This window comes from Oryx dammah, unplaced genomic scaffold (genome assembly GCF_014754425.2).
Source record: "Oryx dammah isolate SB20612 unplaced genomic scaffold, SCBI_Odam_1.1 HiC_scaffold_10, whole genome shotgun sequence".
Classification (NCBI taxonomy): domain Eukaryota; kingdom Metazoa; phylum Chordata; class Mammalia; order Artiodactyla; family Bovidae; genus Oryx; species Oryx dammah.
Genome location: NW_024070194.1, coordinates 1896383 through 2036379, shown reverse-complemented (window position 1 = coordinate 2036379; position 139997 = coordinate 1896383). Strand labels below are relative to the sequence as shown.

Sequence of the window (139997 nt, the reverse complement as noted above, 5' to 3'; positions counted from 1 at the left end):
TGAGGGCGGGGCCTGGGCGCCGGTCCCGAGACGGAGGCGGGGCCTGGACGCCTCTCTCCACGAGATAGAGGCGGAGCCTGAGCGCTGAGGTCCCTGAAATAGAGGCGGGGCCTGGGCGCAGTGGGCGGGGCCTGGGCGTCAGTCCCTGAGTTAAAGGCGGGGCCTGGTCACGACGGGCGGGGCCTGGGCGTCTGTCCCCGAGATAGAGGCGGGGCCTATGCGCGATGGGCGGGGCCTCCCCACCTCTCACCTTGTGTGACCCGCTCCCATCCTTCAGGGCAAAGGGAGTCAAGCTGAGTTCTTTCTGCAAGGGGAACTAAAAACCAAAACTGAAACTGCTTTACAAGTAAATCATTCACTTTAAGAGAACTGAAAATTTCTTCACTGGGATTTTTTTTTTCCCTGTCAATAAATGTTGAATTTCACAGGTGCCAGAGAAGCAGGGAGAAGGCAGGGGTCTTGCGGGACAATGCCAACTTGTTCATCAAAGAGAAGGGTTTGGGGTCTCACGTCCTGGCAAAGACTGTGGCTGCGCCAGGCTGGCGGGGGCGGGGGCTTCGAGGAGATGGTGGCCAAGTTCCTGTCCATTCATAAATTATTATTGACATTTTGAGAATAAAAGAGGTGCTATTTAATGATCACAACAGTCAGTACGAGTAATTCTGGAGTGTGCCAGGCAAGGCAGACTCTTTAGCTCAGCATTGTCCACAAACAACTTTCCACGATGATAAAAATGTTCTAGATCTGTGCTGTCCAATAGGGTAACACCAGCCCTACATGGCTACTGATCATCTGAAGTGTGGCAAATGCAACCTGGGAGATTACTTTGTCCTTTAATTTTTGTTAATTTAAATTTACTTATTTATTTTTTACCCCCACTTCAGGGCATGCAGGACCTTAGTTCCCCACCAGGGATCCTATCAGGGGCCCCCTGTCGTGGAAGGGTGCAGTCTTAACCGCTGGTCTGCCAGGGAAAGTTATTTAAATTCAAACATGGTTGCATGTGTCCAGTGGTGGTGCTAGAGGTAAAGAACCCAGGAGACATGAGAAACACAGGTTCGATCCCTAGGTCGGGAAGATCTCCTGGAGGAGGGCGTGGCAACCCACTCCAATATTCTTGCTTGGAGAATCTCTTGGACAGAGGAGCCTGGCAGGCTACAGTCCATAGGGTCGCAAAGAGTTGTACACGACTAAAGTGACTTAGCACACACTCACAGTGACTAATTGTTTTCCTGGTAGCTCAGCCGGTAAAGAATCCGATTGCCAATGCAGGAGGCCCAGGTTCCATCCCTGGGTCATTAAGATCCCCTGGATCAAGGAAATGGCAATCCACTCCGGTGTTCTTGCCTGGGAAATCCCATGGACAGAGGAGCCTGGCGGGCTACAGTCCATGGGGTCATAAGAGTCAGACACGACTGAAGTGACTTACCACAATAAGAATTGGTTGAACAAATACAAGCTCAATAATCAAGTCACTGTGCCCCATGTCTGCAGTGGCATAAACTCAGAACACTTCTCAGAGACTTCCAGGAACTTGGAGAAACACAGCTTCGCCTGGGAGAGCCGAGATTCCAGTGACATTTCCTGTCCGGAGTCCAAGGCTAACCCCAGGTCTTAAGAGTCCGCCTTGGCATATGGCACTGCCATCAGCGCTTGGAAAGGTTAGCTGCTGCCTGTTCCAACACTTTCCTGGTAGTGTCCTAAAAGCTGGCAGAGTGAGTGTGTCCACGTGATTAGAAAAGACCTTTTACCTTTGAGGTTTCACCAACAGCGTTTAAAATCTCTCCAGTTGTCTCCTGGTGTTATAGATTTGGAAAGTGGCATTGTTGTTTCTAATTATAAATTCCTAGGTGATGTCATTCAGTCCCCAAACACCCACTGGGACAAGGCTCGATACAGAAAGACAGTATGCTAACAAGTTATCTGGAGGTGTCAGAAAGAAATGAGGAAAAACAGTACAGTTTGGGGAAATGTTTTCCAGGCTGCTTTCTGGTTTTAGCAACTGCACGGAAAGAGATAAGATACACATGGCCTTTATAAGGAGGCAGCAGGATCTCCAGGGGACATGAGGCAGGAGAAAAGAATCAGGCTGAAAGCATCCGATCATCACATATTCACTGAGAAACAGATTACAGTATAGCAAAAGAAGCTCGTCCAGGAAGGGCTCCTATGGGGACCTCTGGGGCCAAGATTCAGTGCGCTCTGGGACAACTTGACTTCAACTCGATGGTATTTAAATAATCTGCCAGGGAGAAAGCAGATATAGTGCACACGGTCACATTGAGCTTTGAAACTCTCAGTTTGACAATGAGTAATGATCAGCCATGCCCAGAGGCCAGGCTGACACTCTCTCAGAAACAAGCGGGGAATTGAAGCAATTATTCAGTTATCCATGGACATAGCTACTGGCCAGGGCTGCATCCCCGATTTAGCCCAGAAACAGTAACACTATTATAAGCTGTTTGCAATGTGTGGGTCTATCTTGAATTTATTAAGGAAAGGAGATTACAGAAAAATCCAGAATGTCGTTGGGAGTGCAGTAAGACTGAGTCACACAGTGAAGTGGGAGGTTGAGGGCCTCTTACCACTGAAAGGAACATCTTGCTTTCGGCCAAAATGGAAATAAAGATTTGGGTTTAGATATTTCAGATGGTCATTTCTTCATGTCACCCTTTATTATATGCGTGGTTGCTAAATTTCACATTGGATTGCATTTGTGGCCAAAAAGACAGAAAATGTTGAAACAGGACATTGTTCAGTTGTTTAATCACTAACTCACGTCCAGCTCTTTGCGACCCCATGGACTGCAGCAAGCCAGGCTTCCCTGTCCTTCATTGTCTCCCAGAGTTTGCTCAAACTCCTGTTCTTTGAGTTAGTGATGCCATCCACCTCTCTCATCCTCAGCCACCCCCTTTTCCTCCTGCCCTCAATCTTTTCCAGTTTCAGGGGCTTTTCCAATCAGTCAGTTCTTTGCATTAGGTGGCCAAAGTATTGGAGTTTCAGTTTCAGCATCAGTCCTTCCAATGAATATTCAGGGTTGATTTCCTTTAAGATTGACTGGTTTGATCTCCTTGCTGTCCAAGGGACTCTCAAGAGTCTTCTCCAGCACCATAGTTCAAAGGCATCAATTGTTTGGCTCTCAGCTTTCTTTATGGTCCAACTCTCACATCTGTACATGACTACTGGAAAAACCATAGCTTTGACTATCTATACCGACCTTTGTCGGCAAAGCGGTGTCTCTGCTTTTTAATTCGCTGTCTGGTTTTGTCATAGCTTTCCTTCTCAGGAGCAAGCATCTTTTACTTTTGTGGCTGCAGTCACCATCTGCAGTGATTTTGGAGCCCAAGAAAATAAAATCTGTCACTGTTTCCACTTTTCCCCCATATATTTGCCATAAAGTGATGGGATCTGGGGCTTCCCAGGTGGTGCTACTGGTAAAGAACCCTCCTGCCAATGCAGGAGACAAAGAGGTGTGATTTCAATCCCTGGGTTGGAAAGATTCCTCAGGAGGAGCGCATGGCACCCTACTGCAGTATTCCTGCCTGGAGAATTCCAGGGACAGAGGAGCCTGGTGGGCTACACCGTCCATGGGGTCGCAAAGGGTCAGACATGCCTGAAGTGACTTAACACTAATGCACGAATGATGGGACCAGATGATCTTAAGTTTTTTAATGTTGAGTTTCAAGCCAACTTTTTTTCTCTCCTCTTTCACCCTCATCAAGAAGCTCTCTAGTTTTTCTTTGCTTTCTGCCATTTAGAATGGTATCATCTGCATGTCTGAGGTTGATATTTCTCCCAGAAATCTTGATTCCAGCTTGTGGTGCATCCAGCCAGGTATTTCTCATGATGTACTCTGCATATAAGCCTGGCGTGCTGCAGTCCATGGGGTCACAAAGAGTCAGACCCAACTTGGCGCCTGAACAACAACAAGGCAGGGTGACAGTATACGGCCTCGATGCACTTCTTTCCCAATTTTGAACCAGTTCCTTGTTCCATGTCCGGTTCTATCTGTTGCTTCTTGACCTGCATACAGGTTTCTCAGGATATAGGTAAGGTGGTGTGGTATTGCCATCTCTACGAATTTTCCAGTTTGTCGTGATCCACATAGTCAAGGCTTTAGCATAGTCGATAAATCAAAAGTAGATGTTTTTCTGGAATTCTCTTGCATTTTCTGTGATCCAATGAATGTTGGCAGTTTGATTTCTGATTCCACTGTCTTTTCTAGATTTTTGAAATACTATGAATAAAGTAATATTATTTCAGCTGTTCCTTAATTAGCCCCTTCTGGTGACATTGGTGGGCTAGAAAGAGGGAGAAAAGTTTTATTCCTCCCTTTATTTCCTCCATTCAAAGTAGCTTTGCATGTCACTCAGTTGTGTCTGACATTTTGAGACCCCATGGACTGTAGCCCACCAGGCTCCTCTCTCCATGGAATTCTCCAGGCAGGTATATTGGAGTGGGTTGCCATTCCCTTCTCCAGGGGCTCTTCCCAACCCAGGGATCGAAGCCGGGTCTCCCACATTGTAGGCAGATTCTTTACCGTCTAAGCCACCAGGGAAGCCCCAGAATATAGTCTACCTACCTATTGAAGAAAACCCAAATAGCAACAGCTTAAATAAGATTTATTTTTTCCATTTAGTAAGAAATTCAGAGGCATGGGTGTAGTATGGATTTTAAGACCAAAATTTTGGGTCTTATTCTCCTAGTCACATAGCTTTTCAGAAAAGGAGAATGGAGAAAGACATCATCTGAGACTTGACCACTCCTCCCTCTCCCATCCCCCAGCTTGGAGGAACTTTTTGGGAAGTATACCCAATGACTTCTGGCATTTCATTGCAAATGAAAGTGGAAGTGGCTCAGCTGTGGCAGACTCTTTGTGACGCCATGGAGGAATTCTCCAGGCCAGAATACTGCAGTGGGTAGCCTTCCCTTTCCCCAGGGGATCTTCCCCACCCAGGGATCAAACCCAGGTCTCCTGCATTGCAGGCAGACTCTACCAGCTGAGCTACAGGGGAAGCCCAAGTGGTGGCCTATCCCTTCTCCAGTAGATCTTCCCGGCCTAGGAATCAAACGCAGGTCCCCTGCATCGCAGGCAGATACTTTACCAGCTGAGCTTTCACTGGCCAGCACCAGTGAAGCCTTAAAAAGTCTACTTGATAAGGAAGCTGGGAAATGTAGTTTTTAAAGCAGAAGTTTTTAAAGTCTCCCTTCCCATTAAGGTTGATATTCTGTTAATAAGAATATTATTGACAGAATAATATGGATAGGCATTGAGTAGGCTTCACCACTTCAAAGCATCTTAAAACAAATTTAAAAAACCTTTTAATCTAGTTTTGCAAAAGTAATATTGATTGTCTTTATGAATGACATTTATAAGTCCCACATAGAAAGACAAGTCTCATGCCTACTATTAAATACTTATATCAAGGAAGAAAACCAGTTAGTTAAGACGAGTGTGCGTGTGTGTCTCCTTGAGGGTGGCTGCATTCTTGCTGTGTGACGGGCTTCAGGACATGCCTCCTGGGGTTCTATGTGAAGTTGGTGTGACTTTGTCAGCCCCTCTGTCTTCTTCCATTAGGACCTGAGCTGAATGGGATCCTCCTGAGAACTGGCTTCTGTAGGAGTTTCTTAAGCCTGAAACACACTGTCTAGAGCAAGTTCAACTTCATTAGTGATTTGAGGAGAGATTTATTGAGCCAGAGGGAAGACGTCTGTGAATAGAGTGTGTCTACGTTGGTTAAGTAATTAAAACAGTCACGGTGTTTGAGTGGTTTTTAGGTTCTGGTCTGAAACAATTTCTCTGTGAGTCAGAAGGAAAAAAAAAGAAGTTGAAGGGAGAGGCTGGGAACTGGGGCTGGGGGACGAGGGGCCACATAGTGCAGGGTCTTACGAGCACGTTAACAGGTTGAGCTTCAGCCTGTGGCTCAGGGCTTGCAGACTCTTCAGGGCCAGGCAGTAACGTGGGTCCACGAGGCTGGTCAGGTCAACAGAAGAGGGGCAGAGGCAAAGCCCCCAACTCCCCATGGGGACAGTCACTGCTGGGCTCCAGCCAGTTAATTCCATGTGAAACTGCAGACCCAGTTCTGCCAGTGAGGCGGATCGTTCAGGAAAAGCCCAATATCTGAATGTTTATATGAAATCAGATTTGATTATGTGAAGTCAAATTTTATAAATCTGGGCAAAGTGCTGATCCAATGTGGCTGCGGCTGGCACCTTTGTGAGCAATATGGTACTAGTGAGACTCTGAGACTCTGAGAAGGGGGTGCGGGGCACTGAGGATGGTCTGAAATGGCAAAGAGGGGAGCACGAGGGCAGGGGTCTTCACCGATGGCAGGAACGCCATTGGGATGCTCTCGTCCCAGCAACTAATAATACAGTGAGGCACCACCACACGCTGGTCTACAGGGCCATCTTTAGAAAGTCTGTAGATAATCAACGCTAGACAGGGTGTGGGAAAGGGGGCCCTCCTACGCTGTTGGTAGGAGTGTGAACTGGAACAGCCACTGCGGGGAACAGCATGGAGTGAGTTTCCTCAGAAAACTGAAAATAGAGCTGCTGTCTGATCCAACAACCTCACTCTTGGGCAAACATCCAGAAAAGATGAAAACTCTCATTCAAAATGATACATGTACCCCAATGTTCATAGCAGCACTGTTTACAATAGCCAAAGTATGGAAACAAGCCAAGTGCCACAGATATATGTATAGACACACACATACACTCACTGGAATATTACTCAGCCATAAACAATGAAGTATTGCCATTTGCTGCAACATTAGGTGGACCTAAAGAATATCAGACTAAGTGAAGGCAGTCAGGCAGAGAAAGACAAATGCTATACGATATCACGTATATGTGGGCTTAAAACATGATACAAACGACTCTGCATTCGAAGCCAACTCACAGACATAGAAAACAAGCTCATAGTTACCAGAGAGGGGAGGCAGGGATGGAGGGGCAGATTAGGAGTATGGGACTGACAGACACAAACCACTGGACGTAAGATAGGTAAGTGACTATTTACTTAACCAGTTACTTTTATTTAACCATTTAACTAAGGAAGTAAAAATAGATAAGGATGTACTGTATAGCTCAGGGAACTATATTCAGTATCTGGCAATAACTATAATAGGGAATCATCTAAAATATATATATAACTGAATCACTTAGCTGTATACCTGAAACTAACACAATACAGTAAGTCAACTATATTTCAGCTTTGGAAACAGCAGTAGAAGGGGTGGTATTGCTGCACGACGGTGCTGAAAAACTCTGTGTCGAAGGACTGAGGTAGACTGCTGCTGCCACCTTGGAAGGGGCATTAGTCAACGTGCATGAACATAAACAGGAAGAGGGACCCACCCAGTGGTCTGGATCGACTGGTTTTAACCAGTCCATCCTAAAGGAAATTAACCCTGAATATTCATTGGAAGGACTGATGCTGAAGCTGAAGCTCCAGTACTTTGGCCACCTGATGTGAAGAGTCAACTTATGGGAAAAGACCCTGATGCTGGGAAAGATTGAAGGAAAAAGGAGAAGAGGGTGACAGAGGATGGGATGGTTAGACAGCATCACTGACTCAGTGGACATGAGTTCGAGCAAACTCTGGGAGTTCTTGGAGGACAGAGGAGCCTGGTGTGCTGCGATTCATGGGGTCACAAAGAGCTGGGCACCTCTTAGCAACTGAACAACCAGACAGCATAGTGCCCTGGAGGCCCAGTTCTCAGTATCCCTTAGGGGAGGAAAGTCCCACTCTAGTGCCCAGATGGATAGAATCAAGAGTATTCTCTGTTGCCTCCTTGTTTGTGATGATGAGGAACCAGAAACCAGCTAACATTGTGAATCAGTAGAGTTACAGGTAAATAAACTCCGGCCCATGGTGTATCTGAGCTGTGAAGACACAAGAAACACTCAGAAAGATAAGACACACTAAAACACTTCCACACAAAGCCACACCCGGCCTCTTCTCTCTTCTCTCACGCATCCTCTCAGTCTCTGTGGGCGCAGGTTTAGGACCCAAAGGTGCCCCTATCCTTCCCTCAGCATTCGCAACACCGGATACCTTTGTTGAAGGAGAAAGTTTTCCAAGATGAGGGATAAGTGGTCACCAGGGAATCTATGTTTAAGTTGTTAATTAACTGGGAAAATGCCTTTCTGGATCTCTTGTGTAGTGCGAAATTAAATGAAAGTGGAGGGTGCTGCATCTGGCATTTTGCGAGGACTGTTGTAGCAGGGAGTGGCAAAGAGATGACAGCCTCTTGAGGGGTAAATGGGAGTTTAAGAGGCAGAAATCAAAGCGAAGGGAAAGCTGCGTTACAGTTACCAAAAGGCCTGGTGGGGGCGGTGGGTAGGGGAGACGAGAGAAAGTTCTTTGTTGGTTGGCTTTTAACGGGGGTGACTGAAAATCTCATTAAAATAGTATTTTGATTCCCTTTCACAAACCCCATGTGAAACCCCCTTTCACATGGGGTTTGCTTCTGATTCAAGATCACTCCTATGACCAGCATCCCAACTCTTCTGATGTAGAGAAGTCTAGAAAGATTTTGATAGGAAATTAAAATTGATTTGTGGGATAGGACCAGAATATCTGTATAAAGGCAACACACTCCTGGGGAGAAAATGTTGCTTAAAATAGGATACAAAGGAAGGTCTGCCAAGGGAGAGATGGTTAAGTATGTTAGTATAAGAATCAGTGGGGTAGGCTTTTATGTGGTTATTAAAAATCACATTTTCCAAGTTTTTAAATTGGAAAACATGCAGAAATGCTGATAATCCAATGTTTGATTTTAAAAATGCTTGCCACAAAACTTTATGTGCAATTGAGTCCAACTGCAGTTTACAAAAATAAGTCTATCTGCGTGAAGGAAAAAAAGAAGGAAGCATTCATTTGGTAACAGTGTTTTTCCCTGGGTAATGGGGAAATTGGTGATTTTATTTTTCATGCATTTCTGTTGACACGACAATTTTCTATCAAAAACAGGATTGCTTTTTTAATTCCCCCAAAGAACTGGTTTTAAAAACCGTCGTTGGAAAATCATCTCTGAGGGACGACAGCCAAGGGAGGATTCCTGTTTGGCGAAGAAGCAGACAGGCGGGTCCCAAGCAGCCTTTGGGGACTTTCCCCCGCTGTGGCCCAAATGTCAAGTGTCGGGCATTCACACGGTTAAAAACGACCTAAAATGAGCAACTTCCCCAATGCTGGATGACAAGTGTCAAGCCCTCCGCCCCACCCATCCCAGGGGGCTGTTGTGAGTTCTTATCTTTATAGGAGAAAATGCGGAACTTGAGTGGGCTGGAGCCACAGGCTGGCAGCAGAGATTGGGTCCTTGTCTCCTTGGACGGACCCTGGAATCCTTCTGGAACACACAGGATATGTATGAACATGATGCAGCAGAACACAGTTCTCTCCCTCCTGCCGAATCCCACTTCTTCCCACCAACATGGCAGGAAGCAAAATGACCTCATGGTTAAGCCTGTAAACTTTGGAATCAAACAAACCTGTGTGCAATCTTTGCGTTTTTTTTTTTTTTTAACCTAACAGCTCTGTGGCTTCCAGCAAATTCTGTAACTTCTTTGTACTTTTGTTTATTCATGTGCAAAATGGTGATAAAGATCACCACCACACTGGGTTCCTTTGAAGATGAAATAGGATAAAATACAGAGAGTGGATATGTGCAACCCTATGGACTGTAGATTTTTATTCTCGGATTACCTGTTTGCTTCTCACCGTACCTTAGGGCCGTCATTCATGGGATGAAATAAGAAAGGATGGTTTGGGGAGAAATATACTCTTGGTAACCTGCAGACTTTCTTGTGAAAGTGAAACCTCCCTGCTCCAGGCTGGCGTCTCTTGTTGGTAACCAGGTTGGCCCCAGCCAATGGACCAATTCACTGAGCGCTATTACTTGCTGGGATGACTTCCCTGATGGCTCAGACCGTAAAGAATCCTCCGGCATGTGGGAGGCCTGGGTTTGATTCCCAGGCTGGGAAGAACTCCTGGAGGAGGGAATGGCAACCCACTCCAGTATTCTTGTCTGGAAAACTCGACGGACAGAGTAGTCTGGAGGGCTATAGTCCACAGGGTCACAAACAGTTGGACACGACTAAGTGACTAACACCTGCTAGGCAGGGTGCTTAAGCCCTCTTATAGGTATATGACCAGTGTCCACATAGATTATATTATCCTGTTACGTTTTATTCAAATAAGTCCTGCTAACAGCCACTTCTCACCACCTCTTCAGCAATGATGCTAGTCTCAGCCACCATCTTCTCCCAAGAAGTCACAGCAGGGGCCTGCTCCTTGGCCTCCCCTCATGCATTCTTTCCATTTCCAGTGAACTTTGGAGTCAACCAGAACAGGAGAACAACCAGTCTGGAGAGAGAGTAATGGTACATAGGGGGGCCCAGGGACTCTGGAATCAGGGACTGGATCCTGCCTCGCTCAGGTAGTTGCTAACATACCTTCAGTCACAAGGTAGCCACTGACAAAGGTGCTTTCCGTGCCTCTGGTTGTGGGCTCCGAGGACGCCAGAGTCGCCGTCACCCAGCACCCATCACCCGTCACTGCTGAGACAAGCAGACGTTGAGGGCAGCTGGCTGTCTCTGATCGGTAGGGAAATGCCTTCACTTAAGCAGACTGCTGTCACTGCTCCTTCCTCTCTGCTCCACCAGCACAATGAGAGAGAAATTTACCCACCCAACACACCCTAAGATTTGAGAGGGCTTCTGCTTCAGGAAACGTAGTACATAGCCGAGAATCTTTCTCTGCAGCCTTTTAAAGCCAGCCTTTGGATTAACCAGACGTCTGATGAGCATTTTTTAAAAAAACATATGTCTACTAAAAGTGAAAGTACTGTTGTTTTTGTTTATAAATACATCAAAACACTCATATCTTTTATTGATCTGTGCTGAGGGAGTTGTGGGTTTTCATACAATGTTTTCTGAAAGAGTGAAAAGCGAATACCTCAAAGCGAAAATAGGATCACACATGGTTTTATCATCTTGTGCAGTTCATTTTATTACAACCTGATCTTATGGAAGGAATCCCATTTTGGTTTAATCTTTTGGGGCTCCTTGCTCAGCTAACTTGAAGGTTTAGGTTGGGATGTTTAATTCCATAGTCTATGATTATTTTAGGAAATTTACAAAAAAGCCAAAACACAATCTTAGAGAGATTCACTGAGGTGGAGTTCAAAGCAGAGCGCTCTGTAGCAGTTCTACACACGACGGCACTGCAAAGGGAGATGGCTTAGCCGAGCTGGCACACCGACACGAGAGATCCCAGGGCCATAGAGATGGCAGCCGCGCGTCCTGTGAGAAAGCAGAAGCGGGATGCACACGCGATAACTGTGACACCACGTCACACCATGTCGCTTAAGTGTACAAAGCATGGGCTTCCCCACGGGCGCTAGTGTTCGAGAAGCCGCCTGCCAGTGCAGGAGACATAAAGGAGGTGAGTTCAGTCCCTGGGTCGGGAAGACCCCCTGGAGAAGGGAATGACGACCCACTCCAGTCTTCTTGCCTGGATAAATCCCATGGACAGAGGAGCCTCGTGGGCTACAGTCCACAGGGTTACAAAGACTGGACACAACTGAAGTGACTTGGCCACATGAACAAAGCATGATACAAAATAGTTTGCACTGAACTGGATAGTCAGGCAGTCAATATGCATTTTATTAGTCACCTGCTGTTTGCAAGGTACTTTCATAACTATGAAATAATCTATATGAAAAAAATCTGAAGGGAGTATGTAAAAATAAGGCTGAGTCAGGAAGATGGGATTCTCATGGGTTCTTTGTCTTTATTCTCGCCTAATATTGAAACATATATGCTTTCAAATGGGACCTTATTAAACTTAGAAGTTTTGCACAGCAAGGGAAACCCTCAACAAAACAAAAAGACAACCTACTGAATGGGAAAAAAATCTGCAAATGATATGATCGATAAGGGGTTAATATCCAACATATATAAATAGCTCACCCGACTCAGCATAAAAAACAACCATATTAAAAGTGGGCAGAAGGCCTGAATAGACATTTTTCTAAAGAAGATTGCAGATGGCTAAGAGGCACATAAAAAAGACGCTCACTAATCATCAGAGAAAGTGCAGCTCAAAACCACAGTGAGAGATCACCCCATACCTGTCAGAATGTCTGCGACCAAAAAGAACAGAAATAACAAACGTTGGCAAGGATGTGGAGAAAAAGGAGCCTTCATGCACCGTTGGTGAGAACGTAAACGTCAATTGGTGTAGCCACTATGGAAAACAGCATGGACGTTTCTTAAAAAATTAAAAATAGAGTTACCAGCAATCCCACTCCTGGGCATATATCTGAAAAGAACACACACACTAGTTTGAAAAGATAGATGAACCCCAGTGCAAGATTTATAATTACAAGCATATGCCAAACTATGGAAGCAACTGAAGTGTCCAACAACAGGCGGTGAAAGAAGATGCAGAATATAAATATACACAATGAAATGCTACTCAGCCGTGATAAAGCGTGAAATTTTGTCATTTGCACCAACATGGCTGGAGTTAGAGAGGATTATGCTAAATGAAGTAAGCCAGACAGAGGACAAATGTATACAGTATGTACGGTACATTTGTATATACATACATATATACACACCACCACCTATATATGGGATCTAAAAATAAACTAGTGAATATAGTAAAAAAAGAACCAGATTCAGAGAAATAGAGAACAAAGCAGTGATTGCCAGCAGGGAGAGGGAAGGAGGGAGGGGCAGTCCAGGCGTGGGGAGAAAGAGGTCCAAACCACTCTGTATAGAGTGAGCTATAAGGATATATTGCACAACACAGGGAAATCTTTGAAGAATATTTGATTTCAGTATTTTTTTAAAAAAAGGATGAAAATATTTGAAGCAGCATAACGATAAGAGTTGCAAATGCTGATTTTGTGCTAACTTAATCTCAGGCACTGCTCTAAGCAGGCTGTGAATTTGACCTGGTTTATCTCCACAGTGATGGTATTATCAGTAACATCACTGCCCTTTTACAATGAAGAGACTGAGATATGGTGTTTTACATAAGCCCAGTGTCTTAGAGATGGTTCACAGGAGAACCGAGTCCCAGAGTGTTCTTGATTACTACTTCAAACCTATCACACAAGGGTATGGAACACAACTGTGTGCGTGAGATTTCTCTGATATTTGGCCTTGCAAGTGGCTGCCTCCCCAGCCATCCTGGAGTGGTCTCTGCTCTTCTTATCACTCCCAGACCCAGACTCACAACTGATACTCAATCGGTCAATGAATAAACCAATCCCTCTTTGATAAAGGAGGCCAGGAATTGGGTCATCCACTTCATTTTTTGCAGAAGTGTTTGTCAACACCATGGAACTTTTAAAGAGTTATTTCTTTGTGCCCACCGTTCCAAACTGAAACAGATAATGTCTACTCAGTCCACAAGACAAGCAAATACCTAACCTGAGAAGACAGTGATAAAACCAGGGGCTTGTTTCACTCTGGGACTATTCCAGAAACCAAGTTTGACTAATTGCTTCATCTTCAGTTGGACACAGGTTCATTCCCACCTTGATTCACACGTAGAAATACTCCTATCTTATGAGTGCTACACACACACACACACACACACACACACACACTCCTATCTTTCCAAAATGCTAATTATGCGTGAACCAGTCATTCTTGACTTCAGAACGCCGAGGCCTTCAGTGTAGCTCTGACTCCAGCCTTTCTCTGATCTTCATATCCAATCCAGCAGCAAACCCTGCCCACTCCTCCTTCTAAATCTGAGACCTACTCAATAGGCCAGCACATGTCAATTTTGGTAAATATTCCATGTGTACTTTAAAAAGCATATATATTTTGCAGTTATTGGTTGCTTTGTTCTATAAACATTGATTAAACCAAGTGTATAAATAGTGCTGGCCATTTTTTTAAATTGCTACTAACTTGCCTTTGTTGGTTTGTTTTTTAGTTACTGATACAGGAAAGGTGAAGCTTACAACTACGATTGTGGATTTATTTCTCCTTCTAGATCTGGGGGTTTCTGCTTTACATCACAGCTATATTAGCAAGAGTGTGTAGATTTAAAATTGTTCTTCCTCCTCATATCTGTAAATGACAAGGATAGAATAGGCTCTCAACAAATGTTTGTTGCTTTGTGTCACATAAAGGGTCACGCACGTGTGCTCAGGCGTGCCCCAGTCTTTGTGACTCCATGGACTGTAGCCCACCAGGCCCCTCTGTTCATGAGATTTCCCAGGCAATATTGGAGTTGCCATTTCCTCCTCCAGGGGATCTTCCTGACCCAGAGATCAAACCCACATCTCTTGAGTCTCCTGCATGGGCAGGCAAATTCTTTACAACAAAGCCACCTGGGAAACCCCAAATAAAGGGTCAGATGGGGACAACCCAGAGTCTTCTTGGCTCTGATGATCTCTATTTATTCCCTGAATGAAGGTGCCTGCATTTCCCTCTGAGTCAGAGTCAACAGCAAAAAAAAAAAAAAAAAAAAAAAATCTCCTATTCTGGTCATTTTTCCAGAGTTGCTCTCAGAGCCCGCTGTGGCACACAGGAATGAAAGAAACATTACCACCACCACCCCATTCCCGAATTTCCTGTCTTGTCTTGTGGTTGACTTCAAACATTTCACCTCCCGCCTCCCTCTTTCTCACCATCTCTTCTTCATAGCTAAAGAAGTTACACATTTGCAAAGGAAATGATTAAGCAAATCCAGAGATCTCTGGCCAGGGGACCTGATTTTTTCAAGGCCCTCGTTTTCTGAGAGCTGAAGAAATCTGTGCGATGAAGGGTTTGCTCATGCGTTGTTAGCTTTAGTCAGGACTGGTGCACAATTTCCTGTTTTTGTATCCTCAAAACTGCTAAGCTACTTGCGAACAACTGGCCGAGAGAGGGAGGGGGCAGGGGCTGCGAGGGAGGGTTGTGAGCCGAGAGGCGCGGGGCAGGGCTGCTCCCTCCTCGGTCGGGCAGGACTTCTGTGAAAGTGGGAACGTTTTTCCGTGTTTTATTTTTGTCGTTCGGTGGCGGCACCGTCGAGGCTGGAGGCAGAGTCTCGGATTCTAGACTTGAAGCTGGGGGCTGGAGTGGTAAAGAGAAGAAGAAACAAGTTCGAGCAGGAATGTTAACGGGCGCCCAGATACCCAAAGGGCAGTTGGAACTGCCAGCGCGCTGCCAAGTGTGCCCCTTTCTTAGGCCCAGGGAGGGTGTCTCCTTGAAGCCCGGCAGCCCGCGAGGGGGCCTCCAGGCTCAGCTGCGCTTTAGGCGCGGGAAGCGAGGCGGCAGGGACGTGGCTTGGCCTTCCAACCCGGCCTTTGGACCCAGAGCCTGCATCCTAACATCTACTCTGTCCTGAAGGCAACGAAGGGCACCGGGTTGTCACAGGGACCGCAACGTACAGGTTCTCCTATGTAGACCCGGGGGAGGGTGGGGCCCGGGCCAAAGCCGCGCCCTGGCGGTGGTTGTTCTCTCTCTCAAAGCGGGACCTCAGGTTGTGCTGGGCATTTGCCTGTTGGCTCTTACTTCCTCTTTCCACGCTTGCCTTCAAACTACCTTTCCCAGGATCCATGGAAGCCAAGTGGCTTCTCGCTGAGGTCAGCCAGTGGGAGGCCCTGGCACCAAGACAGTTTTTCCTCCCATCAGCACAAAAGCAGCGGTTCTGGAGAGCAGCCCTCCGAACCTCCGCTCTCCTCCCCGCGCGCGCGCTCCAGCCCCTCTCCCACCCCGACCCCATCCCCTCCCCTCCCGCCCCAGGCGCCCTCCCCTGCCCCAACAGGGCTCTCCGTTTCCCACAGGACCACAGGTTCCCCGGTCTGGTAACCAAGCCTCCCCCTGTTATCTGTCTGGCCCTAATAGTAGCTGTGGCTTCCTTCTGGGTCTCCTCTCCGCATGGTCTCCTTGTCACATGGTTGCCTTGTCAGCTCTTCCAGCACCTTTGAAACCAGTGCCGTATTAACCCCCCTTCTGTTAAACTACTTGGCACAAAGCTAGGTCCCCTGACGAAAGCCTAAGGGAGACACAGATGTTTGTGCTTTAGATACAGACCCTGAGAGGAGAGGTTGAGTGCAAGTCATTTATTTGAGAAGGGGTTCCAGGGAGCACGAACGACGGAGGGTGTATTTATGAGTGTGTTACTACGGTGTGCTCTTGCTGGGGATGCCTGTGGAAACGTATAGAAGATCCCCTGAAATACGGAGAAGCTGAGCTATTTATCTGTCATCTTCCATCCCTCCTTGGTTGAGGGTGCCTCTGGAAACGTGAACTTTCAGGCATTTCCAGGAATTCTGCATGTGGACTGAACAAGTTCCCACAGCCCCTGGAGGAAGCCATCAGGAAGGAAAGCAAATAATGGAGGCACCATGGAAGTGAAAGTTAGCAGGGCTGTGGGTGAACGCAGGGTTGGGCTGAGGACCAGTGAGGCGTCCCCAGCACCTGCTACTATGGCAGCGTGGCTAATCAGCAGATGCAACCAAGGAAAATTAAAGGGAGACCTGAGTCCCCTCCCCTCAATTCTACTTTACTTTCGAATGGGATGGACACCAGGGAAAATCAGCACGTTTTCCCTCCCTTCTTTCTCTTTTCTTGGATGAGTCAGACAATCAGGTTACTAGGACAGGGAGAGACACGGAGGCAGCTTAAGGGTGTCCCAAGGACTGGGTGGACTTTGAGCCCTTGAAAGAGAAGACATACCTTCTACCTCGGGTAGATGTCCTGGGCATCCTCATCAATATGCTTTCTGAGCAATTATTTGCCAGGCACTCTACTAACAAGCTATAAATGCATGTCTCATCTCCCTGGTGGCTCAGACAGTAAAGACTGACTGCAATGAGGAGATCTGGGCTCCATCCCTGGGTCAGGAAGATCCCCTGGAGAGGGAAATGGCAACCCACTCCAGGATTCTTGCCTGGAGAATCCTAAGGACAAAGGAACTTGGTAAACTACAGTCAATGGAGCCACGAAGAGTCAGACATAACTGAGCAAATGACACACTCTACTAACAAGCTATTACTCTTCTCATCAACTCTAAGTTCCCCGATTATTTCCATTCTACAGAGAAGCAAACTAAGGTAAAGTAGCTAACGATCTCACAGCCTAAGGTCATAGATGTGGGTAATCAGCTGGATGATGGGGCTAAATGCCAAACTCACATATATGACACTTGGAAATAAGCATTCAAACATCCTTTCAAGGACCAAAGCCATTTAGAGGTTTTATCTGAGTATTATGCTCTGTGAAGAGGTTTAAAAGTAAAATGATGACACTTTATGGGTGTCTGCTAGTTGAGGTCACTCAAGGGATCCAGGGAATATTAGTTGAACTGAGTTTGCATTCGATCCACCTGCAACCAAAGTATAAATCTGATTCTGTAACCCTCCAGCTCAGATCTCTTCCCCGGCTCCCTACTGCCCACAGGAGAAGGTTTAAGCTTCTCGCTGCGGGCTCGTTTCTGCGTGTCCCTGTTGATGTGGTCTTGCCTCCTCTCCAGCCTTCACCATCTGTCTTCCCCACAGTCTCACTCCAGCCATGCTGACCTACTTGCCATTCCCTCTGTAAACGCTGGCCTTTTGCACTTTCGTTCTGCTGGAAGCCCCTTTGGCCATTCTTTATGAGTTAGTTCAACTGTCTCCTCCTGAAACGGCCAAGCTCCATCCCCGTTAGTCTTGAGGCAGATTCTTCCTCTAAGCACCACCATGCCCTGCGTTTATTTATATTACAGTTGTCTTTGCATCTGTCTGTATCTCTCACAGATGCAAAAATATGCCTTTAAGAAGAGCTTAGTTGGGTTGCAACCTTGGCTCTGACCTGTGTGTCCGCAGGCTAAGTTGCTTCTCCTCTTTAAACCTTGTTCTCTTCACCTGTAAAATGGGCAGTAAACAAGGGACTCCTTGTGAAGCACAACATCTGACCTGTACTGTAAACTCCAAGGTTGGCTGTGATTATCTTTGCATGTTCAGAACTGGTCTTTTTTTGGTTGACAGTGAAGTCAGAGCTCAACCTTGACCAGTGTTTTTAAGTTTCCCTGCATCAGAACCACCTGGAGGGCTTGTGAGGCTCCACCCTGGGTCTGGAGTGGGGTAGACAATTTGCATTTCTAATTGGTTCTCAGCTGACGCTGATTGTTATGGAACCACACTTTGAGGACCACTCAGCTGGGCATCTGAGGAGGGGAAACTGATTGGAGTGATCCAACACAGGGAGTTAAAGTCAAGCCAGGGCATAAGGCAACCCTCTTTCCAATGGATACGGCCTTAAAATACTTATCTATCAATTTACCCATCCAGATGCTATTTATTCAGCATTTACTGTGCCCAGGTATTGTACATTGATGATAGAGCAGTGAATGAGACAAGAAGGTCCCTGCTGTTGATGGGCTCACAGTCTAACGACCCTGGTCTGCAGGGAGGCGTCATAATTGCTCAAGTCCCATCAGGAACTTGAAGGGGCCTGGCTGGCTTGGGAAATGGGTAACTTTAAAAATACTGATATCCACAGTTGCTTACTGCATCATCACAGTTACCTTCTCAACACCAGTTTCACGGAAATGATAAAAGTGATGACAGTGATCCTGTGATTCCCTTGACTGGCACTGCTGAAGTCAACTCATTTGGGACATGGCAGAGCTGAGTCCCAGAGGATCAGAGCCAGGTTATGACAAAACACCTATTACATAAAATGGTAAATATCCCTACTGTTGTCGTTATTAACTAGCCAGCTTGAGTAGGAGTTTTCAGGTACTTGGTGCTAACATTCCCTGTGCGCTAACAGCCCGCCTGTACTGTTTTTTTTTTTTTTTTAATGTACCAGCCATTGCACCAAGGGTTTGCCTCGCTCCATCTCAATCCACGCTCACAGCGGCTCCACGAGTTATGCACTATCATCACTCTCCTGTTTAGGGAGCGAACTGACAGGGTAAGTCACTTGCCCTCTCCTCTCGCTGGGTGTGAGGGTGACTTCCATGCTTGGCAGTGATCCCAACTTAACCGTTTACAATCACACTGCCCTTCTCAAGCTGCTTCTAAGTCTGAGCTGATAAAAATGGAAAAACTAACCAACGACCAACCTTACCTTTGTTTGGGGGACTGAGAATCACAGGGAGCAATGGACTCACCAGGGTGGCCCTCTTACCCTAGTTCTCGTCATTAAACTTAACCACTTTCTAGGAGTTACCCAACAAAAGCACTCTTAAGAGTTGCTCAGCTCAACCTCCTGGTCAGCGGTCAGAGAAAAGGGCCAGGCTAGAGATCTGGGCTCCAGGTCTTGGACTCCCTCCTGTGGCCAGATTTAAATAGAAAAGCTTCAAGGAGAAGAAATCGCGTGCAATCATGGCCAGATCCAGCTGGGGGCCATTTTGTTAAGGAGGGCACCTTCGGGAGGGGAGGAAGTGCACCATTCCCTCTCACAGTGAAATACAACAGGGGGTGCAGTTAAGTCCAGTCAGGGCACACGGCTTTACCTTAGATAGCTTAGTCAAAAATCAGCCTGAAAACCGTAAAGTGTGCCAATGTAAGGATGCTGTATCAGTGCCTTTGGTAAAAGTGAAAGTGTTAGCTGCTCAGTTGTGCCCCCATGGACTGTGGCCTGCCAGGCCCCTCTGTCCACGGGATTCTCCAGGCAAGAATGCTGCAGTGGGTTGCCATTTCCCTTCTCCAGGGGATCTTCTCGACCCAGGGATGGAACTCAGGTCTCCTGCATTGCAGGCCGATTCTTTGCCATCTATCTGAGCCACCAGGGAAGCCCAACTGTTACCCTTACTTTCATAAAATCGCCCTGATTTTCTATCCAGGCACTGGCAATGGCTAGTTAAAGGGCCAGGGGCTGAAGAGGCTCCAGTGAGTGGCTAAGAGAGGGAAACAAAAGAGTTAAGCTCCTCTGAAAACCAATTTATGCCAAGGACTGGATTCTGACGGGCATTCAGGCCAGTGCTAGAGATCTGAATTACAAATTTACAGAATTTGCTGCTCTGTAAGTAATTCCTTTTCTTCCTAAGGGAGCCTGTAATTTCCGGGGCTGTAGGGGGGAGGGGTGGCGGGCGTCACTTGATTTCCACTGATAGAATGAACAAGATGTATACCCGAGAGGAGCTTAATTCTACTCACCGTGCGAACTGCCTTTTTATTAATAAAAGGCCGAGAAAGGGCTTGGGAGGATAGTTAAAAGCTGGTAAGAATCATTTTAGATTTCTGCAAAGCGCATTCCTTGCATTTGCAACTCGGGTGAGTGAATACTGGCAGTCACCTTCCTTTCCTCCTCTGCCAGGTAGCGTGGTGAGCTGATTCTAGATCAGTTTGGGATTCTTTGACAAAAGAAATGCTGCTTATCAGGCCTGCTCCCTTCCAGGCACTTTGAGAAGGAGCCAGCAAGGCGCAGATTCGAACCTGTTGGAGTCTCATTACATGGGACCCCAGTGCATCTGTTTGCACACAAACAACAGCAATGCAGCTCGAGAGTCTGTGTGTGTGTGTGTGCAGGCGCGCAAATCCCTGATAATTTGTTTAAAGGGCAGGGGGGCACAACAAAACCACAAGGACTTCACTCTCTTTCTCTTTTCCTTCCCTTTTTGGCATTTTCCTTGGGTGGCCTGTGCCCCTCTCCCCAGGATGAATTCATGAGAGACCTCAGGGGCTGCTGAGAACAACTGTGATTTGAATGAATTCTTTTACGGATATCAGTCCAGACGTCGCCGTTGGCTGGATCTGGCAAGCAGCATTTCCCTGTTGCTGGTGGTGGTTTTCCCTGACGGTGGCCAATTCAGCTCGACAGCCCAGGTCCTGCAGAGGCCATGGAGACACTTCCCTGTGCACCTGAAAATACATAATAAGTTAACGGGCATGTCAGCTTCAAAAAGGCACTTGTGCCCCCTCCCCCAGGTATTAATTTCTCTTTCTATTTTGGGGTGCTCTTAACATTTTACTGTGGGTGGTTTTTGCTATCCAAAGGGCATTCCTGGGCGCTGCCGCTTAAAGAACTTCAGCCCCTCTGTGAATCTGTGTCCTCGGAGCTTTCCTGGACTCACTTGGGGAGTGGCTACTCTTTTCACCCCTAATCCAACAGGAAGCATGGAAATTAGCATTTATTGCAAATCGGTCAGGAATGGGCTTTCCAATCAAAACCAAACAAACCCCACCAAACTAAAAAAACAGAATTTTAACTTGCTTCGCAGGCTACTACTGGCTTTAGAATCTCCCCAATAATTTTTAGAGTCCTCTCTGGCTTAAGTTTTCTTAAAAACAGAACAAGCAATTTCATTCAAAGATGGCTCTCTTTTTTTGGCCAGGAGGATGGGAAACCAGTTACGGAAACCGTTGGCATGCTCTGCAGCAAGATTCTCAGCAGAGAACTTCTTTTTAAAAGTTTGAAAAATTTTTTCCGGGGTGGGAGGGCTCCTTTGGCATTAGTGAGTCAGTCTCGCCCTGGAGACATTTCTCATCAGGGCAAAAAGCCCCTGGGTCCAGTGAGGTGAAACTTGCAAATAATACTGTCACCTTTCTCAACAGACTGGCGTGGCCAGAGCTCAAAGGTCATGCCAGGCAACCCCCGCGGTGTTTAGAGACAAAGCAGTGACCGGCTGCCTGTTTGCCTTGAATCATCCCATGTGCTATGATGGGGATGATGGAGGGAAAGTCATCCCCCACTGAGGTCTTCCCCAGAGGGTTTTTTCCCCTGATCTGGCCAAGTTAAGCACGCAGACATGAAGCAGCATGAGGTCATTCTCAGCTGGGTGAGTCACAAACAGTGAGGAATGTCCAGGTTCAGGCAGGAGGGCTGGAGCAGCCAAACCCACCCCAAGGAAAAGGCCTCTGGTCTTTTCTGGAAGCTGAGCTCTCAGGTGCAGCCAGCCGGTCCAAGCTGGTAGCCAGCGGGTCCTGGGAGCCAAGGGCCTCCCAAACTTTTTTTGGTGAAATATTTTTGTCCTGAACACATTTTCCAAAGGCCTTTTTGCCCAAGCCACAGTGTTCTTTGCCTAAGGTATCGACTTCTCAGGAGCAGGCGTTTAGTGCTGTTTCTAGCCACGGTGCGGTGGACTGTACACGCAGAGGGTTTGTAGGAGCCGCGGGGGCCCGTGGTTCTGTGTCAGTCACACGTGTCTGTTTGCCTGTGTAAGACTGTGAACGTGTGCATGCGTCTATCCCTGTATGGAAACACGTTCCTGAGTGTGTGTGCATCTGTGGCTATAAACACACACCTGGATGTATGTGTCACTGGTGGACACTTCGACTGACTCTTAACCTCCAGCCCAAGGGATCCCAGCTTCTCAGCTCAACTGTAGAAGTTTGCCTGGCCTGACACCTCCCGGGGTGGTCCATGACTCACCAACAGGGGGACAAAGGCCAGCCTCCTTGCCTGTAGGTAGAACCAACTTTGTGGTACGATTCACATATGATTCAGGCTCCAGGGCCCCCTGGGAGACAGAATGAAACTGCGCTCCAGCTGAGCCCAGACCCTGCCCCGTGCTCCTCTTCCTCCCTTTCCTCCCGGAGCCCGCCTTCAGGCTCACACCGGCACCGAGTCTCTGTGCCAGGCTCTACTCTGTCAGTGTGGCCAGAGGCAGTGTGTATATATTACACACGTGTGTGTGCGTGCATATGTGCAAATATACACGTGCACACATCTGTGTGTGCACACGCCCACGTATGAGATCGAGGAAGATCTGGGAGAGGAAATAAGATGCAGGGGGAACATCGATCTTCTGACATGGGAGATAAAGCCACCGCAGACACAGAGCTCCCGGCCTGCTTTAAAAGCGGAACATTAAAAGATCGTTCAGATGCCAACGTATTTTTTTATTAAATCAGAAAAAGATACAGTATACATGATATCAGTCGATCATATGGCTAGGTTTTGAACTACACTTTAATACACCATGGTCCTATGTACTCCTCTGTACAAGTATTAAAAAAAAGTCAGGTATTTGAATAATCTGTAAATTTTTATTATTAACTGGGGTTATGGGAGGGTTTTATCAGAGCACATCCTGAGAACATTAGGAAATTACAGACAGACTTGAGATAAGTGTCAGACAGAACAGATGAAGCAAGCCCCTCAGCCATCTGAGAAACATTAATAATGTAAGATTGCAGACCGAATCTTTGTTAGGGATACGGGATGCGGGACGAAAATGGAGACCTTGGCGCCCCCTAGTGTTGCAAAAATAAACTCGCAACGTCTTTTATTTGGTTTGGGTTGGGGTGTTTTTTTTTTTTTGAAGTTGTAATCCTCGCCCTTGTCACTGAGCCTCAAAAAGCAATTGTTTTCCCAAATCATGTCAAGTCCTCTCCAGTCAATCTTTTCCCTCTCGTCAATAACGTTCAAGGACCCTATTTGAAAAACAACTCTCATTCATTCCTTTGTCATTCCCTACACATTCCTTTCCAGAAAACTGGCAACCTCCCAACAACACACAGCCCACGGTCTCCCTCCTTGAAACGTGAACTTAAACAAACGGATTTTCGCCTCTCCTCTTCAAGCCGAGAGGATGAGCACGCCTTGACTACAAAGCTTAATTCCTTCCAGCAGTCTTTTCCCTTCTGCAACTTACTTGCCCCTGGCCCTTTTTCATAACTTAACCAGAATGCAGTCCTCTCTGCCCCTCCCTGACCCTGCTTGGGACCCATCTTCAGACCTGGCTAGTTAACCTGCTAAGCCATCTTTACAGTTATTTTCCAGGGAAGACTGGACCACAGACGTAAATAATACACCTCGATATACAACAGCTCAGGCTTAATTCAGAGGCAGACTCTCATGGGATGGCCATCAGAAGAAAAAGCATACACGTGGAGAGGGTTTCGGGGGAGACGGAGTGGGGAGGAGACATCCCGGTGGCGGAACCTGATGGGAGTCGTGAAGATTTGTTTACTTGGATTTGCCCGCTGGCCCGATGCACACGGGGTCTGTTTGCACTTGAGCATCCAACATCCGCTTCGGTCCCTGGAGGAAATACAAAAGAAGGTGACGATCTGTCATATCAACAACAGCAGTCGCCAGGTATGGAGCACTTTATGCCAGCTGCTGTCCTAAATAAATACGCCGTAGTCGTGGGTGGTGGGTAAGACATGGTCTCTGCTGAGCTGCCCGAGTTCCAGGCCTGGGTATATCCCTTTCTAGCTTTGTGAAATCTTGGACAAATGACAACTCTCTGTGCCTCAGTTTCCTCATCTTTAGAATAAAGGTGATGACATTTATCTCAGAGGGTTGTTCCAAGACAAAGCGAGTCCTGGCTTATGATGCGCTAAGAACAGTACTCGGGGGTGGGAGGGCGGTGTAGAAGACCGTCCCCAGGTAGAGCTAATTTCCATCAACCCTCTGTTCACTTTCTAACCGTACTGGCTGTTTATTTGGCTTACAAAATGTATCTCTGCAAAGTTTTCATGTAACGCCAAGTAGGCTGTTTCCTATCCGAGTCCAAGCAGCAGGTATAGAAGGAGGAGAGAGGGGCCAGAATGAAGGCTGTCACCAGGAGGGCAAAGGTCACATGGGGAGCGGCTGGCGGTGTAGCTTCTGGGGAGGGAGGCTGGGCTGGGCGCGGCTGAGGGCAGCTAGAAGCTCCTTTTCCGTAGGTGACGAGGTGGCAATGGTTCCCTGACTGCTGACAGGCCTGCTGCTAGCACTGCCCTCTCGGGAGAGGGATCAGGCAACCCCCCCTGGGAAACGTGCCCAGCCTGGAAGCCCTCGGGGCTTGACTGGATCCTTGCAAAGTGGCAGGAAAGCCCTCCCTTCTTCTCCACCGCTGCTGCAGTCTCGTGACAACAGGAAGACGGAGGGACTGAGGAAGAAGGGTTTCTGCCCCAAAGGGGTGTTGCCATCATTAAACAGGTGACGAATGCCAGGAAGCCTGGCCTCAGACAAGGCTCGGTGAGGTGAACGAGACTTGGTGTCTGCCCGCCGCTCACCATCTCTGCAGGCATCACGGCGCCAAAGCGCCGTCAGCTCTCCGAGGCGGTCCGAGAAGTGTGCTGCCTGCCCATCTATTTGGCTGTGGCCCCGCTATGGCCGTTTCTGCACTCCAGCAGCAGAACAGTCCGTGAAGGCCATAAGCAAGGGCCCAGCGTTTCCTCGCTGAACAGTTTTAATAGCTTTCCTGCTCGCGTAGGAGCGGGCTAGTACTCTGCGCAGCCCGCACAGCCGGCTGAGCTGCCCACTGCCCGAAACGGAGCTCCTTTATTCCGCCCCGCGCCAGCATCCCACCCGCCTGCATGCACCGGGCTCTCTGCCCCTGGGCCCCCGCAGGCGCTCAGGGTTTGTCTGGCAAAGGTCCGGCCACCTGGTGGCCAGCCAGCCGGTCTCCTTTGGAGGGGCCCAAAAGCCCCGAGAGGGGAGGCGCCCCGACTACCCACCAGGCCCTTGAAGAAGCCCCCGAGGGACTGCCGCCGCTTCTCGGGTCTCTTCTGGGGCTTGTCCCCGTTCGGCAGCGAGTTCGCCTCTGCGGCGGCCGGCTCCACGCCCGGGGCCGGCTCTTTGGCTTCCTGCTTGTCGCCCTTCTGCTTGTTGGTCTCCGCGGCGGCCTTCTTGCCCTTGGACGGGCCTTCTTTGCCCTTCTGGCCCGCAGCTGCCGCTTCCGGCTGTGGCGGAGCGACCACCTTCTCCGTGGGTTCCGAGGTCTAGAGCAAGTTCAAACAAAGTGCATTTTTAGTGGCGGCAAGACACCGCTCAGGAGCAGGTGAATAAATACGTTAAGACAGATGTTCAAAGGGTGGATGGTGTCTGTGTGCTCGTGAGTCCTGGGTGAGATGGAAAAAAATAAGAAAAGATGTGCAAATACTTTTCATGGTATGAAATCACAGTGGGGACATTTATTTACCAATCTGATCATTCATTCATTGATGAATGCTTCCGTGGCAAGCATTTTTTACTCCTTCTTCTAGAACTAGAAGCTGGGTTTTCCTTGGAGAACCACTCCTCTCTCTCTGGTTTATTCCCTGCGGTTTTCACACGCTAATTTCATCCTTGGACAAGGACACGTGACCCAGATCTGGCCAACCAGAGCATTGCGTATGACTGGGCTGCTGGGATTGGTTCAGACTGGCCAAACACAGCTAAACCTCAGCTGATCTCAAAGCTTCGCCAAACAAGCAAGAGAGAGGTCTGTTCCCTTTCCTTTGAGCCGGAAGCTGTGATGATAAAAGCCTGGAGCTTCAAGAACTATCACCATTTCTAGGAAAAAAATCTGCTTGAAAAAGAAACTAACCCTGGGGACACAGAGGAAAAGCAGAGATGAGAGCTGAAGAGAGAGAAGGGGAGAAAGACCCCATGTGGCGTTGCCATCGCACACGCCCCTGGATCTAGCTGTTCCTGAAGCCCCTTTTCGCGTGAGCCAGCTGTGAGAGGGTTTCTCCCACTTGCACCACGTGTGACTTTTCTTGGGGACGCTTCCTCTTCTCTACACGATTCTCTCCCTTGATCTCTGGTGTGACACTGCCATTTCATAAAACAGCAGTAAAAGAAGGCGATTGTTTTATTTGTAGTTTTGAATGGACATATTTTCCATGGTAAAGTGCAATGTTCAAAATCCTACTTGGTTCCTATAGTTTGGGGGAATGAGGCTGTAAAATCAAAAATTCTAGGTAAATTACAGACCACCAAAAATCTATTAGGAGGTCAAAGCCTTTTTCCCATAGTTTACTTGAACTGAAATGACACTGGGGGCCATACAGATAAAATAAAAACACGAAAGAGGCTAAGGGTTAGGATAATCAAGTGGTGACCTTATCTCCCCACTTGTAAAGGCTGACTTTATTTTTTGGGGGGCTCCAAAATCACTGTAAATGGTGACTGCAGCCATGAAATTAAAAGACACTTACTCCTTGGAAGGAAAGTTATGACCAACCTAGACAGCATATTCAAAAGCAGAGACACTACTTTGCCGACTAAGGTCCATCTAGTCAAGGCTATGGTTTTTCCTGTGGTCATGTATGGATGTGAGAGTTGGACTCTAAGGAAAGCTGAGCACCAAAGAATTGATGCTTTTGAACTGTGGTGTTGGAGAAGACTCTTGAGAGTCCCTTGGACTGCAAGGAGATCCAACCAGTCCATCCTAAATGAGATCAGTCCTGGGTGTTCATTGGAAGGACTGATGTTGAAGCTAAAACTCCAATACTTTGGCCACCCCATGTGAAGAGTTGACTCATTGGAAAAGACCCTGATGCTGGGAAAGATTGAAGGCAGGAGGAGAAGGGGACAACAGAGGATGAGATGGTTGGATGGCATCACCAACTCAATGGACATGAGTTTGAGCGAGCTCCGGGAGTTGATGATGGACAGGGAGGCCTGATGTGCTGCGGCTCGTGGGGTTGCAAAAAGTCGGACACAACTGAGCAACTGAACTGAACTGAAAAGCAACCTAAGGCCGAAGAAATATTTCGCCAGTGTAAGAAAAACAGTTCAAGCAATGCTGGCCTAGATGTTGGGGAGATACATTGGAGCAGGGGAGACTGTGGTGAGCTGAATGTCACATGCCTTGTTTAAAAGGGCAACAGCTGCTCAGATCCACCAAAGATATGACTAGATTATAGCTCAGCACTCTCAGATCTAGTTTTTTTCAGTGGAAACTTGAAATCGAATTATGGTAAATGCAAAATATGTTCGTTTAAAAATACTGACAGCAGAAGCTTTAAAGCCCTGTTGATAGCAAACACCCAAGCGCAATTATTCCTGCGGCCACAGTTGGACAAGTTGGGCACACACGCGCAACTTGTGACTCATAAAGCTTAGGTCACAGAGCTCTACGGCAAAGTGGTAGTTTTGATTCAGAAGGCAGAGAGTAATCATTTCACATCAGTGGATCAAACACACCTCTTAGACATGAGCAAGAAGACAGAGAAAAATTGCCCGGTCCTGAAGGCTTCCCCAGACTGCAGCACCCTGGAGGAAGGGATTCCTCGGAGCAAAGCCTCAGGCATCCAGGGCTCCCCGAGAAGCTGCTGTACAAGCACGCCTCCTGAGTGTTTTTGTCGGATCCCAGCTCCCTAAGTTGTAGCAGATGCTAAGATGTCAAGTATGACAGGCACTCAGAGCAGACACTCGCCTTAGAAGGAGGCGGACATCCCCAGCACACTGCTCTGCAGAAAGGCAGAAACCAGCGACTCTGCCACTCTTGTTCCCACACCCCGTTAACCGGCTTTGCCCCGTAGAGGATTTTAAGACACAATGAGTAACTGAGAGCTCAGTGTCTGGAGTCAAGACATCATGGAGTGGCTCTGGTTCATCACATCCTTGCTGTGTGACCGGGAATAAACGGTGTGACCTCTCAGCTTCCTCTTCTGAATAGGAGTAAGAATACAGCAAAGCAATCGTCCCTCACGGCCCTGCTAGGACTGCGACAGCTGGTGATGGAAAGCCCACGGAGGAGGTGGTGCCTGGATGCCAAACACAAAGAGGGCAACTGGCTTGGCCTCTCTGGGAGTGAGGGCGTTCCAGGACATGGAACTTAACAGCTTTAAAACCAGGAAGTTACAGTGTGCTCGGTCGTGTCTGACTCTGCGACCGCATGGACTGTAGCCCGCCAGGCTCCTCCCTCCATGGGACTCTCCAGGCAAGAGTACTGGAGCGGGCTGCCACTTCCTCCTCCAGGGGAGCTTCCCGACTCAGGGATCGAACCCGCGTCTCTTGGGTCTCCTGCTTTTCACCCCCATAGACTGTAGCCCGCCAGGCTCCTCCGTCCATGGGACTCTCCTGGCAAGAGTACTGGAGTGGGCTGCCACTTCCTCCTCCAGGGGGTCTTCCCGACTCAGGGATCGAACCCGCGTCTCTTGGGTCTCCTGCATTGCAGGTGGATTCTTTACCACTAGCGCCACCTGGGAAGCCCCCAAACCAGGAAAGTCCTGGGCAAACTGGGACGAATTGGTCCTCCTGGCTTAACACTCAGCGGTGACTTTGCGGGACGGTGGGTCCCAGTGCCAGGGACAGAGGAGGCGCTCAGGAAATCTTTGCTGGATCGGGGGCCCCCGTGTCTCACCGGCCTCGTGCTGGCTCTGTTCATTCTGCTGCAGCCGCCAGGGGCTCTTCTCCTTGCACAAACTGACTCTGAAAGCAGAGCCTCCTCCTGGCGGCGCTGCTGCTCGGGTGTCTCGGGGCTTCAGAGGCCGCCTCTTTCCCATCGGGTCCCAGCTCAGCTGTGCTCCTTGGAGACGCAGCCCCAGCTGAGAGAGTCTGAGGAAGCCTGACCCCCTTCTTGGGGAACACTGCTGAGTTTTCTTTATATTTGGGATTTCTTTGCTCATGTGGAAGTGTTCTGACTCCCTCTGATAGAAGCGAAGCTCTGGAGGATAAGACCCCTCTGTGTCTTTTCCATTGCTCTATATCCGGCACCTCGCCTGATGCATGGTCAGTCTGGAATAAATGGCCAGCAACTGGCCTTCCCAATGTTTCCAAAACAGTTCCCTTAGCTCATCACTCAGGTGTGAAGTGGGGAGTCCCCACAAACAGCTTTCCTTTGACACTGATTTTTTTTTTATAGAAAGGAGCTTTCAGTGGGTCATGTCTATTTACCACATGGTTATGCCATCGCTATTAGCTTAATTTTTAAAAAAAGCTTAGAAGCTAAATTCTGGAAACAATACATGACTGAGTCCTTTTCCTTCAAAATGAGCTAAGAATTTGGACAGTGTATGATTGCTTTGTCATGAAATGCAGAAGATTCAGAATCTTTGCTTAGGGTCTGACCCTATACATTCTGGAAATTTATAACAAAACTTATTCACATCTGAATCATCCGAGTGTGTCCCCTCCTAGAACCCAGGGACGTTGGCAGGAAGCTGGAGGATAAGATCATCAGAAGGTCCCATTTGATTCAGACACTGGAAGCCAACCCAGGCTGGGCATTCCTCATGCTTTCTGTTTGTGGAAGCATCAGTTAAGGCTTTTATAACTCAGAGAGGGAAACTCTAAAAGGAGCAGAGAATGTCTACCCCTCCTCCTAAAATTAAACTAAGCATTTGTCATCTCCCAATACTTCACACAAATCTTCTCATGTCTGTATCCAAGACCCTGGAAAACAGAATTCTCACAACATTCCTAGATGAGTGTAAATAGAATGACATTTCCAGCTCATTCAGACTTCCAGTGACTACAGTCAGAGTTTAGAATCAAAATGATGGGCACTACTGATTCACTGTCAGATTCCAGACAAAATGTACAAACATATGTGAATATTCCATAGTGAATAACAGAAGTTTATCATGTTTCCAAGACAGTAACCTTTGGGATTTTTAGTTCCAAAGGGGTCTAGAATATAGGTTTGGAGGAAGGGTGGGTATAGTAGTCAGTTAAAAAAGAAAGATAAAAACAATCTGAATGCTGTAAAAGGCAATCTATTCCATGTTGAAATGTGTAAGAGAAACCAACTATCACGGAAGTAGAAATAATAAATTATTTAGTAATTGCTAGAATGTGTGTGTTTGTGATATGAACGTCACAGGGTAGTAATTTATCATCAGAAGCCATAACAGTAATGAAACAGCAGCAAAAGCTATGACTTTATATATTGAAGTCCTAAGCCCCAGTGCGAAAGTGTGTGGAGTAAGGAAGAATTGGGTTGGCCAAACATTCGTTCCTGTTTTTCTGTAAGATATTACAGAAAAACCTGAATGAACTTTTTGGCCAGGCCAATAATTAAGGCTAATTGAGGTCATTAGAATGGGGCCCTGATTCAACAGGATTAGTGTCTTTGTAGGAAGAGACACCAAAATGCTCATTCTCTCTCCTCTCGATGGCATTCTCTTATGGCAGCTCATGCTATTAAACAGCAAGTAAAATTCATTGACTCCTTTCTACCAGGAATGTTCTAAGTGCTTGACATGTATCAGTCAGTTCAGTTCAGTCGCTCAGTCGTGTCCGACTCTTTGCGACCCCATGAACCGCAGTGCGCCAGGCCTCCCTGTCCATCACCAACTCCCGGAGTTCACTCAGACTCATGGCCATCGAGTCAGTGATGCCATCCAGCCATCTCATCCTCTGTCGTCCCCTTCTCCTCCTGCCTGCAATCCCTTCCAGCATCAGAGTCTTTTCCAATGAGTCAACTCTTCATATGAGGTGGCCAAAGTACTGGAGTTTCAGCTTTAGCATCATTCCTTCCAAAGAAATCTCAGGGCTGATCTCCTTCAGAATGGACTGGTTGGATCTCCTTGCAGTCCAAGGGACCCTCAAGAGTCTTCTCCAACACCACAGTTTTAAAGGATTAATTCTTCAGCACTCAGCTTTCTTCACAGTCCAACTCTCACGTCCATACATGACCACAGGAAAAACCATAGCCTTGACTAGACGGACTTTTGTTGGCAAAGTAAAGTCTCTGCTTTTGAATATGCTATCTAGGTTGGTCATAACTTTTCTTCCAAGGAGTAAGCGTCTTTTAATTTCATGGCTGCAATCACCATCACATGTATAGATTTATCTAAATATGACAGCCCTATAAAGCAGTACGTTTCCTAGCCCCATTATACAGATGAGGAAACTGAGGCCTGGAGGGATTGGTAATTTGCCTTTAGTCACAAAACCAGAATACAGCTGAGCCAGGATTCAAACCCAGGTAGTTTGAAGCCCGCAGCCCATACTCTTAACCATGTCTCTGTATTGCCGAAATTAGAAGAAGAATATAGATGACATTTTTTTGGAGGTATATTTCTAAGTTAAGAAAGAGTACAGGTTATAAAATAGGATGTTGAGCATGAAATGATTCCCACTGGGGAAAAAAAAAGGATATAGTTATAAAAACATAACTGTTTCTTTAGGACAGAGAAACTGATAGAAGCAGCCCCCACGACCCCATGTCTTTCACTCATCTGTTCCAGAAATAGCTGCTACTATGTACCAGGCGCCATGCAGTGTGATGAAAAAAAATAGAACAGGTCCCTGGTCCCCTCCTTGCTCCACAAGTGCTCCAGACAGGGGTGGGAAGGGGAAGAGGGAGACAGCTGACTAACGGACAAATGAGTTACTGCAACGTGTAATAAGTGCCATGAAGTTAAAGCACGAGGTGCAGAGACGATGGCTGGAAAGGGAAAGGTTTTTGAGGAGGTGACGTTTAAGCCAAGATGTGAAGAACGAGGAGGAATTATCCACGTGCAGAGAGGGGAGAGCGCGTGTGAGACTTTACAATAAGAAATAGCTGAGGAAAGCCAGCTTGTCCATGAACGTATTTGGAGTAAAAAACTAAGGCTGATTAATGTCATAAAGATGGGGCCCTCAACTAACAGGATTAGTGTCTTTGTAAGAAGAGAAATCAAAACACTCATTTTCTCTCCTCTCCATGGTACCGTATGGTAGCGCATGCTGGGAAACACAGTGATGGACATTTATTACATTTTCAAAGTCCAAGATGGTGCCTGGTATACAGTAGGTGCCCGACCTAGAGATGTCGGATGTGTTGGCTGTGGCTGAGAACTGAATGGACATGAGGCTCGAAAGAACCAAGAACACAGCAGCTAAACCCACACCAACCGAGCTTACCGATCACTTACTTGGTAGCTGGAGTCTTTCCCATCTATTTCTTCAGAGTGGGTGATCCCTCCATCCCCTTTCACTGACTAAAATAACAAACAGACAATGGCCTTTCAGCGACCATGAGCACAGCAACAGGGAAAAAGCAAGGGAAGTTCTGAAATGGATGACCTCAGTCATTCATCGCTGAGGTGCAAGGCCAAGATAAATGGAAGACCCATGAGAAATGCGCTGCTCATGAGACATAATTTCCATGCCATCTGTAACCAGAGTCTGGCTAAATTCAAGTGTTGGTCTCCAAAAACAACAATAAAGGTCTTAAATCCTGAGATTATGTTATTCTGGGGTAAATAAGTGATGATGAAAACACTGATGTTGGAACCAGAACATCAGAGAACACACAGAATGTATGAGTAAATAAGTGAAGAGTTAAACCGCTGGCAGCATTTAAGTGGGGGTGTCTTGTAGCCCTTTTTGCCCCTTGTAGAGAGATGGGTTATGCTGAACATTCTCTTTTCCGATGCTTAGCACCCCCGCCGTGGCCGGTGGCATCAGGGCCGTGCTGAATGGGGTTGAAGTCACAGCTTTGGCTCCTTAAACCGACAATCTAAACCAGAGGCTCTACCAGCGTGATTCTGGCGCCAGCCACTTCAGCGTCTCCTGAGAGCTGTCCAGCCCAGAGGCCAAGGAGGATCTGTTCCCTGCGCACAGGTTAGACCCGTTCAGGTGGAAGCCGGCTCTCTCCTCCCTCTAGGCTTCCTGCGTTGCTCTACAAGGCCTGTCTTCTTGAGAACAGTTAGCAGGGAAAAGGGTTCTTGGTTATTATTTTGCTCCCTACAACCAGCTCCTTCAGGTCTCACCTAGAAGTTTGACCTCTTTGGGATTCCTGGGGCCTCTAGAATTCGGGCTGTGTTGTCACTGACCCTCCTGCTCAAACACGCTCTATAGTGTCCTTTAGAACACGGGGTCCTGCCCTCACGAGCTGGCCGTTAGGGAATGCGGAAAGGCAGAAACCAGCCAAAGTGATCTTTAAGGAAAAGCTGATGGACATTAGGAGTCTTGTTACATCCCCCTAGGACAGAGACTTTTAACTTCCCTAAATTTAATTGTTTCAGTTGGCTAGTGCTGGGTACCTGCCACTTTAAGAATGAGATCTGCCTTCTTCTCTCTTCCCTTTGTTGCTGGCCTTTGGTGGGAGTTGCGGGAAAGGGGCCTTGGATTGAATCTGCAGGTTCCCTTGGCAGTAGTGGATATAGGCTACCATCCTGAAAACAGACCCTCAGGATGCCAGGGAAATCACTGCGAAGAAGTTAAAAGTCTTTAAAAAAAGTAAAGGAGACTGCCCTCAGCTTTTTCATGATTGTTCTCTGCTGTTCATTTTGAGGTATAGTTTAGTAGTTAAGTTGCTAAGTCGTGTTGGACCCTTGCGACCCCATGGACTGCAGCCCGCCAGGCTCCTCTGTCCATGGGATTTCCCAGGCAAGAATACTGGAGTGGGTTACCATTTCCTTCTCCAGAGGAAGGAAACCCAACCCAGGGATCAAACCTGGGTCTCCTTTATCAACTGAGCTACCAAGCTGCACTTATGAAAAGGTAGCTGTGTGGTGAGTGTTCTTGCCTGGAGAGTCCCAGGGACGGGGGAGCCTGGTGGGCTGCCGTCTGTGGGGTCGCACAGAGTCGGACACGACTGAAGCGACTCAGCAGCAGCAGCAGCAGCAGCAGCAGGGTGAGTTTAGACAGAGTCTTCTTAAGTCTGTCTGCTGTCTCTTCAACATCAGCAGGTACTGACGATTACTTTCCTGCTCCCTCCCTCCCTCCCTTCTTCCTTTCCTCCGTCTCTCTCTCTGTCTCTCTCTCTCTTGCATTCTTTCCAGCCCTTCTCTTTCCTCTCTGCAGAGCCCTCTTTCAGTGATAAATTAAAATAGTTCCTGTTGGGCTTTGTACTCAAAGGACTGTAACCACAGCAGCTTATTTTTCCCCCAGCTGTCAAAAATAACAGACTTGCTGTTTAAAGAGATGAAAACATCCTTTCAGAGGCTATTTAGTACTTTAAAGAACAGTCTGAAGACTATTAAGTAATTTCGGAGATTTCCCAGTGTGATATTATTGAGCAACTTTCTTTACAGAGTTTATTTTTATTCATGGGAATCAAAGACGAAGCATCTCAGGGCTTGGATTTGCAACCAAGCCTTGCATGTTAATAAAATCACTTTTTAAATGTCTTTCATTGTGTAATGCATGACTATAGCTTCATTCTCAAAGAATGTTTGAAGCATCTCCGATATACATCACTTATTCAAAATCCTAGTGGAAATGTTTGCTGGCCAGTTCCCATCTCTTTGAAAGGAATGCAAATGTATTTTGATAGAGATTTACTTCAACTGAAGTTGATATTTTAAAGAATTGGGATGACATTTTATTTTAGCGAGTACAATAGCCTGATTGTTTACTAAATCAGCCTCATTACAACAGATTCAAGGAACTGGATCTGCTAGAAAGCTCCAGGATAAACAAAGGTTTTGAGTCCAACCTTTGTGTTTTACCAAGAGGCTCACTTGAAACGGAACTGGACAATTCAGACAAAATGACACAGCCAACATAAATCTCATTTTAGTGGCAAGAACCTTCAGAAAACTGGTGTCCAAGCTTTGCGAAAGCCATGGATTAATTCTCCCATCTTTTGCTTTGTTATGTGTCATTTCAGGTAAGCCCAACACATAAACATGATGTTTCCACAGAGAACATTAATAAGAAAGTCACAAAAGTGGACCTTTGGCTGTTCTATCTGCTTTTAAAGAAAACAGCTCCCAGAAGCACAGGAAGCATCAATAACATGCGAGTACCAGGGTGAGCTTTAGAAGCAACGAAAGCCCGAGTGTGCATTCTGCCTCTGCCAGTCACAGCTCCGCGACCTTGGCAGGTCACTTAAACACAGAGTCTTCAGTACCCGCATTTGCACAGTGGGCCAGTAAGAGGGTTTGCGGGCAGGGATTTTGTGTTATGAGTGAGTTATTGCATGCACGGTGCTTGGCACAGGACTGGCCACATACTTTGCATGCAATAAACAAACGGCAGCTATATTATTACTATTAATAGCTGAGACCTACCAAGTACTACAGAGTCCCCTTTCAGGGTAGGAAGGAATGCCAAGTCTCTGGTGAAGACAGGAATTGCCCAAAACAAATGCCACTTTAAAAAGCCTTTCCTTAAAGAACAACTTGGTATTCATATTTTAATACTCAGGGAGGAATCCAAGATCAAAAACTTTGGCTAAAAGACTCCTGTGTTTTGTTTTCGAGTTAACCTTACAAAGAACGCTCTTTTTTTCCATGAGACAATCCACGTCAGCAGGTTTTCTTAGACTTACTGCTGCTGCTGCTGCTGAGTCACTTCAGTCGTGTCCGACTCTGTGCGATCCCATAGACGGCAGCCCACCAGGCTCCGCCGTCCCTGGGATTCTCCAGGCGAGAACACTGGGTTGCCATTTCCTTCTCCAATGCATGAAAGTGAAAAGTGAAAGTGAAGCTGCTCAGTCGTATCTGACCCTCAGCGACCCCTTGGACTGCAGCCTTCCAGGCTCCTCCGTCCTTGGGATTTTCCAGGCAAGAGTACTGGAGTGGGGTGCCATGGCCTTCTCCGTCTTAGACTTACTAGATTGATGCAATTAACAAAACCCCTCTGATTTCATGGCTGTCTCATTTGGGCATTTAATTTTCCCAGTATTAAAGTTTAAGAGTCTCTCTTATCTAAGCCTGAGATGGTTATTCCAACAGAGTTTCTTACAAAATCAATGGTCTAAAGAGAGAGGCAGGAGGAGGATTAGAGGAGCACTGTGGCAACAGTGTGCGGGAGAAAGCACCTCTCAAGGGCAAGGCATTACTAATATTGACAAAGTGGAAATCTACGTCTTTATACTTCCATCCACCACCTTGCTGGTTTCATCTGCCCACCTGGTTTGTGGGTCACTTTGTAAAAAGGCACGAGTGCTTCAAATAGCCAATTTCCTGACACGCCGTTGAGTACACATGGGCATCGCTTTCTATTTAGGGTGTGACGGCTGTCGTAGCCATTCCTCGAAGTTGTTTCCAAAGGCTGCAGGGGCCCGTGGGATCTTTGTGAAGTGCTACCCCGACACGTGGCCAGTGTGATGCTTGGACTCACATGACTCTGCTTTCTTTTCCTTGAAATATAATTATGTGAAAAATGATTTTATGAAAGAATAATTTCTGGGAAAAAAGATTTCTTTGGAAATCAACTGGGCAATGCATTTATTAAAAAACAAATTCAACCAACAGGTACTTTGCCATGAGATAGGAAAATATGCTATCTGAAAGAAATTTAAGGGAAACGAAGACTAGAAAGTAGAAAAATCAATGGTCAGATGAATTGAAACCCTGATTACAAAATGAGGGTGATGTATTTGTAATTGAGTTTTCTCTTCTATTAAAGTCAATTATTTTTTTAAATTTATTTATTTGTAATTAAAGGGATGATTAATTAAATTAAATGTACAATATTGGCTCATTACTAAATATAAATATACTGTTTTATAATATACAGTATTGTAAAGTTTATAATATTGTATATTTTATAATATTGGCTCATTACAATATTGGCTCATTACTGAAGTCAATTAATATTAAAAACTATATTCTGCTAAAAATATCTGAATTCAGTTTAAAATATTTACTTATTCAATTATAATGCTTAGGCACATACTCAAAAAAAAAAAAAAAATCCCGTAGTGATGGGCCAGATGCTGTCTATCTTCAAGCCCTGAGACAAGATTTTTATTTTTCCTACAAAAATCCAAAGACTTTGTTTGGAAGCCATGAAATGTTAATGGAAGTGTTTCCTGAAACTAATTGCTAGTTGCCATCTTGCAGGAGTGTACTCCATGGGGATATTAACACCTGTGCAGAAAATAGGTTATAACGATGTTCATGCAGTTTGGTGAAGCAGTGGAGACTGTGAGTGGAAGGTACATGGGGTGTGCTCCCTGAAGGTGGCACAGAGTTCAAACCAAATCTGGGTTCTTTACCAGGTTTTGTTCTCCATGAGGACGGGGACCACATCTGTTTATGCTCATTGTCACATCTCTGTTGCCTGCAATATAGTGGGAGCTTAATGATATTTGCTGAGTAAGTGAATAAATGAAATGCAGAAAGTCAGAAACAAACCAGACGTCCCTCAATAGAGCAAAGGTTCATCAGAACATGATAGTGTAATGATAATTTAGTATCTTTCTATATGTTTATTTATATGTAATGATAATCCAGTATCTTTATATATATTCAGTACAATCATGATTCAGTAATGTCAATGAATAATTAGGATATCTGGAATTTTAGGGGAAACCCCAACCGTCATGGACGCGTAGGGGTTTGAACACTAATAGGAGGCACTAATATTCAAATTCCCAGGTCTAACCTTTTAATGGGAAACAGGAAATGAGAAGAATGGCCACTGTGAGGCCGGATGCTAGGAGCTGACTGAGGGTTACTTGGGGGAAACTGTGTCCTTTTCTATCTCGTCCATATCCTGCAGAAAGTCGATTCCAAAGGACTCTTATTTCCAATTTGTTCCCCTAACAGTTCAGACTTACAGTCTCCACTGCTATAAAACATCCCCAAACATCACCTAGTGGATGACTCTGGAGGATGAGTTTAAACACGGGGCCTCGCTTGAATTCAAGGGTGTGTTTGGAATGGATGCAGTGGGTGGTTGAGAGGTCTCTCCGTGCTTTGTCTGGAGTCCCTCATATCTTTCTCTCTTTTAAAGGAAGGAGTCTCATGTCAATTATTTGGAAGACAAAGTCATTCTGTTTGCCTTTTCTTTTTTTGTATCTCTCAGCTCCATCCAGAAATGAGAAAGCTGGATCACCCTCAGTGTTGTGATGGTTATTTGGGGATCCCATTTATAATTCAGATGGGTTGCCAGAAAGAGGCCAAATGTTCTTTTCCTTCCTGATGTAAAAATTGATTTAAAAATCTCAAATCTCGAGGCCTCTTTTCAGTGCCAAACTGCAGAATGACTGGCCAGGAAGATGGAAGGGGTCCTGGTCAAGCAGATTGCCCACCACTTCTTACTCCATGAGGATTAGGCAATAAAAGAAAACAATACCCATCAACAATCTCTGACAGTGATTTTTAATATGCCTCATCTCCCACTGGCAAGGGTTTTGTTCTGTTTTGTTTTGTGGACTAGAAAGAATTCCTTAACAGGTTGAGCTTGTGAAATTAGAGAGTTGCTTTCTCAAAGGATTAAATTCCCAAATACTCCTGGAAATAAAGGCACACTATAATGAAATTCTTGCTTTTCATTAAAAGAGAATTAAACCAATGACCTTTTACATTTTTTTTTTGTATTCCAAACGATTGGGGTTTGATTGCATTATATTATTTAAGTTCCTGGATGTTTAGATGTTTAATATACATAACTCTTCATAGACACTCAAAGATGTCTGCCCACATTCTTTCCATGCTATAGAAGTTAAGAAGGGCAAATTCACCAGCTAAATTACAGACACTATTAGGAAACTGTCATTTCCTTTCATATCATATCCTGTCTGGAACTGTCTATAAACAGGCTTTGCCCAAATTTGTGTCACTCACACATCCCCTTCAAAAGTTTTCCAACATCAAAATATAAATTGAACTATTTATTACTCAGTCCTTTAAAAACGCCTTATGTTCTTTATGGAAATAAACGTATTTTCAAAGGAAACTGCATATTATTATCATAACGAGGAAAGCAGAAATGCTTGCCAAAAACAGAAGGAAACTTTTAAAAATAAATAAAATTAAAAGTAAATAACACAATTTCCAGGTGGTTACTGTTGGCTGCCATGGCTCAGGGGCCTAGGCGACCTCTTCCTTTGTTAAGGAGGAAGTTAGCAGGGGTTAAGGGTTACTGGATGGCATCACCGACTCGATGCACATGAGTCTGGGTGGACTACAGGAGCTGGTGATGGACAGGGAGGCCTGGAGTGCTGCGATTCAGGGGGTCGCAAAGAGTCGGACACGACTGAGCGACTGAACTGAACTGAAGGCTTAAGGAAAATAAGCAACGAAGAGACATTCTCTGTGATTGAATCAGCAGGACGAAAGGGAATTTTCTTTGCACAATTGGTGTTTAGTTGGTACTCCTTCCATGCTACCTAGAGCCCTGGCTGACCACCTGCCTTGGGTTCTTGGGTCTCAGAAGCTGGTGCGGGCATCTCAGTTGCCCTGAACCGGAAGCACAGCTTACCATCTGTCTGAGGAGCGCCATCAGGGAGGGCCTCGAGGCTTTGCGTTCTTCTCTCCTGGGCGTTTCTTCTGCAAGCTCAGGTGTGTGCTCTCCTTCTTCGCTGAGATCCACTGTTTGTAAGGCTGATTCTACTTCCTCGGACTTTACAGCCTCTACTGGTGAGTCACACACCACCTGGATTGTCCGGCCAGGTGATAAGACAGTGGGGAGTAAGAAACCCATCCCCAGACATGTTTTATAAAGTGGGGTCCTGGTTGTCCCCTCACCCACATGGTTGCTGCAGATTGGAGCCTAGAGCCATTGCTACAGGAGCACGTCGTCAGGCAGTAACCCGCCGCACCATGTGCTCTCCAAAGACCTGGATTCAGAAGGGGCAAACTTCCTGCCGGTGAGGCCACAAGCTTCGGCTGAGGACGCCCTATTAAGGAAGGCCCTTCAGGCACATTTCGCACCTTTTTCACTCTATTAGACCCTATTAGACCCTATTAGATTTGGGCTCCCGTAGAGAGTCACACCTGGCTTACGTGAAAATCGGGCGTCACTATTTGCTTGAGAGTCCGAACCTGAGGACGGTGGCGGGACGGTTCCCACTGCACAGCCTAGCTGCCCGCCGCTGGAGAGAAACCACCCTCCTTGCGGAAAGGACGGCGGGGAGCCCTCTCTCTCGTGGCGCTGGCTTCCTCAGTAGCATTTCCCACTCCTCCTCAGACGAGCCATTTGCTCCTGTTGCTTAACTGGGGTTCCTGCTCTCAGAAGCAGGGAGAACTCGACAAAGGAACGCTGGGCTCCGCACGGTCCTCCGCGAGCTGTCTGAGCGGCTGGCCCGCCGTGGGGCTGCCGTGGGGCTGAGACAGGAGCCCTGCCCTTACACAACTCACCTGAGCCCCGACTCCAGACCTGTCTGTCTGCGTTGCCTCACTCCCTCTGCGCTGTGCTCCTTACACCTGGGGCGGCTTTTGTGTTTGCATTTGTCCTGGCAACAGGACGGGGCTAACTGGCCTGGAAAGAGTTTTCTAGCTTCCTTCTTGTTTCTGCAGGCAGGGGTTGGCAAACTTCTACCAAATTCTTCCCAAAGTCTGCTTGGGGATGGCCCCTGAGCTAAGAATAGATTCTACATTTTTAAAGGGTTGGAAAAATTGTTTAAAAAGATGAAAAAATTGGCAACGGAAACCCAAAATCTGAAGCATTCACTATCTGGCCCTTTCCACAAACGCTTGCCATCTCTGCCTCAGAGAGAAGTCTCTGGAGCCAATGGCATCTCTGCATTTGTTTTGGCTGGTACCAGACCCCTAGTGTCCTCCAAATTCTTTTCTTGCTGTTAGGGTTGAGGGTGGGGGAATAAAGTCATTTCCAGAAACACAGCGTGATTGTGGAGAAAATATTTTCCTTTCTTCACGCAGAAAATATCACTGGTTTGCAAATAACCCAAATGATCTGAATTGAGAAGGACCCTTCATTCTATATTGTCAGTTGAAGCAAGAAGGCATCCATCAATGAATTAACATACAGACACATCCTGAAACGGGGCGATTAAATCATAGCACTCTCTCCCCACCTTCCATTCCTTGAGGTATTGACAAGTTCCAGCATTTCCTCTTTGTAATCTAAGATCTAGGTTGGGAAATTATAAAGTCAAAAGTCCCAGAATGCAAGGTAGGTGATGTCAGCATGGACTGACCAGGTGTAAGACAAAAAGGAGGGGACTGTGGCAAATGAAAGTTAAGTTGTCCCATCAAAAGATGTTAAGAGACTAAAAATACTGAGCTGGCCAACAAAGCTTGTTTGTAATGAGGTTTATGCTGCTGGGATGCTGAACCTTGACCCAGGCCTGTCTTTAGGAAACCAGGCATTGACCAGGGCCAAATAAGAGACTGGATTGGCGGTCAAGTGCGGTCCTGGATTTCTACATCCGGGACTGATTTAACCCAATTTCATTTCTGTAAGATAAGTTCCAGCTGAAGCATTGGCAGTCTGCCACAGTGACTGAGTGCAGCGTCCAGTGCCAGCCAGCCTGGGCCTAAATCCAGACTCTGCCCCTTAATCCAGACTCTGCCCCTTCTGGGGGCTCTAATCCTAGGTTCCCACTCAACGTCCCCGCACCTCGGTTTCCTCATTTCTTGATGGGGATAATACAACACATCAGAAAGGTGTTTTGAGAATCAAATCAGGCAACATATTTAAAGTTCTTAGAACTGCGCCTGACACACAGTAAGCATTCAGTTAATACCAGTGGTTGTCACTTTGAGAATGTGGGCATGAATTATCTGGAATCGCCCACCATGCAAGAATCCGTTGTTTAGAAAAGATATCAACAACTATCTCTCGTTATGTCAGATGTGCAAGGCATTTTTAATATGTCACCTCAGTAAAGGATTACTGAGTTACTCAAGAAAGCTCAGTCTAGTCTACAGATGAAGCGTCTAAATGAGTGAATGATAGAGCCAATATCATACCAACAGGTAATTAGCCATTTCAGTGAGGATGGCGCTGTTTACCACTAACTAAATATCCAATAGTGTCTTAACAAATAACAGTATGGAACAGGACGTTACGGGGTTGGCTTGGTGGCTCCACAAAGTTTCTGAGAACCTGGGCTCTTGCTACCCTCTGACTCTGCCATTCTTGGCTTTCCACCCTTTTATTTGCTACCTCATGGGCATAAAGTAGCTGCCACAGTCTCAGGCATCACATCCGCAACCCTATGTCCTAAGAAGGAAGGAAGGTCACAACCAAAACTTTTCTCCAAGTGAATTTCTGTGTTTTGAGCCTCTAACTCAGAGTACCTCTCATTGGCCAAACGTAGCTCACATCCTTATCCCTAGATTAATTATTGCTGAAGAAAATGGGATTTGGTTTAGACAAATCACAACCAAATACTTGGGGCTGTGGTAGTGACCAAGCTTACCTAAGATCAAGGGGAAAAGGGTGCAGGAATGAGAATGGCCGTTAGGTAGGTAATGAGCAGAGACTAACTCACTGACTCTGGGTTCAACCACTCTTGTGTGGTTGAAGCAGCAAGTTACCTGTGCGTGTGTGTGTGTGTGCGTGCGTGTGTGTGTGTGTGTGTGTGTAGGGACGAGAGGAACAATTACTCATATGATAAAATGACCATACGGCAGTAACTCTGTAAATCAACTTTGAGTGGCAGTGGTTTCTTGCTGGGCCTTTTCAAATGTCAAGATGTGCCAACTTATAAATCCTAGGCCACAGTCCATTCTTCAACACACAACTATTTCAGCAGGAAAAAAAAGAGACTTCTAGAGACTCTCATTAGCTTTGAAATCAGGCCAAGAAGTTGGCTTTCAGCGGCCAAGGGGGAAAAAAAACGATCCATTAACATCCAGGGTGGAAATCTAGAAGGATTTGAGCTAAGTGAGGATCTTATTTACATATACAGACACGAGAATTTGATTTTTATTTGGATAGTTTTCTGATTTCTTTCCAGGCCAGAGCTTTGGAAAAAAAATGCTGTTCCTTATTCAGAATATATGACTGCCTCTGAACATTTTAACTTTGGGTGTGATGGGCATGGTGAAAACCAGATTTGCACTATATTTTAGAATTAAATCTCCTTTGCTTGATTTCAACTGTTGTTCAGTTGCTAAGTCGTGTCCAATGTTTTGCAACGCCATGGTCTGTAGCTCACCAGGCTTCTCTGTCCATAGGGTCATGTCCAGGCAGGCCTACTGGTGTGGGATGCCATTTCCTTCTGCACGGGATCTTCCTAGACCAGGGACTGAACCCACATCATCTGCACTGGCAGGTGGATTCTTTACCTTTGTGCTACCAGGGGGGCCCTTGACTTCAGCAGGGCATGTTGTATGCTGAATGAAGATGGCTAGTACAACACAGACAGTCCACATTTCAGCAAAAGGTTCACTTTTGCCTCCAATATTGTACCATATTTACTCTTGAAATTTGGTTTATATAGTTTTTTACTAGAGCTATGAGTTTCAGAAAGTGATTTATAGCAAACTAGGTTACCTCCGCTTAAACTTCACCTATGCCATGATAATATTGATAATATTGACAGTTTTTATTTTAGAGTTTCTTTAGATTCTTTCTGATTTGATTTATAACCTGTCATTTATAACCTGTTATTTGATTGCAAAGATATTGTAGTGATTTTACTTGTATACCCAACTCGCAGCTGATACACAGCATAAGCGAGGGGGGGAAAGGATTTTTGCTATTGAAAACCCCTGGCTCTGGGGCTTGGTTGTTACTGCAACACAACCTGGCAGATGCTGACTAATAAAGCATGCGAACCCACTTAAGTCAATGAAAAAGGACAAATTCCAGGACATGTAGGGTTGCTGCTGGACGGGTCTCTCCTTTATTCTGCACTGGCTGACGTGCTATTGAAAATCTGAGAAAGTAGCCAGGCCAGGAAGGTTGAGCCAAGGGAGAGCGTGAGGGCCAACAAATTTCACTTTCTTTTTCTCCAGGTAGAGCTGGGTGTTCTCTCACTTGCAGCTGACAAGTTCCTCACTAAGAGGAAAACAGCAGAACTACCTGTTCCACTGATCTCGGAGCTTCTTGGGAAGGAAAGCTTTCCTCCCCTCCTGAGTTAGAACACGACCTCAGGTTAACCAGTGTTCCAGATGTTTTCAGATTATAATGAAAGGACTCAATATTCTCTGTAATCGGGATGAATAAAAACTTTCCCCTGATAGAACCAGAGGGTTAGTCTATGAAAAGAGTTCATTGGTTTCAAAAACCTTATTTTTCTTTTCATGAAACAATTTGAAATCACTCTGCTCTTTGATTTGCGCTGGTTGATAGATCAGTTTTGGGAACTCATGGTGGAGATATTTTCTAAAAGTAAATTCAACCACATTTTAGCCATAACAAGTTGCAAGTGAAAGGGCTCTTGTAACGCGTCTCGTTCTGAAAGTCTAGAGTACGGTCCATTGCTTTGACTAACACCACCTCTTTTACTCAGGAGAAGGAAATTAAACTGATTAACTGTTTTTCATACATCTTCACTCCATGTGGACACTGAGTCAGCTGGGAGGTGTGTAATTTCACAAGGAAACAGAAACCCTGATCACTGGGAAGCGCCCACTTCCCGATGTTACGCCGCACGTGCACAGACGTTCCTGCAGGGGGCGATAGACTTCCTGCGAGAGGCCCTGAGATGGCTCTGCCCCTGCGGCCTGAAAGCAGCGACAGACTGGGCAAAGGAAGGCAGGCGTCTGTGTTCTAATAAAACTCTATCTATAAATGCGGAAATCTGAATTGTGTATAATTTTCATATATCACAAAATAGTATTCTTCTGATTTTTCTTTTCCAACCATTCAAAATGTAAGAACCATTCTCACTTAGCGTGTGGGTCATACAAACACAGGTGATGGGCTAGATTTGGCCCGTGGACTGCAGTTTGCCAACCCCTGAATTACTGAGTTCTTTCGTGTTTCAGGCATTATTCATACAATTCTCACAAGAATCCTTACAAGGGGTGAGTCATATTATTACGGCTATTTAAGAGGTGGGTAAACTGAGGTCCAAAAGGTAGCACAGCCTGGGGGTGATGGGGCCAAGATCACAACGTATTTACCATATTCTTTTCAACTAGTTGTCAATTAGGAGATGAAATGTGGAATCTCAAAATGAGAACATTATTGGTAGGGCTAAGCAACTGAAAGCATTTTAAAACGCTTTTTTATTTTCTTGACAAAATATTTTGCGTTTCCTTGCATCTCTGTCTGATTTTGTGTTATCTTTTGGTGTCAATCATTTAACTCTAATTCATGTTATTTTTGTGTTCTAAATTTCACAGTAGAAAATGAGACACTTTATATTTGCCGGTTAGAGATCTACTCTGTATTTGCATATGCAAGCTGCAAGAGACACAGGATTCCTTGGATAGGATTCCTACACACAGGCATACAAAAAGACGTTTCACTTCAAAAAACATGGAACTTGGAAGCTAACAGATGCTTTGGACTTAACCTGCAGCTTTTAAATTTAAAGTTCCTGGGAAGAAGACTCATGGAGTTCCCCCTTGTAGCGTGCTGAAATGGAGGGTTAGATTTTTCTAGAAAATAGTAAACTCATGAGAATTTTCTGGAGTTACAAGAGTCCTGAGCTTTACAAGCTAGTAAATTTGGCTCCAAAAAGGGGGAGGGAGAAGGGGAAGGGAGGGAGAGAGAAGGAAGGGAGAAGGAAGACAGGGAGGAGGGAGGGAGGAAAGAGAGAGAAGCAACAGCAGCGACAAAGCAGATTCCAAAGCTCTCTCTCCCAGCAAGAATTACGACACAGCCATTCCAATTTTTACTCCACATCACAGTCAAGATTTCTGGACACATTTGGATTTTCGACTTCTGCTCAGTTCCAGCAATTAAATAAAAGTGAAAACACAAGCCCCATCCATGGCAAGCAAACAAGAGACATCTTGGAAGAGCCAAACATATTCTGCTTTGGTAAAATGATAGCAATCAGTTTCTATCTTAAGGAGTTGTGAACTTACGTAGCCCACTTATAACATTTTTTTCCAAAGACTGCACTTCTTTTAGAGCAGACAGCTGCTGCTTTGGGTCTGACACTCTTGAGGCCAATTTGTTCATCTCCCTGGAAGATGTTTTGGAATGATACATTTGTGTGATGGCTTACACGGAGCCATCTTCTTAGACATGAATGCACTGTCTTGAAAGTCTTGACCATCACTCTTGGAAATTAAAGCCCCCAAAGAGAGCGAGGCTCAACTTGTGTCTGTCAAGTGTAGACCCATGGAGTCAGCTCTCCTGCCGAAGAGAATGTCTCACAGCGTCTATTGCAGCAATATGCTCTGATGCCTGGTGCAACTACCTGTCCTGGTACCACCCACGGTTAGTAGAGAATCTAGGTTGCCATGGAAATAAAAGCGAAAGAGCAGTCGAAGTCAAATGAAGCCGAGGGTGCAGCATCAAGTCCCTTAAGGAAGGAGCGAGATGCTCTTAGGTTGAGTAGACTCTTTCAGCCCCTAAATGGTAACAAACGCTACAAACGCGTGCTCTGATTCTGCATTTTATCTGCATTGATTCAATGGGCGTTACAACCACTGATGCAAAGTCATTCCCCCATGGTCACTAATCGCGTGAAAGGGTGAAAGAGTCTACAGTGGGTGAATCACACTTGGAGCATGCAAGAACCCACAGCCCCAGAGCTGACGTGCCCAGGGGTCCATCACGCCAGAGATGAATATGGAATGATTCTGTCATTTCGTGTGTAACTTACATTCTCCTCTGCACCTGTGGGGATTGAATCCTCTTTAACTGACTAAAGGGAAGATAAAAACAAAAGCAAGAGTTAGGATGTTACCAAAACCAGGGCTAACAGCTTTCTGGTCCCATTTTTGGACATTGCTTATGCACACCTTGTTCCAAGATGAACGCAAACGAGGTTTATACAAATATAAACAGTGTAAATTAAATGATGTATTTTAAAATGCAGTGAAGGAACAATGAACATACAGACGCAGCCTGAATACAAATGGAGCGATGAGGGGATGCTACAGAAAACAGAAATGGCAGCGCTGGCTGCGGACAAGTATTCATAACACGTTTGCCTTGACAGTTCCTGGTAGCTGTTGAAGAGGGATCTACCATCACACGAGACAGTCACTGTTAGGTAAGATGCACGAGCTGCTCGGGGAAATTCTGGTCATATGTCCAGAGCAACCCATCCTGTGATCCTCTGAGAGGAAGCAGGCACTGATGTCACAAGCAGGGTCCTCAGCCTTATCCTGATGGTCGGGCAGTGGCCAGCATCTGAAGCTGCTTCTCACCAGCCTTCGATGTGGGCCAAGGTCATTGTGCCAAAGAATAATCGGGTTAAAATACTTCCATGGAGGGCCAGAGGGCTGGGGTCCAACATATCCAGCTTCCAATGCTGCTCATTCCTGCAGCAAGTCTAGCATCTCGGTCCTGCCCCAGACAGGAGAGGTATTACCAGATTCTATCAAAGGTCAGGGTCACAATCACCCTGTAGGCTTGCCAAGCTCCAACTCGAGAGTTTGTCTTTGCATATTTCTTGCAGTTGTTCTGACGCATTTTGAGGTGGATGGGTGGTGGTTACAGGCCACTGCGAGACTCACTTGTCAGAGCTGGATTCTCTTCCCAGAAAAGTAAGCTTGAACAAAATATTTTACAAAGAACTCCAGGGTGTTCATAGACCCTTTCATCTCTTCTCTTGGACGCCAGGGCAGGAACTCTTTCTCTGTCGGTGTTTATGTATTTATTTCTCTCTGCCTATGCTGGGTCTCCGCTGCTGCCCCCGGCTTCTCTCCGCTGCTGCCCCGGCTTCTCTCCGCTGCTGCCCCCGCTTCTCTCCGCTGCTGCCCCCGCTTCTCTCCGGCCGCGGCGAGCAGGGCCTGCTCTCCGCTGCTGCCAGGACTTCTCACTGAGGTGGCTTCTCTTGTTGCGGGTCGTGAGCTTCAGCCGCTGCGGGACGTGGGCTCAGAGGCTTGGCTCCTGGGCTCCAGGTCATAGGCTCCACAGTTGTGACGCACGGGCTTAGTTGCTCCGAGGCACGTGAGATCTTCAGGGATTGATCTCCTGCATCGGCAGGGGGATTCTTTACCACTGAGCCATCAAGGGAGCCCCACCTATGTCGATTTTGCCCCAAGCCCTGCCTTTATTTTTACCTTGAAAACATGCAGTGTGCGAGAGAGAAGGGACCTGACATTTATGAACATATCCTCTTTATTTGGCGCTTTGTAGACATTATCTGACTTAAAGTAGTCCCAAGCGGTCAGTATGCTAATCTTCACTTACACAGCAAGAAGCAAAGTTCAGAGAGCTGGAGTCACTTGTTTAGGATGATAAAACCAGAAAATGATGGAAATGCTTCCAAAAGCCAGTTTCCCCCCCTGTCATGATGATTTGAAGGATCAGAAACATTTTTTGGTAACTGTGTGAGCTTCTTTCTCTTCTCCCAGAACTTTCTAGATGAGATCTTCAGATTTGACCACTAATTTTTACTTATCTTCTTCTCACACTGAAGCTTACCTGAGCACAGAAAAAATGTCCCTAAAATGGATTGTGGGTTTTCTGGAAGCTTTTGATTGTTGGAAAATCATAGAACATTCAGAAGCAATGGCAAGTAGTGTAGCTGTCTTGGAACCACACCCCTTCTTCCCAAGACCACTGGGGTACTGTTTAATCCTAGGGAAAGGCAAAGAATTAAATGACATTTTAAGCAGACTGCCTTCAACCTGACCCACAAAGGTTTCAAGAGTCAATATACTGTGTACACTGAGCTGAAAAACCCTCCCTCCATGCGAGAACAGCACTGCTGACTTGCCAGGCTCTCTCTGCTGCCCGGGGCGTTAGAAGGAGGCTGGTTTGTGCGCTGGTTTCCTGTGTTGGGAAAGCTCTTGGCTGTTGACGGCTCACTGTTTTCCAGAGGAAGCTGAGAGCTGAGTGTAGGTGAGGCTGAGATGTGGAAGGGACGCCTCCAGACAGTGAGGTTTCTGTCATCTTCATTGCAGCTCCGCTCGTCCCGATCCTGCTAATGTTTTGGGAGTTGCCGTTGTAAGTGTTGTCTGTTCCGAAAGATATGGCTGTCTCTTACTTTAAAGCTATACTACCCAGCAAAACACTCCTTATGTTGGGAATTGGTCCAGTGGACCATTTCTCAAAGTAATCTGCATACTGTTTTCACAATTCTTGACCTGTCCGTGTACCATCTGTATTTACTTGATATTTTTCTTTAAGTTGACTATCTTTTCATTTAAACAAATGTATTTTAAAAGAAAACAGCTTGACATGAACGTCATATCAATGTCCTCCCCATAACCAGAAGAATGTATTAAAACCACTGCAATGCGTAATGGTGCTCATCAAATTCTAATTATTTTTAAGTCTTTGTTAAGAAGAGAGATCATCAAGTGTAAACACAGTAACAAATGCTTCTTAATACCAAGAAGAGATCTTATAGTTAATGTCACCAGAGGAAATGGAGTAGAATGGAAAGAAGATAACTTTGCATTACATGATGGATTAAATGTTTAGAGTTGTCTCCAGGAGCCATTCAAAGCCATCTTGCACTTTCCTGTACATTTGCACACTGGCTTACGGGCATAACCTTCAAGTTGGGGAAAGCTGAAATATCCGGTTAGAAGAAGGACCCCAGATCAGGTAACGAGACACCGGGTTCTTATTGCCCGTTAGGGTCTGACACATGTGTGGCAACCTGCTCAGAACCCAGGTCCTGAGCGTCTTGGACTGTGGAATCAGGTTCAAATTCACTGTTGTAGCTGTGCAACCTCGGGCAAGTCAACCACGTCTCTCTGAACCTCAGTTCACACACCAAAAGCTGGCGCTTAGATGGTTGTTCTGAGGATTACACACAATAAAGCCTGTGAAGGGAGTCATGCCTGAGGCAGAGCTGAGACTCATCTACATCTGGGGGCTGGGGTCCGGCCACAGGGCAGCTCCTCCCAGTGCAGATGTCAGGACCCTCCTTTCCACGGGTGTCAAGAGACACTGCGAGGTGTATGTAGGAGGGTAAGAACAACTTGAACTGTGTTGCAATGAGGGTTCAGGTGTCTACAGTCTTTTCTAGAAGTGAGAGGGTACGGGAAGAGCAGAAATAAAAATTTTAAGAAACGGGAAGAGAACTCATCCGTGGAAGTAAGGACTCTGGGGAGCCAGCATCCTGCAAGGGTAGTTTTGGGGAGGATGCTAGTGGTTGGAGAGCCCCTTATCCAACCCAGCTTAGCTGCCCTCGAGCTGGGTGTGCCCTGGGGAAAAGAGGGCTGCATGGGTGCCAAGGGTGTCTCTCTGCCCCGAGCAGCTGCTCCCAGAGCTGAGCTTCCCAAAGAGAGTTTTCTCCACCGCCTCTCGAGGGGCAGGGGAGCGGCGGCAGGCTCCGAGGACATCAGCAAAGCATCGGGTCAGCTGGCGGGGACCCCCTCCTCGGTGGCTCTAGGGGCGGAGGAGTGAGGGACCATCAGGAGGAGCACAGAGAGGCCTCAACCGAGCCCCGATCACCTTTCTTACAGCCCTAGAACTACCCGGGTGGGGGAGCCGGCGTGTGCATTGGCGTGCTTCAGCGTGGGGAAATGGCTGGTGTGAAGGCGAGGTGTGTGAAGCGCCTAGCACAGCGCCTGCTCGGAGTACACGCTCGATGAGTGGAAGGGACTTTCGCCATGCTGGGGGGAAGTGGCATCATCTAGGCCTACCTGACCTACTTAAGGCTTTTCTTAGGGAATCTCCCGACATTGTTGATGGGAATGTATACTGGTGCAGCCACTATGGAAAATAGTGTGGAGCTTCCTCAAAAACTAAAAACAGGGTTGTTATATGACCCAGGAATCCCGCTCCTGGGCATATATGCAGACAAAATTCTAATTCAAAAAGATATATGCACCCTAATTCACAGAAGCAAGAAATGGAAGAAATCTGAACGTCCATCAACAGATGAATGGACAAAGAAGATGCAGTGTGCACACACACACACACACGCACACACACACATGCATGCACACTCACACACACGCACTCACACACACATGCACAACACCCACACATGCACACACTCACACACACACTCACACACGCACACACACTCACACACGCACACACACACACGCACACACACATGCACACACACACGCACGCAAATGCACACACACACGCACGCAAACACGCACACGCACACACACACACACGCACACACACACATGCACACACACGCACGCACACACGCACTCACACACGCATGCACACACACTCACACTCATGCGCACACACATGCACACACACACACATGCACACACACATGCACACACATGCACGCAAACGCACACACACACGCACACACACACACACTCACACATACACTCACACACACACATGCACACACACACGCACACACTCACACACACGCACGCACACACACATGCACAACACACACACGCACACACACGCACACCTACACGCACACACATGCACATACACACACGCACGCACACTCACACATGCACTCACACACACACATGCACAACACACACACACGCACACACGTGCACACGCGCACACCCACACACACACACACGCACACATGCATGCACATGCGCACGCACACGCACACACTCACATACGCACACACGCGCACACAGACACACACACACACTCACACACACACACACGCTGAAATGCCACTCAGTCATAAGAATGAATATTGCCATTTGCAACCAGATAGATGGACCTAGAGATTATCACACTAAGCGAAGTGAGTCAGACAAAGGTAAACGTCATATGATATCACTTATATGTGGAATCCAAAATATGACACAGATGGATTTATCAATGAAACAGAAACAGACTCACAGACACAGAGAAGAACTTGTGGTTGCCAAGAGGGAGAAGGGGTGCGGAGGGACGGATGAGAAGTTTGGGATTAGCAGATGGAGACTATTACACAGAGAACAGCTAAGCAATGAGGTCCTACTGTATAGCACAGGGGACTATATTCTATATCCTGTGATGAACTGTATCGGAAAAGAATATGATAAAGAACGTATAACGTGAAAGTGAAAATGTTAGTCGCTCAGCTGCATCCAACTCCTTGTAACCCCATGGGAGCCCACCAGGCTCCTCGGTCCATGGGATTCTCCAGGCAAGAACACTGGGGTGGGTAGCCATTCCCTTCCCCAGGGAATCTTTCTGACCCAGGGATTGAGTCTGGGTCTTCCACATTGGAGGCAGATTCTTTACCATCTGAGACGGCAAGGACACGTCTAATTGAGCTACTTTGCCGTTTAGCAGAAATTAACTTTAATAAAATAAATTTTAAATAACTTTTCTTGATTAATATCATGTTGCTTTTAAAATTCCCTTGTGTCTGGCCCAGATACATGGTTGTTCCTGAATCCCTTTGGAAAAGACATTTCTAACACTGCTCTTGGGTTCTATCAAGTTCCAGCGTTGGAACGGGGAGCCGGATGGCATGACTCTGTTCAAATACGTGATGAGCTGTCCCATCAGGACAGTGGCACAGTGAACTTCATTAAACAAAAAGCCCAGGACGTCCTAACTTCAGCCGGCTGTGCCAGTATTTTGAGATCCTTATTGCATATATTTTGGATTGCATTAATGAGCCCACCCAGCTCATAAACTTGATAAACGTGCTTCACAGTTTATTGACCAAGTTACAAATAAAAACTCGGAATAAACAGGCCTGAGGCCAGATTCCAGATGCTTCTTGCATGTGGTTCTGATCCTCTAATAAACATTCTTTGTTGGCCTGCTTCTCCCTATCTTGTGAATATGCCTCGGATGCAACTCTATAGAACTGAAGAAAAATAGTAATACTAACAGATAATAACAAAACTCCACATTATTGGGCTATGTGTTAGGCAGCAGGCTAATATATATTTTTTTACATTAGTATTCCATGTCAGTTTGCAAAACGGAAGCAGACCCCCTGTAATTTCTAGGTCTCTGTTCCAATACCTATTAAACTGTAGCTTTTATTCTAAAACCATGCCTCCCTTTGAAGTTTGAGGTGTGTCTCTAATTCTCCTTCAAAGCTGCCATCCTGGAGCTCACATTTAATGTGTATCTGTAACCAGCATGGTTCCCGGGCTCAGTACACAATGACAAAGTCATCCAACAACTTCCGCTTTTTCTCCTCCTCTTTCCCACAGGGCAAAAGCCTGCGAGCTGAGGACCCAGCAGGACCAGATTCCAATTCATCACTTCCATTGCCAGGGAGTACGCTCTGGTGGCTAATCTTTGAGGAAGAGGAGAGACGACTAACTCCTCCACCTTGGGAATATGTGCAGGAAGGGAATTCAGACAGGAAGGAGAATCGGAGGGCACCACAACTCACTTCAAAATGAATGAAGACAGAATGATTCTAGAATGCAAGGTCGATCTCGGCACACCAGCGCCGTCAAGCCCCTCAGTCAGAGGAACACGATAAGGTGTGATAAGCAAACACACCGAGAGTGGGATTCTCATTCAAACCTCAAAACCAGAAACGCTTCAATCCTTTTCAACAAACTGGACATCTGGCCGTTATCTAATGAGTTTAAAGTTGTCCAGCTTTGTTAACAACGACAAAAACCCAGTTTGAAAGCTAAAGGATCTGGTTTGGACATTTATATTGCTGAGAATAAGGATCTAAACGGCACATGTACTTATCATATAAACTTGATTTACAAGAGCGCCTCTCCTTCAAAGAGCACCGCAGTTCTTAAAGGAATGTTGCTTTCAGATGCTGTCAGATGGTAGCACTTCAGCCAGCAGACACCCTGTTGCTACTGGGTCTTCCAGGAGCGCCATCTGGACCATGCGGCAGCTGTTCTGCCTTCACTGACTTCACCGCAGATCTGAAGGAAGACCTTTCCTATCAGAATGCTTAAGCCCGTCTTTCAAGTGCTTCCATAGTCATCCAGACCTAGGCCAGCCTTTTCTTGGTTTATTTATGTATTTTTTTGGCTGCACCATGCAAGCAGGCGGGATCTTAGTTTCCGGACCAGGCATCAGACCCCTGCCCCCGGCCTTGGGAGTGTGGAGTCTTAGCCACTGGACCACCAAGGAAGTCCCTATGCTGGGCTGTCTAACTGGATCCCAGTGGACTCTGGGATTCGCTTTTTGAGCAAATAAGCCATACGAGTCAGAGGGATGTTTAAGTTCTCTTAGTCTACTTTGACCTACCCTGGCTGCCCCCTTGTCTAAACACCCGTGGCCCTGGTAACCTGCACCCCACGGATTAATATTAGACTCCACACGTGACTGTTTGGGAATGAAGCTGTCACTCCTCAAATGCCAGCCACTTTGTACCCATTGTCCAACTCCTCTCCCAGATCATGAAAGGTAGGTATCACTTCCTGTTTTCAGAGCTGAGGAAAGTGAGGCTTAGAGGGTTTAAATTCTTTGCTCAAGTTCAAATAGGCAGTCACTGCCAGAGCTGAGATTTGATTATGTGTCTCTTTGGCTTCAGAGCTCACATTGTTTTTCTACTTCATCATTTGTCTCCTCCAAAGGAAAGTAGGAAAAGAGCCATTTTGAAGATGCTTCAAATAAATGCATCACTTACCAACCGCATACAGGCACACACACATACAGGCGTGCATGTATTCATACACATGCTGTCCCTCCGAGTGGATTTCAAGCCTTTCGATGGCAGCAGATGAGTCTGATATTCCCTTTGCCCCGCACGGGCTGTGGGCTCCAGAAGCTGCACTTGGATACTTAGTTTGTAACCAGCGATGTTTTACTTGAAAAAACGAGAGAAGCACTGTTCACTGAGCACTTACTATGTCTCAAATGCTCTCCATGTAAATGACGGACTCTCAAAACAGCACCATGAGACAGACATGGTCCCTATATTACAGGTAAGAAAGTAAACGCTCAGAAGGGTTAAATAATTTGCCTAAAGTTACAGAACCCCATCTTTCTGACTCTGGCTGTTATGCCAACTTGCCATCCCGAGGGTTTTTTAAGATCAGCTATTCCGATCTTTTCACTCAACAAGTGAGGAAAAAGAGACCCAAACAGAGTAAGTGACTTTCGCAAGGTCACAGAGCAAATAGTATCCCAATTACTCTGAAATGGTGCAGTCAGTCCACAGAACTGGGCTTAAACATCTTTTTGGCAAGCATAACAAAATGTGAAATTAATTTTCTCAAAGGTTATTTTTGTTTATAATAAGAACTACTTTAGCAATCAAGACTATAAATCAAAATAATGTATAATTTCATATTGACAGCCTTTAGGGGAAAATTTCCTTTCTGATGTTCCTAATTGCAGACTTAGAGACTTCAAAATTTGTTTGTTTAAAAGCTTCTCAATTAAAAGAAAGCGAGCTTAGAGTTAGTGAAAATATCAGAATTTTCTAGTGTTTCTCTTTGCTCTCAAGAATTTTACAAGAATGGTTTTATAACCAAATCTTCTTCTAATTTAAAAAAGACAAAGACTGTCATTTTGCTCCTACAAGAAATAAGCTCCTCTAAGAGAACGGGAGCTACTGGAGGGCAGCGATCTGCTCCCTGATATTTTTTCAGTGCCTAGGACCTGCACACACACACACACGCATTAAAAAAAATACGTAGCACAAAGAGAGTGATTAAAACTGCTGTGGGATGAGTGAAACTCCCCCTCACATCCATACAGATCTGTTTTCTCTGCATGCAAGAAGACAAGACAAGATCAGAGGTGATTTGGTTTTCAGTTTCTCTTAACTTCATTGTTTGTATGACCTACTAAAGAAATAAAGCAGATGCTGGTGCAAGAACCAGTGAGACTGAAATAAATGAGTACCTGAGTGCCAAGTGGTCCTGACTTTTATTTTCAGTGGGAAGAGCCGAAATTTCAAAGATGAATCAACACGTCTCTCATAGACGCCAAAGATCAGGAAAGATAAAGCATGGGAGGTTTTTACGTTCAGAAGCTTCCCCAGAGGCTGGCACAGAGAGATGTCACAGTGGGCCTGACTCACGCCTCAACCCTCGAGCACGTGGGCAAGACACAGGCTCCTCGGCTGCTGCTGTGTGACCCACAGGGCACGGGTTTTACCCACGCTCCCTACTCCTCACTCATTTCCATGACACGGGACTATTACTGTCTGCATTTCTCAGATGGGGAAGCCGAGGCTCGTGGAGGTGGACTGGGACTCAGAGTCTGGTCTGCGCGTCAGTGCTCCTGAAACCTCCACTGTTTGCCAGCCTCCTGGGCAGCTTTGGCCACACTGCCCATACCCTGCGGCCTTCCCTGGTGGCTCAGCGGTAAGGAAGCTGCCTCCCAGTGCAGCAGACGCAGGTTCGAGCCCTGGGTCGGGAAGCTCCCCTGGCATCCCACTCCTGCATTCTTGCCTGGGAAATCTCATGGACAGGGGAGCCTGGCGGGCTACAGTCCCTGGGGTCACAAGACTCGGACACGACTGAACAGCGCCCCACCTGTGGCAGCTGTGGCCGAGAGCGGCTCCCATCTCCCTGTGAGCAGGGCCGCCTCTGAGGGTCACGACTTCAGCGCCCACGACCTCTGTGCTCCCCCTGCTGCTCCTTGGCAGTGACCGAGCCCAGAGAGTGCTGGAAGCCCAACACAGGACCCCTCGCGTGAGCTCTGCTTGACCCCCGCTCAGCAGCACCCCCAGCCAGAGGCCCTCCGGCCCTCTCCTCCTGCCACTCTGCCCCTCCTGGGCCCCGCAGCCTCTCCCCTCCCACACCTCCTCACGCCCTTTATCCTCCACAGTGGTTTTCCTCCAAGAGATATTCAACACATCAGCTCTGTCTTCATGTCAGCCTCCTGGGGGGACCCCAGTTTCCTACTATTTACTCGGCACTGTTAACTGCTCAGTCGCTAAGTTATGTCCATCTGTGTGACCCGATGGACCGCAGCACGCCAGGCCTCCCTGTCCATCACCATCTCCCGGAGCTCGCTCAAACTCATGTCCATTGAGTGGATGGTGATGCCATCCAACCATCTCATCCTCTGTTGTCCCCTTCTCCTCCTGCCTTCAATCTTTCCCAGCATCAGGGTTTTTCTTTCCAAAGAGTTGGCTCTTCCCATCAGGTGGCCAAAGTATTAGAGTCAGCATCAGTCCTTCCAATGAATATTCAGGGTTGATTTCCTTATTAGCAGTAGTACCATTAACTACATAACTCTTTCTTTGGATAACTTTTTTTTCCAGCTGCAGCCCGTGGCATGTGGGATCCTTGTTCCCTAACCAGGGATTGAACCCTCACCCCTGCATTGGCAGCGAAGAGTCTTAACCACTGGACGCCAGGGAGGGCCTCCTCCTTGGATTATTTTTTTAAACTAAATACATGTAACCTCACCTTGAGCAAAATATATGTTAAATCTTGAACTTATTTAATGTGCTAGTTTTATCTTTCCTGATACATTTTGAATAACACATATGATTACAGAAGTAAAAATGTTTGAATATGAGCCACTTAAATCTATCCCTTGCCACCAGTATATGGATGTAACTTACTTGGAAACTGTTCCCTTCATTATAGTGCTGATAAAATATTTTGTTAAAGAAAAAAAAAAGAGAGAGAAGTTGATGAGGAAGGAGAATAAGGGTGGATCTGCCAAGTGACATCGCCCAAGGTTTTCGTTAAGTATTAGTGCTTGTATTCCGGGAAGAACCCAGAAGGGAGAGTTCTGTACAATGGAAAATAAACGGGAGAAGGTTTCCGAAATCCTGCTGGATTCTGGACAAGAGAAGAAACCGAATACCCAGCGGCATCTGTGTTCACCGCCTTCCTGGCACCAAGACGCACGGACGTACCACTGGAATTGCTTCCAACTCCCCCTCCCACGACTTCTTGCTCATCTTTGGCCACACTGAAAGCAGGCAAGGGCTCTGAACATGTGTGGCAGCTGAGGTTTGCTCGGCAGCAGGATCACAGAATAGCTCTCAGCATCAGTCAGTGTGCCCACCTCGCTTCCTTGCTCTGCACCTTCACTCTACGGGGAAAACTCAGACGGCAGTTTGCACGTTCCCCTCGCAGGGCGCGCTGTGTGCCTGCCCTGGTGGTGAACTGGTTGATGGCTGCGATTCTCCGACAGGAGAGCGAGGTCTCAGGGCTGCTGCCACCGAGGCTCTGTGGCTGGGGGAGGAGGGATGGAGCAGCCCGAGGTGGTCCATGGCGCCAGGGCGGGAAGAACCCGAGGACCACCTCCCCCACCACCCCACACTAGAAAGAAGACAACCCACGGAACACCACCGCCCTCTGTCCCGAACCGGAGTAATTCCAAGAAGGGAAATTCTACTTGTTCATTTCCTTTTCTTTCCCACAAAACACATGCTTGTAACCCAACAGACGTTGCGTTTTTCTCACGGGGTGAGTTACAAGTCTCCAGCTCAGGGGTGAGTTGAGTCAGCTTGAAGAAGAAACTCCATGCATCACTGAATACCGTGGCTGGCCCACCGGAAACCATTTCTCAAGTCATCCTGGCCCCAGAGACTCTCCAAATCTAGAGACGAGGACTTACCTTTTTCCAGAACAGTTTGCCCAGAGGCAGAGAGCTGGGGCCCCCTTTTTCCTTGGCACCATCCTTTGCTGTTTCAGTGGGTGTAGAATTCTTGGCGGCCCCCTGGGGCTCCTGGAGCGTAACGTTGGCTTTGTCTGACTTGAGGTTGGCTGAGGAGGCGGCTGACTTTTCCTCTCCCTATAAAAGTTACAAAAAATGTTAATCATCGCAGGATTTCAAAAGCGAAAGGGCTTTTCTTTACAAATGTGGGCTGAGGTTATGCACGTTAAGTTTCCCTTTTACAACTTTCTGTATTTTCCAAATATTCCATGTGGTTGTGGATTTGTGTTAAAATCTTGGGAGAAGTCCAGATACTTCTCTTCTGCAAAAATATATAGAACCATTATGTATCATATGTACGTAAGTAACACATTAGGGCTCAAGGTGACAGAAAGGGGCACTTGGCTGTTAGAATGTTAGTTTGTGCTGAAGCCACGGGTCTTCTTTAGACTGTGGTCTCTGCAGAAAAGTGTTCTGAACGTGCATCTCCAACACACTCGTGTTTGTTTACATGATAAAGATGTATTGTCTTACTGATCCAAAATCTGCAGTGAAAGATGGGTCCTAATATATCTGCTTTAGAAGAGAAGGGCTGATGACCTGCTCTCACTCTGCCTGAGGGGGTCACTGCAGCCAGTGGTTCCCAACCTCCTGGGCCCCAAGCACTGGTTCGTGGAAGACAATTTTCCCGCAGACCGGGGTTTCGGGACGGTTCCGGTGCGTTACGTTTACTCTGTGCTTCATTTCTGTTGTTATTATATTGTGATATATGATGAAATAATTACACAACTCGCTTGTTACTCACTCATAGGGTTCTGATATGTGTCTGCGAGTAACTATCTGTTGCGGTCGCTGTGCAGCCAGACCTCTCTGCTAAGGATCATGGATACCTGCAGCTGCTCCCTGCTCAGCCCCCTGGCCCAGCCCCTCCTCAGGACATCGGGCATTAGGCTCTCTCTCACAAGGAGCACCCCACCTAGACCCTCGCGGGCTTGGTTCACAGCAGGGCTCTAGCTTCCATGAGAGTCTCGTGCGGCTGCTGCGCTGAGAAGAGGCAGGGCTCAGGCAGCCGTGCAGGCGACGGGAGCCGCTGTAAGTACAGGTGAAGCTCCACTCGCCCGCCGCTGCCCACCTCCTGCTGTGTGGCCCGGTTCTTAACAGGCCAGGGACGGGTCCTGGCCCTCGGCCTGGCGGCTAGGGACCCCTGACTACAGCGATCTGTAGTCTACAGAGATCTAAAGATCTAACATCTATAGACTTTGTGTGAGGCACTCGGGACAGAGGTTTGGGTCTGACGAGCCATCCACAAGCCCCATGTCTCCACTTGTAGACGCAGCCTCCTCGTCTAAAGTAGATGTGAGTGAGTGGACGGACGCTGGCACGGAGCCGCACACGCTGCTCACTCGGGCCCTGGGCCTGCCTCCCCACCCGCTCCCCAGCCCTCCTCCTCCTCCCCGCACTCTGAGCAGCCAGACCGCCGTGCAGCGTGGGGGCCATCGGCCCTCCTCAGCGGCTGCGCTGTTACTCCCATGCTCTCCGGGGCAGGGGAAGAGCTGGGAGACTTACAGTCTCTCTGTGTCTCTACACAAGTGAGCACCGTGTGAAAAATTCTAACACTGGGCTCGTCTGGCCTAACCTCGTCTTAGGCGTCTCCATTTTAACGATCCTTGGTCCAAGGACTCGTGACACAACCTTTTAAATCCTCAGGGATGTCAGATCTTTGACTACATTTTCTGATTAAGAGGAAAAAAAAAAGTCTGAGAGTAAAAACAGAATGTGGAAACACTCAAACCTTTCAGAGTATTTCTGGTGTTGGAAAGAGTCTTAGAGGCCATCTAGCCCCATGCCCGAATTTTCATGAAAGGGGAAACTGAGGTCTGTGACCCGCCAGGCACAGGGGTGCAGTCTGGCCTCAGACCCGGACTTTCCTCTCCGACCTGACGCTCTCCCACACTGCACATTACCTCTCCGAAGGAAGCTCACAGATCACTGAACTTCACTGTCTGATGTAAGACACAATATCTTCTGTGCTGACTTTTTTGATACCAAAAGGGAGTCATTTACAGAGCAGATTCTACATTTGAATCAGGAGCTAAAGGGCCAATGTATAGAAATGACTTTTGTGACAGGTGATCCTGGAATAATCCCAGTTCCATTTAAAAACGTATAAAACCACATAATGCTGGGGTTTAAAATAACCTCTGCCTTGTATCAACAGTGTGATCAAACTGGTTAGGCTCAGACGGTTCTGCATTTATGCATGTTCCAAACGGTCTAGGACACCTGGTGCTGTTTTAGCTTTAAATGGTAATTAAATTAACGAGGACTGGTTGAAGGGGAAGTGCCCTCCACCAACTAGCTTGCTGTCTTTTTCAGAAAACAGGAGGGAGGTATGCTGATGTATGCATTTACTCGGGAAAACGCGATCAACTGCCTTCTATGACCTATGACGGATACTGAGTGCTGGGGTGGCGTGTTCTCATGAAGAGATAGAGACGCCAAACAAATAGTCCCGCAGGTGAGTGTGAAATGCCAGCTATGATGAGTGCCACAGGGCAGAGGGAAGGATTCGGTGCTAAGAGAAGGAGGGCGCTAGACCAGATCTACCATGACAGTCAGGGAGGTTTGACAGAGGAAGGGAGACGGTGCTGTGATCTGAAGGGCGGCTAGAAACTAACTGGGGCAGAAGGAGGAGGCCCCTGGCCCAGGGAACAGCATATGCCCGGAGCCCTCAGCAAGCGCCAGAGGCCAGGACAGAAGCAGGAGCCACAGGAGGGGCCAGGCACGGTCCCCGCATCAACTGCACTTCTGCCCTCCCGGGAAAACCCCCATTGGCTAGAGGGGTCCGTTTTAGACCGAGAATCTGGGCTGGGGGCGGGGCTGACCTCACTCCCATCTCTCAGCAAGCACTGTTGTTGGCTTAAGTAAGTCATCGGTCCTGCTCACGTCATACAGGAAATGCTCCATTACTCACTGGGTCCCACACTGTTTTCATTTAAATTCTGCTGCTTTGCTTCCTCTACTGAGAGGCCGTGTTACCAGCTCAGGGCTGTCCCTTCACAGGTGCTCAGCATGCTCAGCCAAAGGTGCATGGGAGTTACAAGAAAAAGCTTGGTTCTGGAGCTCTAGCCTTCTACCAGGGCAGGTCCAGTTGCTAAGCCCACAAGACATCTCTGGTTTGGCCTGTTTTGCCTCCTCCCCTCAGCCTCCTGTCTCCCTTAGCCCCTTGAAGAGAGAACTATGGTCCTAGGGAAGTGGGCAAAGAGGCGTCCAACTTTGAACTCTGATGTAACAGTGATAGAAGGCACCAGTGCCCAGCACCCATTCTAAGCCACTGAATGTTGTAACGACAGTCTGATGAGGAAGGAATCAATGACTGTGTCCATACTAGTGGTAAAGAACCCACTTGCTGATGTGGGAGACACAGGAGACTCAGGTTCGATCCCTGAGTCAGGAAGATCCCCTGGAGAAGGAAATCCCATGGACAGAGGAGGCTGATAGGCTACAGTCCGTAGGGTTGCAACAGTTGGATGCGACTAAGCAACTGAGCATGCACGCATGCATTACAGTTAGGGAAGTTTTGGTCCCAGCTGGTTAAACAAGTTGCTTGCGATTGCACTGATAAGGGGACAGAGCTGACCTCTGACTCCAGGGTGGGTGATACTCAAACCTGGACATTCAGTCTCGTGTCTTCTGCGTTGTAGACAGATTCTTTACCACTGAGCCACCAGGGAAGCTCATTGTAGGTGCATAGCGGTGTAACCAGTGTATTGATGTAACTGCTGACTGTGCATCTCTCTGGCCTGACTGAGCTCTTGAAGGTATGAGCTTTTATGTCTTTGTCACCGTTACATCCCTAACCCCATTAGATCCTGTCTGTGGCTCAAAATGCGTATTAAATAAATAGCAAATTAACTGATGATGGGGACCCCAGGGAGAGACCCACGCAGGATCCTGCCATGTCACGTTTCTGCCCATCACCCCCTCGTACAGGGCTGTGGAGTCACAGATTGCCATGAGTCGTCCTCTCCCTGCCCACACACCTCCTCGCTTCCCGGAGAAGTGTTTCAAACGGTGTTCTGCCAGCGTCAGCTGAACTCATAGTCTTTGTTTGTGTTACGGTGGAGACTATGCAAGTTCTATCCATGTTTTTTGGAGAAAATCTCCTGGGTAGGGTTGCCAGATTTAGCAAATAACAGTGAGACCACAGGATGTCCTGTTAAGTCTAAATTTAAGATCAACAAAGGACAATTTTTTTGCCTAAGGATGTCCCAAATATTGCCTGGGACATACTTATTTTTATATTAAAAAATTAGCTGCCATTTATATGAAACTGAGTTGAACTGGGTACCTGTTATTTATCTGACAAACCTACCCATGAAATTCTAATGTACTAGAATTGGAGGTTGCGTATCAGAGGACCTTACCTTCCTCTGGAGTAACTTTTCGTCTTCTTTTCACATTTGGGTGTGGAAGAGGGGAAGTGTTAGTAAGATATAAACACTGTACCAGGAACCAAAAAACAATGAACGTGTGGCAGAAGCTTATGAATCCCATGAGGTAGCTGCTGATATTTTACTGTCTAACCGACAGAGGAGGCACTGAGCAAGCCAGAGTGGGGAAGGGAGCATTTCTGGGCAAAGACACACTAAATCCACGTCCTTTGTGTGCATGGCCCTGTTCAACGTCTGCAGGACGTGTGACAGTTTTATGCTGAAGCATCATGTGTGATTAAGCCAAGAGAAAATAGATGCAGATTCAGCAAAGAAATGCTGACCTCCTTATTATTTATAACAACAAATGTATTCCATTGATGAACTCCAGGCTTCTCCATTATTTTAAACTAAGAAAATCCTTTTTATAAGAAGGAACATTGATCTATAAAGAAACAAACCTGGGAGTTAACCAGGATTGGTAGCCCTTATATTCTTTTAGAGCAAAACCAGAAGACAACGTTCTATCCTTGAATTTGCTTGGCTGAGTCTCCTTTTTGGTCCTGGGTCACAGTGAACTCGAGGAGGAGGGGCATTGCACCTCCCAGAAGCAGGCGCCAAGGTTCACTGGCAGACTCGGGCTGGTCTGTTTTAAGGGCCCTTTTCCCCTATCTTTTTGGATGACCGAACAATCCCCTGAGGAAAAGACAACACTTTCTGAGGCAGGAAGGTAAAAGCCAACGAGACCCACCAAACTGCCGTATAAATGCGAGTGAAGGATGTCTGGGACCTGTCCCCTTAGATGACGTAAAACAACAGACTGAATGTGACTCAAGGCAAAACCTTCGGTCTGCTATAAGAACCCCAGAAAGGGTCACTTCCACACCACCCAGGAGTCCCAGAGTCCTCTCCTTTCCCCACAGGCACCCGAGGGGCAGGAAGGGAGACCAGGGGTTTGGGGAAGCCCTGAGAATGCTGAACCTGGGTGGCCCACTTGTGGGAGGGGAAGAGACTCGGAACGCAGCATTAAATGAATGTCACGAGACAGGCAGACCTGCTGGGGGAGGGGGTGGCGGTGGGGGGAGGGGGGCAGTCATATGCGGCTTAAACTTCCAAAGCTCCCTCCTCACAGAAGCTCCCTGATTGGGAATCCAGCTAGATCCCTTTGCCCCAGTCTCTGACCCGTTCCACCAGCAGTTACCAAATTGGCTACTGCGTCCAGTAGTACCGCCTTTTAATTCCCCCCACCACTGCAGAACCTCTCATCCGCCCCCTTCTCTCTTTACAGAACAAAATAACCCTGTAGGGAAATCGAAGGGTGGCTTCATAATAGTTTGTTTATGCAAATATAGATTCAGCCAGGAGAGCTTTCTATGGAGCTTTTATTTGCATACACAGTCCAGGGACTCTAATATCCAGCTGGGGATGTTTTTAAAATCAGTTCATTCAACTTAGTGGAGAATGGTGGACATTTTGAACAACTTTAGAAGCATCCTGGCTCAAGTCAGGGGTCCTTTTAATTGATGACGGCTTTAGACAAATACTGGCATTTTCTTAGACATGAGAAGAATGAAATCTCCAAAGATGACTTCTCTGTTGTCCTCACTTGTCAAGAACGTGGAGGCAGAGTTTGTTCTGCCTTCATTCACTGTTTTGAGGTGCCGGGCTTCCGGTTGGGTTCAGTGTAAGTTTAGTTAATACAGGGAAGAGATGGAGCAGAGCGCGAGGTGATAAAATCTCGAGGTTAGAAAAGTGTTTCCCAAAGTGCAGAAAGCAGACCATTGGTGGGACGAGAAATGGCTTTGGGTTGAGCCAAGATTCGATAATAAATAATATTAAAACTGTGAAAATACTCCTCCTTTTTCAATTCTCATCTTTGTAAGACAATTCAGGAGGAAATCTTGGTCTGGTTCTGGTAGAGAAATCTTTTTAACATTTCCCTACTGTTGGCTAAGTGCCTTTCCATAAAGCTAGAAAGGCCAACGGTTCAGAGCTTAACATGAGCCAGGTAGCTAGAAGGTAATATCTTTTTTATTGCTTATATAATGGTACCTTCTTCTTATGAAAATTGATTCTGCTTTTCCAAGTGTGATGTAATGTCAAGTTTCAAGATAACTTTAAATAAGGAGTAAGTCAATTTCAATATAAAAATATTAATAGATATGAAAGTCTTTCAGTTGTGTCTGACTCTTTGCAACCCCACGGACTATACAGTCTATGGAATTCTCCAGGCCAGAACACTGGAGTGGGTAGCCTTTCCCATCTTCAGGGGATCTTCCCAACCCGGGGATCGAACCCAGGTCTCCCACATTGCAGGCGGATTCTTTAACAGCTGAGCCACCAGGGAAGCCCCAAGTAAATAGTGGTATATCTCAAAAATGATGGGGCAGGTATGCAAACATTCAACATTTGGGAAACACTGGGTTAGAATAATCTTAGAACCCTGGTCGACACTAGTAATCTGAGACATTTATAACTATGAGGACTTTTAAAAAATCAATGAAAATTGTCTCACATAGTATTTAATTTCCCTCTAATGAGCCCCACCACCCAAGGCTCTGTCTTCACTGAAGAGGAGCTGGGTGGACACAAGATGTGCAGGTAAGCCACAGAATGAAGACCAGGGTTCTGTTTTTTTCCCTCCTAGTTTAACGAGATACAGACCTTATGCCTAAAGAATTTTCTGAAGGCGAGTCCTAGCCTGGGGCTATGCAGGTGCTTTTTCTTGGCGCCTTTAGCCTGGACCTCGGATGTCTTCTGCCCGGCTTGTCCATCAGAGACACTTTCTCCCTTAGATGCCTTTCGGGCAACAGCAGTCACAGCTCAGAACTTTGTTTTTAAACAAAACTCATTTTTCTCTTTTGTTTTTAAGTGCGGTAATCCTGGTTGTCAATTATCTACTGATGATACATCATCCCCATCTTCCAATCATAAGGTATCATGTGAACACTTATCTTTGTCAAACTCTCAGACTCGGCTAAAGAGCACTGTCACCGTCTATTTTTGTTACACGTTGATTTTCAACACGGTAACCTATTTAAATGACCCAGATTAGCGCAACTCCATCTGCTAAAGATAATGACAAGATTTTTAAGCTTTGTCTATAGGTCGTGAAATAACCAGGTGAAAATTTTTTTAACACGAAGCAGAGAATGAAGTCCCTACTGGATGGCTTTAAATATCTAAATGCTATTGTCACGTGAAAAAGAAAAAAATATATACCTGAAGATAAGCAACTTGTTTTTGCATCCTGGACTCAAGGCAAATCCTGCCACAGAGTGGCTTTCATTCTCAAACTGATCTCCGCTTTTTTGGTATTAGAAACCTCAGGGGAACAGTATTACCCACAAAAGATTCAACTGATTTCTAGATGGGCAGATCTCCTGGGCAAAAGATGTTTCTAGAATGAGCCAATCCTCTGAGCCAAAATGAGACGAAATTGGGACTAAAATAGCCCAGTTACAATTATTCAGAATTGCTGACTCAAGTCACAAATGCTGGGGGATTTTGAGTCTGCTAAAAATTGCCCAGGGCCAAATGAGAAGATGGACAAAGGTTTCAAAGGCATGAATCTAAGAACTTCAGTAGAAAACATGTCCAGGAGGCAAGCGTGAGAACCAGGTTGGAAGGTCTGTTTGTGGGTGTCACAGGCAACCTACATTCACAAAACCCTCTTTTGAGATCCAGTTGCCTCAGTAATGAACCCACCCCTCTCTGGGCAGGAGCATGAGATTTTTATCTCTAGGTATTTTCTGCTGGGACCACATTCTAGGTGAGGCATGAGCAGCTGATGAGAGAGAGGCCCAGGTCACTCGGAAAGCCACACGTCACACCCACACACCCTACTGTTTTCAAACAATGCAAGTCGCAGAACCCAAAGAGAAACCCATGGACCCAACCATTCAGTGAACTTGACCCTAGCAGCCTTGTAGCAAATAAATAACTTTATAGGAAAATGCACGTAGATGCCTCAGATATATCTTTTTTTTTTTCCCCCAATGGAAAAAGAAAATTCTAGAGGAACCCATCAATACAAGGCAAATGTAATCCTGGTGTTCAATCTGTCCTGCAGGGATTGGGGAACCAGGAATCACCTACATTTGAATAGAGCTCCCTGGGCTTACCAGGCATGGTCACACCTTCAGTCCTGGGGGTGGGGAGATAGAAGTTTTATTGCCTCGGTTTTACAGATGTGGAAATTTGGGTTCAGACGGGTTAGGATCATACAGCCTTCGAGTAGCAGGACTGTGGCTTGAACACAGGTCTGAGACAAATTCTAGGATCTTTTTCATAGCTCAGCCCCTTCAAATATGGGAAGCAGATGGACCAAGTTGGCCAAGCTGTTTGTTTGGTCCCAGTGTCTTTCAAAGCACTTTCAGTCACCAAAAGGAGGACACAAGACACTTCTCTGTCACCAAGTTAAGTTTTCCTCGTGATTCCCCGGGAAATTCAAACCATGTGTCCTACTAAAGAAAACCGGTTCTGTCTAGTGTAAAGCGAAAACATCTCTAGAAAGTTGTTGTTCCAGACAAAATGTACTTGGAGGGGAACTGGCTGACTTTCTAGGATGACAGTGAAAAAGGGCACGCTCTCCAGGGCATCCTAACCCCTCCATTTGGCAGGTGTCAACTTGTGACTGTTTCATGCCACCAAGCGATTGCCATTGCAGTAGAGATTAACTTTTTTTTCAAATGACATGAAAAACAGCAGGACATAGTTTTTAAAAACCAAAAGCCTAGAGGCTTACATCTGCTTTAAATCGGTCCCACCGCTGTCTCCCTTCCAGTGGCTTTTACTCTATTCCCTGGGTCTCTCCACACACAATGAAAAAGACTAAGATGATACAGAATTATTAGTAGTCTGTTCTAATTCTGTGTAAGAAATTGGTTTTTGTGACATGATTTAGCCACAATTGGCACGTTTCAAGTTTTCCACCAAAATTTTCGTTAAAATACCATTAACGTAAATGGAACATTTTAAGGACAACCTAATGGCAGTATTAAATTGCTAAATATATATATATGTATCTACACACACACACAAAATTCAAAAAACAAAGAGGACATAACCCAAATCCAGTTCCACACACAAACACAAATAGGAACGTACTTCAGGCCACCTACCGTGTCTTCCGTATCTTTTTTTGTTTCAGCTTTGTTAGGCGAAACCTTCAAAGTTTGAAAAAAACAGATGTTACAAACCATAGCTCTTTAGGGTGATTTTCCTTTTTTTTCTCTTTCTCTTTTCTTTCTTTTTCTGGCCTTGCTGCAGAATCATAGTTCCCCAACCAGGTACTGAACCCAGGGGCCCACTGAACCCAGGGGCCCACAGTGAAAGCGCACTGGGCTCCCAGGGAAGTCCTTATTTCATATTTTTATTTAACATAGTCCAGTTTACTCTACAGGTAAGGAATATAAGAAGAAATCCTGGTAATGCCTAGGTATAGAAAAGTTAATGAAGTTAATATTTTATAGTGAAATGCATCAGATCTTATACATTCACCCAGAGCTTGATCACATTCAAGATTGTCTCCTGGAAGGCCACAGACTTTCCAGCAAGGCTACCACTGATCCAAACAAACATACAGCCCTTTGGTGCTTGTCGCACACGCTGCTGGTTTTTTTCTATTTTGTCTTTCGAAGCTGGTCTTGGTCTTTGGAAATAGTCCAAACGCTTGAAGCTGTCTGTTTAATCATGCATGCACTCACTCAGCCCTTTTCTGAGTGTCTGGCATGTGCCACGCTGTGGGCCCTGAAAAGTCAGAGATGAGCAAGCAACGGAAGGCGTGGGTCCTTGCCTCGACCCGATAAGAGCTTTAGACGTAACAAGATAGAAAGTGACTTCTACAGTTTGATTTGCCATTTGAGTGGCAAAAACGCTTTGACAGGTCAGCAACTCAAGGAAGTTTTTTCCAATTATTTTTATGGTGAATGACCATAAGACACCAACTGCGGTAGAGTTCCATGACCACATGGCTCACGTTGTATTGAAAGCAAAAGGAGGGGGCAGCCGAGGATGAGATGGCTAAGTAGCGTCACTGACTCTACAGACGTGAATCTGAGCAAACCCCAGGAGAGTGAAGGACAGGGAGCCTGGTGCGCTGCAGTCCATGGGGCCGCAGAGAGTCGGACACGACTTCGCCACTGAACAACAACAGTGTGGCTATAGTTTGGTCACCTGCCATGCTTCTCACAGTTGCCAGCAGTAAAGACTCCTTCGCTGAAAGTCAATTCCCTTACGAAACACCTTCCCCTGTTCTCCAGGGTCCGGCTACACCAAGATGACACCCTGTTTAGATCAGTGCCATTCAAGCCTGCGTCATTCTCAGAACTAGCAAAACTTTCTCGCAATAGAACGTAGGAATAGAGTAGAAAAAGAGTTGAAATTACTTACCAGGGTTTTAAAGAAGCTCATGATGGAACTGTTCTCTGCCTGGGCGTCCTCCTTCGCAATCTCCAGTTGCTCAGGGTCCCCGGGGACAGAGCGGCTCACAGTTGGGACTTCCTGTTCTCCCTTTCCCTTGCCGTCAACTAAGTCCTAGGATCGAGACAGAGTTTTCACGGTTGCAACTTGTTGAATGTGGACTCTCAAAGTAATATTTTTGCTTCCCGCCTCTTTCTCCCTTACCCGCTAATTCCAGCCATACTTCTTCAGCCCACAGCGGTGTGGAACAATCAGGGGTTTATGAGAGTCACTCTTCCTTCCCCGCCCCCTCTTTCTAACAGAATCAGCATCTGCAGTCAGTCGGAGGGACATTATCTGGAGCCAGAGGCGAGCAAACGCAGCAGGGCGCGGTGCGTCCCAAACAAAACCCTTTTCTCCCAGCTCTGGAGAAAGGCTGGGCAGGATGCCAGCGCTCTGTGGTTCCCCAGTCTGACTGTGGGAGATCCTTCTATTTGGTTTCCCACCATCCTCACGGTGGTGGATTGTATCAACTAAGAAACGCACTGATGTTTTAGAATAATAATCCCATCTTCAGGATCTGGGAGTTTATTGGTGAAAAGCTGGGGTACAGGGATGGACTTCCTCTTCTAACCCACCCAGGACGGCAGGATGCTTGCCAAAGTGGCCTCTTTTGTTTTCTTCACTCCCACGACCTTGAGCCAAGCCAGGCTACCTCAAACCCACCCGTTCTGTAGGCTTGGGCTCAAGTTTACGTCCTTCGCTGAAGTCTTTCCCGTGCTGAATCACGTGGCACATAGGTTAGCCTAGGACCAAGCCGAGAGAGTCTGCATCAGCAACGGGGCTCTCTTTGGCATTCCCCTGGTGGTCCAGACTCAGCACTGCCAACACAGCGGGCGTGGGTTCCACTCCTGGTTGGGGAGCTAAGGTCCCGCATGCCGCATGGCGTGGCCGAATAGAGAACGGGGCTGCTGTTTTCTGAACAGCTATGAAAATGTATAAACACATTTTGGTGGATATTTTAAAAGGTAACAATAACATGTGTATTTCACAGAGTTTTCCTCAGTTCCAGCGCTCTCTCTAAATGGAGCAGCGCTTCTTGTGAAATGCCTCTGAAAGAGCTGGAACTTCATAAAACCCAACTCATCAGAGCCACAGCTCTGAGTTCTCAGCTTTTCTAGTTCATTCCAGGCAAAACGAGTTGTACTTGGGAAGAGATGCCTGTTAAATGGGCTCTAATATAACTTCTTGTTCATGCTGTGTGCTGTGCTAACTCCCTTCAGTCGTGTCCGGCTCTTTGAGACCCCGTGGACTGTAGCCCGCCAGGCTCCTCTGTCCATGGAATCCTCCAGGAAAAATACTAGAGTGGGCTGCCATGCTCTCCTCCAGGGGATCTTCCTGACCCAGGGACTGAACCTACGTCTCTTACATCTCCTGCACTGGCAGCAGGGGTTCTTTACCATTAGTGCCACCTGGGAAGCCCTTTCCTGTTCATCTTAGAAGTCTAATAGGAGCTGAATTTTTGATACTTCCAAGGTATAATTCGGATCCAGGTTAAGTAGGTTGATACAGAGGATGGTTGAAAATTCTGTGTCTAGCAGTTGCGTGGCCTCCCAGGTGTATGCTCGTGGTAGAGAACTCACTGCCAATGCAAGAGGCAGGGGTTCAACCCCTGGGTCGGGAAGATCCCCTGGAAAAGGTAATGGCAACCCACTCCAGTATTCTTGTCTAGGAAAACCCATGGACAGAGGAGCCGGGCGGGCTACAGCCCATGGTGTGGCAAAGAGTCGGACACAACTGAAGCCCCTTGGCGTTAGCGTGCGGTGTGCCTGTGGGCGATGATTTGATTTTAGGTGGCGCATAGACATGGACACATACAGACGCATGAAGTTATTCTGTAGGAGTGTTTGTTTGGAAAGATACTTACTTCTTTGGTACAATGAACAGTTTTGCTTGGATAGAATTGAGTAGAAAAACTTTAGATGAAGTACTAAATCAAAAACATTACATAAATCACCAAACAGGTGTGTGTAAGATGAGCCAGCATGCACGTGATACCAGCTCTAAATCTAAGGAAGTGCCCCAGCAGGCCTGCTGGAGCCGGTCCGCGGAGCGAGTTACTTATTTCCACCCACTCATTCATGCGCCTTCGTTCAGTAACGTGGCGGGGAATCCTGACCAGGCGCCAACTGTAGAGCGCCCGGGGTGAGTGCCGCCCCGGAGCCAGCCCGCCCTGCCTTCGCCCAGACTCCGCCCTCTGCTCCGGTCACACCCCTGCCTTCGCCCAGACTCCGCCCTCTGCTCCAGTCACACCCCTGCCTTCGCCCAGACTCCGCCCCCTGCTCCAGTCACACCCCTGCCTTCGCGCAGACTCCGCCCTCTGCCCCGGTCACACCCCTGCCTTCGCCCAGACTCCGCCCCCTGCTCCAGTCACACCCCTGCCTTCGCGCAGACTCCGCCCTCTGCCCCGGTCACACCCCTGCCTCCGCCCAGACTCCGCCCCCTGCTCCGGTCACACCCCTGCCTTCGCGCAGACTCCGCCCTCTGCCCCGGTCACACCCCTGCCTCCGCCCAGACTCCGCCCCCTGCTCCAGTCACACCCCTGCCTTCGCGCAGACTCCGCCCTCTGCCCCGGTCACACCCCTGCCTCCGCCCAGACTCCGCCCCCTGCTCCGGTCACACCCCTGCCTTCTCCCAGACTCCGCCCTCTGCTCCGGTCACACCCCTGCCTTCGCGGGCGTGTTCCCTGACGCCTGTGCCCCGAGCGCTCGTGGGCCGAAAGAGCAGCCCCTGCCTCTGAGGGCCGTCGGGGCGTCAGCGGGACGGTCCGTCTAGAGGGTCTGGCACGTGTGTGGCGCACACTGTCGTTCTGCTGTTCACTCGCTCCGTCGTGTCTGGCTCTTTGTGACCCCACGGACACAGCACGCCAGGCTCCCTTGTCCTCCACTATTGCTCAAACGCATGTCCATTGAGTCGGGGATGCCGTCCAACCATCTCACCCTCTGTCGTCCCCTTCTCCTCCCGCCTTCAATCTTTCCCAGCATCGGGGTCTTCTCAAATAAGTCAGTTTTTCGCATCAGGTGGCCAAAGTATTGGAGCTTCAGCTTCAACATCAATCTTCCTAATGAATATTCAGGACTGATTTCCTTTAGGATGGACTGGTTGGATCTCCTTGCAGTCCAAGGAACTCTCAAGAATGTTTGAAAGCATCAAGCACACAGTAAACATTCAATAAACGCTGTTTCTGTCATCGTTACTGTTAAGTCACTGAGCCTCATCCTGAGCCTGGTGAGACTGACAAAACTGAGCCACACGCGTTCCTGCCTCGAAGTGCTTACAGTCTCACAGTGGATAAAGGCTGGCAGAGAAGGAGAAGAACTTGGGTAAAGGGATGCATGAGTCCCACGAGCCCACTTAGCTGCCATTCAGAATCAGCGGGGCAGCATTTTACACCAGCGTTAACACCCAGGCACTCCCTCAGCCAATCTGACCAGAATGCCTGGAGGTGAGGCTCAGGCACCATCATTTTTAGAGCCTCTGGGTGATCGCAATGTGCACCAAGGCTGAGAACAGCGGAGCTAGAGGGAAGAGGAAGGGCTGAAGGTGGAGCGGCACCTGCCCTCGGGGCTGGAGCCTGAGCTGCCGGTGGACACGTGGGGCGGGCAGGGCTGGCTTGGAGAGGAGTTTCAGACGGCGGGAAGGACGTGAAAGGAAAGGATGAGGTGGGAACCCGGGCGGGAAGGGCTTCAGGGGCAGGTTATTCAGTTTGACTGAGATCCAGGGGGCAAAACAGGCTTCTCAGGCAGCTCAACGGGAAAGAACCCACCTGCAATGCAGGAGACCCCAGGAAACCCCAGTTCAACTCCTGGGCCGGGAAGATCTGCTGGAAAAAGGATAGGCTACCCTCTCCAGTGTTCTGGCCTGGAGAATTCCATGGACTGTACAGTCCATGGCGTTGCACAGAGTCGGACACAACTGAGCGCCTTTCACTTTCTTTCACTGGAGGTCCAGTGGTTCAGAATCCACCCGCTGAACAGAAGGTACGGGTTTGACTGCTGGTCCAGGAAGACCCCACGCGCCACAAATCCTGAGCCTGTGCGCTAGAGCCTGCGCTCGGCGACAAGAGAAGCTGCCGCAGTGAGAAGCCTGGGAACCGGAACCCAGAGAGCCCCCGCTCGCCACAGCTAGAGAGGGCCTGCGCGCAGCAGTGAAGCCCCCGAGCGGCAGGAATGAAATAAATAAAATAGATGAACAAAAAGTTTAAGAAGATTAAAAAGTTTATACAAGCATCACAGGAGAGAGCTGAAAAAGTAGGAATGAAGAACCGCTCGAAAGTCTCCACAATCCTAGAACAAGTAGGTAAAGCAGCATGTGGTTTACCTACGGACCACGTGATGGGATATTTTGCAGCCATACACTCTTTGAGGACTGTGGTATGAGAAGGAAAAATGTCCAGGGTAATATCATTATAATGATAATGATCAGCCTTTATGTGTCAGGCCCAATGCTAAGCTAGTTAAAGAGATCTCATTTAGTTCTTATAACGATTTGTAACTCCATTTTTACTGATGAATAAATTGATTCATGAAAAGAATAAATAACTTGCCTTTGATCTTAGACTCAAGCTAGGATTTGACCTTAGGTCCAAATGATTTCAGAAGCAAAAAGCTTTTAAGTACCATCTGCACTGCCTCACACCCCCCTTCCTTCTGGCGGTTTACCCAAATCTCTAACTTGCACAAAGAGTTATCCTGCTTTAATTTCCCTTGTCTCTATTCCTCTTCCCTGCTATTTTCCCCACATTTGTCATCATTCACATATAACACACGTTTGATCCCTGGGTCGGGGAAGATCCCGTGGAGTAGGAAATGGCAACCCACTCCAGTGTTCTTGCCTGGGAAGTCCCCTGGACAGAGGAGCCTGGCGGGACAGAGTCCATGGGCTCACAAAGAGTCAGGCCCGACGGACCACACACAACAGCAACAACATGTAACACATGTAACAACATGTAACACACTTCGACCAAAGACACGCTTTCGACCAAAGACACGCGAGTTTAGTGTGTGACACAGGCTTTATATTAAAGGGCTCTTTATATTGAAGATGTAGGGACACCTGGGTGGCCATGTAAAAAGCTAACACAACCCTGAGTGTGTGTGTGTGTGTGTGTGTGCGTGTGCGTGTGTGAAGTTGCTCAGTCGTGTCCGACTCTTTGCGGCCCCATGGACTGTAGCCCACCAGGCTCCTGTGTCCACGGGATTCTCCAGGCAAGAGCCCTGGAGTGGGCTGCCAATTCCTTCTCCAGGGTAAATCTAAATGGATAAACACACTAGAAGAGCAGTTGGGAAAAACGTCCATACTCTTGGATTGAAAGAGTTTTTGTAACTTTGACTGAAACTCCAAAAGTCGTGAAAGGAATGGTCGAAGGTCAAAAAGTCCAAATGTTTGAAGACGTTCCGTGAGGAGGCTCGGGTGAGAAGCAGGCGCCCTCGTGTTTTACTGAGTGAAGTGCAAATAACTTCAGTCCTGATGGAAGGTGGGTCGGAATTTTGGCACTATCAACTAAAATTAAAAACATATCTATTCTTTTAAGGAGTTCCCCGGTGGTCCAGTGGTTAAGAATCTGTCTTGCAATGCAGGGGATGTGGGTCGATCCCTGATCGGGGAACCTGAGATCCCAAACACTGTGGAGCAACTAAACTCCTTGAGCAGAAACCAGCGAGGCCGTGCCCCGTGATGCAGACCTTGCCTGCCGCACCCAACGGATGACGAATGAAGGGCACTGTCAAAAGCATATATTCCTTTACCCAGCAATTCCGCTCCTAAGAGTTGAGTTTAAAACTCAGTTCACATAAGTATGAAATAACAAGCTTATTTATCACAAATACACAAGCTTATGTACTACAATGAGGTCATAGCAAATGCTTGGAAACCTGCCAAATGTCATTAATAAAGTCCTGGGTAAATAACTCATGGTACATCCATTCATTGGAAAACTATGTGTCCCGGATTTGGAAGCTGTACAGACACAGACAGTGGTGTTAGCTGGGGAAAGAAAGCACGGGCTAGAACACAGAGCGTAGTATGTTGCCGTTCACTTAAGCAAGAAGGAGCGTGAATTTATGCTTGTCTTTCGCTTGCATATGCTCAGGAAAGATTCATTTAAAAATACAAACAGTGATTATCTCTCGGGAGCGGCATTGCTAGACAAGTACGCCATTTAATAATTTCTTATTTTGAGCCATGTGAACGCATTATGTATTAAAAATTAAAATTAAAACAAAATGTGTGGCTTCCCTGGTGGCTCAGTGGTGAAGAGTTCACCTTCAGGGGACGCAGTTTCAACCCCCGTCTGGGAAGAGAAGCAGCTAAGGCCGTGGGCCCCAACTACTGAGCCGGCGCTCTGGAGCCGGGAGCTGCAAGAACTGAGCCCGTGCATCCTGGAGCCCTGCTCCACGGCAAGGGAAGACACTGTAACTACAGAAGAGCCTGCACCGCAATGAGGAGCCAGCACGAACAAAGCTAAATGAACACAACAAAATGGGGATGACTGGTTCCAGACTTCCAGAAGACATCCATAGAGCCAAACGGCACCAGGGGGAAGGCGATCCAGCCCACGCTGTGTGGCCGATGCTGGAACTATTGGGTTATTCGTGGGATCTTTGTCCTTAGCTACAAATATATCTTCGCTATTTTCATCAGGCCTCCGGATCATTCTGAGCAAACAGAAATTTTAGACAGAAACACAGGCACTCTCCAGGAAATATCTGGAAACTTCTTTTTAAGCAAACAGGTGTCCATGGGGTCAGCTTGGTTTTCATCTGTGCAGGAGAGACCTACATATATTTTTTTCCCTTTCAGTTGACTTCAAAGGGCAAACAGATTGAAACACTAGTTAACGGACCACAATTTGTCATGTTGAGAAACTGCTGCCTTATCCTAACTTGATTGTCTATGATCAAACCCACATGGGGCTTCTGGCGCCTTCCTTCCACTGTAAATTGTCAGCTGGGTTCCTTCTCCCTCAAAGCAAGGTCTGCATTGTCCAAGTGAGAATATATGTGAAGGCAGGATGATCAAGGCTAAAAAAAAAGCCTTGCCCGGAACTACTTGTAATGAACACCTACCTCATCTAGAGGTCCCCACTGATCAGGCAGCACGGGGTTCATTCTGAATTTTTGTACCAAGAATCACGGTCCAACACGCAGCTTAACACGGGAAGATTTGTCTAAGCAATATCGACTAGTACAGAAACCCAGTACTCCACTCTCTTCCATCTGTTAGAAATTCGAGCCACATGCTGTCTGGGATAAAAGGGAGAGCTACGCTTCCTCTCCCACGCGGTTGCCCCAGACACACAAAGGCCATCACCGGCTCAGCAACAACGGGCTCCAGACAACACCCAGGCTTCGCTCTTCTCCCTCCAAGAGCACACCACCTGCACACACCCACTGTCACACCAAGGGTGAAAAATGGGATTCCGTTCATGCTCAAAGCTAAACATTCATCCTTCAGTTTTCTTAGAATGGAAAGAAATTAATCAAATAAGCAGAAAGGGATTCCAAGACCAAAGTCTACTAAAAACGTTCAGTGGAAATTTAACATTTCTGAAGTAATTTGGGAATTTTTCTTTAACACCTCGTTTTACTACAAAGCTCAAAACCACCGAAGGAGGATCTATCCCGGGAGTTTATTTTGTATTTTTACTTTTCCCCTCTATATATGTATTTTTTTTTTTTTGGCTGCTCTGGGTCTTCTCTGCTCTGTGCAAGCTTTCTCTGGTTTCGTGGAGCAGCGCTCCTCTCCAGCTGTGCACAGGCTTCTAATGGCAGTGGGTGCTCTTGCTGCAGAGCACAGGCTCTAGGGTAGCCGGGCTTCGGAAGCTGTGGCCCCCAGGCTTAGTTGCTCTGAGGCATGTGCGATCTTCCCGGACCAGGGATCGATCCTGCGTCCCCTGTATTCCGGATTCTCAACCACTGGACTACCAGGGAAGCCCTTTCCCATTGTTCTTGCCCAATTCACATCAACAGATAGAAATGCATTCACATCTTTTAAGCTCATGGCAAAAATAAGGAAAGAATTCAAATAGCACAACCGTAAAAGAGTTATGAAAGGACTTGGAAAACTGCCCATCCGCAGTGTCTTCTCTTTCCAAAACACACATTGGCTGTGCGCTTTAAAAGCCAGTGTTATTTCTGAACAAGAAATTGCCACGCCACCTCTGGATTGCACAGTTCCAGAACCCCTGTTAAACCTCTGGTTACCGGCGCAGTTTCTAATACAGCTCAGGACGGCGCAAGCTTCATAGCGCCGTCTAGTGGAGGAACTGGGAAACTACCTAGATTGCAATATTTTCCTTGTACTTAGGCAGTACTCCGGGCTTGCTTCATTTATGAGAGAGAAAATTTACATAAGCAAAGAATAAGAGTATTAACTGCACCCATTATCCCATTACAGCAAATCACTACTGCCAACAATCTGCAGTTTTGCGTTTCAAGTCCCTCTTTGGGTAGAAGGATGAATGTACATGTTGACAGGCAAGGCAAACATGATATTTATCCTGAAGGGATATTGCCGTATATATTACTTTGAAACTTGATTTTCTTATTTAACATTATGTTCTACCTTCACAATCAATAATTCTATTTCCATGCCATCTTGTTCGTGATCTCCAGTGTAAGGGTATACCAGAGTCAGCGCAAAGTCTCTCTATCTAGACCTTTTCGATCTTCCCATCTTGACCAGCCTAGACAGCATATTAAAAAGCAGAGACATTACTTTGCTGACAAAGGTTCGTCTAGTCAAGGCTATGGTTTTTCCTGTGGTCATGTATGGATGTGACAGTTGGACTGTGAAGAAGGCTGAGCTTTGATGCTTTTGAACTGTGATGTGGGAGAAGACTCTTGAGAGTCCCTTGGACTGCAAGGAGATCCAACCAGTCCATCCTAAAGCAGATCAGTCCTGGGTGTTCACTGGAAGGACTGATGCTGAAGCTGAAACTCTAATACTTTGGCCACATGATAAGTATTGGCCAAATACTGACTCATTTGAAAAGACCCTGATGCTGGGAAAGATTGATGGCAGGAGGAGAAGGGGACAACAGAGGATGAGACGATTGGATGGTATCACCGACTCAACGGACATGGGTTTGGGTAAACTCTGGGAGATGGTGATGGACAGGGAGGCCTGGTGTGCTGCAGTTCATGGGTTTGCAAAGAGTCGGACTCAACTGAACGACTGAACTTTTCTCTAACACATAATGTGGGACTTCAAAAAACACAAAACCTTATGGATAAAATGTTATGCATTTTCTCAATAAATTCCTAGATGTCATATTGTCCTTTCAAATTTCTTAAGACTTAAAAATTGTGTACTGCCAGAGTGCCACAGTTGAAATAAACTGTGAGCCAAGTAGTTGATTAAGAAATTACCAGACACTTCAGAGGGCAATAAAAATAACATAAAAATCTTGAAGTGTAAAATCTAGATTTTAAGAAAAGTTCACATTGGCAACTTTAAAAATTTTATGTATTTTTAAAATGTATCTAGGCCTTAGTTGTAGCACACGTGACCCTCATCGTGTCTCGTAGGGTCTGTGTTGCTGTACTCGGGCCCTCCAGGATGGCACGTGGGCTTAGCTGCTCTGCAGCATCCGGATGTGGGATCTTAGTTCCCCAAGCAGGGACTGAGCCCCCTGCACTGGGAGGCAGCTTCTTAACCACTGGACCACCAGGGAAGTTCCTGAAATCTGGACTTTCCATCGTCTTCTGGCGTTTTCTAGGCGGGAGACTCTTCATGACCCAGAGCTAAGAATGCTCCACTGACCCGTTTTCTCTTTTTTTGGAAGGAGAGAGGCAACCCTCTTCATTTTAGCTGCTTATCCTCATTGAATCAAGCCAGGTTGGACCGATTATCCCATATGACATGCTTTATTACAAATCACAAGCTCACCACCTGTTTTAATACTCTGTAGACATAACCTCAGGTTATTAATAGCTCATCTTACACCTTTGGCAGCAAGAGTGTAACATAGCACCTTGACATGATAGAACCTCATTAGCCCATGGTATTGACTGAGGCAGAGATGTTGTATTTATGAGATTAAACAAACCAGCTGTCCATTTTAGTCATAGGTGGAAGGTGGAAAGAAATCTATCAGAGAAAGCAATTCACACTTTCTTCCTATAAATAAGGGTTTTCCATTTTCTCTCTCAGCAACTCCTCCACTTGAGGGGTAAGTGAATTTTTCAACTTGATTTCTGATGGCAAGTGAAATCTGGGTAGAGAATTAAGCAATAAAATGTTCTTTCCTTGCTTCTTTTTCTGGCAGCAGTAATTACTTTGGGGATATTCCTAAGGACACAGGAGTTGGCATATCCTTAAATAAAGTCCGCTATGTATGATATAAAATTGAAAAATACGATGACAGTGGGTGAAGAGTGGGCGCAGAGTGATTCCAGGTCACGTCGGGCAAAAAAGCTTCTGTGGCAGATGCTTCTGTCCTGTGATTAGTTCCAACCTGGACAACCCCAGACTGCTAACGACGTTTTACATTCATCAGAGAGAAAGAAGATCCAACATTAGAAAACAACTTTAAAATACAAAAGCAAATAACCCACAGCCTAGAACAAGTTCGTCATCTGTTGAACAAACTCTTCCCGAAAGTGAGAAAACTGTTTTGAATGCTGGAAAATTAGGTTGCATATTTTCTAAGAATTGTTTGGACTTACTCGGGAAAAGAAAAATCACATCTTTTTTCCTGAATTTTTGCATTAGACAAAACCATAGATTATTAAAAGTCACAGATTATTCACTTTCACTTTTCACTTTCATGCATTGGAGAAGGAAACGGCAACCCACTCCAGTGTTCTTGCCCGGAGAATCCCAGGGATGGGGGAGCCTGGTGGGCTGCCGTCTGTGGGGTCGCACAGAGTCGGACACGACTGAAGCGACTCAGCAGCAGCAGCAGCAGCATACATATTGCTCCCCTAGTGGCTCAGTTCAGTTCAGTCGCTCAGTCGTGTCTGACTCTGCGACCCCATGGACTGCAGCGCGCCAGGCCTCCCTGTCCGTCACCAACTCCCAGAGCCTGCTCAAACCCATGTCCCTCGAGTCGGTGATGCCATCCAACCATCTCATCCTCTGTCGTCCCCTTCTCCTCCTTCAATCCCTCCCAGCATCAGGGTCTTTTCCAATGAGTCAGCTCTTTGCATCAGGTGGCCAAAGTATCGAAGCTTCAGCTTCAGCACAGTTCTTCCAACGACTCTTCAGGACCGATTTCCTTTAGGATGGACTGGTTGGATCTCTTTGTAGTCCAAGGGCTCAGTGGCTCAGTGGTAAAGAATCTGCCCGCCAGTGCAGGAGATGTTGATTCAGTTCCTGGGTTGGAGAAGGAAATGGCAACCCGCTCCAGTATTCTTGCCTGGGAAATCCCAAGGACAGAAGGGCCTGGTGGACTACAGTCCATGGGGTCACAAAAGAGCCGGATGTGACTCAGCAACTAAATAACAACAACAGCCCAGCATATAAATATTTTGAAACCATTTTTCTTGAAAGTTGTGTTCGGCAGAGCTAATCATGAGATCACAACCACGTCCTCTAACACGCTTTGAAAAATTGAAACATGATGGGTACCGTCTTTATCCTTGTCAGATTCATCTAAAGAACATTACTGCCTGCCGAGGTGTGCCAGGCAGGACCGCCTGGAGACACCAGTTGCACAAGGAGCAGTCACACCCTTCAGGATCACTGTCTCCCTGTGCGAAAAGGATGAGGGTGGTAGAAGATTCCTTCCAACTTCATATTGTGACTATGGGGAAATAGAACATAAGCTGGTGGGTCAAAACCAGCGTTGTTGTCGTTGCTGCGTAAGTACTCCATTGTGTCTGAGGCTTTGCAACCCCGCGGACTGTAGCCCACCGGGCTCCTCTGTCCACGGGCTCCCCAGGCAAGAAGACTGGAGTGGGCTGCCTTGCCCTCCTCCAGGGGGTCTCCCTGCCCCGGGGGTGGAACCTGAACCTCCTGCATTGGCGGGTGGATTCCTTACTGCTGAGACACCGGGGAAGCCCAAAATTAGCACTAAAACCCATCACATGCAATAGGCTAGAAAGAGTAGAAAATACCAGCCCGTGTTGCTTGCTGTAGGCATGGCGCTATTTTGTGAAGTCTTCGTCTCGTTCATACTTTTCTGTGGGTCACAGTCAAGTTAAAGAGCCAGTGCAACGAGCGTATGTAAATAAATGGCCGTGGGGAGATACCACGGTAGCGTCCACCGGCTCCATCCACTTAGGGAGTTTCTGACGTGAAGTTGGAGAGAAAATAATATATCTGCTTTCTACCTGTGGCATCACCTTTGCTGGCAGAGCCTGCTTTCTGTTGAAGGGACTTTCCACCCTCCCCCAGCTTGCACCTCCAACCAAACATGTGACTCAGTTCCTCCAATGGGTAAATTTTAGGAAACTCATCTTTCATCTGGTAGGACATTATGACTCTACACACTGCTTAGAACTATGGCAGCCTCCTTAAAACCACAAAACCAATATTTTATAGCAACTGTAAAGGGAGTATAACCTTTAAAAATTGTGAATCAGTACGCTGTATGCCTGAAAGTTATAGAATATTGTACATTAACTGTACCACAAAAAAAGAAAATAAACGACCACAAGAGACCAAGCCCGTGAACCAAGTTGATACCCAGAGGGTGCTGGAGACAGATGCATCCTGGGGCCATGAAAATGCTCAACTGGACGGAACCCTTCACTTCTCGAATTCTTATATATTATGTACAAGAAATGTACACTTTCCGCATGAACTAAGCTACTGTCGAGTCAACATTTTTGCTATTTTTTTAAATTGCAGCCAAAGGTACCCTAGACGATCTACCACTCAGACTCCGTCAGCTGGAAGGCCGTTTGCTCTATCTCATAATTCTTTATTTCTAGGTTTCTGACAGTTTACCAAATACCACTCTCTTATTTAGCCTCCTTGCTACTGATGGCTATGTCACCTTCCGTCCTCTCAGCAGCCTCTAGGGCAGGCAGTGTCTTCCTCTTGTGGATGAAACACAGGTTCGGAAATGGCAGAGTGGCGCAGGCTTTGCTCACTGCCGGGTCTTAATTCCAGCTCTGCCTGCAATGCACTTGTGTGGCCTGGAACCAGTAACTTGACTTCTCTGAGCCTCAGTTTCCTCATTTGTTTTAACAACAAAAAAGTCTACCTTGTGGTGTTGTTACAAGAATCAAAGCAGGTAAGGTGTGCCGAACGCTTACTACCCGGCCCAGGGATAACAAGCCATTGAAAACTGGGGCCACTCCTATTATTTAACTTTACCAAACAGCTAGTAAGCGGTAGAATCTGAACTCATTTCCAAATCCATTCAGGCTCCTATCACTTACACATCACCTCGGCTACTATAAATGTTTCATATCAAATGTTTCTTAGTGCTAATTTATAAAGTTCATAAAATTACAGTGCTATAGCTAAAATTGTGTTATAGCTAAAATTTGAATTGTGGTGCTGTAGAAGACTCTTGAGAGTCCCTTGAACAGCAAGGATTAAACCAGTGACTCCTAAAGGAAATCAACCCTGAATATTCATTGGAAGGACTGATGCTGAAGCTGAAACTGAAGCTCCAATACTTTGGCCACCTGATGAAAAAGAACCAACTCACTGGAAAAGACCCTGATGCTGGGAAAGACCTAGGCCAGGGGCAAAGGGGGGCGACAGAGGGTGAGATGGTCGGGTGGCATCACTGACTCCATGGACATGAGTCTGAGAAAACTGTGAGACAGTGAAGGACAGGAAAGCCTGGTGTGCTGCCGCCCATGGGGTCACAGCGTCGGACATGACTTTGCGACTGAGCAACCGTAGCTAAAAGCCTTGCTCATTTCATAACTTGGTGGTTAAAGGTGAGTTTTCCCTCTGTTTTGACAAAGTCTTTTGGGCAGATACTTCTCTTAAGCCATGACCTTATCACCAGAGGTAAACAGCATGAAGTAAAAACACACCTCATAATTTACTTGGCCTTTCTGATGTTGGAGGAAGGTGGGGTTTTTTGTTTGTTTGCTTCGATTCGAGGTTAACTTGGTATCTCCACCTTTGCACGTACTAACATTTCTGAATAGCACTCCCTCTCATTACCGTTCAGCTTTCCACAGTCACGGTGGTATTGCAGTTTCAGATAACTGGTATAAATATAACATTGAGAATGAGAAGCATGGGTTTTGGAGATGGACAGTTGTTTTTTTTTGCTGCATAATTGGGGAAAGTGGCTCGGTTTCACTAAAGGTTTGATTTCTTAATCTGTAAAATGATAAAGATATTAAAATTCTCTTGGCCATTTTGATGTTTCAATGAGATGATTCCTTCAAAGAGATTTTATCGCAGAATTTCACTGAATATATAGAATACCCCCAAAATACTAGAGGAATTCATGTCCTCAGAAACCACCCAGGGTGGGGGACATCTGGTCAGCTTCATGGAGAATTTGGCCCTTGAAGGTAAAGTTAATGTCTGGTAAACAGAGAGAGAGAAGGAGATGAAGGCAGAGAGAGGCCTGGGGAGCAGATGGTGTCTGCACAGGTCACATGTTGGCAGTTTTGACCAGGTGAATTTAAGGGAATAGGAGAAGATACAGTTAGGAAGACAGACAGGAGACAGCTAGCAGAGACCTTGAACGTCACACTTGGGAGCGTGTGTGTATGAGCACTATCCTTCATAAACTCTATACTTTCTGAAATAATTTTACTGCTTCTGCACCTTTTTTTTCCAACCCAGATTAGGACACAGGCCTTAGCTCATGCAGCGTTCAAGTTAGATTCAGCTGTGCTGTCTCTGCAAGTTTTAGCTGAAGACTGCGGAAGGGAAGAGTAAAAAGACTAAACCTGTGACGTAATAGGAAGAAAAACCATGGTAGCAGTTAGATTTTATTTTTCGCAAAATGCAATATCTCTGTGTTAAGTACTTCAAAGACTCAGCTCTCATAGGTGTGAATACTGTAGAAACGTGCTTGATATGATTATCATCCCCATTGTACAGAGGGAGAAACTGAGGCTCAGAGTAGTTGTGTAACTTGCCCAAGGTCGCACAGCCAACAGGTGACAGAAGCAGACTTGGAATCCATGTTGCCTGACGGTGATGCTTATGTGTTAGTTCGATGCTTTACACCACACAGAAGGACTCTGGAGACCCTGGCTCTTCCATCGCAATTCCACTGAAAAGCCGTGCTGTAGGATGGAGCTGCCATTAACCGAGGCGAGAAGCCTGTGGATTAAGTGAGTAGGCATTTTGTTGCCATCGTTATGGGGTGTGGAGGAACAGCTCAGTTTGGGACATATTGAGACTGAGATGATCAGCGCTTCTCTTAATATCTGTAGCTAAATATCTGATGCTCTCTTAATATCTGTAGCCTGAACGAATTTGTGGATCAATGCCTTTATCACAACTTCCCTTAAAAATGTGTGTCTCATATTAGATTATACAATCTTTGAAGGTCCAGGACCATAATTTTTTGTTTTAGATGCCTTGCACAAATTTGGTGTTTAAATAACAATCGAAAAATTTACTTCAACTTTAAAAGAAAAAGAATATCCTGTTTAAATCTCCTGAATCTGTGTTTGGCAACACTTAAAACACCCCTCTACCCCGAACACAAAGACATCTCTGGAATTGCCAGTGACAACAGAAATTTAGTGTTTTTCTTTTTTTAACCAAAAAAGGTCAAGTTTCCATGATGTGATCAGTTTTCAGGGGAATGAAGCTCCTAAATAAATGCTTATCTTAAAGTTCTGGTTCAATTGTTGGGGAGAGGAGAAAAAAAAAAAGCCCCCCTGCCAACACATTGGTTTGTGTGAATCACAGCTCAGTGAAACCTTTCAGGCATATAATTTATCTTTTCTTTGGCCTATGTAGTAAATGCTTCATTTGTTCATGAATTCTGGCCTTGTTTTAATTATGCTATGCTCTGAATGTAGTTTTATGAGGCACAAAAATAAGATTGTCGTTCTGAAAACACAGAAGATTTGTGTGTTTCCCCTAGAATGAAATGGTGGTATCTTTTTCCCAGTTCACAGCTCTGTGGGTTTGCGGTTGGAATTCCAATCCAGCAAGGGACACAGCAGTGAAACTGGGGGGAAGGGTTTGTGTGGGCGGGCGGGGAGGGACAGCTGAGCCCAGGGCATAATTTACCCTCAGAATTCTGAATCGATACGTTGACGGCCATGGATGCATAATGCGCTCTTCCCACCAAGAAAGCCATTGATTGATAAGTTTTGTTCCTGTTACTTTCTGAGGGCCGTCCTCTTTCATTCCACTTCCAAGAAAATTGATTTCTCCCCCTAAATACAGGCTGTACAGCCAGAGAGCAGGTGAGAACTCTTAATAATCAGAAGGCTGTTCTGTTGTTGTTAAAAATCTTTGCAAATACATATATCTGAATATCCACAAGCTAACAGACTAGCAGAGACGTCAGCGGCTATTTCACAGCTTTCCCATTTTCATCAGCACATAGGCCAGCGCAGCTTGGATCCCGGGGTCGGGAAGACCCCCTGGAGGAGGGCACAGCAGCCCGCTCCAGCGTTCGTGCCTGGAGAATCCATGGACAGAGGGGCCTGGCGGGCTGCAGTCCACGGGGTCGCAAAGGACATGATTGAGCATGCACGCAGGCAGACAGGCAGAGTGAGCAGTCCACGTTTCAAGTTCCAATGATACAACCAGCCCAAAACGGAAATTTGCTGTGTAACAAACACAGACGAAAACTTCGTGGCTGAGTCTAAGGAAACAAATGCACTTAATTCCAAATGGACGATGTGACAATTTTTAGATCTTCTAAGTGGTTACTGTAGCTTCAAAGTACCACCCACGGGCCTGGCGATATTAAGTACCTGCCATGTTGCCAACACAGACCCCATCTCCTGGATCAAATTTGATTTTGGAACTCATTCCACTCCAACTGAGGTGCTGTCCCAAAGAGCGTGCAATTAACAACAACAAAAAAAAAACCAGAGTTGATCAAGCACAATTCTTAAACTTTCCTGCCCATTTTTTAGGATAGGAATGGATTGACTGACTTAAGTTTTTATGGTTAAATATGTTCAAGGGTTGGTTATCAGAGACGGAACTGGTTTACTTGACTACTTTGGTGATTTGGATGTGTCAAGAGACTTCTATTCAGAGATGGGATACTCAGTCCTTCATTCTCTTCCCATAAATAACACAGTCTTTCCTCAATTCGGGAGATGGGCTGGCTTTGGATGCCCATGGAAATGAAACGTGACCTTGCAAAACTCAAAATGGCCTGGGAGCGCATGGCCAAAAACAGGAAGACGCAAGAGACCCCGGCTCAGGGAAGTCAGCAGGTTTCAAATATTCATGAATATTGATGTCCTTGACCCAAGACAAGGACTCTGGGCTCCAGGTGCAAAGATTCGATGGACACTTCCCTGGGCCACCTAGACTGTTTCTCCTTGAGTCTGGACAACTTCCCCAACACTTGGCCTCCCCCGCTAGAGCCCTGGGTGCTTGCATCGCAACTGTGGGGTTTTGGTACCTCTTCTCTTGCTAGACCACAGACTCCCTGAAGCCAGCGGCCTTTTGCTGTCCACCACTGTGGTCGAGCCTCACCTCTGTCTGGCAGCGTCACACTCAGTAAAGATCTGATGTGTGCGAGCACGCTAAGTTGCTTCTGCCATATCCGACTCTGCTGACCCCGTGGACTGTAGCCCGCCAGCCTCCTCTGTCCATGAGGTTCTCCAGGCAGGAACACTGGAGTGGGGTGCCATTCCCTTCTCCAGGGGATCTTTCCAACCCAGGGGTTGAATCTGAGTCTCCTGCACTGCAGGCAGATTCTTTTACCGTCTGAGCCACCAGGAAAGGCCAAAGATTTGATGCCAGCCTGCATCTGAAGACTCACTTTGAATTAAACAGAAAGTTTTTTCAGTAGGCTCCTGAACTGTTGCATTTAGGGAAGGGGCATTTAAAGGGCAATTTTTCTAACTTCTGAAAGAAAATTGAAAGAGCAGTTCTTGGAATAAAAATTTACAGGAAGGACAAGAACGCTGATAGCGTGAGCCTTAACATACAAACCTTATGCTCTTTCCCCAACTCTGTCCAGAGTTTTCAGCTATTGTCTAGCATTTACAATATCATTCCTGACACCCGTTGGTGTCAGATTAATGCAATATTTATTTTCCTCAAGAAAAATAACATCCGGACAGTGCCTGGCACATTGTAAATGCTAAATAAATGACAGTCAGAGTTACTATTAGCAACTTGGCAGGGAAGCTAGCTGTCATTAAGACAATTATATTGACAACCACGTCATAATCATCAGCCCACCTAATTTTTTCCTGTCTCTAATCTCAATTAGAGATTCTTGACTCTCAAATTTTGAAAAATACTGTTGCTTAAAAATTCATTAACTAAAGGAATAAGTGCCTTAAAACACAATGTATCAACTTTTATTTCCTTCTTCACTCAAAGAGTTCTTTTCTGGGTTCCCAATACAAACAAACTCTCACAGTTAAAAGTAAATGCTCTTTTTTAAGATCAAAAGAACTTGCCTTTCTTTGCACAGGAAAGAAAGCAACTGATTTGGATGCCTCTTAAAAGAAAAAAAAAATCTTGCTTTTACAAAGGGATTATTACCCCAGCTTGCTGGAAAATAATTTGTACACAAAAGAGTTGGCCCCAGCTGTAAAAGCCCTTTACACACACTTTAGTGCAAAAGATAGTTAAAGATTAGCCCAGGCTATTAAAAGTAAGAAATCCAATGCATTCCAATAAAAGCCCATAAACACGCTGTATATGAAGCCAGCTACTGAGACAGGCAGATATTTCAGTCTTTTGGAAACTGTCTTTATTTTGCTAATGCCTTTCCTCCAGACTCCATTGATCATAAATGCAACCTGTCCAGCTCTGCCTTTGATAAATGGAAGGACGGATTCATCCATATGTTAGTCACCTCCTCTTTTCTGTTACATAAAACAGATGCCACAGCTGTTATTGTTCTTGCAACAGATGTTTCTGCCCACAGAAACACGGGCAGGCACCGGGCTACAATGTGCTGATTGTTCTAGAGAGACCTATGGCTTGTCACCTTGTCAGGACCCCTCAGTGACGGCAGAGCAAGACACGCGCGATCATCCTGCCCCACGAGTGCCCCCCGGCACCCCACCCCGAGCTTGCACTAAGAGCAAAACGGATCGTCTCACCCTCTCTGCAGGGCCATCCTCGGACTGCGTGGATAACCCGGGAGTTTCGGCGGCCGAGTGAGGATGCTCTGTGCTCTCAGCCTCCTGCGGGAGGTCCACGGGGGCTTTGTCCCGTCCCTTGTCCAGCTTGAAGAGTTTGTCAAAGAAGCTGGAGTCCTTGGGCTTGGCGGGGGCTGCTGCCCCGGACTCAGACAGAGGGTGCTCCGGCCCAGGGGTGGCAGGGAGGCCCTCCGCCTGGGCCGGGGTCTGCCCGGGGGTTTTATCCGGGCCATGCCCGGGTGCAGCTGCCACTGGAAGGGCCATGGGCTCACTCGGGTCTTTGTTTCCTGGAGCTTTATCGGAGCTGACATCAAGCCTCACGGATCCATTGGATGAATCCGTGGCTTGGTCTCCGGTACGCCCTGGTACAGGCCGAGAGAGCGTCAAGAAAAAGCGAGATTTAGCAGCTGGTGCCTGGGGTTTGGCCTCCTTCCCAAGACTCTCGCCGTTGGCCTCCGCAGCCGCGCCGGTCTCCATTGTCTCGGGGGAAGAAGCGGCCACATTATCCTCCTGGATGCTGATTCCCAGATCGACTGTAAAGGCAAACATGAACAGCGGTCATTCACCCCAGCGAGGACATCCAAGGGTCGCGGACGGACTCCCCGCATTTCACACGCAGAGGCGAGGAGACAGGCTGGGGACCCTGCCAGGCCCTGGCTTCTCTGTGGGGCAGAGGTCAGCTGTCCAGGCGTCTTCCGACCAAGGCCAGGGGGAGGGAGCCAAGCAGGAAAGCACCCGCCAGGGGCCGTGTGAGGGACACACCGCCCGACTGCTTTTACCTCCATGGACCCTCTGAGAAGCAGGTCATCACGATTTCACCTGGGAGGCAGGCCAGTCATCACGGGCTTAGGAGAACAATCTCCCGACCTCGGCCTCCTGTCTGGGTTGGGAGAATTCTCTGCCGGGTCCACCTGGTGCCCCGAAGGGTGCTGGGCAGCACCCCATGAGACGCTGAGCACCCCAGAGTGCCCCAGCACCCCAGAGCACCCCGAGTGGGAACACCAGAAATGTCTCCGGGTGTTGCCAAAACACGCATTTGAGAAGTGCAAAGCTGGACTATTTGACTCTGAGTTACTGAGCTTTTCTCTGCCTCAGCTTTCTGGTAAAATGAGGAGAACAGTGGAACCCACCCCCATAATTTTGTTACGGAGTTTCCATGGGTTAATATTCTCAAAGCACATCAACCGGTGCCTGGAATATAGCAAGTGCTTGATGAACGGCATCAACATTAGGCATCATCGTTGCCGAGGGAGAAAAGTGACAGCCAGGGAAGCTGGGGCATCCTCTCCCCGCCGCCCAGTGAGCAGTCAGCTTATTCCAGAGGTCACGCGCTCTCCGTCTCACCTGCATTAGCCTTGGCTGCCGAGACTACAGGCAGATTTTAAAAAGGACTACTCAGATGCTTCCATTCTGACGTCTGGAAGCGCAGGTCCAGACGTCACCACACAAGCAGGTGGGTTATGCCCCGGCCACAGGACTGCAAACGGGTTCTGCCTCCTCCAGGGAGGGGCTCTGCTCCCAGAATCCACCCGTTTCTGCTTTGAACTCTGCACAGACCTCATTGGACCACCTCACTTTCTGGGTTGCTTTTATAAAGCAGTGCGATATTCAGGAGAAAGATACACTTCAAAACTGGATATCACAGGTGAAGACCAAGATCCTCGGGCTGCCCTGGAGGTCCAGGGATCGAGAGTCCACCTGCCAGTGCGGGGGACACAGGTTGGACCCCTGACCTGGGAAGACCCCACAGGCCACAAGGCAACCCTCAGGCTGCAGCTACTAAAGCCCAAGCACCCTAGAGCCAGTGCTCTGTGACAGGAAAGGCCCGCACCGCGGCAGCAGCCCCTGCCCGCCACAGCCAGGGAAGGCACGGGTGTGCGTGCAAAGACGCAGGGCAGCCAAAATCAATCAGTCGTATTTTGAAAAATCAGGATTCTCTATCCACAAGCTGAGTGACCTTGGGCAAGTCACTGCAAATCTCTGAGATTCTTTATATGTAAAATGGGAGAAACAGAAGCTCCCATGTAGAGTAGTTGTGATGTTTCAAGGACAAAATTGATACAAAGTATCAGGAACGCTGCCTTTCCACAGTAGCTGCTTAATAACTGACAGATAACTGTGATTGTGTAGTTTGGAGTCAACTGTGTCTTAAGATCTGTTTGTAGGAAAAGAGAAAGAAGAGGCGGTCCAGTGGCGAAGACTGCATGCTCCCCCTGCGGGGCGGCCAGGGCCCATCCCTGGTCAGGGAACCAGATGCCACGTGCCAAGTGGAAAGATTCTCCCACGTTGTAACTACACAATGCCCCAACAAAGATCAAAGATCCCACATACTGCAACTAAGGCCTGGAGCAGCCAAATAAATAAGTTATGTTTTAAGAAAGAAGAGAACTGAGGTTTCTTTAGGCATACACTGCTCATAAGTAGTAAGAGATACACACATCCATTAGCAATTCTTTTTGCCAAACTCTGGTATCTCACAGCGTCTAAAGTCAAGAACAAACAGTAAAGGAGAGAGAGAGAGACAGAGAGAGAGAGACAGAGAGAGTGAGCGTGCACACTGGACTCCTGGGCAGATGGTGGCCTCCTCTTCCAGCTTGGAGAGCAGAGCGGAAATGGCGCAGAGGCCCAGCGCCAAGCTCTAGGGGCCGCCGTGAACGCGGGCCTCAGGGAAACCGCTCTGCGCGAACACTGGATGTATCTTCCAGCTCATGTTTATCATCTTCCTGTGGTCCTGGACTTCATAGTTGCGGTAAATATTATTCTCAGAAGGGAAGAGGGAGGGAGAGGGGACGAGGGAGTGACGGATGGACGTGTCAGGATGCCAGGTACGCACATCAAGCGGTCCAAGTGTCAGAGCGAATGCGAATGGCTCCTGGGGACGCCCCACGCCGGGAGAAGAGGACGCAGCTGACGAGAAAGGGGAGCCGAAGAGTCAAAACAAGGGAGGACTTTCAGACGCCAAGAACACCGCCTGGCCTCTGAGCTTTTTGCCTCCCTTCCTTACTCTCTGGCCGGGAACCAAAGGGCCTAGTGCTAAGAGCGTTTTGGTCAGAGAAAAAGTGTTTGAAAAAAACCTTTGCAGGGACAGACCTTTAAAAAGTGCCAATGCATTGCTTGGATAAAGGATCCATTCCTTACACAAAGAACTTAAGGTGAATTTCAGTGCACCAAGGGTTACAGCAGACGCCAGCCATAAGCACTGGTATCTACGAAGCTCTGCCTACCCCCCAAACTTGGGTGGGCACATATCCAGCCCCATCATTTGCAGCTTCTACTTCTCTTGCTAAAATGCTCACCTCTCAGGTGGGCACATGACCTAAGCTAGACTGACAAAAATAAATTTTATGATTTTTGCTGAACCTACTAGAACAGAGTTGTGATCTTTGTGCTGGAGTAGGCAAGCCAGTGAGGGGGTGCATCTGGAACTGGTGGCCTTGGCTATCACATTCGAGAGTGCCTGCCTGAGAATCAACACAGATAAAGCCCCAGGAGATCCGTGGCTGCATTTGGACAGCTGGATCCAGCTGTCCCTGAAGCTGGTTTAGTCCACAGCTAGTAGATCTTCATTTTTTGTTTTTCCACTTATGCCAGTTTTAAATTAAGTAAATACTCTGTGACTTGGAGAGAATTTCAGCGACTTAGTTAGTACCTATTTCACTTGTTAATTAATAGCAATCAATCTTCTCCTTGAGAAGTTGTCTCCAGGCTCTTCAAATATATCTAGGAGGCATTTAATATGGGATGAAGGAGAGGAAAGAAAATGAAATGCAAGAAAGTCGTAAGGAACTGGATGAGTGAGTGTGAAGTTGCTCAGTCATGTCCGACTCTTTGCGACCCTGTGGACTGTAGCCCGCCAGGCTCCTCTGCCAATGGGATTCTCCAGGCAAGAATACTGGAGTGGGTTGCCATTTCCTTCTCCAGGGGATCTTCCCAACCCAGGGATCGAACCCGGGTCTCCTGCTTTGCAGGCAGATGCTTTATCCTCTGAGCCACCAGAGCACACCAAGGAACTGAATAGATACAAACAAAAAAACAAAACAAACCCATCAACACTTTGCTTTCTCAGTAAAAAGGAAGGAAAAAAAATTTACGTGGGGAAAGAGATTACAGTCACTTGAGTGTTGGGGGCCAGCGTGAGGAACTCCACCCATGGCAAAGGTCATGAGGAAGGAAGCTTGGCATATGCAAAGGCGTGATCAAGCCTTAGGAAACCCCCTGTTCCCGAGCATCTACTCCCAAAACCAGAGTACTTTACAGGGAGCTCTCCCCCATAACCATTTCTCTCAGAGAAGGAGTTAACTTGCAGCTCCAGTTAATAAAAATTCCTGGGCGTGATAAGAGTGTTTCAACTTACGAACTCTGAAGGTTCCCTGGCCTGCCTGATCAGGCTCGTCCGGCTGCGTGTGATTGTTTACAGCCTCCCAACTGTGAGAGGCACGGGATGTTTTAAAACTTTCTAAATACAGACTCTTTTGAGAAGTTAGAAGATCATTAGTATAGTATTAGTGGGTTGATTAGGAATTATATTGGTGAAGGGTTTTTTCATTTGTTGTGCCAATAATTACTGCTAATTCCCTGCCCTGGGTGTGACAAGGATGTCTCAGGTCAAACCTCTCTGCTGACAGACTAGCTTGTGTGACAACCCCTCAACCATAAACAGCACAGAGGTTTGGAGTATTAGCATAGGGCTTTTTTCATTGATGAGTCAATGATTGCCATCAGGCCTCCATATCCTTAGGCACCTGGGAATATCTTAATCAATGTATTTGGAATATAAAAAAGGAAATATAGTAGTTTTTTGATGTTAGCAATACTAGACTTTTGAGTTAATGAATCTTCTGTTTTGTTATAGATCACTGTACTTTGTTATAAATCACTGTGTCCTTGCTATGCAAAAATGTAACTTTATCACTATCTTAAGACAAAATAGATCTTAAAGGGAACATTGGTGAAGGGTTTTCATTTGTTGGGCTGATGTTTGCTGCTAAATCTCCATATTCCCTGCCCTTATAATGAATATAACTAGCATATAGGAGAAATAAGTATTAACCTTTAAGATTAATCATGTTAAACCTTAGGTTAAGTAAATTCCTTTCTTGATTGTAACTCACTACACCCTCACCCTATAGGAATGCAACTTTATTTGGAGGGTGGCGCCTGATTTAAGAAAAAATCACCCTTGGAAAAATAAGTTTTCTGGTTAACTGACCAGTATCAGAAAGGGCCATAAAATGTCAGCAGACCTCACGGCCAGAAGATGATGAAACTCATAAGACCTTTGTATAATTTTATATGAAGCACCTGATTGTGACAAGGGTCAGGTCTGCTGACCCCGCGTGACTCTGTATTCATCCCTGTGTATGACAAAAAGGTATATAAACAAACCTGAAAAATAAAGAAAGCGGATCAGTTTCTGGAAAGACTGACTCCCCCGTGTCGTTCCTTTCTTGCTCCCCGCTTTCCTGGCTGAATTCCCATCTGAAATGTGGGTACTCACCAAGCCTGCTAATTCCACCTGGGCTTCTGAGATCAGACCAGAGAGGCCTCAGTGCCTCCTCTCCTTCGGGAGAACGGAAAGACGCCTGTGGCCTACGTAGGTGGTGATTGGTATTCCATGTAAACCAGTTATTCAACCTCTTTTCTCCACTAATTCTCCTACTACACTATCTGTTTCTAATCTCCCTCTATATCTGTAATTAAATAAGTTTTTTCCAGGACGCCGACTCCGTCCCCACCTTCGAATTACCCTGGATCCACCGGGGCTGGACCCTGGCACTTGAGACCTTGGATAAGCATTAAAAAGCAAATAAATTATATTTGGAAACAGTAACTTACACATGCACAATCTTTGTGAACGACTAGGAAGAAGAAAACTCACTGTAATTCCAGGGTTTATAGTCTTACAAAGAGAGGGATGACCTCCATGCCTTCCTCACATTATTATGGAAAGAATAAAAAGTTCCTTCTGGGTGACCAGAACGAAGCTTTTCATTCCTATGAAAACCTTGGGAGAAGTCCATCTGGAATCTGGTTTCAATAAAAAGTTTTCTCACAAAGCAGACAGATGGCATATCAAAGTGGCTTTACTTCCCCTGTAATAAATGCGTAAGAGTTTAAGGGAAACAAAAAGAAATCATGTAAGAATGCAAAGGGTGGCGCCCAACTATTTAGGAGAGTTGGAAATGTTGATCTCCTTAGCGCAGAAAAGACATGTTGTATCGTGTGTGTGTGTCTTACTTAAGAAAGCCATTTTATCCAGACACGTGATGCAGAACTCACTTCCCATGGCACCTTAGTGTCACTGAAACGTACTTAGGTTGTGGATCAGAGGAACCTGGGTTTAACACTAAAGATGAAACGTGTGACCTGGACAAGTTCCTTTATGTCATGTTTCCTCAATTTTCTTAAAAAAGAGAAAAATGGACAGGAAAATAATTGTCTTCTTCAAAAAGTAATTGTGAGGACTAAGCAAAATGCTTCCTACAAGGTACTTAACACAGGTGGGTATTTAATAAACATTAGTTGTTTTATCACATTTATATGTTATTAATCTAATGACCATGTCATTTCCTAAACAGAAGCCTAAGGAAGGAATTATTCCAATGATTTAGCCTGTACACTTGGGAGGTCTGGAAAGACTTTAAAATAATGATATGGGCTTCCCTGGTGGCTCAGGGGTGAAGAATCCGCCTACCAGTGCAGGAGACGTGGGTTCGGTCCCTGACCCAGGAAGATCCCACACACTGAGCAGTACCGAAGCCTGCGCGTCACAACTGCTGGGCCTGTGCTCTGGAGCCCGGGAGCCAGGGGCACTGAAGCCTGGGCGCCCTCCAGCCCCGGCGGCGCAACGAGAGGCGCCGCGGCACTGGGCCCACATGCCCCAGCTGCAGGCAGCCCCCGTGGGCAGCAGCCAGAGCAGAGCCCGGGCAGCGGTGAAGACCCCGCACAGCCCCAGCCGATGCATGCAGTTTAAAGGGCAACGATACGAGTTCATGGATCTTCAGAAACCTGAGAACGGGCTGTGGAAGGTTCAAGGATGCTTTTCCCAAGCACCAAGTATTCTTAGTCAAGACAAACTGCTTCATCAGCAACCTGTGACCTATTTAAAACACACACACATACAAGGTCATATGACACTATTCAGAATTTCTGAGTAAGGGCTACCTTTTATTTGCTTTTCTCATGAGCCAAAGCTACAATCTTCACTTGATACAACGGTAAACACAATAGCTGATATTCACTGAATGCTTCCTGCGTGTCAGGCGGTAAAGTAAATGCTGAATGTAACAAGAAATGGTTTGTTTCCGTATTACAGAAATCCACACCAGGTACCAAGGTCCCCCCCATTTTACAGGCGTAGAAACTGCAGCTCTAAGAACAGACTCACTTTTTAAAAAACATTTGGCTACACCAGGTCTTAGTTGGGGCGTGTGGGTCTGGTTCCCTGACCAGGGGTTGAACCCCAGGCCCTGCATTGGGAGCCCGAGTTCTTAGCCACTGGGCCACCAGGGAAGTCCCTAGAATTCTCTTCTCTTAAGAACTCAATATCCAAACACTTCTAGGGCTGAAGGTCAAAGAGGGAACTAGAAACTGTCGTCATGATTTTATTCATGAACGAAGCGTCCGCTTACGACTCCCCACTCATACACTGTCATACACGTCACTATGGTGACCAGTCAGGACAAAGGCTAAGAGGAAACACAACGCACTCTAACTGCAGAGGGAAGGCGGTTGCAAATGATGGCGGAGTTCACAGAGCCGTGTAAAGACCACACACATGGTTATTGTTGGATGAGGACCCGAGGGAGTTAGAAGAGCTCACCAAAGGAGAAGGAAAAGTAGATGATGGCACACTAAGTCTTCAAAGGAGAACTCTAGTTGAATATCAAAGGATTACCACGGACCCTGGGGCAGATGGATGAAGACCTCAGTTTTGCAAAAATGACCCCTCCGCGGTCAGGCTGCGGGAGTCAAATGACACTTCAAACAACCAAGGCTTTATATGTTGTGTAAATGCGTTTGTTGTTTTAAAGATCTTGAAATAAGGATTCACGGGTCAGCTGCTTGTGGCTTGAAGGAAGATGTTAGATTTGAAACCTTCACCGAATGATCAGATTTCATGCTTTCCATCTCCGTATTAACAGGGCAGGATGTCCACTCCAAGAGAGTCTAGCAAAAGTGAAAGACAGGAATAGCTTTGGGGGGCAGGAGGGAAGAATTCTCAACTGTCAGCTGAACACGACGTGTCTGAACATTTGGTGACAAAAATGCTGGGTTCAGACGTTATGTGGGCAAAAGGTGACTTACCCCACACTCTCTCTTGAAAGCATCCCCTGAAGTCAGCAGTCACTGTTAATCACTGTGGGGGCCAGACTGCACCAGCGACTCTCAGAATTTCCCCCCACCCTCTATTCTTTTATTTTTGGCTGTTGGGTCTCCATCGCTGTGCGGGCTTTTCTGCAGTTGTGCTGAGCGGGGGCAACTCCCTAGTTGCAGCGGCCGAGCTTCTCTTGTTGCAGAGCCTGGGCTCCAGAGCACGGGCTCAGCAGTTGCGGGCACGGGCTTAGTCGCCCCGAGGCACGTGGGAGACTCCTGGATCGCGGATCAAGCTCGTGTCTCCTGCACTGGCAGGCGGAGTCTTCACCCCTGTGCCGCCAGGGAAGCCTCCCTGCCCCTTCACAGGCATCTCCTGTCAGTCACGAGCTTATAAAAGTCTGGAGCACGCAAAGATTGCCTACTGCAGAACCAGGCTTTGCCCCAGTATGAACAAATACTGCCACTCAAAGACAGATGTTTTATTCTTTCTCAATTTACTAGTAACACGCATTTAACACGTGCTTACCTCCCATATGATTAATTTCTCAATGCTTCCCTTTCCCTGCCTCTGTCCCTCACCTTCACTGCAGTATAACGAAACTTTGCAGCCTGGTGTAGCTTATCAGACTTCGTTCATGCTCAGACAAATACATACAAGCATCCCAGATACAAGTACTAGGAGGCTGTATTTGTCCTTGTTGGTTTTTACAAAAACTGATAGTAGATATTAGATATCATTTTTGATTGCTTTTATGTATGGTTGCTATGGATTGAATGTTTGTGTCCCCCACAGTTCATATGCTGAAATCCTAACTTCCACTGTGATGGTATTAGGAGGTGGAGCTTTTGGGAGGGGATTAGGTTATGAGGATGGAGCCCTCATCAACGGGATTAGTGTCCTCATATAAGAGGGCCCGCCTCCACCACGTGAGGACACAGTGGAGAGATGACTGACTGTGAACCAGGACCTTGTCCCTCCCCAGCCGAGGAATCCGCTGGCGCCTTCAGCTTGGACTTCTCAGCCTCTAGAACTATGAGAAATAAACAGTTATTGTTTAAGCCTCCAGGTCTCTGGTATTTTTGTTCAGTTCAGTTCAGTCGCTCAGTCCTGTCCGACTCTTTGCAACCCCATGAATCGCAGCACGCCAGGCCTCCCTGTCCATCACCAACTCCTGGAGTTCACTCAGATTTGCGTCCATCGAGTCCGTGATGCCATCCAGCCATCTCATCCTCTGTCGTCCCCTTCTCCCCCTGCCCCCAATCCCTCCCAGCATCAGAGTCTTTCCCAATGAGTCAACTCTTCGCATGAGGTGGCCAAAGTACTGGAGTTTCAGCTTTAGAATCATTTCTTCCAAAGAAATCCCAGGGCTGATCTTCAGAATGGACTGGTTGTATCTCCTTGCAGTCCAAGGGACTCTCAAGAGTCTTCTCCAACACCACAGTTCAAAAGCATCAATTCTTCAGCGCTCAGCCTTCTTCACAGTCCAACTCTCACATCCATACATGACCACAGGAAAAACCATAGCCTTGACTAGATGGACCTTAGTTGGCAAAGTAATGTCTCTGCTTTTGAATATGCTATCTAGGTTGGTCATAACTTTTCTTCCAAGGAGTAAGCGTCTTTTAATTTCATGGCTGCAATCACCATCTGCAGTGATTTTGGAGCCCCCCAAAATAAAGTCTGACACTGTTTCCACTGTTTCCCCATCCATTTCCCATGATGTGATGGGACCAGATGCCATGATCTTCGTTTTCTGAATGTTGAGCTTTAAGCCAACTTTTTCACTCTCCTCTTTCACTTTCATCAAGAGGCTTTTTAGTTCCTCTTCACTTTCTGCCATAAGGGTGGTGGCATCTGCATATCTGAGGTTATTGATATTTCTCCTGGCAATCTTGATTCCAGTGTTTCTTCCAGTCTAGAGTTTCTTGATTCCAATCTTGTGTTTCTTCCAGTCCAGAGTTTCTCATGATGTAGTCTGCATAGAAGTTAAATAAGCCGGGTGACAATATACAGCCTTGACGCACTCCTTTTCCTATTTGGAACCAGTCTGTTGTTCCATGTCCAGTTCTAACTGTTGCTTCCTGACCTGCATACAGATTTCTCAAGAGGCAGGTCAGGTGCTCTGGTATTCCCATCTCTTGAAGAATTGTCCACAGTTTATTGTGATCCATACAGTCAAAGGCTTTGGCATAGTCAATAAAGCAGAAGTAGATGTTTTTCTGGAACTCTCTTGCTTTTTCCATGATCCAGCGGATGTTGGCAATTTGATCTCTGGTTCCTCTGCCTTTTCTAAAACCAGCTTGAACATCAGGAAGTTCACGGTTCACGTATTGCTCAAGCTACCCAAATGGACTGAGATAACCTCAGTTCTCCCCTTCCTCAATCAATACATCCCAAATCTATCTTATCTTTTAAAAATAGCTGTAAAATATTTCTTAATATGAATATACCAAAGGAGATTTATGTTATTGGCTGATCAATGAATATTCTGATAGTTTCCAAATAATTTTTTTCCATGTTCATTACAAACAATGCTGGGGAAAACTTCTATGATCAAAAGTCCTAAGCTAGTGCTTTATTTCTATAGAATAGAGTTACAGATGTAGAATCGCTGCACCCAAATTAATGTGCATTTAATTTTAAAAAATAGACACTGCCAGATTAATTCCCGAAAAGAGGCTCCAGAGATTCACATTTCCGACAGCAATATGATAAGTGTCTCTCACGCCCAAGGGTGGCAGGGAAGAGAGGCAGCAGGAATGCTGATCACGCACACAATATTAAACACCTTTAAATGCTAAGAGAAAGAAGCTTACCAGCGAAAATCATACAGCATTCTCTTAATGCTCTCATCTATCAGGACATGAGCGCTGAACTTTGGAGATGGCAGGTGGGAGCAGGTTGAATTCAGCCCGCACGGAACACTGATAAACAGTGGCAAGTGCTAGTGTGGGGCACTGAGAAGAGCTAGCCAGAAAGTGATAGGAGACAGGGGCTCAGAGGAAAAGGACAGGGGAAAGAGCCAAGTCAGGAAGACTTTACAGGGACTTCTCCGGTGGCCCAGCGGTAAAGAATCCACCTTGCAATGCAGAGGCCATGGGTTCGATCCCTGGTTGGGGAGCTAAGATCCCACATAGCATGGAGCCACTGAGCCCACGTGCCACGACCGCTGAGCCCGTCTCCTGCAACCACTGAACCCGAGCGCCCCACCTAGAGGGTCTGGGGGCTGCACGGAAAGACCCCACACGATGCAACGAAGATGCCCTGTGCCACAGTTAGGATCCCACACAGCCAAGGAAGTGAATGAAGCCTTTAGGAAAGAAGGCGTATTCTCCAGAGTGGGAGATGCAGATGAGCAATGAGCACAACAGAAGACGTTCAATATCCTCAGTCATCAGGGAAAGGCAATCAAAACCCCGACGCGTCACCACCTCACACCCACCGAGATAACCGTGATCGAAAAGACACTGCAGCCTAGATGGACCCTGAAAACCTTACGCTCAGTGAAAGGACCCAGATACAAAATGCCACCCTGGGTATGATTCTCGTATGTAAACTGTCCAGGGTAGGCAAATCCACAGGCGGGAAGTACATTTGCGGTTGCTACCGTGGGGGAGGGGAACTAGAGATTAAGTGCTCAAGGGATTTGTTTGATGAAATTTCTTTGATGAAATGTGGAATCAGACAGTGGAAACGGCTGTACTACCTTGTGAATATAATAAAGAGGACTACATGGCATAAAGCACTTGAAAAGGGTGAATTACACGGTGTCTGAGTTACAGCTCAGTTTTGAAAATGAAGACCCTGTACTAACAAACCCCAGCGCAGCTCTGGGGCGGGGCGTGAACGCTGAAGATGTACAGAGGATTCACAGTCAAGACAGGTGACTTTCAAGCCAACGAGAAGAAACGGATGGGATACGTCTATCAAACAGAAATTCTCCAGAATTTCTGACAAGAAAAAGCGCTAAGAGGCAGAGAAGTATGAGATTTCACAGAGGATGTGTCTGCTGCAAGGAGGGGCACGGAGGTGGGCCCTGGCGGCCCGTTTCCAGAACCGTCTGTGCCCTCTTGAAGCAGCGGGCTGAGGCCGCGGGGTCTGGCTGGGTGGCGTGTCCAGCGGGGCTGCAGGGGCAGCGCTGAGGGTCAGGAGACTGTCTACCGAGGGAGGTGTATCCAGAGAGAGCGCGGAAGGGCAGAGAGGGCGGCGCCCGCGAAAGGCGCTAGAGCCCGGGTAAACGCGCCGCTCTCTGCGGGTCAGCTGCGTCCTCGGGAGTCCGCGCTGGCGGACAGGAGGCCGGTGCAGGGGCCAGCCCGCGCGTCCTCTTCGCCCAGAGCGGTCCCCGACCGCCCAGAACCCCCGCAACTAGCGTGGCCTCGTGCCCTCCTGCTGGCCCGTGAGGTTTAAGCGGACGCCTGCTTGGGGCATAGGGTTCCGCGAGGACCCCCCTTTCGTTCCCAGTAAAGGGAGAAAAAACAGCGGGGCGCCGTGGCCTTTCCTGCTTTTGGGTCCCATCGCCCGAGGACGGGACGCGTGGGGAGGGGCCAGCTTGGGGCCGCAGCGCGCATTTAGCACACGCTCTGGTGCCTGACAAAGCCGGCGAGCCGCCGCGCCGCACTTGCAAGGGCGGAGCCCCAGACTCCTCTTCATAACGGAGTGCTCTTCACCTCGGGCTGCACTACTTGCAGAGGGTCCATCAGGGTCTAGGGCTCGCCCTTCAGCTGCTTCTCTTGCTCCTCCACCGCCGCTGGTCTGACGGTTCATTAACCTATGAGTCCTCTGCAAGCTTTCTGTGCATCTCAGAGCCCGGGCTAAACCCTAGGGTTATTGCAACAACAAACGAAATGTTTTGTTCTCGGGAACTTTTATCCAAGTAGGGGAAACAGATTTAAAAAGCCAGCCAATTGGGGGAAGACCGTGAGTGCGACGCGCACAGAGCTATTAGCTCCCTTCCCAACCAGTGATGCTGGTCCCAGGCTTGTCCCTCTATCAGGTGGCTGAGTTTTGGCGTTGGGTCTCCCGGGACACTTTGCCCAGGCATCCTGACTGGCTTCTCTTCTCACTCGTTATGGCACAGCATTGGCAGGCGAATCATTTATGCAAGTCAGGATTTTTCAGTCCAAAAATTATTCCACTTCTTTAAAAAAAAAATCAAAATTAGGCAATTTTTCTTTTTAGGAAAAAATTGACTACAAACAAAAATGAAAGACAAATTTTTTTTTTAGAAACTTCTTATACAGGTGAAACAGAGGTGGTCTTCTGTTTCTGAAAAATGACATTTTCTGACACAAATCATGCCTTAGTCTCTGCCATTCATTAGCAGCGAGAACAGCTTGCTTAAAAGGGTGAACTATTGTGATACAATTGATTGAAAGAAATCAGAGAAGGAGGAAAACGAGGTACTTTCACTTTCCTAAAATCTGGTGAGGTTTTAGGTACATGCACAAGTGGAAAGCCTGGTCAGGCGATGCAGCAGGAGCGAGGCCAGTGATAAAGGACGCTCATGGCTGTGGACTCTGTGGTTTTCCTGTTATGTTTATTTCTTCACTTATCCTGTGCCAGTCGCTCTATACAGCTCATGCTAGTATTATTTCCAGTTTTCGGGACAGTCTCTGAGAGTACACGTTTCTCGCCAAGGTTACGTAGCTACAGAGGGACAGAGCCGGGCTTCCCAGGAGGCACTAGGGATGTGCCTGCAAATACAGGAGACGCAAGAGACGCAGGTTCGATCCCTGGGTCGGGAAGATCCCTTGGAAGAGGGCACAGCAACCCACTCTAGTATCCTTGCCTGGAGAACGCCATGCACAGAGGAGCCTGGCGGGCCACGGTCCACGGGGTCACAGAGAGTCAGACCGGACGGAAGCGACTTAGCGCGCACGCGTGACAGTCAGCGCGTGGTCTGTGAGCCTCCGAGTCTTCAGAGCACTCGTGTTAGTTTCTTGTTGCTGCTGTAACAGACTACCCCCATTTTTGTGCCTTAAAACAACACAAGTGTCTTATGTCACAACCACCAGCGCCATGACAGTTGCCAGTTGCCACGGCAACAGCTGAAAGCCTCTACAAGGACTAAAAAGGGTGCTCGCCCAGCCCTGGGCGTATTACACCCCTGTGCTTGGGTAAGTCATGAACACTCCTCCCTCTCTTACTCAGCCCCCTCCCTTTTGCCTTGACCTTCTATATATACATTGTGTCCCAGGCCAAGTCAGGGTGAGAAGTTGATTTTCGAACTGAGTCCCCGCTTTTCCATTCTCTGGCCATTGAGTAAAGCTTGTGCTGATTTAGGCTCAGCATCAGTTTCTTTTCTGATTGTGTGAATCTGAATGAAAAAAGCAGCTTCTGCACCGAGGAAGAGGGCTTCAGTCTGGCTAGGACCTAAGTGGACATGCTGCTGTTCAGTTGCTAAGTCGTGTCTGACTTTTTGTAACCCCAAGAACCGCAGGCTCCTCTGTCCTTCACCGTCTTCCAGAGTTTGCTCCAATTCATGTCCATCGAGTTGGTGATGTCATCCAACCATCTCATCCTCTGTCGTCCCCTTCTCCTCCTGCCTTCAATCTTTCCCAGTATCGGGGTCTTTTCAAATGAGTCAGTTCTTCGCATCAGGTGGCCAAAGTATTGGAGTTTCAGCTTCAGCATCAGTCTTTCCAATGAATATTCAGGACTCATTTCCTTTAGGATGGACTGGTTGGATCTCCTTACAGTCCAAGGGACTCTCAAGAGTCTTCTCCAACACCACAGTTCAAAAGCAGCAATTCTTCAGCACTCAGGCTTCTTTATGGTTCAACTCTCACATCCGTACGTGACTACTGGAAAAACCATAGCCTTGACTAAATGGACCTTTGTCCACAAAATGACGACTATACATCTCTGCCTACAACCAATTTGGTAATAACCCTCTTAAAAGGACCTGTGGTTATATTGGGTCTACCCGAATAATCCAGTCTCAGCTCCCCACCTCAAGATCCTTAATTCAATCACATCACAAAACCTGCTTATGACATGGAAAGGGACATATTCCCAGGCCCTGGGGACTCGGATGAGGATATCCGGCCTCCTGTTCTAGCATGATACTTTTGTAGTCGGGGGTGGCTCATTCCTGTCTCTGCACAGGGGTGTAGCATCCTGTGAGTCTGCTCTAACTGACGCAACCACTCTACTGACGGACATGTAGCTCTTTGGGAAGTACTCCCCCAGAGCTACTCTGGAATTCAAATCAACATGTATCGGAAAAAGAAAGGGAAGAACTGAAGAAACGAATTTAAACAACCACGTTTTGACAGAGCAAACACATTAGCCTCTGGCCCAAAGGTGAAAGAAACGGGGTTGTGCACAGCAGTGGGTCACGTGGCACGTGGCTTTGGCACCATTACCAGCTTCCCCGAAACAAGACTTTCAAACGGCATCTGAAATTGGCAACTGAAGCTAGAGATATAATATGGAAATAAACATCAGACATTTTTATTTTCTGAAATGTTGTTATTGAAGATGAAGTATAATGCCAAGCTTTGGAGAGAAACCCTCACCTGCATGAGTTGTACTCCATGATGCTGGTTTGATATTAAGATCCCTAGTCTCTTACCCTCACCAAGAAAAAATACTATGCAAGATGAATTTATTTCTACAAGGAAATAGAATGTGATTTCATGGATCAATTGTAAAGAAGGGTTGTGCCTGATTGATCTCTCCCACAGTGTGTCCGGAAGACAAAAAATAAAACACTGAAAAAGTATAACGGATGCAGGGGAAAAAAAAGTTTCAAGGTTATATTTTAGATTTGCAAGAGCTATCTAGATGGAGCTAGTACAGTTAACTTTATACCCGAACGATGGGCTTTATTAACCTTAAATCCAAAACGGAAAAATAAACTTTCCTCACATGTTGACCACATGTCAGCCGCTCTTCCAAGCACTGCAGGTGTATCAACTCACTTAAGCTTCCCAACAATCTTCAAAGCCTTGTCCTACCGTTATTACGATTCCCATTTTACAGATGTGAGACCAGAGAGGCTCAGCAACTCGCCTAAGGTCACACAGCAAAGCCACGACGTGAGCTTAGGACCCTGCTCCCTAGGCTGTGTGCTCAGGCACTGCTTCTCAATAGGCCTTCGTGGGAGCTGTTCCCGCATGGCAGTGAATGTTTTTAACATGAGAACAAAGGAAAGGAAAAGTATGGATAAAAAGAAGGAAAACAGTCACCCAGGGGCCCATGTATCTGTTTTTCTAGCCAGTCTTCTCTGCTGTTCAGTCTCAGTCATGCCCAGCTCTGTGTGACCCCGTGGACTGTAGCCCACCAGGCTCTCTGTCCACGGGGTTTTTCAGGGAAGAACACTGGGGTGGGATGCCGTGCCCTCCTCCAGGGGATCTTCCCCAACCAGGGACCTAAGTCGCGTCTCCTGCATTGGCGGGCGGACTCTTTACCGCTGAGCCGCCAGGGAAGCCTGATTTTCTCTCTGTGCACACACACACACACACCAAACGAACACAAGCATGCACCAGAAGACGTGGCCGGAGAAGTTTGTCCAAAGGATAAAAAAACCCACCCAGGATCCCACTTTTGTAGCCCTTTAAAAACTGCACTGAAAGTGATGATAACCTGGAGAAAACAGCTCAAGGATGATAAGCTGCCTTCCGCGTTCAAAGGGAGAATCACTCCAACGTGAGATGCAGAGGGCACACTGTCAGTGGACGCAGGCGGAGGTTTTGGCTTCAGAGGATTAACTTAGACTTGCTACAGACTCTTCAGCGCGTGCCGATGCAAGGCTGCGCCGTACAAAAGCTGGTACAACCAACCACGGGTCATTCAAACGAGATTTTTTTTCCCCTGGGTATGTAGGTATCCACCGCAACACACTGTCCCAGACTGTTACCCTATATTTCTGTGACTTGTTTTCCTTTTTACAGGAAGACCTGCTAATTTTATATATATAACATGTAATATATACATGTATTACATATATATATAATATATATTTAATTGCTGGGAGCAGAGAGGAAAGTATGGAAGGGGAGAGAAAAGAGGAGACGGAAAGAACAAGAGAGGGGACTGTCTCGATTTCCGACATTTTCTTCCCATCTTCTTCTTCTGACCCTCTCCTCACCTTTGTGCCCCATGTTAAAAATAGGGGCAAAAAAATAGGGGCATAACCTCAACAACAACAGTGATTGAATGACGCCAAAGAAAACCACTTCTGAAGGACAGATTAGATTGTCAGGGCCTCTGGATCAGTCGAGAACATCGACAGCTTGCAAATTGTAAAAACATACGATTCTCCTCTCCAGGTGTGTGCACCTCAGCTGCCAGCTCTACGCCGCTCTCACCAAAGCTGCTGCCACCAGTTCAGTCCATTCCACCCACATCAGAGCAGAAATCTGACTCACAGGTTGAAAGGCAGGAAGAGACTTGTGACTTTTATCTCATCCTGTGGTTGCCAATCCTGCTTGTGCCTCAACCCTCTAGAAAATGTTCAGCAGTTCAGACCCCCAGGGCTCAACTGGAGAGTATTCTGGAAAGATGGGACCTGAGCATCTACACTTTTAATAAGCAACTGAGGTAAGATCCTGGGACATCATATAGTAAGAAATATATGTTTGGTCTTCATCCCTGTTCCTGGCACGGAACTCCTAAAACTTACCTTTAAGAGCCAAGATTGTTATTGACAACAAGCGAGCCCGTTTTAACCACATCTGAGTTTATGTTAATGAGGTGACTTTGGAAAAGCCCCTCTAAGGATGGGGGCCCCGGTTGCCAGAGAAACAAGACATGTGATCAGAGGGCTAGGATTTCAGCTTTACCACCCCGGCCAATCTTTCAGGAGGGGAGAGCGGCTGAAAATTGAGTTCTACCATCAATAGCCATTGATCTCATCACGCACGCCTATGTAATGAAAGCTTCACAAACGTCTCTGAAGAACAGGGTTCAGATCGCTTCTGGGTTGATAAGCACGTGGAGGTTCTGGACGGTGGCTGTCCAGAGAAAGCACGGACACTCCCCGCCCCCGGGTCCCTCCCCCGCCTCTCCCATCACCTCCTCCATCGGCCACTTAGAATGAACTGGTGACTTGGTAAGGGGCTTCCCTGGTCGCTGAGTGTAAAGAATCTGCCTGCCAAGGCAGAAGTCATGGTGGCAGTCCCTGGGTCAGGAGGATCCCCTGGAGAAGAGAACGGCAACCAGCCAGTATTTTTGCCGGGAAATGCCATGGACAGCAGAGCCTGGGGGGCTACAGTCCAGAGGGTCGCAGAAGAATTGGAGACGACTGAGCGACTGAACAGCAACAAGCTAGCAGGCACACGGCTCTCCTGTGCCCTGTGAGCCGCTCTGGGAAATGACTGAACCCGAGGGGGAAGTCGTGGGAACCTCTGGTGTGTAGCCAAGCAGGACAGAAGTTGTGGGTAAGCCGGGGACTCCCCACTTGCCATCGGCGACTTTAGTGGGAGGTCGTCTTATGATACTGAGCCCATACTGGTGGGAGCCGAAGCTAACTCTTGGTAAACGGTGTCAGAACTGAACTGAACTGTGGAACTCCCAGCTGGTGTCACAGAACCCCTTGGTATGGAAAGCCCACATAACTGCTGTCAGATGTGGGGTGAGCAGCAGAGCATAGCAGGGGAAACAGAGCAGTGTCTTTGCTTACATTAGGAAATTCTAAAGCTTCTGGAACCAGTGCTGTGATTCATCTCCTCACCGTTCAGGGAAGGGCACTGAAGCCCAGAAACTCACATGCAAATCACAGCAACCATAACCGTCACATTGTCATGGAAGCTAAGACGTACAGAGCACCTACTGTGTGCCACTGAAATGTGTGCTCTTATTACATCTGATACTTATGTTTAGGTACTGTTATCCCACTTCACTGATAAGGAGGCCGAGGTTCAGAGAGGTTAAGTAACTGGCTCAAGGTCACACAGCTGGCAGATGGCAAAACCAGCAGTCTGATTCCAGAGTTCTTACCCTCAGCCACTGGGACACCCTGCCTCTTACATAATTTACTGATATTTTTCACATGGTAGAACTCAGTCAATTTTGATGCTTGGAATTTACAGCCTTGCTGTTGTTTAGTTGCTAAGTCGCGTCTGACTCTGTGTGACCCCGTGGACTGCAGCCTACCAGCCTCCCGTCTATGGAATTTCCCAGGCAAGACTATTGGCATGGAGTGCCATTTCCTTCTCCAGGGATCCTCCTGCCTCTCCTGTACCGGCAGAGCCTTTACGACTGAGTCAGCCGGGAAGCCCTCACAGCCTTGTGCTCAGAATAAAATCAAAGAGATAAGCACGCTGCCCAGTTTCAACGCCGCCCTCTGCAGCCTTCTATATTTCACTTGTTTCTTTGGAATTCCTAAGTGCTGGGTAATAAGTAAAATGCTTGATCTCCTCGAGTTCTCTCATCAATTCCATGAGATAGGTATCATTATCCCCACTTTACAGATGAGAAAACTGAGGCTTAGAAAGCCACGTGACTTGCTCCAGGCCCCACAGCCAGTAAGTTGCAGGGCAGGGGATTTAACTGTGGTCTGTTGGACTCCAAAGAGCCCAGCCTCCCGGTGTTTCTATCCTGTTGCTTTTCTCTTATTGCTGTAAATCCTCAGACTCTTCCAGGCGTCACACACAGCCCAGAGAGACGAGTGCTGTTAAGCGTTGAATTGCTGAGATGCTGGAGTCCCAACCCCCAGTTCCTATGACCTCATTTGGAAATAGGGTCTCTGCCGAGGACCAAGTCAAGATGAGGCTGGGGCTGTGCCCAGCCCCACGTGCCCGTGTCCATACAAAAGGGAGAGGCTTGGGCCCAGAGACAGATGCTCATAGAAGGAAGATGCTGGGAAAACCAAGGAGGAGGCTGTGTTGAAGCCAAAGAGCCTGAGGACCCCAGGAGTAAAAGCAGAGGTGGGGACAGTCCTTTTTTTGTTTGATGTGGACCAATTTTTTAAGTCTTTATTGAATTTGTTACAATATTGTTTCTGTGTTTTGTTTTGGTTTTTTGGTCATGAGGCATGGGGGAGACTTCACTCCCTGACCAGGGATCGAACCTGCCACGCCTGCGTTGGAAGGCGAAGTCTAAACTACTGGACCACCAGGGAAGTCCCCGGGAACAGATTTTTTCACCCACGGATCTCTCAGAGGATCCCGACCTTGCCCACGCCCTGAATTCCACTTCCAGCCCCAGCACAGTGAGACAGTATGTTCCTGCTGCTTGAGCCGTCCACTCTGTGGCGCTGTGTTTGCAGCCCCAGGAACGACACGTGTGCCTTCCACGCAGCTTCAGCCCCGGCATCTGTCTCCCCGTCAGCAGGGCCAGCAGCCCTTCCCCATCCTCATCCCCACGCTCAGGACGAGCAGCCCGCCGGGACACTCACCTTCATCGTAGAGTTGAACAGTGCGGCCGGATATGATGGCCGGCAGGCCGTTTTGACCACACGCGTCCCCAGATGTGCCCTGGAACAGAATGTGTGGCACTATTAGCCAAGTCTTGGATGAGAAAAATCAGAAAAACTCAGGAAAGAAACTCAAGGCCGCAAGGGCGCCTCACAAATTAAAGTCCCCTCTTCTAGAAACCACCCAGCTTTCTCTGACGCCTCAGAGAAACTAATACCCCGATCTAAAGGACTGGATTCCCGGGTTGACGAGAGCTTTGCACGGTCTATGCCTGCTCTCAGCAAGCCCCGTGAGCCTGGGCGGGACAGACCCCTCCGTACAGATGGGACTCCTGGGCAAAGGGGGCGCTGGTGCGACTGGTGAGGGGACAAGAGCATGACGGGCTGGGAGGTTAACCACACCCCAGGGTCCCGCACACAAGCACAGCCTCCAGGCCACACTCTCCTCAGATTCAGGAAGCCGCCCGTTGCTGTTTTTCTGCTCCACACCCACCCTCTTCGTCGAGCTGTTGCAACCCCTTTCCAATTTTAGGTCACTGCTGGATTATTTTTTTCTCTTCTGTTATTTATTGCTGACATTTAAAAAGGTTACACATATATACACATATAGGTATACTCACATGGAAAGAAAAAAGGATTGCAAAGAGAATATTTGCTACCCAATGTCATTTTCGTAATAAATGATCCCACTCATAATTGGCATTAACTGAATATTGATTATATGCTAAGTACTTTGCATATCTTGTCTTATTTTGTTAACATTATTAGCAGTGTAATATGTGTTAATAAGTGCAGAGACAAAAAAAGCTAAAAGACTACGCATCTTTTGGAAGACTTGGCTTTATATTTTGGTAGCAGTTTTGTTTAAAAGAAGCTTGTGTTTGGAAGTTTCCTGGATACCACAGTTGTGACAACCAAGAAACGTCTCCAGACACTGCCAGTGGCGAGGCAGAACCACCCACAGTTCAGAACCACAGGTCCAGACCCACCTGCACGTGTGCACCGACGGATGGGAACCAGTCACCATGGAGACTCAGGTTCCATGGGCCCCCTTCCCTGCGATTTCTGGTTCCCTGTGCCTTGAGTGGGGCCCCTAAAAGCCTCCACTTTTAACAGCTCCTCGATGGGTTCTGGAGGTTTGCGTCCCACTGAGCAACCCCCCGGGAGCAGCAACCGCCGCCCGCTCACCCCGACGAGCCTTGGGCAGGCTCCTCCTTCTGCCGTCACCCGACCCTCCCGCCCAATAGCTAATGACGCAGAGACCGTAACGACACCACCTTGTGAGTGTCTGTGTCCGGGTCATTCTCTTGGTCTTCAACTCTTTGGGGAACACTCATCTGGTTACCCATTGTTCCTGCAACAGAGAAAAAGAGAGACTCAGAAAATTAAAACCCAAGAGAGACACGAGTCGCACGGCTGCATACAAAACTAAGATGCAGAGACCTGCCCAGTCACCGTGGGTGTATTATCACAAGCCCAGGGAGACCAGCTGTTCATGTCTGTTTTGAGGAATGAAGGAACAACAGAATTAAAGTCAAAGGCAGGAGCTTCCCTGGTGGTCCAGCGGTTAGAACTCCACACTTGAGCTGCAGGGAAGACAGGTTCCATCCCTGGTCGGGGAACTAAGATCCCACAAGCGGTGTGGTGTGGCCAAAAAAAGTGTAATAAAGAGTTCGGTGGTTTAGTTGCTAAGTCGTGTCCGACTCGTGACCTCACAGACTGTAGCCCGCCAGGCTCCTCTGTGCACGGGATTCTCCAGACAGGAATGTTGGAGTGGGTTGCCATTTCCTTCTCCAGAATAAAGAGTTTGGAACCTAAACAAGAGTGGGTATATGCGTATGTGTGACTGACTCACTGCTGTACAGCAGGAGGCCACACAACATTGTGAACCAACCGTATGCCCATGTTGCTGCTGCTGCGTCGCTTCAGTCGTGTCCGACTCTGTGCGACCCCACAGACGGCAGCCCACCAGGCTCCCCCGTCCCTGGGACTCTCCAGGCAAGAACACCGGAGTGGGTTGCTATTTCCTTCTCCAGTGCATGAAAGTGAAAAGTGAAAGGGAAGTTGCTCAGTCATGTCCAACTCCTAGCGACCCCACGGACTGCAGCCTACTAGGCTCCTCCGCCTGTGGGATTTTCCAGGCAAGAGCACTGGAGTGGGGTGATATGCCCATAAATGCTCTAAGTTGTATTTGTCTTCGGCTGTGCTGGGTCTCTGTTGCCGCATGGGCCTTTCTCTCATTGTGGCTTCTCCCTGCAGAGACTTCTCGTGTGGCAAAGCGTGGGCTCTGGGGCATGCAGGCTTTGGCAGCTGTGGCTCGTGGGCTGGGTACTTCAGCTCCCTGTCTCTGGGCCCAGGCTCAGTAATTGTGGTACACAGGCTCAGTTGCTCTGGAGCGTGTGGGATCTTCCTGGACCAGCGATGGAACTTGTGTTTCCTGCATTGGCAGGTGGGTTCTTTACCACTGAGCCGCTAGGGAAGATCCCTAAAATTTCTTTAAAGCACAGTCCCAGTTTTCAACTGTCTTTCATTTCTGGGGGATTATTATCATCATGAAAAGCATATTCCACGTAGATACCATTTTCTTCCTTTTTAGCCAGTCACAGCTATTAGATCAAGCAGATTTTAGAATGGGGACAGTTAAAATGATACTTCTAATTTTTAATAGTCTCTGATCCTCAAACTAAATTAAGTCCTCTGTTAAAACCTCTTGTAGCACAGGCATTTTTCCATAGCACTTAGCACTACATGTTACATGTGTATCTATCATATATAATAGATATCTATATTTATATATACCTATTTGGCTATATTTTCATTCATTTAGTGGTTCACCAAATATACGCTGAGCACCATATGCTGAAGCAGACACCAGGGTTGCAGCTGTGAGTTAAACAGATGGGCCCCTTTGACTTCATGGAGTTGAAATATGTTGGGTGGACAGTCAGTAACAGACAGTAAATCCACACATCAGGCCACGTCTGATGGCTCGAGGCAGCACGTGCAGTGGTGGTGAGCACAGAGCAGGAACAGGACAACCTGGGCTTGAACGCTCTCCCTGCCCCTCGCTGCTGTGTGTCCTCCTTGGATGAGTTAATTAGCTTCTCTGTGCCTCACAGGGCTGCTACAAGTACACGAGTTAATGCTTGTCAGGTGGTTAGAACAATGCATGGCTCTTTATAAGCAATATAGAAGTGTTTGCTAACCCAAACACATACGGTTCAATGCTATGAACAAGAAGGCAATAGGTAACATATCTGTTATCATATATGAACATTATCGGGGGCACAGAAGAGGGCAGGAAGTGGCAACACTGGGTAGGATGGTTCTGGAATGAAGCACAACTGATCCAGACTTAACTTGGAGGGCAATACAAAACATTTAGCTTCCAACTCCCTTCCCCATTAGCTGTAAGCACCGTGAGGGCAGGGACTGTCTCTCTTTACCCACCATTATAGCTCAGCACTGCGTCTGCACTGATCAGGTGTCAAATTATAACTTATTAGTTGGGCGGAGGGAATAATAGTAACAATCCCTCACCCCGCAGCCCTGAACTAGGCACTAACCCACGTTATCCCTAAACCCTTCAAGAGCCTCGTGACACCACTGATGACGATAGTTCACAGCTGTTCACACGTCCTCAGCCCCAAGCGCTGCTTTCCCAGAGCACGTCCTGCGCCGTCTCACGTGGCCCTGCATGCCCGCGTGAAACAGGTGTTACCATCATGTCACTCTAGCCGAGAGGAAGCTGAGTCACAAGGAGGTAAAATCACCTTCCAAAGGTCAGCTGGTTAAAGACGGCAGAGGGAGACTCCCGCACAGGCTGCCTCTGCTCCAGCTCTGGAATGTTCCCTGCAGAATTCCCTTCCCCTGGAAAGGAGGGAATTGAGTCTCCCGAACGCGCCCAGGACACACATCCAGAGAAGGGCCACGTGAGGTCTTGGCCCAGAGGATGTCTGCTTCCAGAGGTGGGGCTCCTTCAGTCCCTCGACGCTGCCTGACTAGTGAAAAGCTACTTTTTCACGCACACAGTGATTCCAATGTAGCCCTTCTCCAAAGACCTGGCTGCCGACTCATCAGCCTGCTGGCTTTTGGAATAACAGCCAAGGATTTTAATTCCTGGTCAAACGCAGCCAATGCATCTCCAAGGATATCCATGGGAGGAGACTTGAGTAATCAGAAATTTGGGAGGCCACAAAAGGGCTTTCTTGGGGGAACCTGGTAGATATCAGAATTGGGATTTTATGAATTAACAACAGGTCATTACAACAGGTAATAAAGCTGGGCAGTGCTAAAACATACAGGACCCCAGTTATGTTGCAATATTTTCTATTTATAAAATCCAAGATATCTGTACTGCCAATAGGCCATTGCTTCATCTATAAATGAGACACTATGAAAATAATATTGAATATTCAAGGCCAGGGTCAGCAAATGACAGCTGGGGAACAAACCCAGTCCACCGCCTGTGTTAGGCTGGCCTGGGTACTAATGGATTTTACACCTATAAAGGGTTGGGGAAAAAAAATCAGGAGAATCATAGAGTGTGACACGTGAGAATTATATGAAATTCAAATCATAGTATCCATAAATAAAATTCTTTTGGAAGACAGCCATGCCCATTCATTTATCTATAGTCTACCTACAGCTGCCTTCATGTACTGAGGCAGAGTTGGGGAGTATCAACAGAGACCAGATGGCCTGCAAAGCCTAAGCTATTTACTGTCTGGCCTTTTCTGGAAAGTTTATAGGTTTTGCTCAGCATCAGCCTCAGTAACATATACTCATTTTGCAAATAATGAGATTGAAGCAGCTGAGAGATTAAGTGTTGCCCAAATTAAGACTGACCAGGAACTGAACCCACTGTGTTTAAAAATAATGACAATGCTAACGACCTTAGTAATGATGAGACAGTAATAGTAGCGGCTTCTCTGGTGGCTCAGTGGTAAAGAACCCGCCTGCCGGTGCAGAAGACGCGGATCTGATCCCTGGTCCAGGAAGCTCCCACGTGCCTCGGAGCAGCTAAGCCCGCAGCCACAGCTGCTGCGGCGTGGGCTTTAGAGCCGGGAGCAGCAACTCCCGGGCCCACGAGCGGCAGCCACCGGAGCCGTCAGCCCGAGCGCCGGTGCGCGGCAGCACGGAGAGCCTCCGCAGAGAGACGCGCCCGCGCTGCATCTGCAGCGCAGGCCCTCCGGCAACCTGAGAAAAGCTTCGCACGGCAAGAGACACCCGGCACAGCTTCAATACGTAACGTTATGTTTGAACGATACTAATATTAATAAAAATAACGTCGTAGTTTAGTTGCTAAATCACGTGTTAGTCGCTAAGTCGTGTCTGACTCTTTGTGACCCCGTGGACTGTAGCCCGCCAGGCTCCTCTGTCCACGGGATTCTCTGGGCAAGAACACTGCAGTGGGCAGCCATGCCTCCTCCAGGGGGTCTTCCCGACCCAGAGATCGAACCTGCGTCTTTTGCTTTGGCAGGCGGATCCTTCACTGCTGAGCCCCCAGGGATGCCCCGATGTCATAATAACAACAAATTTGGCGAGTGTGCATCGGCTGCCGGGAAACTGTCCTCAGAGCTCCACATGCTGTAAGTGAACTTACTCCTTACGACAAATGCGCAAAGCAGAGGTATCGTCGTTCCAGTTTTACAGACGAGAAAACTGAAATCCGTAGGTTAAACGCCTCAACCAAGGCCACTTGCAAAAATGTACACACAGTAGGTGATGTCTCCACCTAAATCTAGCTTTTTACAAAATTAAAAATAATTTACCAATGGGCTTACAAACTTTCAAAGCTCCTATTATTCAATTCACATTTAATCCAATTTGGGAGGTAACGTCAATTAAAATGTTTGAGGTTATGAAAAATCTTTGCCCTGAGAGCTGTGGTGTGTGCAGACCCGACAGAAACTTGGAACCCGCAAGAGCCTGGGTTCCGTATTCCGACCATTGCAGGTTTTAAGGCGCCTCTCCAGCAGTGTCGAGGCCAAATGGCCTGAAAGAAGGAAAATCCATTCGCACGTCTTTTGCAGGGACAACTTGGACTCAGATAACATTGGTTTCCGCCAGCAGTTACAACATATGTGTTGTGAAATTGCTTTTGCCTTTCAAATTTTGAAAGGTGCCCGATTTCCCTACGACGAAAACAAACGGTTACTGCCACCTATCGGTCAACGTCAGTATTGGCCGAAACAAACGTATTGGGCCGGCGGTGCCTGTGCGCTCCGGCCTGTCCGACTCTGCGACCCCGTGGACTGCAGCCCACCAGTAAGGCCAACATGTCTGGGGACGTCAAAGGAAAGGCTTTCACGTTTAGCAGTTACACCTGTCGTTAAAGGTTTGCATGAGCGTGGCAAGTCCTTTTCTGCCCCAAAGATGTTGCTGCTGTCTTTAGTCGCTCAGTCGGGTCTGACTCTGCGACCCCGTGGACTGTAGCCCACCAGGCTCCTCTGTCCATGGGATTCTCCAGGCAAGATACTGGAGTGGGCTGCCATGCCCTCCTCCAGGGGCTCTTCCCGACCCAGGGATCGAACCTGCGTCTCCCACGCTGCAGGCAGGTTCTTTACTGTCTGAGCCACCAGGGACGCCCGCCCCAAAGATGGTGCAACTGATAAGGAAGTAATGTTGATCACAGCTGACTGTGGACGCGCCAGTGCTGAGACCTCTAGGTAGAGAGCAGTGCCGTCAAATAAGGGTGCAGGCCCTGGGGGCTGAACACCCCGGTGCGAGTCCCCACACAGCCACCTACTGAATGAGTGACACCGGGCAAGTTACCGAGCCTCATGGGGCCTCAGCTTCCTCTTCTGTAAAATGGGGATAATAAGGGCACACACTCCAGAGGTTGCTGTGAGAGCGTCAAGGCACTAATACGTTGAAGGTGCCCCAAACAGCGAGTGGCACATGGTGAAGGGGTGCCCTGAAGGTGTTCTTTGTGATTAGAAGTGTCTCCACGATCATCACTGATACTTTCAGAGCTGTCTGATACAAGCAGCTAAAGAACTTGGCGGCGCTTCTGATTTCCGTGGTCACCTCACACAGTCGGGCCGGGATCCTGGATCTGTTTCAGCAAGTGCACACAGGTATGGGGGCCTGTGATGGACAGCAACCCCCAGGATGTCCTGGGGATGAGGACATTCGGGGGAGGCGGACCTTTCCTGTTACAGCCAGGGAAGTCCTAGGCAAGCCAGGGTGAGTTGACAACCCTGAAAGCCGTGTCAGGGACTCTGTGTGGCAGGAACCCTTTTAATCCCCATTTAGCAGATGGCAAAACTGAGGCTGCAGGTGGTCCAGACTGGACCATTCCTGTCTGTGATGAAGCTTCCTCCAGTCTCCAACAGAGAAGAAGAATAAATCAGATGATGAGTTTTCTCCATCAAGAAAAACATATTCTTTGAAAGAGCTTGGTTTTTATTTTGGACAAAAAAAAAAAAAATTGAAGGTGGTATCAAAACGCCCTTTCATGACCTGATGGTGTGCGTAGTTTTGTTCTTATGAATGTTCTCCTTTAATCTGACATTAAACACAAGTTTCCATATGGCAGAGAGGTTTGTTTTTGAAATTAGACTCAGGGGCCTAGCATTTGGACGACGTGGGCTAGGCCTTTGGCTGGGGGTCATTCAGAGGAGAAAGTCTCCTTACTTTCCATTTCCCAGCTCTGTTATTGAGGCCAGTCTTCACACTGTTACACATTCCAACCCCCACGGGAGATTTCAGTCCCCATGTCCAGGCCCCGCCAGACCCATCAGAGCCCCTGGCCGGGGCCCGGGCATCAGAATATTTCCAGGATCTCCGGGTGACTTCCATGATGGCGAGGGCTGAGAGGTGCCATCCTGGACATTTTGGGCCAGGGACTCCCCCAGATGCTGGCTCCCCTGGTACAGGGTCCGGATTCTCAGAGAGAGGAAGGGCATTGACTTTCAACGTCCACAAATCACAGCCATCTCAGCGAGTCTGAAAATGTTTGCAACCCTTTCAAAGCACTCTTTTTTTTTTTTTTTTGGCCAAACTGTCCATGTGGCATGCAGGATTTCAGTTTCTTGACCAAAGATTGAACCCAGGCCGTGGCAGCGATGATGACAATCCTGACTACGAGGCCGGCGGGAGCTCCCGAGGCGGGCGTTTTTAGTGTCCCCATTTTACAGATGCATCACGTGAGTCCAGAGAGCCTGAGTTCCTTGCCTAAGACCGTGCTATGAGCTGAATTATGTTCCTCTCCAAATTCACATGTAGAAACCCTAACCCAGCATGACTGTATTTAGAGACAGATTAGAGGAAGTTACAAGGGTGGGGCTCTAAATCTAAGGATTCAATTCAGTTCAGTTCAGTCGCTCAGTCGTGTCCAACTCTTTGCGACCCCATGAATCGCAGCACGCCAGGCCTCCTTGTCCATCACCATCTCCCGGAGTTCACTCAGACTCACGTCCATTGAGTCTCTGATGCCATCCAGCCATCTCATCCTCGGTCGTCCCCTTCTCCTCGTGCCCCCAATCCCTCCCAACATCAGAGTCTTTTCCAATGAGTCAACTCTTTGCATGAGGTGGCCAAAGTACTGGAGCTTCAGCTTTAGCAACATTCCTTCCAAAGAAATCCTAAGGATTAGCAGCCTTATAAGAGAAAACACCCAAGAGCTTGCTTTCTCTCTCTACCATGTGAGGACCCCACAAGAGGTCAGAGGTGTGAGGGCTGCAAGCGAGGAAAAGAACTTCCACCAAAACCAGAGTTAGTTAGGGTCTTCATCTTGGATTTATTAGCCTCTAGGGTTGTGGGAAAACAAAAATCTGTTGTTCAAGTCACCCAGTCTATGGGTTGTTTTTTTTTGTTGTTGTTGTTACACTGCTTGACTGACCGATACAGTTCATCAGCTAGTAAGAGGGAGCGTCGGGACTTAACCCTCAGCAGCCTGGCTCCACAGTTCAAGCTCTAAACTCTTTCTTTCTCTTACTGTCTCCTCTACCATATAAGTTATGTTAAATTTTATAAAGTATTTGCATATAATGTAATACAACATAGACTATAAAATATTTATTGCATATCTGTTTTTGCAATGAGAAGTCAAATTCATAACTAGTCAAGGAACATAGCCAGATCTAAAGTGAATAAAAAAATTGAAAAGTCATCAATAGTCTTTGGAAAGATTTAGCCCAAGGGCTTGGCAGCAGTCAGATGAGAAAAATGTTAGTTCTCACTGTTTATTTCTCCTATTACTGTTGTAATCACTTTAGCTCTGTTTTGACCCACAAGTGAACTGGCCATTCAGGGAAGTTTCCTTTGCACCTCTCCTCGTTTACTCCAGCGATTGGTGTTCATCGGCCTCCTTTAATGTAATTAATCAATTAATCAGTTTTAGAGGGTTGTAACTGAATGACTTTGACATGTAACGTTTACAAGCTTAAGGTGCAACATGTTGTACTTCGATACATTTATATAGTGTAATATGGTTGCCAATACAGTAATATTTACCATATGATGCAATTAAATGTCTGCATTCGTTTCCTGAGCCCTCAGTCTCCATGCTTCTACTCCTTACAAGTCCCCTCCCTTAAACACCTTTCCTCTTGTCCCGCCCACTCCTCCCACCGCTGACTCTTCATTGAGCTACAAGTTAACGATATGTCTTCCTTCTCCAAACAGATCAAACACCAAACGTGGTACCAGCTGCCTTAGAGAAAGAGTGTTTCTACAGTGACCTTGCTGGCAGTTAAATGACTGTCAGATGGAGGAGGAAGTCCTCAAAGGGCGCAATGGTGACAGAATTAGTCACTGGGTAAACGGAAACACCTTTGATCAATGCAGTGGAATGTAGGTAAACTGGGGCCCCTTCTCACCACCCACTGAGGGCGGTACCAACAGGAGCAGGCTGGCATGCCCAGCAGAACAAGCCCTCTGCCCCCAGCTCCAAGGACAGCATCAAGGTGAGTGACGAGAACAGACGTGCCAGGCCCCGCGGTCCTGCACCACCCGTGGTCCTGCACCATGCTGGAACACGGGCTGCTGTGTGCAGAGAGGGCTGAAAGCCATTCCTCTCTGCGCCCCAGCCCTGCGCCCAGCGCCCTGGTATGTGTGGGTTCAGGGCGAGGGCCTCCTTATCAAAGCGCTGCTGAGTGTTTGAGGAGATCTGGGAACTGAGGTCCTGCTATTGGAATGCTTTCTTGTTTGCATCCCTTTACCCATCGCAGTTTCTAAAAGGCTCGGAGCTCAGCATCTTATCCTGAGTGTTGCCCCAAACATCTTTAGGCTAATAGTGATGGCAGGTAACACCAGCCGCAGCCTTACTATGAGCTTGGCAGGGTCAGGAGTGGGGTGGGGCAGGAGAGGCGTCAGGGCCCACAATGCAAGGAGGCGACCGCTTCGAGATTGGGCAGGTACGTGGGCACCTAGAGTGAGTGCCTGCCCACACTGCCCCTGCAAGGTGCCCGGCACTGGGCACTTGACTTCCGTTGTTTCCGTTTTCTTTTACAGCAGCCTGTTATCCCCAAATTATGCAGATGAAGAGACTGAGGCTTAATGATGCAAGCCCTCCACCCTGAGAATGTAAACTCCTTGGGGGCAGGTACCCCACTTATCCTGCTTGCACAGAGTGTGCCCTCAAGTTATATCTGCTGATTTAATGGATAAAGGAGAGTAAAGTAACCCTGATCAGATAGAAAGTTCTGGTGAGGCAGAGCTAAGGTTGATCCTGGTTCCACAGGACTAAGGCATTCAGACCCTTCAGGCTGCCCAGCCCAGCCCAGCTCTGGGCAGCAGGAGAAGCTGCTGACACGGTGACTCTCCATGAATGTTTGAGCCGTCAGTAGCTCAGGTGGGCCTGCAGGAGCGGCCCCGCCCTCCAGGGCCTTTCCCAAACCTCCCTGTGCGTCCCCGTCGCCACCAGAAGCCAGCCAGGATGGGCTCACCCAGGCCCGGTCCTCTCCTGAAGCACACGCCTTTCCCTACAAAGACAACCCTTCCCGAGTTTCAGAACCCTTTGGGAAAAAACAGCCACCCTGATTTGGGACTCCTTCAATCAAAATCCATGTTTGCAGGGCCTTCCCTTGGTTTTTATTTAGGGGCAGAGCTATACGGCTTCCCAGGTGGCTCATTAGTAAAGAATCTGCTTACCAGTGCAGAAGACACAGGTTCAGTCCCTGGGTCTGAGAGATTCCCCTGGAGAAGGGAAGGGCAGCCCACTCCAGTTCTTGCCTGGGAAGTCCCATGGACAGAGGAGCCTGGCGGGGTACAGTCCATGGGGTCACAAAGAGTCGGACAGGACTGAGTGACTGAGCGTGCACGTGCACACGTGCACACACACATGCACACCAGGATCTATACACTCCAGGCCTCTAAGGCAGCTCAACTCTAGCAGGGCATGATGAGAGTGGGGTCAGATGCCTCCTGGTGCAAAATTTAATGGGGTGCCAGAAAACTCAGCCATCAAGATAAATAATATATATATATATTTCAATAATGTGTTATCTTAAAAAACAGAATTAAGGCTGGGACTGATTCTTCACAAAACGTGTGGTTACTTGGTTCATTGTGAATTTTTCGCATTCATTGAAAATTTTAAAAATATTGCTTTGAAATATAATTTATCTCAAAGATGGAGTTCTTTGGTGTCTCTTAAATTCTGCCCCCAAGGAGAGGACAGAGCCTCACTCATCTCGCTGAAGTCGGCTCTGACGGGGGCCCAGTTTCACAGCTTCCCTTCCGAGAGATCCAGGAGTCTCTACCCACCCCTCCCCAACCTCATTTTCCTGATATCACACGGAGATGATGATAACAATAAAAATAACAGCTAATGCTCATTAAGCACGTCGGTAGGTGCTCCCTGCCTTGGTCCCTCAGTCCTCGTGGATGTCACTTTGATCTCGGGACTATTAGCTTGCCTACTTTACAGACAAAGACACTGAAGCTCGGAGAGTGAAGTCACCCACCCCAGGGTGCCCAGCCGGTCGGTGGCGGGGCTGAGACTGGGCCGGGCGTCAGCAGGGCTCCAGACCACCTGCTCTCCCATGACCATGGCTGTTCAAGGCAGCAAACAGAGTTTCTGAGGGCAACGCAGGTTTCTGGAGTCTCTGCTGGGATCTGAATTCTGCGGGTGCCTCCAGGGCAGGTCTTCAATGTTAAATAAGAGCCAGATTCACAAAAGTCCCTGGGGGAGTCCTTGACCTCCTTAGGCACTGCCCCTAGACACAGACTCAAAGCTGGCTCTGCACTGGGGGACTCAGGTTCTGATGGTGGTCCCCCAGGCACACAGCATGCCCCTCCATCCGCTGACTCTCCCCCCAAGGTTTACACTTGAAGTGACATGCAACGGGTCCATGCACACAGGAGTTATTTCTGCTGTCTTGAACTCAACACTGCCCACATTATCATGTAATCCTTGTATCCTTTTAGGTAGGGCTATCTTTGGGTCCATTTTGCAGACGGTGAAACTGAGGCCCTCGCAGACCCAACGCCACACAGTGACTCACTGGCAGAACCAGGGTCAAGCTCAACCCTCTCTGGCCTCTGGCTTCTACAGTTCATCGTCCGCAAAGAACAAACTCTCCGGCCTCGCTGAAAAGATCTGGAAGCAGTTACCTGCAAGCCCCCGGTGGGAGTGTCTTCTGTCCTCAGTGTCTCCTGGAGCTGCTTCTGCGTGGAGTGCCGTGCGTCCAGCTGGTGCTGCCCAGTGCCAGGCTGTCAACTGAGCCCGGCTCCTTGCCCTTTGCTTCCTCGTCCGGAGCCTGCTGGCTGAATACACAGAGCAGGGCAAACACAAGCCTGGGTGGAGCTTGCCTCTCCCGGGCCGCCCTGCAGGAGCGGCTTCTCTTCCTGGCTCGAGGGCTGGCCTCGCCTCTCCCGGAGAACCCGAGCCCCCGACTGCTCTTGTGCTGACGCCTCCCTGGCCCCACGAGCGTCCTGTCCTCACCGGCCGCGTCCGCTCAGGCTGACCCGGGCAGCTAGCTCCCTTCCCCAGTGACCGCGGGGCCTGGGGAAAGCCGGGAAAACACGTTCTGTGAGGTTTTGCAGTTCTGCCTGCCTTTCACCTTCATTCTTTCTGAGACCCCACCGAAGGGGGAGGAAACACCATCTCACCCCCCACAGCCTCCAGTCACGTAAACATCCCTCCCAAAGGCCTGTGGGTACTGGAAAGCGGGTAACCTAAGGGTGGCTTACTGCTCTGGAGACAGAGCCTGGCACTGGAAAGGGCATTATTCTTTTCTGCAAGCTAGAAGTTCAAGACAGGCCATTCAATGTATTTAATTCCAGCAAGGATGTTTACTACAGCATCTTAGGAAGACACATGTGATACAATAGGAGAGGGTAAACAGAAAGATAACGAGGGGCTTCCTTGGCGGTCCAGCGGTTAAGACTCCACACTTCCAAGGAAGGGGGCACAGGTTCGATCCCTGGTCCAGGAACTAAGATCCCATAGGCCACATGGCCAACACAAAACCAGAAAGCTAAGCTGATAGTTATATAACTCTGTAAATATACCAAAAATCACTGAATTGTGCAATTAAAACAAGTGAATTGTATGGTATGTAAATTATAAGTCAATTTTCAAATTTTTACCAAAGATAACAAAAGAAGGCATCACCGACTCAATGGACATGAGTTTGAGCAACTCCGGGAGTTGGCGATGGACAGGGAAGCCTGGCGTGCTGCAGTCCATGGGGTCTCAAAGAGTCAGACACGACTGAGCGACTGAGCTGAACTCAACTGAACAAAAGAAGATAGAAAAATGAGAGTGGGTACATTGAATGGGAGTAAGACACTGGCGAGTGTATGTGTGGATTTATAAACTTGCTCAGATGTGGCTTTGAGCTTCCCAACAGCCAGTGCAAAAAGGGAAGCGTGATGAGCTATGTTATTCAGTGTTCTTGAGAAAACATTCCAGAGAAATAAAACCAGTAATTACTGTGGCTTTGTTCATTAATATACGCATCCCAGCACCCGTCATGGATACTTGTCAAGCACCAGCTGTATACAGGCCTATGCTTAGAGGCCCTGCCCCCACCCTGCCCAGGCCCATTATAATTAAGTACAGACTACTGCAAGGAAACAGAGTCACAGAGTGGGATCCTCATTATGAAACAAAAGCTGAGGCTGCTAGGCAGGAGAAGCAGGGGGAGCTAGAAAGGCCCCTTCAGAAAGCCCCGTTTAAGGAACAGAGATACTGCTGAAATAAACACTGAACTCACAACAGGATGCTCCATAATTACCTCTATAAACCGGATTCCAGCTCCTCACTGTACCTTTAAATCGGGAATGTAACAAGCCCGATTGCTAAGCAGCCGTCAGGCGTGCACAGCCTGCCAACACAGACGCAGCACGGGGTCAGGCGGTCTGCAGGTCGAGGGCCTGGGCTCCCGGACCCTGGCTCACAGCGGACCCCAGGTTCCCAGACCCCAAGCTCACAGAGGACCCCAGGCTCACAGCGGACCCCAGGCTCACAGTGGACCCCAGGCCCACAGCGGACCCCAGGCTCACAGCAGACCCCAGGCCCACAGAGGACCCCAGGCTCACAGCGGACCCCAGGCCCACAGAGGATCCCAGGCTCACAGCAGACCCCAGGCCCACAGAGGACCCCAGGCTCACAGCGGACCCCAGGCCCACAGAGGATCCCAGGCTCACAGCGGACCCCAGGCTCCCAGACCCCAAGCTCACAGAGGACCCCAAGCTCACAGCGGACCCCAGGCTCACAGCGGACCCCAGGCCCACAGCAGACCCCAGGCCCACAGCGGACCCCAGGCCCACCCCATGCCTGACCAGCTGCTGAGTGGGAGCCAGCGGCTCGCTCTCCCCAGTCCTCAGTCTCTGCCGCCCCTCTCGGCTGCGGGTGCTTTTGTATTTATTGTGTGCTGGGTTCTGTGTCTCTGACGCCCAGAACCCTGCAGAGCTGGATGGCCTCTCCCTGCTGTAGAGGAGGCTCAGCCAGCCCTCCCTGAGTGGACCGGCTCCCCCGTCAGTATTTGCGACAGGCAGTACACTGTGGATGGCGTCTTACCACGAAGAAACATCGTCTAGGCAGGGAGCTTGTCTGGTCTATCACAGACCCTCCCCGAGGGTTACTGAGGAGTGGTCCCACGGGCAGGGCTGGCTCAGTGATGGGCTGGACCCAATCCAGAGACCCTTGTTCTAAAAGCAGGAAGCAGTGCTGGGAGAGGGCCTGTAGGGCTTCCCAGGCGGTGCAGTGGTGACGGATCCGCCCGCCATGCAGGAGACCCAGGAGACTAGGGTTTCATCCCTGGGTCCCTGGAGAGACCCCCTGGAGGACGAAATGTCAGCCACTCCAGGGTTCTTGCCTAGGGAATCCCATGGACGGAGGAGCCTGGCGGGCTACGGTCCATGGGGTCGCAGAGTTGGACACGCTGAGCGTGCCTGAGCGCACATGCGGAGGTTCTAAAGCAGAAAGCGTCTCCTTCTCCCACAGCCTCTCACTATCTGTTATACATTTTACTCACTATTCTAAGTCATTCTGAGTAAAGAGAAATTGAAATTTTCAGTTATTAGCATGAGTTTTGCCATTCAATTTTCTAGCATGCAATATCGGACATGACTGAGCGACTTCGCTTTCACTTTGTACTTTCATGCATTGGAGAAGGAAATGGCAACCCACTCCAGTGTTCTTGCCCGGAGAATCCCAGGGACGGGAGAGCCTGGTGGGCTGCCGTCTATGGGGTCACACAGAGTCGGACATGACTGAAGTGACTTAGCAGCAGCAGCAGCAGCAGCAGCAGCAATATCGGTTTTAAATGCAATGAACTCCTTCTCGGAATACCCCAATTCACACAACTTATATTCCCTTTTTTTACTAAAACAGAGTAAGTGGTGCACACACTGACTCGATTGTGGATGTTGCTTCGAGGCACTCACGCGTTGGACCCGCACTGTCTGCCTCCAGCTGACTGAGGAGTAAGGGCAGGTTGAGGGGGAAGCAGCTGCTGGCTGCTTCATCTTCCCTCCTCTCTCAGCCGCCCCTGCAGGGAGCAGGCATGAGGGGATGGGGCGCTGCGGGCTCTTCTGCTGTCTGTGCTTAGAATGCGTGGCCTTCTTTCTGCTCTGAGACCGTTTCTGATTATGAATGGAACCCGAGGCTGCTCCGGGCTGCCAGTGCCCCTACAAACTCACTTGTAGCTGTAACACACTTCACTTCTACTCGTCTTGAGCCCTGCTAGACACCCGCCCACCAGGGTCCGCGGGGATTTCCTGCCTGTGGGCACCACGGAGGCTTGTGAACGGGCAGCAACAGACAGTGAACGTGTGATGACGTGTCCTTCCTGTGTCCACACACCCGCCTCTTTCCATCAGGTTTTTTAAAAGACTCTAATTTTTTAGCTTCACAGCAGAATTGAGAGGAAGGTATGGGGACTTGCTGTATACCAGCTGCTTCCACACGTGTACACTCTACCCCACAGTCAGCGGCCCACTCCAGAGTGGGACATGTTTACAGTCAATGAACCTACACTATAATGACTCAAAATCCACAGTTTTGATGCATTGACGTATCATACGGGATAATGATAGTGTCATACAGGATAAGGTCACTGTCCTAAAGGTCTTCTGTGTTCACTCTCTCTTAGAATTTTTTAAATTTCACTAATTTTTTTAACCTAGAGGACAACTGCTTCACAATGTTGTGCTCATTTCCTCTGTACAACAGCAGGAACCAGTCACGACTATGTCCATCTACACGCACCTGTTATCTCTATATGTCTGTGTACACATCTCCTGTCCCCTCCCTGGAGAGCCTCCCCCCCGCCCAGCCCCACCCCAGCCTCTAAGTCATCACGGAGCCGGGCTGGGCTCCCCGCCTTACAGAGCAGCTCCCCGCTCGCTGTCTATTTCACACATGGCGATGAACATGTCAGGGCCACTCGCCCAGTCCCTGCACCCTCTCCTTCCCCTGCTGCGTCCACAGGCCCTCTCTCTGTGTTACAGTCCACTCTGGATGGTAGATGCTCCACGGGCTTGGGTGAATGTACAGAGGCATGTCTGCCACTGAAGTATCATACAGGATACTGTCACCATCCTAAAGATCTTCTGTGCTCTGCCTCTTCGTCCTTCCTTCCCCCTAAGCCTTGGGAAACTGTTCATCTCTTTAATGTCTCCGTAGTTTTTCTTTTCCCAGGACGTCGCATGGTTGGATCGCACAGCTTGCAGCCTTCTTCAGACGGGCTTCCTTCACTTTGAAATATGCATGTAAGTTTCCTCCATGTCTTTCCATAGCTTGCTAGCTCATTTCTTTTTAGCTCTGGATAATAGAGTGAACATCAACATTCTAGGAATCAGTGAACTAAAATGGACTGGAATGGGTGAATTTAACTCAGATGACCATTATATCTACTACTGCGGGCAGGAAGAAACGGAGTAGCCATCATGGTCAACAAAAGAGTCTGAAATGCAGTACTTGGATGCAATCTCAAAAATGACAGAATGATCTCTATTCGTTTCCAAGGCAAACCATTCAATATCACGGTAATCCAAGTCTATGCCCCAACCAGTAACGCTGAAGAAGCTGAAGTTGAAGAGTTCTATGAAGACCTACAAGAACTTTTAGAACTAACACCCAAAAAAGATGTCCTTTTCATTATAGGGGACTGGAATGCAAAAGTAGGAAGTCAAGAAACATCTGGAGTAACAGGCAAATTTGGCCTTGGAATACAGAATGAAGCAGGGCAAAGACTAATAGAGTTTTGCCAAGAAAATGCACTGGTCATAGCAAACACCCTCTTCCAACAACACAAGAGAAGACTCTACACATGGACATCACCAGATGGTCAACACCAAAATCAGATTGATTATATTCTTTGCAGCCAAAGATGGAGAAGCTCTATACAGTCAACAAAAACAAGACCGGGAGCTGACTGTGGCTCAGATCATGAACTCCTTATTGCCAAATTCAGACTGAAATTGAACAAAGCAGGGAAAACCGCTAGACCATTCAGGTATGACCTAAATCAAATCCCTTATGATTATACAGTAGAAGTGAGAAATAGATTTAAGGGCCTAGATCTGATAGATAGAGTGCCTGATGAACTATGGAATGAGGTTCGTGACCTTGTCCAGGAGACAGGGATCAAGACCATCCCATGGAAAAGAAATGCAAAAAAGCAAAATGGCTGTCTGGGGAGGCCTTACAAATAGCTGTGAAAAGGAGAGAGGCAAAAAGCAAAGGAGAAAAGGAAAGATATAAGCATCTGAATACAGAGTTCCAAAGAATAGGAAGAAGAGATAAGAAAGCCTTCTTCAGTGATCAATGCAAAGAAATAGAGGAAAACAACAGAATGGGAAAGACTAGAGATCTCATCAAGAAAATTAGAGATACCAAGGGAACATTTCATGCAAAGATGGGCTCAATAAAGGACAGAAATGGTATGGACCTAACAGAAACAGAAGATATTAAGAAGAGGTGGCAAGAATACACAGAAGAACTGTACGAAAAAGATCTTCATGACCCAGATAATCATGATGGTGTGATCACTCATCTAGAGCCAGACATCTTGGAAAGTGAAGTCAAGTGGGCCTTAGAAAGCATCACTATGAACAAAGCTAGTGGAGGTGATGGAATTCCAGTGGAGCTATTTCAAATCCTGAAAGATGATGCTGTGAAAGTGCTGCACTCAATATGCCAGCAAGTTTGGAAAACTCAGCAGTGGCCACAGGACTGGAAAAGGTCAGTTTTCATTCCAATCGCAAAGAAAGGCAATGCCAAAGAATGCTCAAACTACCGCACAATTGCACTCATCTCACATGCTAGCCTTTCTCCAAGCCAGGCTTCAGCAATACGTGAACCATGAACTTCCTGACGTTCAAGCTGGTTTTAGAAAAGGCAGAGGAACCAGAGATCAAATTGCCAACATCCACTGGATCACAGAAAAAGCAAGAGAGTTCCAGAAAAACATCTATTTCTGCTTTATTGACTATGCCAAAGCCTTTGACTGTGTGGATCACAATAAACTGTGGACAATTCTGAGAGAGATGGGAATCCCAGACCACCTGACCTGCCTCTTGAGAAATCTGTATGCAGGTCAGGAAGCAACAGTTAGAACTGGACATGGAACAACAGACTGGTTCCAAATAGGAAAAGGAGTGCGTCAAGGCTGTATATTGTCACCCTGCTTATTTAACTTCTATGCAGAGTACATCATGAGAAACGCTGGACTGGAAGAAACACAAGCTGGAATCAAGATTGCTGGGAGAAATATCAATAACCTCAGATATGCAGATGACACCACCCTTATGGCAGAAAGTGAAGAGGAACTAAAAAGCCTCTTGATGAAAGTGAAAGAGGAGAGTGAAAAAGTTGGCTTAAAGCTCAACATTCAGAAAACGAAGATCATGGCATCCGGTCCCATCCCTTCATGGGAAATAGATGGGGAAACAGTGGAAACAGTGTCAGACTTCATTTTTTTGGTCTCCAAAATCACTACAGATGGTGACTGCAGCCATGAAATTAAAAGTTGCTTACTCCTTGGAAGAAAAGTTATGACCAACCTAGATAGCATATTGAAAAGCAGAGATATTACTTTGGCGACTGAGATCTGTCTAGTCAAGGCTATGGTTTTTCCTGTGGTCATGTATGGATGTGAGAGTTGGACTGTGAAGAAGGCTGAGCGCTGAAGAATCGATGCTTTTGAACTGTGGTGTTGGAGAAGACTCTTGAGAGTCCCTTGGACTGCAAGGAGATCCAACCAGTCCATTCTGAAGGAGATCAACCCGGGGGTTTCTTTGGAAGGAATGATGCTGAAGCTGAAACTCCAGTACTTTGGCCACCTGATGCGAAGAGTTGACTCCTTGGAAAAGACTCTGATGCTGGGAGGGATTGGGGGCAGGAGGAGAAGGGGACGACCGAGGATGAGATGGCTGGATGGCATCACAGACTCGATGGACGTGAGTCTGAGTGAACTCCGGGAGTTGGTGATGGACAGGGAGGCCTGGTGTGCTGTGGTTCATGGGGTCGCAAAGAGTCGGACACGACTGAGCGACTGAACTGAACTGAATATTCCATTGTCTGGATATGCCAGTTTATTTATCCATTCACCTTCTGAAGGACTTCTTAGTGACTTTCAAGTTTTGGCTGGTATGGATAAAACTGCTATAAACTTCCACGTGCAGGCATTTGTGTGAATGTAAGTTTTCCATTCCTTTGGGAAAATGCCAAGGGTGTGACTGCTGCATCGCACGGGACGAGCGTGTTTAATTTTATACAAAACCGCCAAACCGCCTTCCAGAGTGGTCGTGGCGTCTCCCATCCCCGTGCCCACCTGTGACCGCTCCCGATGCTGCACACCCTCCCCAGCACTTGACGTCGTCAGTGCTCTGATCTGACTTTTCTTATAGGCTGTTTTGACCTCTCTCGTGGCTCAGATGGTAAAGCGTCTGCCTGCAATACGGGAGACCCAGGTTCGATCCTTGGATTGGGAAGATCTCCTGGAGAAGGAAATGGCAACCCACTCCAGTATTCCTGCTTGGAGAATCCCAGGGACGGAGGAGCCTGGTAGGCTACAGTCCATGGGGTTGCAAAGAGTCGGACACGACTGAGCCACTCCACTTCACTCATAGGCTGTTTTGTGTCCACAACACAAGTTCGATGATGAAACTGTTGGTGAGCCCAAGAAGGTGACTGCCGGGCATTAAACCACGCTCAGGGCCCTGGCTGGAGGCAGCAGTGAGTCCACAGGCTCCTGGGGGGACGAGTCGACTTCTGACTGTCCACCTGGCGGGAGTCGCTCCCAGTCATGCGAGCTCCAGCTGGCGCTCACTGTCACATCTCATGACCCGGTTTCTCCTCCTAATCTTCTTTCTTACGCTCTCCACCCCTCCTCAAATATTGACACACTCATGAAGCTGTCAGCTCCTCTTATCACACTGCTTCCCTGGAATGTGGACAGGGGGTGGGCCCTGCGTTGAAGAGTCACGGGAAATCTGAAGAGTCTTTGACGCCTTTTCCAGGCCTCCCCGGGCCAGAGTGGCAGACACTTCTTTCTGCATGCAGGCCTCTCCTGACTCAGTCTGAGTCACTTTCAGTCACGCTTTTGATCAGTGCCCCAAGAGGGGACTGGCTCAGACATCGCAGTGCAGTCCTGCGCGCCCGTCCTGCTTGGGCTAGACAGGGAATCCGGTGCACACCCTGCCGCTGTGTGTGGCTCTGCTCTCCACTGGTGTTTTCAGGTCACTCTCTTCCACCTGATATCTATGTGTGTGTGCTGAGCTGCTTCAGTCGTGTCTGACTCTTTGCGACCCTGTGGACTGTGGCCCACCAGGCTCCTCTGTCCATGGGAGTCTCCAGGCAAGAATGCTGGAGTGGGCTGCCGTTTCCTCCTCCAGGGGAGCTTCCCGACCCAGGGACCAAACCCAGGTCTCTTAACGTCTCCTGTGCTGGCAGGCGGGTTCTTCACCACAAGTGCCGCCTGGGAAGCCCACGTTAGCTGATATGCGCCTTAGTAAAATCCCGTGACACAAGAAGAAGTACCCACTTGGGCAAGGAGGAAACAGAGTTTCAAAGAAGACACACGTCTTGCTCCAAATTAAACCATGGACTGATTCTGGAGATAGTGAAAGGCAAAACCCAGGGCCCAGTCTTGCAGAGAAACCCAGGCTCTGGAGCCATGCAGTCTGAAAAAGAATCCTGGCGTTAGTGGCTGACTAGCTGTGTGACCTTGAGGAGGTGGCTTGCCCTTTCCGTGCTTCAGTTTTACCATCTGTGAAATGGGGGTATTGGCAGCACCCACATCATAGACTTGTTGTGGGAGTCAAATGAGATCACAGAAAACACTTCGTCCCAGTGCCTGGCACAAAGTATGGGTCTCAGTCTGGAGGCCAGGAAGAACCCCTGGAGCAGGAAATGGCAACCCACTCCAGCATTCTTGCCTGGGAAAGCCCATGGACAGAGAAGCCTGGCGGGCTACCGTCCATGGGGTCGCAGAGAGCTGGACATGGCTGAGAAAGTGATGATGTTAGCTTCTACGTGACAGCGCTGATGAGAAGGGAAATCATGACCTCATGATGATCCTACTCTGGATCTGGGGACTCGATTTTGAGCATGCACGGGGTAAGGGGGGCCCCCACAATCTAGCCCACCTGGTTTTGCACACCAGTCTCCAACACCAGCTCTGCAGTGGTTTCCACCTGCTTGTTCAGAATCTGCAAGGACACACAGGCCGCAGGAGGAACCACACAGCTCGGGGAGGCCGCCGAGAAGGGGTGCAGATCCACTCGGACTGCCCTGGACACCTCAGGCCTCGCTAGAGCCCCAGCTTCGGTCATCCGGTTCTTCCTTCTCATTGTCGGAATTAGCGGCTTCCCGGTTAGCCCCTGTTCTTGGGGATGATAGGATCTGACTTTCTCCCGTCTTTCTCGCTGGATCTGAGACTTCATTACTGTGAGCGTGGGCTAAAGCTGTCTAGATACTGCACTGTTGCCAACGTGCTCTGCGTAAGAGATTTCAGTCAGAAAGCTGTTTTACATTAGAAGCATCTGTAAATATTTCTGCAAATCGAGCTGGAAATATGGTATTACGAGGTGCTAATAATTGTCCCTCCTCGTGTGAATTCTCACGGGGTTTTCCTGCTCGCAGTGAATGAAGGAAGAGGCAGAAAACACAGACTGCAGGGCAGGCAGGGGTTTCCCTTGTTTTCTTTTCCCGCTTTCAGGAGGGTGGACGGGGTTTCCTGAGCAGGAGTGTCAGAAAGCCACCTCAGCTCTGTCTGCATGACAACAAATGTGAGCCACGACCCAGAGGCCCGTAGAGATCTCTTCCTGGGGGGGCTTCCGGAACAGAGAAAAGACAGGCACAGGCCGTCACGGCGTTCCTCACGGCCACGCGGGTGTAAGAGGCGTCTGTGGCCCCCGTAGCCGGGGACACCCGCTGCGGTCTTTTAGAGACGGACACGGATGTCTCTGGGCTTCCCAGGTGCCACCGTGGCAAAGAATCCGCCTGCCGATGCAGGAGACGCGGCCTTGATCAGTATTCTTGCCTGGAGAATCCCCATGGACAGACGGGGCTGGTGGGCTACCGGCTACCGGGTCACGAAGAGTCAGATGTGACTGAGCATGCGCACGCGTGCATATGCGCACGTGCATATTTCTATCGATTATCTCACTGTATCAACGTGAGCGCTTTGGAGTTTTCAAGGCATAGTTTCTACAGTTTCCTTCCTGGCCTGTTAGCTCATTCCCATCACCATGGGGAAGTGTGGGAACCTGCAGAAAAAGGCCTCTTTCGCAGAACCCAGCCCGTGAGAGCCCAGAGCGAACTGCAGGTTGCCCTGCTTGTCGTGTTTGTGATTGGGGAGAGGGGCAAGTCCCCCCGCGAGAGGAGCAGGGAGCCAGCATCCTCGCCAGACAGGCTGGGGGACAGCCCGCCCTGCATCTCGCGCCGTGAACTTAGGGGTGAGCTGCGACGGTCACCACCCACAGGGATGGGCGAACGGAGTCTGCATTGCAGGAAGAAAGTGTTCAGGGTCTCTTTACAGAGGCTCCAGAGTCAACTGGAGGGACGGGGTTCAACCCCAGCTCTGACACTGAAGTTAGGTGGTGGCGCAGTGCCCGCTCAGACCGCCCCTCCAGGACTGAGGGCTTCATCCCAGCTTCTGGAGGCTTGGCTGTGATGGCGCTCTCTCTGTCTCTCTCTGGAACTTGCCCACCACGGATCAGCATGTTCCTTGGGCAGTCCACATCACATAAGAGATGTGTAGGGACACACAGACTGGGTCACCTGGCCTCGGTGCGGCAGCCCCGAAAGGCGGACTCAGCTCCCTGTCGGGTGGACAGGAGTGCCCTCCTCCCTCTGCCCAGCCTCGCCCCATTCGCGCCCCCACTGCCCTAGGAATGGCTGATGGGCGTGCAGCACAGTAAACTCCCCGGAGGCAAATCTCCGTGTCAGAGTCTGCCTCCCAAGGAACTGATCTATGCTAATGACCTTAGGAAAGTTGATTTTTAAAATTGAAATGCACCTGGGGGAAAGTGAAATAATTCAAAAGTTTGTTCAAACAGAAGTAAGCAAAAAACCGAAGCGCTCACTCCAGCTCTCCTAGGCTGACGCCCCAGAGCGACACACTTTCTCTTGGGGCCTTTACGATGGTGGTCCTCCAGCCGTGGTCCAGGCATCTGGGCCCGTCTCCGAGCCTTCCAGGTGCCCATGAGGTTACACAGTGTTTGGATTATCACGCAGACGCTGCCTGCCTTTTTCTCACTCTTCTGCCCACAGGTACAGAGAGAAGAAAAAGCTCATTACATGGCTTCAGATCTCACACTACAACTAACCTTAAGAAACTACCCCTTGTCAAGTTTTGGTGTAGCTAGCACACGACCTCTGACTATCTGAAGAGGGTGTTGAAATACGTTTTCCTTTTCCAACTATGAAATGTGTGGGGCTGGATTTTCTTCCTATATTTTAACCAAAGCAACATATGGAAACACATCGGACGCAGAGCGTATTTGAGAATCCAGCCGTCTCCTCTGAAGGCAGAAATTAAAACGATTGGCAAACATTAAAAAGCATCCCATTACTTTTGCCTTTTGTTTCAGTTTTGGAACAAACGAATCGTTTTGTTGGAAGCTATTAGAAACAGAGCTATTTTTCATAAAGTGTTAATTTTATTAACATGGTATGGCTTTATCATTTTTTAAAAAAATGAATTTATAAATAATTGTTCTTAAAAGCCCTAGTTTTAATTTCTAATATAGCACATTTCTGTAGCTCTAATATGTGTCAATAAAAGCACCCTGGGATTCCTCAACAATTTTTAACAGTTTAAAAGAGAGAACAAAGCTTCAAAAACTGCTCCCTTTCCCCCTAGCTACAGAAGGAATAGATGTTCACGATGAAATAAACGGAGAGCAAATGTAAAAGCAATAATAACCTATAATCTTGTCACTGAGAAGCACTCTCTTTTGGAGTTTGTCTCACTCGCTGTCAATCCACAAATACTGTTCGGTCACTAAGTTGCGTCTGATTCTTCGCAACCCCATGGACTGTAACTTGCCAGGCTCCTCCCTCCATGGAGTGTTTTCAGGCAAGGATGTTGGAGTGGGTGGCGATTTCCTTCTCCAATCACAAATATTACTGATTCTGAAATACTGTTTTGAAGCTAAGACATCGTGTTTTTTTTTTTTTTTTTAATCACTGTAAACTCTGCCAAATATGTCATTTAAAAGAGTGTTGGGAGTTCCTTCGTGTGGCTGTGTCCCAGAGGGGAAGTACTAGCTGTGTTATACATTTAAGTGTTTGACATTTTCCACTCTTACGAACATGACAGAGATGGGCATCCTTACAGCAACATTACCGAAGTCACTTCCTAGATTTTCCTCTGAGAAGCATTTCCCAGATGTTGAATGCGGGATCAAAGCGTAGTCATGCTTTAAAGGCATCTGATACACGGGGACAAATTCCTCTCCACTAGACGGGCTTCCGCGAGGCCAGGGACCGTCTCTCCATCACTCATGACTCTATTCTGTATTTCTACAGATGAAGGGATGAGTGAACCAGTGTGTGAGAGGGACGGAGTCTTTGTGTCCAGGTTAGATTTGGACATTCATAGTTAAAAATTATTTTATATTTGCTTAGTGAAAAAGGACGACCTCACGTCAGTACTCCACCTCGTAATTTTTTCCTCCTTAGTGAACATGAGAGTGAAAACATTGTCACATGTTTACTGGACACGTGTCTTTATTCTTTCAGTTCAGCTCAGTTCAGTTCAGCCGCTCAGTCGTGTCCGACTCTATTCTTTGTCAACTGCCAAAACAATTGACTCTTAATACCCGGTTCCTTTTATTTTCTAGGACTTGGCTTCCATCCTGATCAGCTTTCATTACACAACCAAGGCAGAGGTGGAAATAAGTGATGTGAGGGCCACGATCTTAGTGACTCATCTCCTTGATGTTGTTAGAGAGAAGGGTGTTTCTAAAAAAAATTTTTTTTGAGTATAGTTGATTTACAATGTTGTGTTAGTTTCAGCCATACAGCAAAGTGCAAGTGAATCAATTATACATGTTCACATATCCACTCTTTTTTAGATTCTTTCCCCATATAGGCTATTTCAGAATATTGAGTAGAGTTCCCTGTGTGGTACAGTAGGTCCTTATTCGTTCTCCATTTTATCTATAGTAGTGTATATATGTCAATCTCGATCTCCCAATTTATCCCTCTCCCCCTTACCTGCTAGCTGACCATAAGTTTGCTTTCTACGCCAGTATCTCTATTTCTGTTTTGTCGATAGCTCGTTTTTGCTTATTTGAGACTCTACATATAAGCACTATCATATGATACTTGTCTTTCTCTACCTGACTTCAGTACGACAATCTCTAGGTCCAGCCATGCTGCAAATGGGATTATTCATTCTCTTTTGTGGCTGAGTAATAGTCCCTTATGTGTGTGTCACGTCTGTGTCCACGTGTGCATGCATGCAGCCTCAGTCCCTGTGGTCGTGTCCGACTCTCTTCAACCCCGTGAACTGTAGCCTTCCAGGCTCCTGTCCATTGGATTTTCCCAGGCGAGAATACTGGAGTGGGTTGTCATTTCCTTCTGCATGGGATCTTCCCAACCAACTGAGTGATCAAACCCGCGTCTCTTGTGTTTCCTGCATTGTAAACAGATTCGTTACCTGTTGAGCCACCTGAGAAGGCATGTCTTTACCCATGACCCAGCAATCCCACTGCTGGACATATATTTAGAGAAACCCATAATTTGAAAAGACACATGTACCCCAGTGTTCATAGCAGTGCTATTCACAGCAGCCAGGACATGGAAGCCACCTGGATGTCCATCGGCAGAGGAACAGCTAAAGGGAAGAGAGTTTTTAAAAGTAGGAATTAATTTAATAATCAGGGAACTTCAAATGAGAATTCACAGTTCAAACTGAGAAAGGGCTTGAAAGTAGCCTCTCATCACTGTTGGAATGGACTGGGTATTGGCTGTGCCTTTTTAAAGAGCCATGTTCTCGCGTCACTAACTATAGATCACGTTCAAATTTCACAGAATTTTATGCTGCTGCTGCTGCTGCTGCTGCTAAGTCACTTCTGGCCATTATTTGTTTTCACACCTTATTCGAAATTCCACGTTGGATTTAGTTTCACTGAGCATTTTAGCAGCATGCAACAAATTCTGGTAAATTATTTTTTCATTTTTACTCTGATACAAACATTTTCAAGTTTCCGTTGTTATGGCTTCTTAGATTCACCCATCATTTAAAAGTGTGGATTTAATTTCCAAACAGATGGGATTTTTAAAAGTACCTTTGATATTAATTTCTCATTTAAATGCTTTCTTCTCTGTAATCACCCTGTCTTTTTCCATCTTTGAACTTTATGGAGGCTTTCCAAAGATCTCTCTTGGTGAATGTCACATCACACTTGAAAATATGTGGGTTATTTTCAGATTTCTTTTGATACTGATTTCTAACATAACTCCACAGTGAACAGACTCTGCATGATTTCAGCACCTTTAGACCATGAGATGTTTGCAACTTGTTTATGTCCCTGGATATGTTCCAGTGTCTCCTAGTTTAAAGTCTATGGGAACATGAATAGAATTTGTATCCCACTGTTGCATGAAAACTGAATAAATCTTAATTTTGCTGAATGGGTTCACGGTGTTTTTCAGGTCTTTTATATCCTTCTACTTTTCTGCATATTCATTCTATCAATTTTTGAGAGTTTGATATTGAAATTCCAACTAGGAATCTTAATTTACCTACTTAAAAAATAATTGTAATATACAGTAGAACTGTATGTAACTTTGTTCTGTATTTATTACCATAGAAACAAAGAGCCGTGTTCCTTGTTCAGGTTCTGACCCACCTGCCCCCCCTCCCCCTCCCTCTCTCCCCCTCTCTCTCTCCCCCTCTCTCCCCCTCTCCCTTTGGCCCTGAGATCCCACATCATTTTCCATTTGTCCTCACCTCGTGCTGCCATTTTTCTGAGGGTAAATTTAAAAGAAACGGGAGCTGCTTCTTCTGGGCAAGTTTCTATCAAGAGCACCAAAAAGAAGAGGGAGGAGACGCCATTGTCTCCGTGAAAATATGCGCACGCCCTCGTGAAAATGAAGGTGCGAGCCTTTCACAGGACACACATTCAGCGTGGCCTCACACACGACACTGCGGTGCGACGTGTGACGCGTGCGTGTTGCTGTGACGTCACTAAGCCACGTCTGACTCTTTCGGGGCCCCGTGCACTGCAGCCCACCAGGCTCCGCTGTCTGTGGGATTTCCCGGGCAAGAGCACTGGAGTGCGTTGCCATTTCCTTCTCCAGGAGATCTTCCCACCCCAGGGCTCAAACCTGTGTCTCATGCATTGGCAGGCGAGTTCTTCATACTGAGCGACCAAGAAAGCCCATAATATATATTTCAGTTCAGTTCAGTTCAGTTCAGTCGCTCAGTCATGCCCGACTCTTTGCGACCCCATGAATCGCAGCACGCCAGGCCTCCCTGCCCATCACCAACTCCCGGAGTTCACTCAGACTCACGTCCATCGAATCAGTGATGCCTTCCAGCCATCTCATCCTCGGTCGTCCCCTTCTCCTCCTGCCCCCAATCCCTCCCAGCATCAGAGTCTTTTCCAATGAGTCAACTCTTCGCATGAGGTGGCCAAAGTACTGGAGTTTCAGCTTCAGCATCATTCCCTCCAAAGAAATCCCAGGGCTGATCTCCTTCAGAATGGACTGGTTGGATCTCCTTGCAGTCCAAGGGACTCTCAAGAGTCTTCTCCAACACCACAGTTCAAAAGCATCAATTCTTCATCGCTCAGCTTTCTTCACAGTCCAACTCTCACAATATATTAAATGTATATAAATGTTTAGTTGCATATATTTAGTATGCAAAGTGTGTTATTAAAGCAACAGGAATGATTTTTTTCATCCAAATATAACTACCACTTAAAAAAAAAAAAACAACTGAAAAGCATGCCTAGGCATCAAGCTGTTTTTAGATGGGGAGTTTATACCAACATGTGTATTACATACCCTGGTATCTCTGAACCTGTAGACACTTGAGTCTCAACAAGACTCTCAAATGACGGCCATCTATCTTTCTCTTGTATTTAGGTAGAAGCTTTAAGTCAGGCGTTGTGAGTGTTTTTCTTTCCCTCAGGAGAAGGATGTTTCCCAGTTCACCCCACGCAGTGTCTAGACATCTGGGCTGTCTTAGCCTCTCTAAAGAGTCAAAGCTGAGAAACTGAGAAAAGCTATCTCTAAGGACCTATAACGTACCCTGCTCTGACAGGTTAGAACAGTCACTGCAGGCAGAGAGATGGCAGACTTTTCACAGGCGGATCTACTGTTCCCCACGTGGCCGTATGTATCTTCCTCCTCCCGTGACAGGGTTTCCAAACTTCAGTTGCTCACTTTCGGTTTGTGCCAGGCCTCCCCTGCCACCTACACTCTTACTTACATATTTCTTTTAAATTGATTCATTAGATATGACTACCATAAGAGGAAAACCAATGTTACTTCCCACAATTAAAAGGTAACACTGTGAAGAAAGCTGAGCGCCGAAGAATTGATGCTTTTGAACTGTGGTGTTGGAGAAGACTCTTGAGAGTCCCTTGGACTGCAAGGAGATCCAACCAGTCCATTCTGAAGGAGATCAGCCCTGGGATTTCTTTGGAGGGAATGATGCTGAAGCTGAAGCTCCAGTACTTTGGCCACCTCATGCGAAGAGTTGACTCATTGGAAAAGACTCTGATGCTGGGAGGGATTGGGGGCAGGAGGAGAAGGGGACGACCGAGGATGAGATGGCTGGAGGGCATCACGGACTCGATGGACGTGAGTCTAAGTGAACTCCGGGAGATGGTGATGGGCTGGGAGGCCTGGCGTGCTGCGATTCATGGGGTCGCAAAGAGTCGGGCATGACTGAGCGACTGAACTGAACTGAACTGAAGAGCTTTCCTGGTGTCTCAGCTTTCCCGCTGCCCGCCAATGCAGGAGACACGGATCTGATCCCTGGCCCAGGAAGACCACACATGCTGCGGAGCAACTAAGCCTGCGCGCTAAAACTGGTGGGCCCGTGCCCTGCAGTCTGGGGGCCAAAACTACTGAGCCAAGAGCTGCAACCACTGAGGACCTCAACCCCACAGTCCACGCTCCGGAAGAGAAGCCACCGCAGTGAGCAGCCCGCACACCGCTAGCAGAGAGCGGCTCCGCCCACCGCGTCTGCAGACAAGCCTGCGCAACAGTCAAGACCCGGCAGCAAAAAGGAAACGAAGAATATGAATAAAGGACCTTGGGAAAAGGTAACATTCAAGAATAAACGTCAGACAAATGGAGGGTTTACATTTGATTAACGGCTAGATGCTGTTGCCTGCGGAAGATCCATACCACCTTGGTCTGTAGAAAGATGCTAAAGAAATTCCAGCATCAGACTAAGATTTCATCCTCGACACAATTAGAAGCAGTAATTCACACCTGAGATAAAGTTGCACGGAGAATAATTTCCCCACTTCCTTACTTGGTGAGTTAATGTTATTTAAAGCTCCTTTTATTTACAAGGGAATTTTTTTCTCCATCACCCCTGGTAAGTACGCCGTAATTTGTGAAACTCTATCCTAGTGTACAATCATTTATTAATTGAACTGAAAATATTTGTATTACCACCTGGTTTACTTCC

General features: G+C 47.5%; 1 protein-coding gene across 4 annotated transcripts; it reads right to left on the bottom strand.

The window, feature by feature from the left end:
• Positions 1-22769: 22769 nt before the first annotated feature.
• BCAS1 (brain enriched myelin associated protein 1) lies at positions 22770-122226 on the bottom strand. 4 transcript variants are annotated; one of them, XM_040248096.1, is made up of 13 exons: positions 121990-122224; positions 110703-110779; positions 109408-109486; positions 88709-89280; positions 69492-69635; positions 68222-68266; positions 65763-65897; positions 58627-58803; positions 46907-46948; positions 39688-39861; positions 32457-32522; positions 25341-25604; positions 22770-23934 (listed from the first exon to the last, which is right to left on the bottom strand). In XM_040248096.1, exons 2-13 carry the CDS (start codon positions 110772-110774, stop codon positions 23860-23862), a joined length of 1845 nt encoding a protein of 614 aa, XP_040104030.1. In that variant the 5' UTR covers positions 110775-110779; positions 121990-122224; the 3' UTR covers positions 22770-23859. The 4 variants fall into 4 exon arrangements, with proteins under 4 accessions (XP_040104030.1, XP_040104031.1, XP_040104032.1 ...); XM_040248097.1 differs by lacking the exon at positions 65763-65897 and having other exon boundaries at positions 121990-122225; XM_040248098.1 differs by lacking the exons at positions 32457-32522; positions 65763-65897 and having other exon boundaries at positions 121990-122226.
• Between the last annotated feature and the right edge of the window lie 17771 nt (positions 122227-139997).

Excerpts from the sequence above, each read along its gene's own strand:
- BCAS1 (XM_040248096.1), bottom strand. The coding sequence starts at position 110,774 with ATGGGTAACCAGATGAGTGTTCCCCAAAGAGTTGAAGACCAAGAGAAT. Across the intron at positions 69,636-88,708 it reads AGGATGGCCCTGCAGAGAGG|GACTTAGTTGACGGCAAGGG; the intron begins GTGAGACGATCC and ends TCTCGATCCTAG. Across the intron at positions 65,898-68,221 it reads AAAAAGATACGGAAGACACG|GCATCTAAGGGAGAAAGTGT; the intron begins GTAGGTGGCCTG and ends GTTGCCCGAAAG.